General features: G+C 37.9%; 4 protein-coding genes and 2 long non-coding RNA genes across 13 annotated transcripts; 5 read left to right on the plus strand and 1 right to left on the minus strand.

The window, feature by feature from the left end:
- The first annotated feature begins 19,528 nt into the window (after window positions 1–19,528).
- Window positions 19,529–21,212, plus strand: LOC126691032 (uncharacterized). The gene is made up of 2 exons (XR_007644788.1): window positions 19,529–20,061; window positions 20,764–21,212. It is a non-coding gene; the product is annotated as an uncharacterized LOC126691032 (long non-coding RNA).
- Window positions 21,213–22,129: 917 nt separating this feature from the next.
- Window positions 22,130–22,882, minus strand: LOC126712789 (uncharacterized). Its single transcript, XM_050412257.1, has 2 exons — window positions 22,768–22,882; window positions 22,130–22,659 (listed from the first exon to the last, which is right to left on the minus strand). Exons 1-2 carry the CDS (start codon window positions 22,880–22,882, stop codon window positions 22,130–22,132), a joined length of 645 nt encoding a protein of 214 aa, XP_050268214.1.
- Window positions 22,883–47,459: 24,577 nt separating this feature from the next.
- On the plus strand, window positions 47,460–63,606 carry LOC126691038 (endoribonuclease Dicer homolog 2). Of its 4 annotated transcripts, none has more exons than XM_050386123.1 (23): window positions 47,460–47,706; window positions 47,931–48,057; window positions 48,457–48,634; window positions 49,269–49,382; window positions 51,439–51,573; window positions 52,651–52,735; window positions 52,870–52,934; window positions 53,068–53,208; window positions 53,772–53,900; window positions 53,986–54,133; window positions 54,215–54,314; window positions 54,791–54,986; window positions 55,077–55,237; window positions 55,509–55,727; window positions 55,845–56,065; window positions 56,281–56,552; window positions 56,645–57,066; window positions 57,402–57,505; window positions 59,699–59,898; window positions 60,621–60,830; window positions 61,753–62,163; window positions 62,451–62,729; window positions 62,949–63,606. In XM_050386123.1, exons 2-23 carry the CDS (start codon window positions 48,002–48,004, stop codon window positions 63,321–63,323), a joined length of 4,221 nt encoding a protein of 1,406 aa, XP_050242080.1. In that variant the 5' UTR covers window positions 47,460–47,706; window positions 47,931–48,001; the 3' UTR covers window positions 63,324–63,606. The 4 variants fall into 4 exon arrangements, with proteins under 4 accessions (XP_050242080.1, XP_050242075.1, XP_050242087.1 ...); XM_050386118.1 differs by having other exon boundaries at window positions 47,968–48,057; XM_050386128.1 differs by having other exon boundaries at window positions 47,690–47,829; window positions 47,968–48,057.
- Window positions 63,607–75,648: 12,042 nt separating this feature from the next.
- On the plus strand, window positions 75,649–76,236 carry LOC126714286 (uncharacterized). The gene is made up of 2 exons (XR_007651576.1): window positions 75,649–75,825; window positions 75,997–76,236. It is a non-coding gene; the product is annotated as an uncharacterized LOC126714286 (long non-coding RNA).
- Window positions 76,237–80,855: 4,619 nt separating this feature from the next.
- LOC126691053 (peptide chain release factor PrfB1, chloroplastic) lies at window positions 80,856–102,899 on the plus strand. Of its 5 annotated transcripts, none has more exons than XM_050386136.1 (8): window positions 80,856–81,102; window positions 81,773–81,844; window positions 82,681–82,719; window positions 82,803–83,023; window positions 83,759–83,986; window positions 100,246–100,461; window positions 101,324–101,510; window positions 102,428–102,899. In XM_050386136.1, exons 1-8 carry the CDS (start codon window positions 80,910–80,912, stop codon window positions 102,730–102,732), a joined length of 1,461 nt encoding a protein of 486 aa, XP_050242093.1. In that variant the 5' UTR covers window positions 80,856–80,909; the 3' UTR covers window positions 102,733–102,899. The 5 variants fall into 5 exon arrangements, with proteins under 5 accessions (XP_050242093.1, XP_050242104.1, XP_050242098.1 ...); XM_050386141.1 differs by having other exon boundaries at window positions 80,858–81,102; window positions 83,759–83,962; XM_050386158.1 differs by having other exon boundaries at window positions 80,932–81,102; window positions 82,681–82,714.
- Window positions 102,900–137,145: 34,246 nt separating this feature from the next.
- LOC126712804 (uncharacterized) lies at window positions 137,146–139,512 on the plus strand. The gene is made up of 3 exons (XM_050412279.1): window positions 137,146–137,193; window positions 139,081–139,246; window positions 139,307–139,512. Exons 1-3 carry the CDS (start codon window positions 137,146–137,148, stop codon window positions 139,510–139,512), a joined length of 420 nt encoding a protein of 139 aa, XP_050268236.1.
- Window positions 139,513–144,179: the final 4,667 nt, after the last annotated feature.

Below are 144,179 nucleotides of genomic sequence, written 5' to 3' on the forward strand. Positions count from 1 at the left end.
GACCATGCAAGCCTTAGGTTCTGTCCAAGACCAATGTCTGCATCAGTACTTGGTTTTCCCTTTTAGCTTGAGTCCGAGGACCATGCAAGCCTTAGGTTCTGTCCAAGACCAATGTCTGCATCAGTACTTGGTTTTCCCTTTTAGCTTGAGTCCGAGGGCCATGCAAGCCTTAGGTTCTGTCCAAGACCAATGTCTGCATCAGTACTTGGTTTTCCCTTTTAGCTTGAATCCGAGGACCATGCAAGCCTTAGGTGCCGAACAGGGTGTCCCTGGGCCTCCACGCAAAGCGGGCCTGGGCCGCGAATCCAATGGACCCGCAGATTGAGAGATATTTCTGCAGCCTCTGGCCGTGCGGTATTTCACTGACGTCCCAAGGATCGAGGCGCGCCTTTACGAGGCCCCTCGAGTCTCTTAGTTGCAGTTGACGTTGGAAGTTGAGCCAAGACCACTTTGTCTGTAGTGCTCCTTGGGACGCCGCGTGAGTTGACTGACATCGTCTTGTCTTTTCAAATAAATAGGAGGGAGAAAAAGGTTGCTTTATATATACACCCCTTCTTTTAGCTTTCTCTTACATCACGCCTCCCATATCCGGAATCCTCCTTTCTTGGCACAACATGTTGAAGGCGAGGGTTGGGAATAAAGAACTTCCTCTGCCGCGAAAGCGCCGTGTCTTCATGAGGCTTATAACAGCAAGGTATGGGCACAGGAAGCACAAGTTCAGGAGAGCACTCCATCTCCACCGAGAGGGAAAGGAATCTTCCCCTCTTTTAGTCAAAATCCGAAGCAGGTTCTGTCCATGCCAGAGTTTTGGTGCGGCAGAAGAAGGGTTTTCCTCCATCAGCGCCTCTGCTTTGCGGTGGGCGTATATTTAGAGAAAGCCCCACCACCTCCAACTCCCTACACCTTTTCTTCAACGGTGTCAGGTTCAAGTTGGGTCTCTTTGGCTGCCTGAGTTATGGGCAGGCAAGGATGCGGGGGAAGAATAAGGTCTCGGAGCTGTAGCCAACTTCTCCTCCGACATACCTCCTCGGCTTTCTACAGCTTTCTTGTATTTTTCTTTTTCTTGCTTATGTAGTAGGCTTCGACGTAGGCTGATTTCAGCTTTTCCTTGTACACTATACTATCTCTTCTTCATGATAAGAATGGAAATTTCTTTACTTGTTTTGAGCACTGTTTCTTTGACCACACTGTTTCTTGAATGGGTGTGCCCTCTGTGTACGTTTCTTCAAGAGTACTTAGGGCCGTATGACTTGAAGCATAATTCAACTAACTCCAATTTATCGATCATACCAGGCATTACATTGATGATTCATAACAAATGAAACTTAAGAAAACTAACCGAGATATCAGTTGGATATTCTGTGATAAGCGTGTGAATATCGTCCAAGGCTGATGATTTCTAAGCAATCCATCTGAGCCATCGACTGGGATATAGGGGGTTCCGGTGATGTCTTCATCTTTGTACTTGGTTTCCCCATAGGCTTGGGTCCGAGGACCATGCAAGGCCTTGGTTCTGTCCATTACTTTTAAGATGTCTTCATCTTTGTACTTGGTTTCCCCATAGGCTTGGGTCCGAGGACCATGCAAGGCCTTGGTTCTGTCCATTACTTTTAAGATGTCTTCATCTTTGTACTTGGTTTCCCCATAGGCTTGGGTCCGAGGACCATGCAAGGCCTTGGTTCTGTCCATTACTTTTAAGATGTCTTCGTCTTTGTACTTGGTTTCCCCATAGGCTTGGGTCCGAGGACCATGCAAGGCCTTGGTTCTGTCCATTACTTTTAAGATGTCTTCGTCTTTGTACTTGGTTTCCCCATAGGCTTGGGTCCGAGGACCATGCAAGGCCTTGGTTCTGTCCATTACTTTTAAGATGTCTTCGTCTTTGTACTCGGTTTCCCCATAGGCTTGGGTCCGAGGACCATGCAAGGCCTTGGTTCTGTCCGTTACTTGTAAGAGTTCTTTTTGTACTTGGTTTCCCCATAGGCTTGGGTCCGAGGACCATGCAAGGCCTTGGTTCTGTCCATTACTTTTAAGATGTCCTCTTTGTACTCGGTTTCCCCATAGGCTTGGGTCCGAGGACCATGCAAGGCCTTGGTTCTGTCCGTTACTTGTAAGAGTTCTTTTTGTACTTGGTTTCCCCATAGGCTTGGGTCCGAGGACCATGCAAGGCCTTGGTTCTGTCCATTACTTTTAAGATGTCCTCTTTGTACTCGGTTTCCCCATAGGCTTGGGTCCGAGGACCATGCAAGGCCTTGGTTCTGTCCGTTACTTGTAAGAGTTCTTTTTGTACTTGGTTTCCCCATAGGCTTGGGTCCGAGGACCATGCAAGGCCTTGGTTCTGTCCATTACTTTTAAGATGTCCTCTTTGTACTCGGTTTCCCCATAGGCTTGGGTCCGAGGACCATGCAAGGCCTTGGTTCTGTCCGTTACTTGTAAGAGTTCTTTTTGTACTTGGTTTCCCCGTAGGCTTGGGTCCGAGGACCATGCAAGGCCTTGGTTCTGTCCATTACTTTTAAGATGTCCTCTTTGTACTCGGTTTCCCCATAGGCTTGGGTCCGAGGACCATGCAAGGCCTTGGTTCTGTCCGTTACTTGTAAGAGTTCTTTTTGTAGTCTTTTCTCTGCACTGATTTATTTTTCGAAGGTCAGCCCCTAGGCCAGGGAGGGAGGAGTTGGCTCGAGGCCGCAAGCCCCTAGAGCTGTCCGCTACGTCGTCAGTGCAAGGCGTAGCCCCTAGACGAAGCTCACGGCGGAGCAACAACTGCACGCCGCTGGAGATGAGAAAATCTCGTGGAACTCTGTTTGCGAGAGGGCTGACTCATGTGCCACTCGTGCCAACGTGCAAGCCTTTCCCACAGACGGCGCCAATTGTAAGGACACAAAATCTTTAACGGCCCGACATCGATGTTGGGCTCGCACACGGAAAGTCCCTCACAATAATATTTGTAGAGAGTGGGCTTGAAAGGCCAGCGTTGGGGCACGGGGCGACATTTCGAGTCGGACTACAGGTGAACTGATATGAGATAGAGCTTTGGGCTGGATATTCAGGCCCATCAATCTTGTATCTAGGAGGATTTGGCTCCTCGGATCATGTCCGAGGAGCGTTGGCGCTGTCCCCGGTTACCCGTCGAAGGGTTTTTACGTGGTGTCCGGCGTGTATTATCCAGACATTCTCTTTCTTCAAGCCTTTTTCCAGCAGCTAAATGGAGAGAGCCTTCTTGGTCACATAACATTCTCTTTTATACTCGCCTACGTTCGTTGTCCTTCGTCCACGTGTAGGGTCGATCTTTCCGGGGCAGATATCTGTCCCATCAGTCTAATCCCTGAGTTGTGGGAGATGGTCCATAAAGCCTAAAAATCCGGATCTGTTTGGGGCGGTGTCATGTCAATGAAGGGTATTAAGGACTATTTCCGTGAGATATTTTCTGATCTTTCAAGTCTGCCTGCATCCCATTTTCGTTAATGGGGTTCTGGGCTTTCCGAGGATGGAGCGGTCCTCGGACGTGCCCTTGAACCACATCGGGCTCACTGTTTTTGGGCTTGGGCCCTGGCCTCCTTTAGTTTGGGGGCCTGTGGACTCCCTATAAGCGAGCAAGCCGGGCCCATAGACTCTTGGCCCCCACAACGACCATTTCCCTTTTCCTCACCCCACAAGAACTTGTACTTATGGAATGACCTTCATATCAAGGATGAGCAGTGGTATAAAAAATCTAATGTTAGAAATTATAGTACTTGAAAAAATAAGATATAAATTTTCAATAAAATAATGGTGTTTTTTAATCATTCTTTTTTAACATATTTATAGCAAACTAAGCAACTTTAAAATATATATAGAATCAACAAACTAGACAACTTGTGTAACTCATTGTTCTCATTGAAATTTATAATGATTAGCATTTATCTTCAAAAATTATTTTGTATGTGTATGTGTGCATGCGTGTTGGGACGACAATTTTACCCCACCCTGCTTGACCTGCTCCTCCCTGCTTTGCCCTACTCAAGTTTTTCATGCCTCACAGAGGTTGTAGGGCAGGGATGGGGCAAGATTTTAGCCCTGCCCCATCCCTGCCTTGACCCGTCCCACCCCACATTGATAAGGGTTAAGTAGTAAATTTTTCATACCCTAAAACCCTACTATTTAAACAAACATATTATCAGCTTATTTTATTCTACCCAAATTTTTTTTTTTTTTTTTTTTTTTGGTGGGGCAGGGATGGGGCGAGATTTTAGCCCTGTCCCACCCCACATTGATAAGGGTTAAGTTGTAAATTTTTCATACCCTAAAACCCTACTATTTAAACAAACATATTATCAGCTTATTTTATTCTACCCAATAAGGTTTTTTGCCTTTTTTCTTTTCTTTTCTTTTTTCTTTAGAAAGGTTGGAAATAAGGTACCAATTTTAACATTTTCTTTTGTCTTTATTATAAAAAAAATTTATATACTATTGAATCATTGATTTTGTATTATGAGATTTTTGTCTTTGTTGTGATATTGTCTTGTTAAACACTTTAATAATATTATTCAATTTTTGCTAAAAATTAGTTTGATTTAATGGGATAAATTTATTTGTAATTTCAAATATATTTTTATTAACGAAACAGGTTTTATTAAAAACAATTATAATAGTTGTGGGCAAATTAACAAAAAGTAGAGTTTTACAAGGTGGGGTGGGGCTTTGTAGGGCCCCAAGAGGTAGAGATAGGGTAAGAAAAATTTTCCCGTCATGCGGGGCAGGAAGGGGATGGAGTAAGACAAAATAATGCGGGGCGGGGCGAAGACCCCATCATTTGGACCCGCCCCACCCCATTGCCATCCCTTGATGCACGCACACATGAATATGTGTGTATATATATATGTTTTGAATTTCTCTTCATTTTTATATCAATATTATAAGTCACCCCCACCCCCTTCAAAAACAAATATTTAAGATGCTGCTTCTACTACTAGCTAATAGAGGCGCATGTGCTTTTAGATGTAATGAGAATGTTGATCTGTTGATGTATACATTCAGAGGAAAGCATATTAAAAAAAAATGCATATTTTTGGGAAATTACATAAAAAGGCTCAAAGTTTAAACCATGTTTTATAGTGTTTTTTTTTTTTTTTGGAGAAGGATGTTTTATAGTGTGTGTGTATATATATATATATATATTGAGAAAGAACCATGTTTTATAGTAGATTCCAAGTTTTTAATTTCTTTTTTCAATTACAGTCTTACTCGTATGATGAAACCAATTTAATTTTTTTCTTGTTGAGAAAGATGAAGTCACTTTAATTTGAAGCATATGTTCCTCTCCATTATTCATTTTAATTATTTTGGATAGTAATAAAGTGGAGAAAATGGAAAACTATTGATAAGATTTTTTGTTTCATCTATGTAGTAAACTTTTGTTTCCTAGCAATCAATTTTACACAAATCTTTCTTCGACAAAACAGAGTTCTCTCTCTTTATTCTCTTTGTTCAATGATTTCCAAATAATTTATGAATAATCCCTAAGTAAAATGCAATTAGAATTAAAAATAATAATAACAACGAATGTGGACAAAGGCATCAAATTGAAACAATTTCAAATATTTCTGGTTTTAATTAAGAAAAAGAAAATTTTGAAGTCTAATCTACAACATTGTATAAACGTTTGGCATTTTTATATGATTTCCCCAGTATTTTTAAAACTAAAAATTTGAAGAAGCTTGCAAAGAATAATTTTTATTAGGAGTTTTATGGGTATAATGAGAGTACAACAACGTATCACTCCTTCCTTTCACATAAATAATAGTTTCTAACATAAATTTAATTAGTGTAACATATTATCATGAGAGAGGATGGGGCACCACACTCTTATAATTTTGGAATACAAAGTAATTACTCCTCTTATTTTATAACTTTCCTTTAAAAAAAATAGATTTCATTATTTGGTGCCTTCATTTCACAATCTATGGCAAAGAAAACTAAGGGCATGTTTGGTAGACTGTAATAAGCGCTGTATTATAATAGTTATTCCTATGGTTTAATTATTCTTTAGTTTGGTTATGTTTTTATTACAAGGAATAGTCATTCCTTATGAATAGCTATTCTTCAAAATGAGGAATAATTATTCCTCTTTAAAAGGTTGTATTAGCTATTCCTTAGCAAGTATAATAATTTCAAAACTAACTTTCCAAATAACTTTTTCAAATAAACAAACTTTCCATATACATCTAACAATTATAAAAATTTAAAAATAACAATTTTTAAGGAGATATAATTGTATGAGTAAGATATTTCTTAAAATAAATGTTAAGTTTCATTGTCCAAAGCTGTCGGACTTGTGGAACAAAGTTCCCCTGTGGAATCATGACAGTCTTCGCCAGGCAGCAACTTTTATTGATCTAACTGGTTGTGTTTTTGCAGAAAACAGGGACCCGACTCTTTTTTCCATGGTGATTTGGACTCTATGGAACTGAATAAATAACCTCAGACTTGGAAAAGCAGTCATCTCCCTTGATCAAGTGCTGCATCAAGCCAAAGATAGGTTGCGGGAATTTGCACTCCACAATACTTCTCACACTATACCAGTGAGACGCCCACCAACGAGATGGCTTCCTCCGGATCGTCCACTTTACAAATTGAATTTTGATGGAGCATTGTTTGAAGCAGAGCAGTGTGCTGGACTGGGCATGATTCTTAGGAACTCCGACGGTCAATCTATGATCTCACTCACCGAAAGAGCTACGCTTCCCTTCACAGCCATTGAGGTCGAAGTAATGGCAGCTAGGAGAGCTTTACTTTTGGCCTTGGAGATAGGTTTTGATCGAGTGATTCTTGAAGGAGATTCACAAGTTCTCATCACAGCCCTTCAAAATAATTCGTACACTTTATCCCATTTTGGTCATTTAGTTCAGGACATACAGTATATTGCCTCTTGTTTCTCAGAGATACATTATTCCCATGTTCACAGGCATTGTAACACTGTAGCTCATGCTTTAGCAAGAAGAGCAAACTCTATTTCCCATTATCAAGTCTGGATGGAAGATGTACTACCAAATATTACTTCTGTATTAGAGGCCGACTTTCTTGGCCTAGCTGATTGAAATGCAAAGTCTTGTTTCTCAAAAAAAATAATAATAATAATAATGAATAGGTTTAGTTATTACATTACAACACATTTTATTACTAGTAATAAATATTACAATTCCTGTCGTAATCCCCATTCAGTGTACCAAATGTACCTTAAGAGGAGTAATTAGTAAATAGTTGTGGTGGGTCTTTTTGTGTTGTTGGACTTTGGGCTCTTCTGCTACACTGCGGCCCATGATTCTGAGGTAAGAGAGTTGGAGTTGGCCTAAATGAAACACACTTTAGGCCAGCTTGTGCACAAGTTGAGCCATCCCGATATAGACATGTATTGGCAGAAGTATTGAGTGTACGGCGTGCCCACGATGGGAATAACTGTTACAGATGTTATAGCACGAAATACAATATGGGTAGAATAACTATTAGACAAATAACATTAACGCCTAAATAAAGGGAAAGAGAGAGCTAATAAGGCTATGGCAGAATAATTCAACTGTGGTAACAACACTACAACAAATAGTTCAATAATAGAATAACAGACTAACCATTCATCAATCATAAAAGAGAAACTTGTCTGCTAGAGGAATGGGCTTAGCTTCTCAGCAAATGTGAGTCCAAAAAGGGAATTGATCTTTAATGTGAGTAACCTCAAGGAAGGCTTCTGCCATAGAAGTTACGCACTTTAGAAAAATGACCTAAATGGCTTGAACTTCAACCCTCAGTTTCTCAAAGAGTGGGTCTGTCAAGAGGGAGATAAATGAGTAATCTATTGATGCATGCCTCTATTCCTACCACTCATGCTTCTCTTTGATTTTTTGTGGTTTTTTTTTTCTCTTTTTTTTTTTCTTCCTTGCTCTACTCTTCTTCTTTCATTCACCTCTTTTTTTTTTTTTCAGTCCCCCCCCCCCTTTTTTTCTTATTCACAACTACCACATTTATACTGTCTGCCATGATGAGATTTGTCATTTTTACCTCTTAACTGCTTTTGGCTTCTTATAGGTGTCCTTCCAAGACTACCCATTGGCCCACTAGCTGCTTAGCCATTACCATTGCTTTAAATGTGTTGGCTACACCACTCCTTATTCCCAAACAAAAATGGCTTGTCTTGTTTCTTACCTCTTTCTGTTTTCACTACTCTTATCTGGATAAGGATTAAGCTTCTCCCTCACTTATCTCTTTGGCACGCATCAAGTAGTCCTAACTCATACTGACTTTTTTTTGGGTGAGATGGCATCCTAGCAGGACATTTCTCCCTAAAGAAGTTTGAGCGGGAACCCCAAAATAAACCCCCTCTTTCTCCCCACCGCCAGACCACACCCTCCAATTCCCTTGACTCGTGGCCCACCTCCCATGTATTGGCTAGGTACAAGTAGGTGGTGCCTTGGCCCTTTGTGCATGCTTCACTTCCGTTTGAATTTATTTCTTTCTGGACTTAATACCATTTCTGTTGCCTCTGCGTTTGTTTGATTCTGCTGTACATTCTAGTTGGTGTTTATCTCTTGAAGCGTGAAGGACATATGGGCTCTTGAGCTCATGTTCCCTGCCTTTCTTCTTTCCTTTGGATTGTGCGTTACTTGGGCAAGAGTCATCATTTTCTTGTTAGAGAACAAGAAGATTCAAAATTTTTGAAGTCAACTAAGGTTCAATCCGGCAAAAATTAGATTGTCATAACATATAATTAGTTAAAATACAAATAATTACAATAAATTTGGAACACGAATTAGGTTATTTTGTTAAGTAAGACAAAGGTAAAAGTTTTGATGTAGATGTTGAAGTTTCTAAAACTGTCTAAACCTACAGCTAGAGTGCAAAAGAAATTTGTTTTTGTGCCAACATGTCACCTTTGTGGTGTTGCTAGTAATATTAGACCAAATTGTTCTTTGTTGAGGCAAAAACCAAAACTTGAGACTAGATCTGCTACTAGGAATACTGATAATCCTAAATTTGTCCTTGTTTGTCACTTTTGTTGTGTTAGTGGTCACATTCGTCCTAATTGTCGTAAATTGAAATTTAATTATTATGTGTTTCAGTTTAGGATATGTGATGATATATCTCCTGCTACAAATCTTGATAAATTGGTTCATATGTTTTTGAAAAATTTAAGCTTGTTGGCTTGATTATTCAAAAAAAAAAAATCCAAAAACATTGAAAATTTTCAAAAAAGAAAAAAATATTTTATTTTGGGTCTTTTTTATTTTTCTTAAGGATTAGATGAATTATGATATCTCTCCCTTGATTTAGAATATGCTTGACATTGTGGAGAAACTTAAATAGTTTGTGTTGCATAACTAAGTGCATAAGATATTTCTAATTTTGTGTGAATATGTACTAGATTGTATATGTACTTATTAGTTAATTAAGAAATTGATATTTCTTATTTGTGTACCTTCTATAGCTTAGCTGAGCATTGTCATTCATTGTTGTTGCATTTTATTCATTTAGCATAATGTCTGTTTTTGTTTTTGATCACAAAAATTTTGAAAATCCAAAAAAATTTTGTTTTATTTTTGTTTTTTGTTTTGTTTTGTTTTTGTTTTTTTGTTTTTGTTTTTGTTTGTTTGTTTGTTTTTTTTTTTTTAATGGTATTTCACACTACCATGTGTGTAATTAAGGTTGGCCAATGAAATTTACATTTCATATCTGTGTACTTTGCTTAGCTTTGATAAGCTACTTTTTGCACTTTGCTAGTTTGTGCTATGTAGTGCTTAATTGTGTGAGTTGTTTATAGTCTTTAAACAAAAGATCTTGATTTTGATGTCATATATTTTGATCATAAGGACTAGAAAATCCTAGAAGAAAGGCATAAATAACCATTTCATCACTGTTACTCGCCAATTATGAACACATGTGTGCAAATCATAAAAGCCGTGCTTGGTAAGGTGTAACACTTGCACAACAAGATAAAATTGGGTGTTATTTTTTTTTATAAGTGTGTAAAAAGGGTATTTCTTTTCTATCTCCTATATGCCCAAGCATGATATCTTTGATTGTGTTAAAAAAAAATCAAAAGAATAAGAAAAATAAAAAAGGATCAAAATGTTTTTACATGATTTTGTTTTTTTTTTGTTTTTTGTTTTGTTTTGTTTTTGTTTTTTTTGTTTTTGTTTTTGTTTGTTTGTTTGTTTTTTTTTTTTTTAATGGTATTTCACACTACCATGTGTGTAATTAAGATTGGCCAATGAAATTTACATTTCATATCTGTGTACTTTGCTTAGCTTTGATAAGCTACTTTTTGCACTTTGCTAGTTTGTGCTATGTAGTGCTTAATTATGTGAGTTGTTTATAGTCTTTAAACAAAAGATCTTGATTTTGATGTCATATATTTTGATCATAAGGACTAGAAAATCCTAGAAGAAAAGCATAAATAACCATCTCATCACTGTTACTTGCCAATTATGAACACATGTGTGCAAATCATAAAAGCCGTGCTTGGTAAGGTGTAACACTTGCACAACAAAATAAAAGGGGGTGTTATTTTTTTTTAAATTGTGTAAAAAGGGTATTTCTTTTCTATCTCCTATATGCCCAAGCATGATATCTTTGATTGTGTTAAAAAAAAAATCAAAAGAATAAGAAAAATAAAAAAGAATCAAAATGTTTTTACATGATTGCAAGTGTGTTTTTTAGGAGATGTGAAAGTTATATGATGTAACTTTTTAGGTAATAGTCACTTTCAATTTTGTAAAGAATTTGATTAATTGATTTTGTAAAGAATTTGCTTGATTGCTATCTACATATCACATTTTCTATACTTTATACACTTACTAGTTGCACACATTATACGCAAATCTTTGCTAAATCAAGTACATGAGAATGTGTGTGTTGTCTAAATTGACCTTCTTTAATTATATAGAATCTGGTATATACATGCGAATTTTTGTTTTGGTTGGGAGATTTTTTTAAAAAAAAGTGTTAGAAGTTTTAATTTTTGTTAAGTTCTAAGACTTTAGGAACTAAATGTATTAGAACTTCACTTTGTATATGTTGGCAAACCATGATCGAAATAATGAGTCTAGGTTTAGGCTTGCTCAAAGTTTATTTGTTATAGTTTGAATCGAGCTGAATGCAGAAACTTACTTTGCAAAATTGCAAAGCTCGATCGATCGAAAGCAAGGCTCAATCGACCGAGAATCATATCTGTAAAAATTGAATTAAGCCTAAACAGCAGTTCAAGCCCATTAAGGATTACGGTTTCAGATCTACTTCTTCTAGTATATAAAGGAAATTCTAAGTACGTTTTTGGAAGGGTTTTTAGAGAGAGATTAGAGTGCATCTTGTGCCTCTTTTGTAGATCTAGGGTTTTGTACCCAAAAGCTTTCTAAGGTCTTTGTTAAGTTGTGTGTTGAATCTTTTGTGAGATCTGAGAGGTGTTTACCTTCATACATACACATAGAGCTATCAAGATCAAGATTGCATCAAGAACTCGATGGTGGTTTCAGTTGTTGCATAAAGAACTTTCAAGAAGATCTAAAACCTTTGAGTGGAGTCTCAAATTCACAAGTAGGAGAACTTGTGGTTGCAGTAGATTAAAGAAAGAAGTAGTTTGTGGATTTAGAGTTGTCACGTGGTCGTGGTAGTAAGTTTTCTATTCGAGGTAGTAATAGGATTTTAGTGGTCTAAGTTCTATTGTAAAAATTTCAATTCTTTCATAGTGGATCTGATTTACCTTGGATAGCTAAATTAAATCCTTCCCAGGTTTTTTACCAGTTAGGTTTTCCTGGGTTATCATATTGTTGCGTTCTTTATTTTTCCACATTATTTGCATGATATGATTGTTTTGTTTTAACCTAGATTTGAATAATAAACCTAAGTATTCTCTTGGTTAATTAATTAGGTTAAACAATCTAGTTTATAGGAATCTAAAAACGTACAGTTTTAAAGTGAGGATTTGAGGCATCATGTTTTTTAAAACTTTGCTGGATCATGTTCACATGCATTGAGTCTTAAAAACAACTTTTTAAGTTGTTTTTTTGCATAAAATTTCCAGAATTTAAGTTTTAAAATTTTTAACTGCTTCGACAGATTGAAGATCTCCCTTGACCGATCGAACTTGTGAGTTTTTGTGTTCAAAACTCTCCGCCTCTCTTGATCGATGCTTGATTGATGTTCGACCGATCGAAATTGGAAAATTTTTAGTTTTTAGATTCTTGACCAATTTGTCTTTTCATACATCATTTGTGATAGGATTCACATGCATTGCATTGTTTTATTTATCTATCTTGCATTTTTGCAATCATATCTCTCATTGATTGGCTTCACACACAACACGCATACAATTTGCTAAATTGGGTACTCAACTTGATCTAAAAATTTATTGATCTACTCTTAAGGTTGATTTGAGTTCAAAATATCTTGACACATGAAAACACATTGCATGCTGAATATTTATATCATTGAGATCTATATTGTATAGACTTAACTGATTGTGCCTGAAGTGTTTGCATGCATCTGTTTATGGATCACATACTGTCAAGTTTGCATATATTGAAAGAGAGTATTTTTCTTCATGTGTATCCTTAACTTATGTGTGTCTTTATTTTTTCCCCCACCTCTTAAATTTTCCCTAAAACTGTTTTTCCCAAAATAGGTTTTTTTTTTTTTTTTTTAATTATAGGGGGAGAAAGCTTTATTTATTTATTTTTTTAAACCTATACTAATCATAAGGGGAGTTGGTACCCTTTATAAAGGGAGTTGCCTCTATTTTCTTTAGAGCTTATTTCTTATGTGTTTCCTTGATTCTCTATTTTCTCTTGACCTTTGTTGCGTATATATTCTGTCTACCTTTTGATTGGGTTGTCTTTGTCAATACGTGACAAAAAGGGGAAGAAATAGATGAAATTTGGAAAAGGTTCTTAACTTATTTCATTTAGGGGAAGATGAAATTTTTTTTAAAAGGGGAGAAAATAAAAGTTTTTTTTTAGGGAGAATTACACTTTACCACCCTACACTATACCTTAGATTACACTTTGCACTCTAAACTTTTCAAATGCAGATTTTGCACCCTAAACTATGACCCTTATTACACTTTGCACTCTGACGATAAGTTTGCCATTAACTTGGATAGAAAAATGACATCACGTGAAAAAACCCAATTACCCATCTTCTCAATTCCCTTAAAAACAAAGAAGAAATTACACTTTACTACCCTAAACTATACTCTTGATTACACTTTGCACCTTAAACTTTAGATTTCCATCCAAGTTAACAACAAACTTAATGTCAGGATGCAAAGTGTAACAAAGTCATAGTTTAGGGTGCAAAACGTGCATTCAAAAAGTTTAGGGTGCAAAGCATAATTTAATATATATTTTAGAGTGGTAAAGTGTAATTTCTCTCTCTTTTTTTTTAATGTATCTAACTTAGCGGGAGAGTTAGTTTGTATATTTGTTATTTGCTGTTATTGCATATTTGTTATTTATTGTTTATCTATCTTTATTTCCACACATGCGTTGATGTGCTCTTTTGAGTGTTTTAGGAAAGACAAGTATATTTTGATCAAGATCTTTTGCCTCTTCTAGCAACTTTTAGGTTTGAAGTCTTAGATTGAAATTTGTTATGTATTTGGGCATTTTATTGTAATAGGGTTTTTCTTGTATTTGAGCATTTCATTGTGTATGTAAGTTTTGTTACGGATTGCCAAGGGGGGAGATTGTTAGGTTCTAAAATTTTAGAACAATTGGCAAACCGTGAACACAAATTTATGTAGGTATAGATCTTATAGTCTATAGGGTATTAGACAATGCTCAAGGTGTTGCAAGTCAAAATACAAGAAAAAAGAAGCTACAGGTTTAAGAATACGAAACATTCCAAGTTCGACCAATCGAGAAGAAGGCTTAACCGATCGAGATGCGTTTCTGCAGAAATTAATTCAAGCCTAACAGCTCATTAAGCGCATTAAGTGATTAGGGTTTTAGGTCTAATTCTCCTAGTATATAAAGGAAACCCTAAGGGACATTTTGATAGGACTTTGGAGGTGCTCTTATGAGATTTAAAAGGTATTGTGCCTTCTCCCTTCAAAGTTACTACTAGAAATTATTCTCATACCATTAGAATTGGTAGATCTAAAGTTGCTGCAACAAGATCATACATATGGGTGTTTGTGTGGGATCTTAGAGTCACAAATATGGGTGTTTGTGTGCGACAAATTTAGATAGAAGAGTTTGTAGATTCGGAGCTGCGTGGTTACATGAGTAAGTAATACAAGAGGTAGCTTTAGATTTAGGGAAAAATCTATTGTAAAATTTCCATTCTATCATAGTGAATTTGTTGCCTTGAGGATAGTTTAGGTTAAATCCTCCCTAGGTTTTTTAACTTGAAACTGGACTGTTTCATTGGTTTTCCTAGTTAATCATATTGCTTGTCTTCTTTACTTTTCTGCACTTAGTGATGTTTGTTTGCGTTTAATCTAGATCTGCATAATAAATCTAAGTAACAACTTTGTTAATTAATTAAGTTAAACAATTTGAGTGTATAGGGGTCTAAACGAATTAACAGTTCAGAAATATCCCTAAATCCTACATTTAACTGAGACAAAACTTGGGGACAACCTGGTAAAAATATATCTCCAACTCCATTTAAAATGCCTACAAAATAGGATACTCTCCTACTAATCTATGTCTTCAAAAAAAAAAAAAAAAAAAAGTTATCCAAAATAAATAAAAAAAAAACAAAAACCTTCTTAGTCCACTTTGTATATTTCCTTCAAGACCATATTCCATTTTTTTTTTTTTTTACCTTATCGAGACTCACCAGTTCCTTTTATTTAATTTTTGGGTTGTGTCATAATTTAAAAATTAAAATGAATGGAAAATTATGACACTAGTCCAAAAAAAGAAACAAAGCCTCGTCACACGCGCAGAGCATGCGTGTGATAAGGCTAGTATATATATATTGGGCAACTCCAAAAGGTACCCATGGTTGCTAATCCTTTCTTAAAATTTTGGGTTTCATTACACAAAGAAAATGCTAAATAAATATAAATAAACCAAAATTTGGGAATTAATACTGAAATGAATTTTTAACAAGTTTTTGTTTTTATTTTTTTGTAATATATATTGTGGGGCCTGAAATTTGGAATCCCGGCCCACTTCACATTAATGGCCCAAAGCCCAAGCCGAGGAGCCCTACTGCCGAGGAGGTATGAGGAGAACCCATTGATGGCCCAATAATATAGCCGAGGACAACCTCACGCTCAACGCCTCACAAAACGCCTGAATAAAAGGACAAATTCAGTACGAGAGCAATACAAGCTAGAAAGCTGCCAACACCATAACGTGGAGCCCAGCACCTGACAAACCCATACCCCATACCATGCTATCCAGCTTTTCCCAACCACTCTGACGTGAAGATTGATAGGACGAGTAACTGCCCCAAACAAGGAGAAACTGACACGTAGATGAAGAAGGGAAATCGAATACTAGTATAAAAGGGAAAAAAGGAGGAGAAAGGGGGGGGGGGGGGGAGGCCCCCGGAGAAAGAAGGAAGAAAAAGGAGGAATGGTGAGAATGTAATGCTCCTCGGACTAATTCCGAGGAGTCAAACCTTTCAAACTACATGAATGCAAGGCTCAGCTATACAGTCCAAACCCATCTTTGTATGATCGCTCATGAAACCGAGACCAGACCGAAACCCAACGCCCAAAGGCAGGCCTTTCCAAACCCACTCTCTACAAATCATATTGTTCGGGCCCTTACATACGAGCCCAATGACGTCCTTGGGTCGTTAAAAACCGTGTCCCTACAATTGGCGCCGTCTGTGGGAAGGCTTGCGCATTGGCCCAAGTGGCGGTGGAGTCAACTCTCTAGCAAGTAGAGGTTCGCGGGGTTTCCTCCATCTCCGGTGACATGCAGTTGTTGCTCCAACATAAACTTTTGCTAGGGGCTACGCCCTGTAGTGCCAACGGCGCGGGCAGCTCTAGGGGCTTCCGGCCTCAAGCCAACTCTCCCTGCCATGGTCGAGGGGCTGACCTTTGAAAAACAAATAAATACAGAGAAAAAACTACTCAAAAGAAAACTTACAAGTTTTGGACAGAACCAAGGCCTTGCATGGTCCTCGGACTCAAGCCTATGGGGAAACCAAGTACTCAAAAGAAAAATTACAAGTTTTGGACAGAACTAAGGCCTTGCATGGTCCTCGGACTCAAGCCTATGGGGAAACCAAGTACTCAAAAGAAAAATCACAAGTTTTGGACAGAACCAAGACCTTGCATGGTCCTCGGACTCAAGCCTATGGGGAAACCAAGTACTCAAAAGAAAAATTACAAGTTTTGGACAGAACCAAGGCCTTGCATGGTCCTCGGACTCAAGCCTATGGGGAAACCAAGTACTCAAAATAAAAATCACAAGTTTTGGACAGAACCAAGGCCTTGCATGGTCCTCGGACTCAAGCCTATGGGGAAACCAAATACTCAAAAGAAAAATTACAAGTTTTGGACAGAACCAAGGCCTTGCATGGTCCTCGGACTCAAGCCTATGGGGAAACCAAGTACTCAAAAGAAAACTTACAAGTTTTGGACAAAACCAAGGCCTTGCATGGTCCTCGGACTCAAGCCTATGGGGAAACCAAGTACTCAAAAGAAAAATTACAAGTTTTGGACAGAACCAAGGCCTTGCATGGTCCTCGGACTCAAGCCTATGGGGAAACCAAGTACTCAAAAGAAAACTCACAAGTTTTGGACAAAACCAAGGCCTTGCATGGTCCTCGAACTCAAGCCTATGGGGAAACCAAGTACTCAAAAGAAAAATCACAAGTTTTGGACAGAACCAAGGCCTTGCATGGTCCTCGGACTCAAGCCTATGGGGAAACCAAGTACTCAAAAGAAAAATTACCAGTTTTGGACAGAACCAAGGCTTTGCATGGTCATCGGACTCAAGCCTATGGGGAAACCAAGTACTCCAAAGAAAAATCACAAGTTTTGGACAGAACCCAGGCCTTGTATGGTCCTCGGACTCAAGCCTTTGGGAAACCGACTACCTAGAAGAGACAACATGGGTTTGGGCACGACCTGGACGTTACATGGACATTAGAATCTATCCGAGGAGAATTCCCCATTGATAGTTGGGCTAATCCCTAAACCACATGGATTCCCCGGTTTATCCTCGGATCCTCAATACCAAGAGGATTGATCCAATATATAGGGCAATATATTGCCAAAAATAGAGTCGAAGTCCCTCACTGCTCGGCTACCCTCTCAGATGAACTATTTAGAGTTTATCGTTCTCGGACGGTCGCCTTGCCTGCATTACGAAGCACTCGGCCATTATCCCGGTTAGTTTTATGAGTTTTAATTTACTGGGAATTATCATTATTATGCCTGATAATATTGATAAACTAGAATTAGTAGGTTTCTGTTTCAAGGTTTCCTGCTCTAAGTATCATCAAAGGAAAACACATATGGAGCACACCCATTCACAAAGTAGTTGTTGCAAAAAAGAAAAATATTCAAAATAAGTAAATAAATTCCTTTTTTATTAAGACAAAGAAATAGTACAGCGTACAATGAAAAACTGGAATAAGCTTATATTAAAGCTAACTACATAAGCGAAAAGAAAGATACAAGAGAATAAAGAGAAAGCCGAGGAAGTAGTACAAAGGAGAGGTTGGCTGCCGTTTCAAGACGTTGTTCAAGGAAAACCATTCCTCAACACTTTTACATGCCTATAACTCAGGCAGCCAAAGAGCCCAACTCGGGGCCTGCACCGTTGAAGAAAAGGCGTAGAGAGCCCGACTTCGGGCTAGCGGAGCTGAAAAAAAGGTGCAGGGAACCCAACTTGAGGCTAGCACCGTTGAAGAAAAGGTGCAGGCAGCCGGAAGTTGATGGGCCTTCATGGAACCACGCCTACGGTATCGCAGACGGCGCTGATGGCGGAAAACCTTTCTTCTGACACACCAAAAATCTGGTGTGACCAGAACCTGCTTCGGATTTTGACTGAAAGAGGGGAGGGTACCGTTCACACAAAATAATGTTTTTAAATATTTTATTCTAAAGAAGGAATTGGCCAGCAAAAACTGCAAGGAACTTATTATCATACATTTACCAATCAGTCATCTTGTCAAGACTACATACCTTGGAATTCTATATGGGTGGCTGACACAGCTAATTTCTTTAAGAGCTTAGTTTTACTTGATGTTGGAAAGTTTGTTTTCTATGTAATTTGTGGAAAGATTAAGACAACATTGTGTTTTGTTTTCTTTCCTATTGTTGCAGACTTAAAAGTAATGTTTTGATATGCCAGGATAAATTTTGTTAAACAGAAAAGAACCCTTTCAGTTGTTATGGCTATTATTGATCAACCAATTTTTGTGGACTTTCTAGCAAATGGTATATTAACACACTTGTAATGATTATAGGATTTGGCATCAAGTTAACAATTGAAATTGGTTTTACCTATAAATTTGGTACTTAGTTTTCTACACACCTTGTTGGATATCGTGCTTTGATTCTGTGGCAACAAAAGAGTATTTCCTATAGACTTTACATTTTCTGTGTTGGCTCAATTGATTTCTTCCCCCCCTCCCCCACCCCCCCCAATCTTTATAGTTTTTTTTGCTAATTTATTTGTCTATCTCTTAAGCTGGCAAGCATATGTAGAACTATATGAATAGAATGATAAACTATTGGAATTAGGCCTTAGTGACAACATGAAAAATTTGGTGAGCTTAGTTTCCTAGGCTTTAGTCCGAAGAAACAAGGGGGGGAATCTTTTACAATGTGTACACAATGCATAAAGCCAAATCATATACTTTAATATCTAAAATAGCACGGTTTTGATATTTGCTCACATATTTAATTGCTTGATGATTTTTATATTTATTTTGACACTTGAAAATGTTGGGATTTGTTTTTTTGGTGGAGATGTAAGATTACCAAGGGAAACAAGAGTTTGTTGAATAGATCCATTGAAATGGATAACCCTTTATGTCCTTTTAGTGGAAAGGATCCTTATTAATCATATGTTATTATTAATGTGATTTTGCAAGACTAATCACCTTAATTCAAGACTTTCTGCTCCACAGCACATGCCTTACTTCTTTATTTTGCCTCAACTAACTCAGCCTTACATTCATTAACCCAAAAATTTCCTCAACTATCTTTCCTTGTTAGTCATAGTCATCTTTCCTTGTGAAGCATTTATTGGCAGACTGGGTGCAATTTTACACTGCAGGTCTATAGCTCACCTGAGATGGTTTTGACTGGAGCAGTGGGTCAGTGACAAACTTGTGTGACTCAAATGGGTTTAGCTTTTGGAACATGCTTGGACAAACATGAGATTAAAAGAAAAAATATATATAAATAAAAGTGGGGTGGGTTTGGCTAAAATAGAAGACTGCAACATAATATGGGCTTTAATTCTATTTCTTTTTGTAATGGTGGTAAAAAGTGCTTTAGTTCTTGTCAACTTATAGAGTGCTATTGTTTTATGTATAGGATTAATTTTTGTATTCTGTGGTATGACCATCCAGTGGTATTTCCAGTGGTATTTATGACATCGTATGGTATGACATTAATTATTGATATAGGTTAGCAGCCAATGTAATATCTGTTCTAAAGAGTCTCTATTTCAAATATTGCATTGTTTTTTATCCTACCAGTTCTATGGACTAGAAAAAAAGTCATCCATTTTGATGGAAACAAAATGGATTTTATTTCATACATGGAACCATATGGCTCACTGATTATAGGATTAAACTAAATGAAGATGCTTGTTATGAATGTACATTACTGATCACACTGCGCTTGGTATTAGAAATTTTCCTTTGTTAGTTTAACTGGAGTAGCCTGTATGTGTTCTTTTTTGAGATAATTGACTGATTAATGTTGTAAGTAACAGTAATCGTAGTGTTCAATTGCATTGTCTAAAGTGGCATGTTGCATTTACTCTTTCCTTCCTTATCTTATCAGCATCACAGTCTGTAAAGAAAATCATTGAAATCAATCCTTACATGCTTGGCACTATGGTTGGAGGAGTTGCTGACTGTCAGTTTTGGCACAGAAATCTGGGCATTAAGGTAATTTAATAAAATGTTTATGCTGTTTTCCCCAGATTTAGAATGAATTTTTTTCAGGCATGTTGGCTACAATTAATTTTGAGTCTGTGAGTGTATAACAATTATGATATGTTAGTATCGTTAGCTTTATGCTGTATACTTTGTGGTGTTGATGTTATCAGGAAAAGTCCAATGTGTTAAGCGAACCTTTTTAGTATAGTGAAGGTGATGTTTCAATGCTTTGCATGTACATTACGCAGCTAGAAATTGGTGTAGTGGTGGTGGTTTCTACATACTGGGTTATCTTGACTAAAAAAAAAATTACTTATTTTCATTATGACACTTATTCCTTAGTTCTTTTTGAAGATGGATAATTGAAGTGGTAGAAATAATAATAATCCCTCCCAAAATGGAAAAAGAGTGTGATTTGTTAAATAGTCACTTCTAATTTGACTGTTTATGCAAAGCCAGTTAGGCATTTTACTTAATCTTTTAGGTGGTGGCTAACCCAATGCCCAATGAAGAAACCATATGCTAACCATAGAAAATAGTTTGAACTCCTGGCATGCTCTGTTGTGAATATGTCATCACAGGCAGTGCCCACTTTTTTAGTATATGGAACCTTTGTTTTTGATAAGTAGTATATGGAACCTTTACAACCCAATATTATGTGTTTTCCTTCTTTTGTCACTGCCTAATTGACACTTTCTTGGCATTATTTAGTGCCGATTGCACGGATTGGCAAACAAGCGCAGAATTTCAGTCACAAGGGCATTAAAGCTGTTGGCAAACATTCTGTACTCTTACTGTTGAATGGGTCTGTCTATTGGGACCACGATTGCTGGATGGGATGAGATTGTAAAGACACATGACTGTATCATGTCATGTTATTATGTACTCTTTTAAGCAGACTCTTGTAATTTGTATTTTCTATGGGTTGTAGATAGTATTACTTTCCTTTAAATATCAGATATAAGAGCAAACAATAAAGGACTGGGAAAATATATAAAATATATAAAATAAAGGACTGGGAAAATCCTTTCCTTTTGGACTTGAATTTTGCTTTAAATCACCCATACTTGCTCCTCCAAACTCCTTCTCCCTGCTTTCTGTCCAGGTTTATGGATGTATGAGTGGACTGAATTGAGGGCTAAGCATTGAAATTTGAAAGAGTTCCTAGAATTTTGTAATTGCAGGCAAGAATTTAGGTGCTTTGTTTTTAAATATTCTGCACTCCATCAAGTTATATAGCAATTCTCATGTACAGCCATGAGAATTGTGGTGTAAGTTTGTCAGGCCAGCCTCCATACTATTTAGGAACTTGGCTGAACAGGCCAGCCTCACTCATTTTGTGTATGCACAATTTGTACTTGTATGACTTCCATAAGCACAGGAGCATGCTACCTTATCCTACTTTTCCATAGTCCATAAGCATAGGAGCATGCTGCCTTTTTTTCATTACCACTACTATCCAGTTATGCCAAGTACAGTGGAACAGGAAATGGTTGAAGTAGCTGGGGCATAGGGCTTATGCTGAACTTGGACGCTCTGCTATAGATGTTCTCTCCTTTAAGAGATGGATTCCAAGACATGCTTACAAGGCCTAAAATCCTTTAAGCACATGCATTTCCAGTTGGCCTTTGAAACTATTTATAGATAGACTTGTCTGTAAGGTTATCACTTACCAGACCCCTATGATTCATGGCTGTGTAGTTTTGTTGGGCGGCCACTTTTGTCACTGATTGTTCAAAAGTTTTAATTAAATTCTATTTGGTTTTACCATATTTTAATCTCTCTGTGTGTGTGCGCTTTCATGGCAATACCTAAGAAAAATCTTGCTTTAGCTGCTCTTGTGGGCACTGGAAGACCTCATTTGGTTCGGGAGGTTCTAGGAACAAGAGAACATATCTGCACGTTGTCATGCCATTCCAAAATAATGCACTAACATTACAAGTTGAACTAAGTTATACATCCACTTACGTAAATAATATTTCCGTCACATATTATAGTGCCAAAACAATTACAGTGCAAAGCCATAGTATTTACATTGCACATTAGTAAATGGTCAATTGCCATTTTCAACATATAATCATCTCACATTACCACGGGCAACATAATCATCCCACATTGTGTCAGTGATATTGTCCCTAAATTGGCCCATCACTCTCTTCGATGCACTTGACATTTCTAGTACATGCCTTTGGGTCGCTGAGCTTGTTGATGCTCTAGCATCGCCACTGCCTTTGCCATCGTCACTACCTTCGCTATTGGTTGCACTACTTTCGCGATCACTCTCCCCTATTGTTTTGAACAATTCATCACTCCGATTGTTCATGTGTTTGAAATTGTGTAGAGCACAGCACACAACAATCACGTAACCTTGCCTAATTGGCTTGAAGTTTGGCATTAAATTCAGAATGGGGAAATGGGCCTTTATCACTTCAAAAGACCGCTCAATAACCATCTGCAAGGATAAGTGCCTGTAGTTGTATAACTCTTTCTTTGATGTTATCCGTCTACCGGTCGAGCGAAATTCTTGTGCATGGTACCTAGTTGACTTGTGAGGGGGGAGAAAACTAGTGCCAATTGGTAGACCCGAATCTATCAAGTAGTGCGACCCTACACACACACACAACCAGCCAACACATAATTATTTCATTCATAAATTTACTACTTAGACGTGGAGGATAAAATAACTTTAGTTAAAGTCACAGAAATGTATAGTACCTGTTGGTGGCCATGGGAATCCATGCTTCCTTTCACTATTCGCTTCCTCGAAAACCCTTGTGTCATTCGCACTGCCTTCCCACCCAGCATGGACAAATGTGAATTGCATGTCCATGTTATACACACACAGCACATTAGTTGTTATAAGGCTCTTGCGGTCCCTGTGTGCTTAAGTCTCATTTGCAGGAGGTTGAGCACTCACGTGCGTTCCATCCATTGCTCCTACACATCTCTACACATGAAAGTTTTCATTAATCTTAGCAAGCACAAATCAAATATCATATTATTTTACTGTTATACGAAGTTAGTTAAGTAATGGAATGTTTTGTACCTTAAACCATGGCCAGTACTTGTTCACTTGAAAATGTTCGGGGAGGCCTGTGACATTCTGATCAGGTTTAATTAAATGCTTCGCGTAGTGGTGGACAGCTAGCAATGCCTTACGAAAATGCCGACACACGGTTTCTGTTGAGTGCTGAAACCTGTCTGCAACACATCTAAAGTGGGTGTTGTGTCCAAGTATGAACAATAACATGGCCACGGCCTGAGTGGCATTCACCGAACCCTGTCTGTCCCTCAAGTAACCATGTTGAGCCAAATCGTCCACTAAATGTAACAGCAACTCAGGTGTCATGCGGAACATCTCAAAATCCTTAGCTGGATTACCTTCAGTGACCTCGTCCATATATGCCCTGCTGGTCAACGCACTTGTTCGCATTGGTTGTTTATCATAATGCCGCTGCATGTACGCATACATCTCCCCGACTATAGGATTCACTAAATTAAACTTTGCTTCTTCTTCACGTTTGAACTCCGAATCGGTCCAATCATCATCATTATCTTCATCTACATTGCTGGAACCAATGTCGTTGAAGTATGCATCATCGAAGTCATACTCTTGGAACGCTTGTGACCAGTCATTTCAGGATGCCATAAGTGACCTACACATTAGCACAAACACACTATTCAGGTAGGTTATGTAAAGAGAGATATTTCTAGTAAATATGTTATTCTTAACAGTCTACACCTTAGCCTGTAGTCCAACAAAGTGATGAGACCATCAACATAGGAAATAGAAACCTATCAAATAGTCCTACTAATAACATCAACCATAGATTATAAGAAGACAACAAAAAATAATTAAAATAAAAAATAGCATAATATCAACGTACAATATAAACACCTAATTCAATAGTCACAATTATAGACATATACAAATCAACAAACCCAAAATCCAAATCCATAGCATAATAGAATACAAACCATACAAACATCCCAAGTTCGTAAATAACATAAACCTTCGTATTATCCGTACAAAACAAAAACAAGTAAATAGAACAACCTGAATCCATAGTATGTAAAAACCAAATAGCTTAGACTTAATGCAACACTATTCTCCCTACTAACCAAATACAACTACAGCTAAGTACTAAATAATAAGCATGTAAATATGTCAATCCTCCTCCGGGTTTAGAATGTCCTCAATCCAAGTCTTCCTCCTATGCTCCGGCATACTCATAAACACTACCCTATTATCCTTTTGCTGCAAAACCTTTGACATCTTGACATAGGCCTTGTTACTCAGATCCTCATATGAATTTAGCAATTGAATTGCCTTGCCAAGTGAACAAGGATCACCCCCTACGCCGGATTGGGCGAATTGCTCGGATGAACAGCTGGAATTGCCGAGTTTACCATTGAACCTATCCTTCGTCATTGCGGTGTAGTCCTTTAGGGCCACAGTCATTTCACTTACCTTATCCGACTTCTTTAAGACCTTCTTACCCTTGCCACTTGCATCTTCCACGGGACGTTTTTCCGCCCGTTGGGTTACCTCCTTAACCTCAGCATCCTCCATAGTTTACGGGAAACTGTTAAAGTTAGGAGTGTAACAGTCATCGTCCACATTGATGGGTGCACTTGCATTGGCATTGGCATTGGCATTGGCAAGCTCTTCCTCTAAGGCATCGCTTCTCGTCACTATTCAGGGAGGAGTGTTTGAGGAGATCTGCAGGTTCCCAGTCGCAGTACTAGGGGCGAACACCTGCTGCAGTGATGGGTAGTCTGGGCATCCCTGTTTCCTTAAGTTAGCTACACCACGATTGCCCTGCAATGTCCTTGGAAACATTAGCACACTAAATGCACCAATTCATATATTACCAACTTGGAGGAAACTTGCATAAATAAATAAGGGCAATAATTGATATACCTAAAAAAAAAAACGCACCAGTTCATATATTACCAACTTGGAGGCAAATTGCATAAATAAATAATTGCAATAAGTTATATAAATAATAAACAACAGTAAACATACCGCAATCACATTCTGTCACACCTTGTCATCACAAGTCACTGTTTGGGTCTACTCGTCCCACCCCAACCCTGTGTGTCTTAGCAACTGGCTCCACTTTAATTGTTTGAGTCGGAGCCTATTGTGCTTCTGTTGAACTTGCTTAGAGAGAAAGTCTTTCCCTATCTTTTGGTAAAGTTCAGCTATAATTGATGCCCACGTAGGACCCTTGAACACACCATTTGGCATGTTACCCTTAAATTGTTCCTCCAACATGATCTCAATAAAAATATGTTCTACATGGGGAGGCCACTTCTTCTCATCCGTCTCTTATGATTCATGTGCCATCTATTTGAAATATCTCATGAGGTAAGCTCATGACAGATAATAATTTTAAGAATTGATTAATAGGACTATAGGATTCATGTGCCATGTAGGTTTAAGGGGTCCAAAAAATGAAAAATATTCCACAATTAAATCAACACGGATAAGAAAAAGCATGCATGGAATGTAAGAAACAATGGTAATATATAAGAAATAGTGGTAATATATAAATCCTTCATCGAGGTTTACCACATATACAATGTGACCAGATATACAAAAGATGGAAGATTGAAGCAATGAGTTAGTAAACTGAATAAGTGGTCACAAATACAACTAGGTTAGTGCATGGTTAAGTACATGGTAATCTATAAGAAAGTACGCTACTGAATATAATGGGAACAAAATATGTCAATAGTATATTAAAAGGGACATGGACTAAATTGCTTCGACTATGCATCCGCCTCTTACTAAGGCGGGTCATCAAACAATCAATCTGGAGAGGCCACGGGGGAAACGTTGGGCCGAAAAGATATGGTACGCACTCCCATTGCTCTGCGATAATTTGTTGAATACACTTCCACCTCCGAGTTACTCGCCTCACAGTAAAGGCCTTCCCCAAGCAGGCATTAAGATTGTCTGTGATCTCCTCCCACACTTGCGCATTGGCATGATAAGGACGCAAATTCCCACAACAATAGTGTCCAAGTATAGAGTCACACAATAGATCCTCACAATTGGCATCCCATGTTATCAACTCCACAACCATCTTAAAGAACAACACACACATCTCATACATAATCATATCATAAGTACAATAAAGATATGCCAGTATTTTTAGAGGAACAAATATTGAGCATAGATCCATATTAATATGTATATATTACTGCAATGACATGTATTGAATCATTCTTATGAAATTCATAAACAATACTAAAGATATAAGCAAATCAAGAAGACAAAAATATTCAGCAAAACATTACACTTTTATAGAGTAGGTTTTTTTTTTTTTTTTTTTTTTTTGGTTTGATAAGTACTTTTATAGAGTAGTTTCTAAGCCCCATACAAACTCAACTAGCAAAGACTTCTAACATTTTGTAGTTAGATACAAAAGCTATGCAATTAACATTCTTAAATATTGATTGCTGATTGGATGAACATTGTCATGCCAAGAACACAATGACAATAAAATCAAGCATGATTCACAAAGCCTATTTTTCAAGACATATTCCAACCTGTTACCAAATAAAAAAGGACAAATTCCATTGCAGGTCACAGCAGGACAATAGACTACAAACCATACAACACTGAAATGGAAACAATCTTGGTCTGAGATTGGTAGATTACCTAATTTAGGCCGTACTGTCTAATTATTAAAAGAGAAATCAGAGAGTCCCATTCACATGTAGCACAGAACCAAAAGCAAGTTGAAGCAATTCCCAAGGGCAGACACTTTAAAGGAAGAATCTGGTGAGGAGAATTACTTGTCTAACCTACATAGATAACTACTAATGAAGTGGGGAACCATAGAAATGCCTACATAATGATGAAACCATGCTCAACCACTTAACTACAACCCAAAATGTAGGTGGAGTCAATCACAGTATCCAATTATCCAGTTAAGGTGAAATAGTGAAAACAATATTGAAGAGTCATTGAATGTCAATTAGCCACTAACACTTTATATTGCTATTGTTACTACTGATGCACCCAATATTAATACTTTTATTTTTATTTTTTTAATTTTTTTTAACTTTGATGTGAATACTTGTATTGTTATTGCTTGTACTGATGTAATAAATAAATTCTCATGCATTGGAAATATGCATATCGCTTTCACAGACATTCTGTGAGACATGTAAGATGCATATAACTGATGCAATAGATAATTATTGTAACTCCTAACGATAGTTGTAAATTGTAATTGAGTTTCCAAACTTTCCATTATCTATCCTCTATAACACAAAGGACATTAGTTAGCCTTCTTTTTGGGAAGAAAGAAAACAATTAGTACAGACAACCTGCGACTTGAGGCAACAAAGAGTAGATACTAACTAAACTACAAGAAACAAAAATACAATGATTCTCACAATGATAATGTATTTATAATGCTACTTGGAATAGCTTAAGACTCACAATGGTGGAAATATGATATATAAAACTTCCATTAAAATGATACATAGATGCAACTTGATGAGGCTTGAGAGCACACAAACAAAATCTGAATTAACAAAAAAGAGTGTGCCAGCAAAAAAATAAAACGATACTTAAAATATGACAAACTAATGAAAGCTCTTAAAGATTGTGCCAGACAATATGACAAATTGTAAACTTTATATGCAAAAAAAGGAAAGGGATTTTCATACCAACTAAACACTACAAAAGATTTTACTCAATTGAGATATATCAGTATTGAACTAAATGGAGTAGAGGCAGGTTTCAATTATTCCAGAAAAGTCAGCATTTATCACACATTTCTTACATTGTGAAGACCTTAGTTTCATAAATTATTTATAAAAAAAAAAATAAATAAAAAATAAATAAAAACCCATAACCATAGGAATCTAGTAGATCAAATCAGATGCTTACCCAAACATCAAACAAAGAAAAAAAAGAAAAAACAAAAACAGAGAAGCACAGGTTCACCACGGGTTGAAAACCCATAACCACAGGTTTCAATAGATCAAATCAGATGCTTACCCAAACATCAAACAAAGAAAAAAAAAACAGAGAAGCAAACTTCTCATCACCAATCCTTGATTTGATGTAAAAGATACGAAATACCTTCGGATTTCTTTGGAAAGGTTGAGAAAGAGGTCGGTGGTTAGCGCGTGAAGCACTACGTTACCGTGACATGGCAGGGCGGGTTGGCTGAGCTCGGATTGGTGAGGGCAGTGAGAGCTTCTTTTAGCTTGTGGTGGTACAAGAATGGAGATGAGGTTTGATTTAAGATGAGAGAGCTCTGTTTACTGAAGAGAGAGGTTTTGATTTGAGATGAGAGAGCTTGGTTTGATTTGAGATGAGAGAGCTCTGTTTACTAAAGAGAGAGGTCTGAAATGAAAGAGCTGAAGAGAGTCGTTGAAAAGAGCATCAAAAGGCGTGCCTCACGTTAATTGCTTTGACTGTGGGACTAGGTATGTAGAGTTATTTACGGAAATGCTATTGAAAACAGAGTTATGGAAACTGAAAATAGCTAAAATGTGTTTTCAGTTTCCATAACTCATCACTCAAAAATCAGAGAATTGAGTGATGGAAATAGAGTTATGGAAACGGAGTTATTAAAATCCAAACAACCTTTTGAGTCATGGGTCCCACCATTTTTGAGTTATGAGTTATGGAAACAGCAAATTCAAACACCCCCTTATATTTTCCATTTTAACATTCCTCAAGTTAATTTGATATTTGATCAGGCTCTAAACTGGCCTTTGGCCTTAGAGTTTGGGCATCATTGGGGAATGGGGGCTCAAGTCATAAGGGGTACAAAATGCAGTGTCTACAAATGCCTACCCCTCTTTTAATTCGTGAGCTTTGCTGACGGAATCAAAAGAATAAGAGACAAAACATTTTTTTTTCGACATAAGGCTTTGGTCCAACCCATACACACAACACACATCACACATACATAGGGAGGGGTGCAACTCCGGAGAGCTGCATGGGATTCGTATGTCTAAAGTCCCACCTTTGTTGCTCGAGAAATGAGGAACGACAGGTTCATTATCCCAGAACCTGTTTTGCCCCTTGTAAGCAAATGCCGAGTGACTCACTATCTTTGAGTCACTTAAAAAGAAAAAGAAAAACAAACAAGGGCACTCTTCAAGCTAACCCAACAAACAACAAAAGGACACGGTCTTTGTGGTGTTCATCCGGGGCTCTTGCCTCAAACTTCTCCAGGTGACTCGCTCATCTTGTCTTCTTCACTTCTTTCTCTACCTTTTTTGGTGTGGTTCTTGCCTTAGGTTGACCTTAGTGTCTTTCTCTATCTCGATCTCTACCTTTTTCTATCTTGCCTGCATGTTTAATTCCTGGAGGACATATGCATGAGTAGTCTTGATTGTTGGATCCATTAGAGGTGGTGAAAACTCGCTGAGGAGGTATGTATGGGGAGGAATCTTCTACCTTTTTCATGACTTAGTTGGGGATGAGAAACTTGCTGAGTAGTAGTAGAAATGGACTCACTAAGGAGTAGTGTAACTTTTGTAGATGTGTGATCCACTAGGGAAGAATCTTCTGCTTCCTCACTGGCGATACATTAGGCGTACTTGGTCCACTGGGGAAGAATCTTTTGCTTCCTCACTGGGGATTGTTTAACTATGCTTAGGCCCATCGGGGAAGAATCTTCTGCCTCCTCCATAGGGATGACGTTCTAGATATGCTTGATCCACTAGGGAAGAATCTTCTGCTTCCTTATTGGGGATAGTGTTCTTAAGTTTATGTGATCTACTGGAAATGGTTTTGGGATGTACATGCTTCATTGGTGGAAGAGTCTTATGTGTCCTTTATTGCTTACTAGGGGGTCCTTGGTGACTTTGTGCCTAATTAGGGCAATCTTGAGATGTTTTTCTTCTTTGAATTTTTTTTTAAATACCGTTCATGACTAAACTACACGTAGTTTAGCCATCAGGTGTGTTCCTGCCTCTAACAATTACCAATCGTTTCTTTTTCTTCTTCATTCTCTTCATCTCCCTCATCTCTTCACATTCTTCATGACTCTTCAACTTCTCCTTTTTCTCTACAAAAACTCCCCTCTTCTCTCTTTTCCTCACATCATCTGATTCTCCCATTCTTTCAAAACTCCCTTATTCTCTCATTTTCTCTCTAGACTCTCTTCATCTCCTTCAATGGCACCCAAGGCCAAGAAGACTTCCTACGTCCTTTCCTCCAATGCATTTCTCCTCACCCGTTGGAGTGGAGCAGTGAGATTGATGGAGTCTCTTTTATTGACACACCGGCTAGAAAATCACATCCCTATGGCTGAATTGTAAGTTTTTCAAATTTTTCTCATTTTCAAGTTTCTCTTTGATCTTCTGTTTTGATGTGTTTTGGCCACGTAAATGCTTGGGTTTTGTTGTAGGATAGGTTTAGATGAAAACCTGACACATTAGGAGTGGTAGGAACATGTTTAGGATTGATTTTGGATGATATATGTTTGAAAATGTCGAAGGACACTTTCTATCTGTGCTTATGCGTGGGCTTGAGCCTGCGTATGTAGCTTGGACTTATACATACGCAGATCTATTCTTGAGGTTCTGCGTACGTGGGTTCTGGCTTATGTACGCAGGGTCTTGTCTGCATACGTGGGTGTGAACACAAGGGGGGAGTTGTCACCTAGTTTTTGCAATGGTATAGGAACCATATATATAGTGTCCTTTTCGAGGAAAGACCTTTGATCTTACTACCAGAGTATGGGTTCGGAGTTTAGGTATGCTCTTGGGAAGGTATTAGGCACCCAAGATCATCCAACCCTAAGATTGGCCTCCTATCATTGTGTCTTAATCTTAACCTTATTAAAAACTAGTTCAATACTTGTATTCTAGACTTGCATACACAGTAACATGCATCTAACATACAACATGGCATCTTTATCCCTAAACAAGCACACTTATCTATCCACAAAGCAAAAGAGAGCCAAACACACATAAGAAACCCTAACATTCATCTAACATGGCAAAAACCCTATCATACATCTAAACAAGGTAGCACAGCCCCAAACATGATAGCAAGCATATCATTCAAGCTAGCAACCACGTTATGAACAAGGCATTAACACATTATAAACCCTAATCCTACATCGAAGCATGTTTCATCATATCATCAAAAAAAAAAAAAAAAAAACCAACACAAATGCATGGACGTTTCAAATCATGCCTTACCCTTTGCTTACCTTTCAGCAACTCAGCACCTATGACATTATGCACGAGCATGTGAATGCATGTTCATAGCATGAAATATAAAACCCTAATCTAAGCATGTTGAAAGAAAAACAAGCATGTGAGGCAGAGGCACAAATACGTGTGATCATATGAAAAGGCTTTAAAAAAGGGGCAAAGTATGTGAAATAAACCAAACAAACAACCTAAGGAATCTAGATTAGGGTTTCTAGATAAGTGCCTATGTACGCAGCTAGAGACCTGCGTACGCAGGGTTTAACCTGCGTACACATGCTAATGAAATGTGTGCATGGGACTTATTCAAGAACCCTAACCCAGAAACTCGAAATAGAAAAAAGAGCACAAAAAAAAACCCTAATTTTAACTATCTAGCATGCTTAGAACATAGCAAAACTATAAAACTAACCTAAGCAAACATATAAAAGCATAAACTATGCAAAGAAACAGGATTAAAACTAAAAAGGAAGTAAGAAAGAATACCTTAAACCAAAAGCTCCAAGGCTTGATTTTTTACCGATCCCCTCAGTCAAATCTATCACAATTCAATAAAACAATGATTAGAAACTTTAAACTCAAAGGATTAGGGCCAGAAAAGGTCTCAATCGAATAAAAATTACTTGAGGGTATTTTGTGAAAAACTCCCTTTTGATTCACTATTTTCTTATGAATCTTAAGTTTTTCCTGTGGGATTTCTGTGTGTTTTGAAAAGTTACTATGCAAGGCTTTTTATAGTTGAAAAAATGGGGTTTGGAACGGCTCCCAGATGATGTGGGACTCATTCCAAACCTCAACCATTATTGCAGAAAACTTGCATTTTCTATGCTTCTAAAACCCTAGCTGTGTACGTAGAATCATGCCTGTGTACGCATGCTTTGCCCCACGCACGCAGGTCGTTGCCCACATATGTGGGCCGAGGGCCACTTTAGTCATTTATTTACAAAAATAGATTTTTATGCATTTAAAAAAATGATATTTTTCATTTTAATACTCCTTAATTCAATTTGATATCTAATTGGACTATAAACTGGCCTTGGGCCTTAAAGTTCGAGTATCATTAGGGAATGGGGGCCCAAGTCGTAAGGAGTACAAAATGCGGTGTCTGAAATATCTATACTCCCTTAGGTATTTCAACCATGGAGGTTAAGGTAGCTAAGGCATACGCAAATTGATTTTGAGCTCTAAGGATGATTGTGTACTCAATCTTGTCAAAGGTCTTAGTTAAGTCCTCCAAGTATTGTTGATAAGGCTTTAAGTGTTCCTCTTTCACCTTCCACAACTTTTGTGCTTGGGCCATAACCAAAATTGAATCTCCAAAGACTTCAGCCTCCTTTACCCTCAATTCTTGAAGAGCTTCCATTTTGGTCATACAAGCATCGTATTGAGCCATGTTATTAGTTGCTTCAAAGTTCAACTTGATTGCCAAAGATATGTAAGATCCCTCAGAAGTGATCAAGAGTATTCCTATCACATTTCCATATTGGTTTATGGCTCCATCAAAGTACATCTTCCATGTCCCTAACTCAACAGATAAAATGTCCTCATCCGGAAAGTCTTCTTTACTATCCTCTCCCTCTATGGGATTCTCGGCACAAAAATCCGACATGTCTCTCCCTTTGATAGTTTTTCTAGCCACATACTTCAAATCGAATTCTGCCAATAAGATCTACCATCTTGACAATCTTCCACTCAAAGTTGGCTTCTCGAAAAGATACTTCAATGGGTTCATTCTTGCTACCACCCATATTTGGAGAGGTAAGATGATATGTCTTAACTTTTGTATGGCCCAAACAAGTGCAAAGCATGACTTTTTTTATGGGAGTGTACCTAGTCTCATAATCATGGAACCTCTAGCTCAAGTAGTATATGGCCCTCTCATTCTTGTTATCGTCTTCTTGTACAAGCATACTTCCAACCACATCCCTTATGATAGAGAGGTATAGGAGTAAGAGTTTTCCATGTTATGGAGGCACTAGGATAGGTGGGTGGAGGAGATATTCCTTGATAAGTTCAAAGGTATTTTGGCACTCATCATTCCATGTATGTGGTTCATTCTCCTTAGGAGTTTGAAAATGGGCTCACAAGTGGAGGTGAGCTTGGCAATGAATCGACTAATGTATTGTAATCGACCCAAGAAACCCCTTATCTCTTTCTCACTTCTGGGTGGAGGCATCTCCAATATGGCTTTAATCTTGGATGGGTCAACTTCTATCCCTCTATCACTCACTAGGAAGCCTAACAATTTTCCGGTGGTTACTCCGAAGATACACTTTTGTGGTTCAATCTTAGCCTATACTCTTTAATCCTCTCAAAGAACTTCCTCAAGTTCACGGTGTGGCTTTCTCTATCCTTGGATTTCACTATCATATCATTGACATACACCTCCACCTCATTATGCATCATATCATGTAACAAGGCTATAGCCATCCTTTGGTAGGTTGCCCCAGCATTCTTAAGGCCAAATGGCATCACCGTGTAACAATAGATTTCCTATTCGGTAGTGAAAGTGGTTTTGGTCATATCTTTAGAAGCCATCTTGATTTGGTTGTACCCCAAGAAACCATCCATGAAAGACATCAAGGCACTTCCCACCATGTTATCCACTAAGACATCAATGTGTGGGAGAGGAAAGTCATCCTTAGGGCGTGCCTTGTTCACGTCCCTAAAATCCACACACATCCTCACATTCCCATCCTTCTTAGGTATGGACATGATATTGGCTATCCATTCAGCTTGGTGTACGGATTTAATGATCCCTACCTTTAATTGCTTAGTGACTCCACCTTGATTTTTAAGAACCATTCGGTCCTCATTCTTCTCAACTTTTGTTTGACGGGTACTATGTGATCATGAGTATCAATGTAATGTTGAGTTATCTCGGGGTCAATTCCAGACATATCTTTATAGGACCATGCAAACACCTCTTGAAATTCTATGAGGAGTTCTTAAAGATCTTTTCTTTCTTTTTCATTTAGAGTTGAGCCAATTTTAATTAAGTGTGGATTCTCATTATTGCCCAAATTAATAGTTTCAAGAGCTAGTTTCATAGGTTCAATTTTCTTTTCCAATTGTTTATTAATTTCATTTTCAAATTCATTTGAATCATTAAAGTGTAGAATTTCAATGTTATAGGACACATCAAAGTAAGCCAAATTAGAATTCATCTTATTGAAAAGCACTATAAACTTTTTTCCCATGTTTTCGGAAAACCCAACCCAATTCCAATTATTAATGGGCCCTACAGTAGGGGTGATGTGATAATAGCTTAATTTTGCATATTTATATCATCATTAGAAAACATTATCATTCTTATTTTAAGTTAATTCATGCATTTTATAGTTGGTTTTGGAATAATGCTGAATAATCAATTTTGTGCTAAATTGAAATTTAATGCGTGAATTTGTCTTTTGTAGGATAATGAAATTAAATAAGTGAATTTATGCAAAGAAAAAAGCTAATCGACTTTACTTTTACAAGGGCCATGATGAAGTCAAAGAATGCCAACCCAATTAAATTCAAGTCCAATTGGAGCTAGGAATCAAAGGAAATTGGCTGAAAGTTCAAATTCTGAAGTTAAATGGGCCGAAACGTCCCTTAAGTGAAGCCTAATAACCTGGAATTTTCTCCGAATGAGAATTTAACTTGTAATAGGATTCCTTGACTTATTTAAAGGTTCTTTAGGGAAAAATTCAGGAGAGCTACTGTAGAACGTAATTTAGGTTTTCTTAAAATTTCTTTACAGTTTTTAGAATTTTATTTGTGTTATGGCTTGCTAGAAGCCTTGCTAAGGCAATGAGTGAAACCCATCCGTTTATTAGCATGTTCTTAACAATTATTTTATGGTTTTAATGCTTATGTTATTATGTTTTTGATTGATTTACTCATCTAGAAAAGTGTTTAATTCTGTATAATTATTTGATTTATCGTAGATTTCGGGCACGTTAAATGCTTAGTATTCCCTACAAACTAATTCACTAGTTTTGTTTTGCCTAAAATCAATCAATTTCATTAAACTTCCTTAGACAATTAATTCTTGAGCTTTTATTGTTAAATCATCCGACTAAGATCATCCTTTGTATGAATTTTAGTTGAGTTATAAAATAAATATTGTTAAGACTACCAATAGATGTGTTGTGTATGGATTCCTAAATCTTAGCGCCTTAATATATTGTTATTTTTCTCTCAATTTAAATTAACTTTAGTAAACCATCAAAAATCTCTTCAATTAAACTTTATTATTTTAGTTTTATTCTCTTGTGGTTTGCTAATCAATTCCCTTTTCCCTGTGGATTCGACCTCGGACTTACCGAGTTATTACTTCGCGAAATTCCTACACTTGGGAGCATTATTTAAGTCACATCAAGTTTTTAGTGCTGTTGCCGAGGATTAGGCGATTAGAGAAGTGTTCAACTTCGTTTGGAAAGGTTTTCAGCATTAAATTTCTTCACATATTTGGTAATATCTCTCCAACTCTTTTCTTTTTAAGTAGTTTAATTTTCCGTTAGAGTTTTTCTTTTATTTTTACTTCTTTTTATTGTTAAAGGTATTTGTTTTCTTTTGTTTTGTTTTCTTTTTCTTTCTTGCTTTACTATTGCATGCGTGTTTGGTGTCATGATAGTGATAATTGCTTGGTTAGAATTGAATCTAATAATTTGTTTGGCAATTTATCTGATTCTTTAATGCATTCTCATACACTTGATATCATGGTGGACTTAGAGAGTAATCATGGTGATGAGAATAATTTAAATAATGAAAACTTTCATGCTCACTAACCCATTAGAACTCAGGGATTATTTGCAACCTACTAGGAGTAGTGCACCATCATGCATCATTTTTCCAACTAATGCAAATAATTTTAATTTTAAGCCCGGTATGATTTCATTACTTCCTAAATTTCATGGCTTAGATTCTGGAAATCCTTACCTACACTTTAAGAAATTTGAGGAGGTATGTTCTACCTTCCATGACCAATCATGTAATGAAGAGACCATTAGGTTGAAAGTGTTCCCTTTTTCTCTTAAAGACAAGGCAAAAACATGGCTTAATTCTTTGAGACCTAGGTTAATTGGTACTTGGCAAGAGATGCAAATTAAGTTTTTAAAGAAATTTTTTCCAATTCATAGGACTAATGCACTTAAAAGAAAAATAATGAATTTTTCACAAAAAGATAATGAGACATTTTATCAATGAAGGGAAACTTTTAAAGATTTGCTTAATGCTTGTCCACATAATAGCTATGAAACTTGGCATATAATTAGATTTTTCTATGAAAGTTTAACTCTAAAGATGCGCCAATTTGTAGAGATGATGTGCAATAGAGAGTTTTTGAGTAAAGATCATGATGAGGCTTTTGATTATTTTGATCTCTTAGCTAAGAATGCCCAATCTTGGTATACCACTAATACCTCAAATAGGTCTAGAACATCCACCAATCCCTCTAGGGGTGGTAAGTACCACCTTAGGGAAGATGACGACCTTAGTGCTAGGGTGGCTAGTATAACTAGGAAGCTTGAAGCCATGGAATTAAGGAAAGTCAATGGAGTCAATATTGTGCCTAAAATTGATGAGGTTTGTAGAATTTGTGAGACCCTACCAATGAATGTCCAACAATTCCAGCTTTTAAAGAAGTGTTGCATGATCAAGCAAATGCTATAAACATGGTGAAAAAATCATACCCTTCCCCCTATTCAAAGACATACAATTCAGGGTGGAGGAATCACCCAAATTTTAGTTTGAGGAATGATAATGTGGTTGTACCTCCTACACATGTTTCTTTAATTTTGTTCCCTATAATCCCCCTCTAAAGAAGAGTCTTGAGGACACTTTGCAACAATTCATGCAGACGCAATCCACCATTAATAATCATAACTCACAAGCCATAAATGACATTAGGAGCACTCTCACTAAATTGACCACATCCATGAGCACAATAGAAAAGGGTAAGTTTTCATCTCAACCACAACCAAACCCCCAAGGTCAATTTTGTGTTAATGATTGTAGTTCCTCTGAAAATGAAGTGAGTCAAGTTAAATTTGTAAATACTCTTTATAGTAGAAAAATCATTGAAAAAGATATTCCTAAAAGCAATACAAATGATGAATCTTCCAAAATAAAAAGTAGTGATGAAGTCCTTGAGCCTAAATCTAATGTAATTGAAAGGTGTCCTATCCCTACTCCCTTTCCCCAAAGGTTCATTCCACCTCAAAAACTGAATCAAAATTTTAAAATCTATGAAGAGCTTAAGCAAGTTAAAGTGAACATTCCTCTTTTGGATGCCATAAAGCAAATTCCATCATATGCTAAATTTTTAAAAGATTTATGTACTGTTAAGTATAAGCTTAATGTACATAAGAAGACATTTTTTATGGAACAAGTTAGTGCAATCATTCAAAACAATAGACCTCCTAAGTTCAAAGATCTAGGTTGTCACACTATTACATGTGTGATTGGTAATTCAAGAATAGAGAAAGCTTTGCTTGATCTTAGGGCAAGTGTGAATCTTTTGCCGTATTCAGTGTAAAAGCAATTAGGTCTAGGCGAGTTAAAACCCACTTCCATAATTTTACAACTTGCTGATCGATCTATGATTGTTCCAAAGGGTGTTGCTAAGGATGTTTTGGTTCAAATGGACAAATTTTATTTTCCTGTTAACTTTATTATTTTGGACATGCATCCTATTTCTAATTCTAATTCTCAAATATCTGTGATTTTAGGATGCCCATTTCTTGCAACTTCTAATGCATTGATAAATTGTAGAACTGGGGTCTCAAAATTATCTTTTGGCAATATGACCCTTGAGCTTAATATTTTTAATACTTGTAAGCAAACTAGGGATGAAGAGGATGTGTATGAAGTTAACTTGATTGAAACAATTGTTCAAGACCAAACATTAGAATCTTGTTTAGTCAATTAATGTGATTTTAACTTTGATGAGAATTCCGAAATTGCATACATTCATTGTCTCTTGGAATCTGCATAGGAATTGGAAGTGAGTAATTGAAAATTGAAATATGAGGAGTTGCCACCTTGTGAGATAAAGTTGTCCCATCTAGTGAGCAAGTACCTAAATGGGAGTTGAAGCCCTGGCTAAATGATCTCAAGTATGCTTTTCTAGGAACTAATGAGACTTTTCCTATGGTAATATCTTCTAAACTTGACTCCTTGCAAGAATGTAAGTTATTAAATGTTTTGAGTAAGCATAAGGGTGTCAAAGGAAAGAACATTGCTAACATAAAAGGACTTAGTCCATTAGTTTGTACTCATAGGATTTATTTAAAGGACAATGACAAACTATCTATGGAGACTAAACAAGTTTTCAAAAAGATAGTTAACCCAAATTGATTGCTCTTTGAGGTTGAATGATGCACTTTGGGCGTACCGCACTACCTATAAAAATATTCTTGGTATGTCTCCATATAGACTTGTTTATGGTAAAGCTTGTCACTTGCCTGTGAAATTGGAACATAAATCACATTGGGCAATAAAGATGTTTAAATTTAACAAGGTTTGTTCATTAAGAAAATTGCAATTGAATGAGTTTGAAGAAATTCAGCGTGATGCATATAAGAACTCTAGGATTTATAAAGAATGAATGAAGGTTTTTCATGATAAACAAATTTTAAGGAAATCTTTTGAACCATCTCAAAAAGTTCTTTTGTATAATTCTAGGTTACATTTGTGCCCCGGAAAATTGAGATCTAGGTGGACTGGACCTTTCATTGTTAAAAATGTTTTTCCCCCATAGTACCATAGAAATTGAAAATCCTAAGAACGGTAACATATTTAAGGTGAATGGACAATGTCTTAAGCCATTTCTTGAGAATTTTTCACAAAAGGAGGAATCCATTAATTTGGAGGATCCCATTTATCAAGCCTTGCCAAGCAATTAGCATTAGTGTTTGTGTCGTATTTTAGATTTTTTTTTCTTTTTATTATTTTTGTTATTTTGTTTTCTAACCCCTTTTGCAGGTGTTAAAGTTTTTTTTTGTTCATCTCTTCAAAGTACTCTCTGTAATATCTACTCTTTATTGTTTTTCCTTGTTATCATTGAGGACGATGTAAGTTTCAAATTAGGGGGAGGAACTTGAGATGATTTGCATTTGGTTTTATTTTATGCTAAAAAAAATTTTGGGCTGTTTTTAGTCCAATTTTCAAAAAAAATAAATAAATGTGTTGCTTAAGCAAGAGTTTTAAGTCAAAGTTCTTTATGCTACTTCTATCTAAATAATTCCACTATTTTTCATGCCCAACTATTATGCATATGCACTTTAGCCACATGAACATGTTTCTTGGTTGAAAGATAGAGATGACTTTGAAAATCTTGAAAATAAAAGGTAGAGACTATAACCCAAGTGAGTTCTTGAGCCATTCAATTTTTTAGAGAGTTATTTTCTTTTGATCTCATTTTTCATTTGGAAGCACATAAGTTTGTTGTTGCTTAGTCTCATTATTCTTTGATTTGGTTGAATGCTTAGAATTCATCAATTTTATGCCACACTTGAATAAGTTAAAGTCATGGATTTTGAAGAACTATCTCAATCCTTAAGAGATGATTTTAGGTCATCTTTGTTAATTTTGAGCCTTTATTATTTTCTTTCTTGATACATTACCGCTAGTCACCCATTTGAGCCTATTATTTTAACCATTCTTTCTCAAACCCTTTCCTAAAGTGTTCCAAGAATGAATGCAATCAAATTGTCTTATTGTGGTAAATTTGTGGTGAAATAGTTGGAAGAAAATGAGGACTCACTCAAAAAAAAAAGTCATAAACAGAAAATGAAAAATGTTGAATAAAAGGGGGGAATGTGAAAGATGAAGAAATAGAGAATGAATTTTTTGATGAAATGCATGAAGAAAAAAGAAAGAAAGTAAAAGTGCAATATTCAAGAAACTTGAGAGGATAAATCAATTGTCATATACTCAAAAGAAATTGTCTCTCTAATTATTCTTGGGAACACTTTTTATTTTTACCTACCCTTTGTTCTAAATTCCTCCTCTTTACCATACATTACATCCCAATGAAAGTCCTATTTGCTCTTAAGGAATGTATGATTTAGATCTTGACATGACTAATCAATGTGTGTGGTGTAATATTCTTAGTATTTGGCATCCTTTCATGAGTCTATAAATGTCATTTATCTTTGCTTCACCATTCTTCATCTTATTTATATGTGAGATATTAGTCTTTGTTCTACATTAATCTACTCACATATGTTTGAGAGTGTTACACCCTTTTTAGAGTGATTTTATTTGTTGAATTTTAACAACTGTGAGATTTGAGTTGAAGCATAACTTTGGATAAAAATTCAAGATCTATTTTATCTTAAAAATAAGGTTGTGTTTGTGTTGGCTAAACTATTCACACACTGAGTATTGATGGCATATGGAATATCTTTGGTGGTTGTTAGAGTTTTGACCTTTGATTAACTATTTCTATTAAAGTAATAATTTTTTGTTATTTTGTGTCTTTGTCTCGAGTTGCTTAAATTGCTGAGGACTAGCAATGAGTTGGTTAGGAAGTGTGATAATAGCATAATTTTGCATATTTATATTATTATTAGAAATTATTATTATACTTATTTTGAGTTAATTCATGCATTTTATAATTGGTTTTGGAATAATGCCTTATAATCAATTTTGTGCTTAATTGATATTTAATGCGTGTATTTGTCTTTTGTAGGATAATGAAATTAAATAAGTAGATTTGTGCAAAGAAGAAAGCTAATGGACTTTACTTTTACAAGGGCCATGATGAGGTCAAAGAAGGCCAACCTAATTAAATTCAAGTCCAATTGGAGCAAGGAATCAAAGGAAATTTGCACCAAATCCAAGTCCATATCTCTTTTCCTTAAGTAAATTCACTTTAGTCATGATACTGGAGAACTCGACTACCCCTTTTCCTTCTTTTCCAAGGCCCATACCAAGCATGTATCTCATATTTTTCATCATTGCAATCACCTCATGGCTACAATATGGAAACAAGTCGGTAGTATACCTTTCATCCTTCAACTCATAGTTAGCCATGTTTACGAACTCAAAGCCACTCATTTGAAACTCACTTCCTCCTTCCTCGAGTCTATAAACTGGTGCCAGAATTTCACCATCTCCAAGCACTATGGCAATCCCTCCTTTCCATGGGATCTTCATCTTTTGGTGTAGTGAGGAGGGGATTGCCCCATTGGGGTGAAACCAAGCTCTTCCCAAGGAAAGGTTGTAATTTGGGGTGATGTCTATGACTTGAAACTCCATAATGGTTTCTATTGGCCCAATCTTGCAAGGAGCCTTGAAAGTACCTATGACCTTCCTTGAAGTGTTGTCATATACCCTTACGATCAAGGGAGAAGGGATGATAGTTTCCATATCTAAGCCAATAGTGAGGGCGGTCCTAAAAGGACAAACATTCAAGGTGGACCCATTGTCAATAAGTACCACCGGAACCTTGGCACCCATGCATTCAATGGTGATTTGCAAGGGTCTAATATAAGTAGCTCATTCGGGAGGGAGAACTTCATCGGAAAAGGCAAGGAGGGGGTGTAAGGAACCCTCAACTCCTATGAGAGACAAAACTTCTTGTGGTGTAGTTTCTATAGGTACTTCTTTCCCATTCAAGGCGTCCAAGAGAACCTTACGATGCTTTTAAGAGGCCATGAGTAAGCCCCATACGGACACATGAGCTTAGGTCTTCTTCAATTGCATTAAGACCTTATCTTCTTCTTCTTTGTCTTCTTTTCCTTTAGGTTTCGTGGGCTTGGACCCTTCCCCTAAATCTCTACCAGGATGATCCTTTCCAAAAAGGATGGCTTGTAAAGCTTCCTACTCCTAGTGTTATTAGCTACATTGTCCTCCGAGACACTTTTCTTTAATTCCATCACTCCTTTGAGAAGTATTCCCCACACCGCTACCATTTCCTTTAAGACTTCGTCTTCTTCATCCCATATTCCTTGGACTTCCACGGCATTGATATTGACATTTGTAGTTTCTATCAACTTTAAGCAATCCCATTCAATCTCATCTATTCGCACCCAATTTTGATATGGAGGAGGAGCCCTATGGTAATCGGAAAAAGAGTTCTTTTTAATGTTGGGTTTGGTGATAATGTTGGGATTTAAGAGGGTTCCATTGTCTATGAGGTCTTGTATTTCGTGTTTGAGGCGAAAGCAATTGTCGGTTTTGTGGCCGAATTTTTTGTGGTAGTGGTAATATTCATTAAGGTTCCAAGTGGGAGGTATAGGATTAGGCATGGGTGTAGGGTCTAAAGGTTTGATGAATCCTTTGGAGGATAGGTTTTCATATGCTTGGGTGAGGGTCATTCCTAGGTCGGAGAATTCTCAACGAGCTTTCTTTGGGTAGGCTAATGTTTGTTGGGGTATGATGGTGCTCACATTTATGAGATTGGGCACTTTAGTGGTGCTTGCTCCCCCTCCATATGTTTTCCTGGTTGGAGGCTTACTATCACCTTTCTCCAATTGTCCATTGTTGATAGCGTCTTCAATTCTTATCCGACAATCACATAGTTCTCCAAATAAGCTATAGGCGATGACAAAAGCCTACTATTATAAGCCAAAAGCAAGTTCTTAATGATCATGTTGATTTAGTCCTTCTCATTTGGCTTATTGACCATTCAAGACGCCTTGGTCTTCCATCTAGTCATGTATTCAGAAAATGTCTCCCTTACACCTTGTTTGGTAGTCTTCAAATCCCTTAGATTCACATCAATCATGGTGTTGAAGATGAATTGGTCCACAAAAAACTCCACTAGTTCATTCCACACCTTAGTTTTGTTTGGATCAAAACTATAGTATCACCTTGATGCACCTCCCGTGAGTGAGTGGGGAAATGCATGCAAAGTTTGCTTCTCATCTAGCCCATTCATTTCAACGATGCTTAGCCCATTCATTTCAACGATGCTTAGGTATCTTCTTATGTGTTGCTTCAGATCTCCAATCCCATCAAACTTTTTCACAATGGAAATCTTGAACTTGGGTGGCAATGCAATAGAAGCCTTTGAACTCACTCCCCCTATGTTATAGAGGTAATCATCTGTCCCTTGTGACTTATGAAAAGCGAGTTGCATTTTCTCCATTTTTTTCCTCATAGCTATGGTTTCCGTGGTGAGCTTCTCAAATTTCTTGTTCCTTTCATATTTCGCTCTGTCCTTTTCATCCCATTCTTCCACTTCCTCCTCATCATCATGGATTTCCACATATGAAGGCTTCTTGAGCTTAGATTCCTCCAACCTAGTGAGATGCCCTCCCAATTTTTTAAGGGCCTCTCCATGTTCATCCAAAGCCTTAAGGATCCTCTGTGTCATTGAGTCTTCCATGGAGGTAGTCATTATTTCTTGGAAGGTCTCTTCCTCTTCTTGGTGTATGTCCTCAATCTTGATCAAGCACTTTCCTTTCTCTCAAATCCAAATAGGAGTAGGGACGTGTTTTCTTGACTTTGATGGTGCAATGATGCCTGAAAAGAAGCCCCATTTTCATTAAGTTCATGTCCCAATTAAAGGTTTTTTAACTTTTTAGATGTCCTTAGAAAATTTTTAAGTTCATTTTAATGAAGGCCTAAATATCACTCCCTTCCCTCTCATGGATTTTTGCCCCTTGTTTCATTGGGCTTTGGTCCATTAACAATAAAGCTCTCATCTTACACTCATGGAATTTCATTAGAATGCACTTAGAAATTTTCAACCCTTTGTCTCAAACATGGGCTTACAATGTATTCATCACCTTTGGGCTTTTCATTTTTACTCATCATTTCATTTTTATTTTTATTTTTTGAAATAGCCCTTTAGCTAGAATATATTGTAGCCTTCCTCTCAAAGTCCATGAAGTTCTCATCATTTTCGACCTAGGCATACAACAAGAAGGCCCAAGATTAGGGAAGTTCATAATGGCTTTGTAGGATTTTGGATGCTAAGTCCATAGCATATTTGTTACCTTAGGCCCAAAGTCCTCTTTTTCAAAAGGGTTTTGTCCACTTGGGCCTATGATAGCAATTAGGCTATGGTCTTATAAACCTTTTAAGATATACCTTTGAATTTAGAGACAAGCCTCTTATATGTGAGAACTTCTTTTCTTTTATCCCAAAACATCTTAGGGTATACTATAACTTTAGGGCAATCCCTTCCATTTTACATCTTTTATTTGTTCTTTAGAATTAGGTGAACACATGATATATGGTTGAACAAATAAGAGATATAAAAGGTATCCTTTGTGATAGGGTCTAGGATCTCTCTAGTATGGGTAGGCTCCCTAAGGTTAAAGGGATAAATAAGTAGGTCACTTACAACTCGGTGGGCTATGATTCCAACCGAAGGCCTAAGTGGATCCCATAGTGGATTGGTAGCAAACCTTTAACGTACTCAAAGTCCATTATAGGTGATGGCACAAATTGTGAGTTCGAGGGATGAACTCTAGGAGATTTGGGCCCGAATAGAGCCTTCCATCTTCCCACTCATCACCAATCGAGGTTAAGGGACAAAAGGAACCAAGTGATGTGTGTGCAAACAAGTATTGAAATAGTTTTTATCAAGCTTAAGAAATAAGACACATTGGAATTAAACTCATCATCCCTAGCGGAGTCGCCACTATGGACAACAGAGTAGTCACCACCTAGTTTTGCAATGGCCTAGGAACCATGAATATAGTGTCCTTTCAAGGAAGGACCACTGATCTTACTACCAGATATATGAGTTCAGAGTTTAGGTACGTTCTTGGAAAGGTGTTAGGCACCCAAGACTACCCAACCCTAAGGTTGGCCTCCCATCTTTTTGTCTTATATCTTAAACTTGATAAAATCATGTTCAACACTTATGTCATAAACTCACACATACACTAGCATACAGCATGGCATCATCATCCTAAAACACATAAATATCCCATATACAACCCTAGCATTCATCTAACATGTGAAAACTCCATCATGTCATATATAGGTAGCAACTTAACCATAGTAGCAAGTACATCATTTATCAATTAAACACAACACGCAACACATCAACAAATGTACATGTTCATCAAACAAAACATAACAACACATATGTATGTTATTATTATTGTGGGTACCTAAGGCATGCTTAGGCATGCTTGGCAACATCCTAGGCATGCTTGGCAACGTCCTAGGCCATCCTCGGCATGCCTTGCAACGTCCTTGGCATGCTTTGCAATGTCCTCGGCATGCTTGACAACGTCCTTGGCCGACCTAGGCATGCTTGCAACCTTTGCGTCCCACATCGAAGGAAAACCCCCCCACTTTCTGCCTTATAAGCTGTGAAGTAAAGGGAGTAGTGTACCACCAAGTATCTCTGTGATCACAAGAGACTTGGTGGTACACTACTCCCTTTGCTTCACAGCTTATAAGGCAGAAAGTGGGGGGGTTTTCCTTCGATGTGGGACGCAAAGGTTGCAAGCATGCCTAGGTTGGCCAAGGACATTGTCAAGCATGCCGAGGACGTTGCAAGGCATGCCGAGGACGGCCTAGGACGTTGCAAGCATGCCTAGGACGTTGCCAAGCATGCCTTAGGTACCCACAATTATTATTATTTTTTAGTATAAATATGTATGTTATAATTATACATAAAAGTGATAAAACACTATTCTGAGCCATAATATCATAAGAAAATAAATCATAAGAATTTCATTACAATCTAAGGAAAAACTAGTCACATATGCTGTCCTCAAAGGGCTAAACTAGTTACAATTTATGTTCCTCGTAATTACTTATATTTGTGAGATTCGCCTAGTAACACTTATATGGGACAACCTTGCTCCCCCATTGTTGCTGAGGCCTATGCAATCCTTTGGGCAATGCAACTTGCAAACCATGAACAATGGAGCCATGTTCAGATTGAAGGAGATGCAAAGCGATGTTTTGACCCTCTTTCAGTTGAAGATGTCCCACCTGATTGGTCTATCAGTAATATTATTAGAAGTATCTTAAGTCTTAAAATTTGTTTTGTGAGTGTTTGTTTTCGTTGGGTCAATAAAGTGTGCAATGCTGCAGCTCATGCTGCTGCAAAGCACTCAGTAGCATCTAAAATGTCTCTTTGTTGTAATAAGGACAATCTTCCCTGTGCGGTTTACTCTGCTTGTATGGATGATTGCCTCCACGTTCCTTTATTTGAAATGAAATTTGAAGTTTATCAAAAAAAAAAATTTATATGGGACTCATCAAGTGCTTGCACAACTCATACTCATACAATTAAATCCAAATAATTTTGAGGCATCACAATACTAGAAAGTACAACGAAAAATTGAATAATATATTCTCAATACATTAAATTACTTAATTAATAACTTTACTAAGTTGATTTTTTTTTTTTGCTGAAACTTTACTAAGTTGATACTCGACAATATCTCACAAAATCATATCAAAGAACATAAATATGCTACTAAAATTGATTATATTTAAAATATAATCCAGCATAAGTAACCGTTCTTTTAGTATTTGAATTTTCCATTTAAATTTCTAATATACCCTTAGTACTAGTATTTTTCATTTTTTTAATATCAAAATTTGATATATTTTGTTTGTTAAATTATTGTTGTAAATATTAATTTGCATTATAAAATTGTAAATATTAATAAGAAATTAAATAAAAATTTTAATGAAAACTCAGAAAAATTTGGATATAAATTTTTGAACAAAAAGTTAGAAAGAAAGAAAAAAGATTTAAATATTTGACGAAGAAACCAACAGAAGTAGTAGTAATCCAAAAATAAATGATATTCTAAATAAATATGCTCATAGTTGACTTTTAATTTTAGTTTGTCTTTGGATTGAAATGAAAAATTAAAATTATTTCACAATTCAGCTTATTTTTGTTATTATTTATAAGTTTCACGGTACTTTTTAGCACTATTCATGAATCCTACTGCACTATTTCAACTAACTTTTACATTTATCTACAGTACTTTCAGTAATAATTTTTAGTTTCAGCAAAATAAGCAGTATCCAAACACACCCTTAACGTTGATTTGGATAGCGTTTGCGTTTTTCCACAGCTGGCGTTTGGCTTTTTTATGTGAGTTCCGTGCACTGTTTACAAAACCTATAAATATAAATTTTAGTAATTTTTTTTAAAAAATTATATATATATTTAAAAATTATTTTATTATAATGTTGTCCGTTTTTAATTTTAAGTAATAAATAACCCTTAGACTCACGTATCTTCACAAACACACAGACCACCTTTCCCTTGACATCACTTTCCTAGTAACTCTCTATTTCCCATCACAGGAGCGCAGAGAGAGACTATGTCTGTGTGGGGTCTGAATAACTAAAAAGAGAAACTGTTGGGTCTGTGTCGTTCAGTACCCATCCCATCATATATTCTTGTGGTATTTTTTTCAAGACTTAGGCTGGAAGTTTCTTCCTTAGCAAGGAGCTCAAAAGTTCCAGCCTTTCAGTCGTCACTATTCCATCATCATCTTCATCACCCATCAGGTATATATTGCCTTTTGTATTTGCTTCACTCTCTCAAACCTCTCTGTAACTCCTTTTCTCTCTTTACCTGCGATCACACTCATCACTCACTGACTTTTCAAGTTCTCAACTTTGGTTTATATTGTAAAGTTTCATTGACACGGAATCTTTTTTCTATTTTTAGTCTCTCTGAGAGTATATAGAATTGGGTTTGATTTTTTTTTTTTTTTGTTGGGTTCATTCAGATTCACTGGTTTTGTTTTGATTAATAATGGTGTACAGAGTGAAGCTGAAAAGCCATTGAACCTCTGCAATTATGGAAGTAGACAGATCCCGGGAACTTTCTGCTGAACCTCTCTCATTTGCTAGAAGGTGGTTCTTCAATTTTTTTTTTCCTTATTGTTTCGCTGATGAAAAAAAAAAACTTTTTTCATCAAGCTTTCATTTTCCACTATCTTCCCATCACCCAGTTGGTGGGTCATCAGTATTTCTTGAAATTGCTTTCCTTATTATTTTTTTTTTAATTATTTACAAAAATGTCTCTTAAATTGGGCAGTTGTTGCAGTATAACTGTTTGGTGGGTTTTCAGTGTCTTTATCCTTGTTTGGTTGATGGGAAAATGAAGGAAAAGAAATAATAAAAAAAGGGTTTTATTTATTTATGTTTTTTATTTTTAGTTTGCTTCATCTCCTAGATAAGGGACTAGTAAGAGTTCTTTTGAAGTTGTTTATGTTTTCTTGGTTTATTTATATTGGTTGTGTTGTGTTGCAGTTATCAACTTGAAGCTCTAGAGATGGCAATCAAGAAGAACACTATAGTGTTCTTGGAGACTGGCTCTGGCAAGACTCTGATTGCCATTATGCTTCTGCGCAGCTTTGCCTATCTTCTCCGCAAGCCTTCGCCTTTCATTGCAGTCTTCTTAGTTCCCCAAGTTGTGTTGGTCCCTCAAGTATGCCAACTGTTAACTTCCTCTCTTTCTCATTGTATACATAATCACATGTATGTAATAGGCATATGTAATTGTTTATGCATTTAAGGCATTAGGTTTTTTATTTAAATGGGATTCATCACATGTAGGGATCAATAAATGCCTTGAAAGTATTGGGTTTTAATGGAATGAATCACATTTCTCTTTTAAAGTTGTTAGAGATTGGTGTTAACAGATAAAAGATGCACTTGCAATTTAACAAAAAAAGACAAAATATTATGCACTGCCTGTACCATTCTTGTTTCATTTCTAATGTTGGGTAGCATTGAAAACAAAAAATTGCAGTTGTTTGTTTTGGTTCTTGAAACTTTTGAATTTTTGAACTTGATGCGTACCATGCATATCTATGGCATTGATATGGAAGTTTGAATTTTTAAATTTGGGATTTAGGTTTAAATTGAAAAGTAAACTTTTGTTTCCTATTCATTTTTTAGCAGTGAAGTTAGATATGGATACTGACACTGAAATAAAGAAGTTTATCATTCTCATTCACATTATAACATGGACTTGAAATTCTGGAATTGTGAGACAGCATCTGTTGAAGAAAAAAATATATTGAATCTTTTTAAAACCTTCTCCATCTCTTTATTATTAGCAAGCTAAAGCGGTGGAAATGAATACTGACTTGAAAGTGGGCATGTATTGGGGAGATATGGGAGTTGACTACTGGGAAGCTGCCACTTGGAAGCAAGAAACAGAAAAAAACGAGGTGCAATTTTTTTTTCCTCTCTATATATACTTTAATTAGAAGAAAAATAAATCATATTTTTGGGATTGATCTAATGCTTTTTTAGGAGTTTTGCATGAGAACTATGCTATATGACATTCTGTGTGGGTGCTAACAAATTTCAATAATAAATAACCATCTTTATATGCTGTTTTCACAATGAGTTTCCTGCTTACCACCTTCTATGTGGAGATATGTTTTTATTTTGTGCATGAAGGTGTTCTAACTTTGTAGAGTTTGGGGTCAAATTACAATGTAATCTCCTTATTTTAGCAACATGTATCATACTCAATGCCAATGGTCTTTGGATCAAATGGCATCTCCTCTTCCCATAAACAAGGGTTGAAGGGTGTGATCATGAGTTTAATCCCAGATGGTGCTCATTTGGTTTGAGGCTGTGTCGGGTCTAAAGATAAACCTGGGTAAGTCTGAACTGGTGCTTGTGGGGGCAGTTCATAACATTGAGCTTTTGGCAGCTATCCTAGGCTGTAAGCAAGGGTCTCTTCCAATGAAATATTTGGGTCTTCCTTTGGGGGCAAAATTCAAGGACAAGACAATCTGGAATCCAATTCTGGAGAAGGTGGAAAGGAAATTAGCAGGTTGGAAAAAATTATATTTATCCAAGGGAGGTAGAGTCACTTTAATTAAAAGCACTCTTTCAAATCTACCTACTTATTTTCTTTCTTTATTTCCTATTCCTGCTTCAGTGGCTAACTGAATTGCAAGACTTCAACGGAACTTTCTATGGGGTGGTGTAGGGGATGAGTCCAAATTTCATCTTGTTAATTGGGCTATTGTTTGTGCTCCACTTTCTTCAGGTGGTTTGGGGATTAAGAAGCAGAGAATTTTTAATGTGGCTTTATTAGGGAAGTGGTTATGGAGATTTGGGCAAGAAAGGGATGCTCTTTGGCGACAAGTGATAGAGGTGAAGTATGGTTGTGAATGGGGTGGTTGGTGTTCTAGCTCATTCTCTGGTCCATATGGAGTTAGTTTGTGGAAAAATATCAGACGGAGGTGGCCCTCTTTATCTTTGTTTATCTCATATGAAATTGGAGATGGATCAAAAGTGTAATTCTGGCTAGATCGATGGTATGGAACATCTTCTTTTGCAGATTGCTATCCTGAATTATATAGGATTTGTTGAAACAAAGAGGCAAGTGTGGTTGATCTAATGAGGTACACCAATGGAGTCTTTCATTGGGATATACATTTTTGTAGGGACGTGCATAATTGGGATTTGGAAGCTTTTTGGAGCTTCATGGATACCATTTATGGCACTCCTGTAAGGGGGATTGGGGAGGATAAGAGATGTTGGTTACCTGATAAGAGTAAGGGGTTTATGGTTAGTGCGTATTACCATCTTCTAGTTGGCCATAGTGAACAATTTTTCCCTTGAAAGAGCATTTGGAAGCAAAAGATTCCTTCTAGAGTGGCTTTCTTTGTATGGACTATTGCTAAGGGGAAATGTCTCACAGTTGACAATTTAAGGAAAAGAAAGGTATGCATTTTGAATTGGTGTTACATGTGCAAGTGTAATAGTGAAACTGTTGACCATCTATTCCTTCATTGTCCGATTGCTATGGAGCTGTGGGATATGGTTTTTGGTTTATTTGGAGTTTCTTGGGTTATGCCAATGTCTGTTGTTGAGCTTTTTGCTTGCTAGCAAGGTCGATTTGGTCGCCATCATAATGGATATATATGGATTGTTGTTCCTCATTGTTTGATGTGGTGTATTTGGGACGAAAGAAATAGTAGGTGTTTTGAAGACAGTGAGCATTCTATGCCTGATCTCAAGCTATTATTTTTTAGAACCTTATTGGACTGGTTCTCAGTGTGGAGAAACCAACCCTTTTCTTCAATTTTGGATTTACTTGATTTATGTAATTTTTGTATTTGATATGTACACCCCTGTATACTCCCTGTGTACTTAGGGTGTCTCTCTTTTGATATCAATAAATTTTTATTACTTATCAAAACAAAAAAATTAATTTAAACTAATTAATGAAGTAATTTTTTTTTTTTTTTTTTTGTGCATTAGGTGCTCGTGATGACACCTGCAATTTTGCTTCATGGTTTGAGGCATAGCTTTTTCAACCTAACCATGATAAAAGTTTTAATATTTGATGAATGCCACCATGCAAGAGGCAAACACCCATATGCTTGCATTTTGACGGTAAGTTATTTATAACTCTGATTTTTTTTTTGTATTGCCATTACTTTTTTAGCATCTTAGCTTTTATCATTGTGCTTAAGTATTTATTCACTGAAAAATTCCGTAACAGAATATGGTTGACTTCTTAATTTTGGGGGATAAAAATTTTCTCATGTTTGTGACAGCATTCCAACTTCTTAGTAGTTTCTAGCGCTAATTTATCTTATGTTGGATGAGATGATTTCTCGATCTTATGCATTACTTAAGATATACCAGAAGATGAATACTCCATTTCTACATGGCTTAAGGCTGATCAGGAGAGAAAACTATGTCAGGACTTTATTAGCTTGTTTTGTGCATATATAAGCCTTTTTATTTTGATTTGTGTCTGTTGATCTTACATGTATTTGTATTCTTAACTGATTTGTCTGTTGGAAGGATTTGGATATAAACATGTGCAATCATATTGAATGCTTATTGGAGGTTGGATATGCTTCAGTCTTTTGATTGACCTTGGCATGATTGGTAATTCAGGGTGGGGTAAAGTTTGGTGACAATAGTTTATCTAGATCACTGGGTTTCTTCATATACAATGGATAAGAAAAAGTCTTTATGCTGTTGGTATATCTTTCATGGATCTAGTAAAGTGATAAAATACTCTTGGTGGTTAATGCCAAAAAGGCGAAATGTTCAGTCTCATGATTTTACAGGCATTGGCAAAGATGTTTTATATTGTATTGTCTTATAGAATGTTTGTGTATGGATTGGTTGTTGCTGCATTCAGATTTTGTTATCCCTTCCAATAGCTTCTTTGCAATCTTACAGATATTGGAGAAGAGGCAAGTTCATGTGTAAAAATTAGTTATGGAGGTCACAAGTTTTCTGGAGTTTGTGTTGCGATGGAAATGCATGATATTTAGTGGTTTTTTTATGCATGATGCATGCAATTGTTGGAGGTTTTGAATTTGCATTGCTTTCAGATTCAGTCAATTTGTCACTTATGATTTTATAATGCAAGTTTTTGTTTCTTTGTTATTGCTTGTCACCCATGAAACACATTCTTTTGTTATATATGAAATACTTTGATTTCATTTGCAGGAGTTCTATCACCGCCAGTTAGATTCTGCTAAATCTGATATTCCTAGAATACTTGGGATGACTGCTTCCCCCATAAAGTCAAAAAGTATGCAAAACCTTTGAAAAAATTTAATATTACTACAATTAATTTTTAGTGGTTTTTAATCGCTTCTAATAATTTTTTTGTTGGTGAAAATCAATCATTGCTTTTTAATAATTTTCTCCCTTTTTTGGGTTTAGGTGGAGACTCTGAATTCTCTTTCTGGGAAAAGATTAACGAACTTGAGACCATGATGAATTCAAAGGTTGCTTATGCTCTTTTGTATATAAGTTTGTCGTCTCTTACTCTTTTTGTGTGTGTTTGTCTACCAAACTGTCATATTAATTTTTGTGGGTAAACTGATTGACTGCTTTTTCCTCCCTCCCTGTTGGTTGAAGGTTTATACGTGTGCTAGTGAATCTGTGCTTGCTCAGTTTATACCATTTTCAACTCCGAAGTTTAAATTTTACAGAGACTGGAAAGTTCAATCCACTCTATATGCTCAGTTAGGTAATAAGTTGCAGGCTTTAAAAGAAAAGGTGAGTATATTTTATGTAAAATTGCAGTTTTGAAACTGTAATATATTCTTCAGGAAAAATTCTTTTAAAATGGATCACATCTTATTCTTTAGTTTATATTTAAAATGCAATGGTGCTCTGTAATTCATTGTAAGTTGGGGGAGTACTTGATGTGTGCTTAAGCTTTGCTAAAAGAATACATAAAGAAGAAATTAAATTTCAAGAACTATAACAACTAGGAAGCGGATTTTTGACACAAAGAATGGTCTACATGATGACATCAAGCTTTGCTCTTTGAAATAAAATTATTATTTGTATCAAAAAAAAGTTCTTGAAACCTCTGCATTTCATAAGTAAATTTAAACTTTCATTCTTTTTTTTCTTTTTCTTTTTTATAGGAAATTTAAACTTTCATTCTTTAAAGATAAAGCCAGTTATACATACTCTTCATGTAGTTAGTTAGTAATGTAGTTATTATACAAATAATAATTATTATTATTATTATTTAAAATTTGATAAGTTTTGACTTGAAAAGCACTTATTTGCTTCTTTGAAAGTTTTAATAGTATTTATACTTCTTTCAGCATGAACGCTCACTGGAAAACTCTGATCTCAAAGAGTCTACCATAGATTCTGCAAGCAAAAAGATAACGAAGATTTGGTTAGCTTTATTATTCTGTTGGGATGAACTAGGTATTTGGTTGGCTTTAAAGGTATTTATACTGTCTGTTTTTCGCTTTTCTATTTGTCAATGGCAATGGCAAAGCAGACATCACTGATTTTGCACTTGTGTAACAGGCTGCGGAGTCTTTTTTATGCAATGAATTTGACTTATGCAATGAAACTGGCTCAATTTCATGGGGGAAATTGGATGTTCTTAGTGAAAAAATTGTCAAAAATTTCAGTTCGGATGCCTTCAAGGCATTTGCAGCTTGTGTTCCTTCAGGTATTTCCTTTCTAAAAAAGAATTGCTGTTTTCTATTGTTATTTGTTGCTTACATTCCCTCTTTCTTTCTCATTACTTCAGGTCCAGGGTGGTCTATTGGTGATAACATTAACGCCAGTATGGATGCAGGGCTTCTAACTTCAAAAGTTATCTGTCTCATTGAATCTCTTCTTGAATACAGGTTGGCATGATGTGCATCATCCTTATCATTGTGAAAGATGTTTGTGATTTTATATCTTACAATAACGTCTCAAGACTCTAGGATTTCCAATTGGAGTCTTGAATACCTGAAAGCTGGAGAGCATTTTTCCTGCATTCATAGGAAACACTGATTGCTCTAACACAATAACAATTCTAAGGAGGCATGAATGGCCTATTTTCTAAGTGTGATGCAAAATTAATAAATTTTGACAAAGTTGAGCTTTATGTCATGATTCTATAAGGAATTTTTTTTTTTTTAAAAAAAAAAAAAATCCTTCAGTCTCATTTCTAGAGAAGGCATGGTTCAACCAGAATGTTGAGCGTTTTTTTTTTTTTTTTTTTTTTTTTTCTTTTGCCTTGTTTAAGATAATAGAAGTATTTATTCCGACAATTTTCTTTGTTCCAATTGTACAGCATTGCACGCTGATGAGTTTACCATGCATTATGTAAATACAGGGATTTAAAGGATATTCGGTGTATAGTTTTTGTGGAAAGGGTCATTGCAGCCGTTGTCTTACATTATCTATTGAACGAGTTGCTTCCGAAATATGGCAGCTGGAAGTCTAAATACATTGCAGGGAATAACTCCAGGTTGCAATCCCAAACAAGGAAAATACAAAACGAAATTGTGGAAGAATTTCGTAAAGGCGTGGTATGTGTTTTTTCCTCCTCTATGTAGTTTCCAGAAATGTGTTTGTCACTAATTTCCTTGTTTGATTGTGGGTGTAAAATGTGTTTATAGGTTAACGTCATTGTTGCAACATCAATTCTTGAAGAGGGTTTAGATGTTCAAAGCTGCAACTTGGTTATTAGATTTGATCCTTGTTCCACTGTTTGTAGTTTCATACAGTCTCGAGGCCGAGCTAGAATGCAAAATTCAGATTATTTGTTAATGTTGAAGAGGTAACATCCTTTCAGACCTGGTTCATTCAGATGCATGGTTTTTAAAAACTTATCTGAAAATTTCTACCTGTAATTTGTTTCTGACTTAAGTCTCAATCACTGCTCTTAAAGAAGTGCCAGTATTTTTTCTCTCTTTAATTTTTCTCTCTTCCTTCTACCTTCAGATTTACTGTTTCTTGCTATGAGTTAGTTGTTGATCTGGCTTATTCTGAACATATATGGTGTGCTATTGGTATTTGGTACCCTCTTTTGATAATTTAAAATTTTACAGTGGGGATGGTGCTACTGAATCTCGACTGAAGAAATATCTTGCTAGTGGAGATATTATGAGAAAGGAGTCCTTACTTCATTCTTCGCTTCCTTGCTCACCTCTTAAATGTGATTCAAATGATGAGGAATTTTATCGTGTTCAAAGCACTGGAGCAATTGTTACTCTTACCTCTAGTGTTGAATTAATATACTTCTATTGCTCACGGCTCCCTTCGGATTGGTTAGTTAATACTTCTAGTAATCTTTATTTTCTAAGCTGCCATGTATGTTGTTCACTAACTTCTTAACTTCATATTTTCTTTGTATTTGACTTGATGCCTTCTTTTATTTCCTCTAGCTATTTTAAACCTGCTCCAAGGTGGGATAAGATGACTCATACTCTACATCTTCCCATGAGCTGTCCATTACCTGAAGTTGTTGTACAACGGGATGTTGACCCAAAATTTTTAAAGCAGATTGCCTGTCTTGAAGCATGCAAGCAACTTCATGAGATTGGTGCATTGACGGACAATCTTGTTCCAGATATTGTTGTGGAAGAAGCCGATGCACAAGAGAGTGGTAATATTATCATGTTGTTGCATTTATTTCTTCATGCATTGACTGTCTATAATATTATACTTGCAATTTCTTACATAACATTGGGAGAAGTCTGCGCTCCTTGCCTTCCCCCACCACCAACAACCCCCCCCCCCCCCCCCCCAAAAACAAAGCCTTTCATTTTTGAACTTTTATTATTGGTACTTATGCTATTGTCTGTAACTGTTGATGTGCAGGGAAAGAACCTTATAATGATGAGCAACCCTGTTACTTCCCACCTGAACTGGTTGATCGTTGTACAAAGAATTCTAATATAATGTATTATTGCTACTTAATTGAGTTGAAGGAGAACTTTAGTTATGATATTCCAGTTCATGATATTGTTCTTGTTGTGAGAAGTGAATTAGAACCTGATATTGGAAGCTTTCATTTTGACTTGGATGTTGACAAGGGTAGTTTGACAGTGAATTTTAAATATGTAGGTTTGATTCATCTTACACCAGATCAGGTGATCTCTCTCTCTCTACTTTGCTTTATTTAACTGGCATATAGAATAAATTTATGAGAAATTTGTCTCTTTTTGTAAAATTTTGTTTGCAGGTCCTTTTGTGTAGAAGGTTTCAGATAACTGTTTTAAGAGTTCTTATAGATCGTAATTTGAACAAGTTAAAGGAGGTTTTGGATGGATATTGTCTTGATGATAATCATGAGATTGACTATCTTTTGCTCCCAGCCACTGGCAAACATCACAGACCTATTGATTGGGAATGTGTTCTTTCTACAGAGTTTTCATGTGGAAAAGCTTGTGAATGTCATGTGCAATGTGGTTCCAAGGGTTATGCTCGTAGAATACAAACCAAAGATGGTCCTGTATGCACTTGCATGCTTCGTAATTCTTTGGTTTATACGCCTCACAATGGTCATGTGTATTGCATAACTGGAATTCTGGGATTGAATGGAAATGCATCTCTAAAACTTAGGGATGGCAGAATTGTTACTTACAAAAAGTACTATGAAGAGCGGTATGTTATTACTTTTTCAGTCCCATTTTGTTCGTCTAGAATTTCTTTTTTGGTTGTCAATGGGCATCAATTTACTCACTTTCCTGTTAACAGTTATCCATCTTTGAATTCTTGATAGTTTATATGGGCACTTCTAAAAGTTTTTACATTTTTTTTTTTTTTGATAGAGTAAATGTTTCATTAAAAAGTTGGATTTTTTTTAAACAGGGCAAACAAAATTGGGAAGAGGGAGTTCTTTGAATGAAAAATATGTTGTTTTTTTACATATATCCAGATGGAATATGCTTTACTTTTACAATATAAGTTGTTATTAATCTGAAATTTTCCAAATACAGACATGGCATCAAGTTGTGTTTTGATTACGAATCATTGCTTTATGGGCGACACATTTTTCAGCCACAAAATTACCTTCAGAGATGCAAAAAACAGAAAGAGAAAGGTTTGAAGTTCTTTACTTCTTTTTTTTTTTTTGATAGGTAATCAGAAATTTATTAATAACGAGAAAAAAGAAAAGAAAAGAAAAGTACAAGATGTTCATGATGATGAACAAGAGGAAAAAAACAAACAACACAGCAAAACAAGAAATTTACTTCTTATATGTTACATTATCATCCTTTTTTTCCCAACCCAAGCAAAGCATGTTTACGATCATTTGGTCATGTTCCAGTTCTTTGTGTCTCTACTCTCTCAAAAGTGTACTCTAAACTAGTTAGTCACACTCATTCACTTCGTATTTATCATATTATTATTATTATTTTTGGCTAAGTTTCAATTTAAGCAAGTAGTAGGTAGGGCATGTTTAGCATGTAGGAAAAATCCTGCAATGGAATGTATGTTCATGTGGAATAACTATTTGGTCGTATGGTTGCCATTTCATTATGACGCATAGTTATTCCTTAGGAATAGCTATTTCCCTAAACCGAGAAATAGTTATTGCTTAGGAATTAGCTATTTCCCAAAACTGAGAAATTACTATTCCTCTTTAAAAATTTATATATCTACAAAAAGGAAAAATAAAAAATAAAAAAATACAAACTCTCTATATGCACATAATAATTATAAAAATAAAAAATCTTTAAAAAATAGTCTCTCTCTCTCTCTCTCTCTCTCTCTCTCTCAGTAAAAATTCCTCAAAAAATCAATCTCTCCCTCTCTTTGATACCTAAATACATCAACCTTTCCCATTATAATTCAAAATCTAGCAATTGTGGTTATGCAACCAGGATGCGAAGTACTTTCTTTTTTAATTTTTAATTTTTATTTTTTGATACGAGTATTGATTTGATTAGACATTAATGTTAATTTTAAAATTATTCAATTTATAGGATAGTTTACTCTTAGTGAAAATATAATTTCATAGTTACAATATTTCAGAAATACAATTTATGAAGTACATTTCTAGGGTTTTATTCCAATTTTACAACCAATCGTATGAATAGGAATAATGACTCCATTATAGTATCTTTTATTTTCTATTATATAGATTCCTATTCTTTTTAATCTAATTTTCAAGCATAGTGTCTTGTTGATCCTACTTTTTTTTTTTTTTTTTTGGTCATATTATTTCTCCTAGAAAGGGTATACTTCTGATATATTTATTTCTTTGATTTTTATTATTTTTAAAAATGCCTTGACACAATCCCATAGGTTTTGTGTTTGTTGTGTTTACACTATGGTGCGGTTTGGATAGTTGAAACTCGTTCATTGTTTTGCATTTTCAGCTTTTTTTTTTTTAACCAGCGCCTGTTGCACTGTTCATGTCCCATGAACGGTGCAATTAGGCAAATAAACAATAACTTTTTTATTGTTTTTAGTTTTCAGCAAAATAAGCTATACCTAAACGGACCCTATCTCTTTTCATTTGATTAGAACAAAATGGATTATGTCAGCTAGCCTTTTGTGCTGTGGAAGGTGTAACCCTTGTTTTTCTTCCCAGATTTAAGTGGAATTATCATATTTTGAAGAGGATGGAGCATGTGAGAATGCATAGGATGACATAGAACAAATTTCATTGAATAGGCTTTTCTAAGATGCACCGGTATGGGTACGGTACCATAAGGAATATGGTGATACGGAAATTCTTGAAAAACTAGGATATGATATGGCAATGATACGTCTATTAATTAATTATTAAATATATTTTCATTTACTTATATATATATATATATATATATGTACATATTTATTTTTCTTATATTGTTAAGCATATATCAATTTAAGACCAATAATGGATAATAAAGTGAATCCATAACCCTTAGATAGTGTTTAGAATACAAACCTAGATCCAAAAGAGTAAATAAAAGATAACTAGATAAGCGTATAACATTTAAACCAATATATATAAAATTTAAATAAATATCTTCACAAGTTTGGGTTATGACCATATCATGGGTGTATCCCAGACATATCAGTACTTGGAAAAAAAGCCGGGATACACATGCAGAGTATCCCAAAGGTATCCTATACAGATACATATAGGATATGGGTATGTGAACAAAATTGGAGTATCCGTGCTTCCTAGAGGCTTGTTGACATGATTGGATCTGTGATGTTTCTTTATCAGGATTTTAGTGTGTCCTTCAAATTTAGTTATTATTTGTATTAACTAATTACGTGTTTTATCTTTTCACAGAGTCAAGTAATACATTTGTGGAATTGCCTCCAGAACTTTGTTCTATAATCATGTCGCCAATATCGATCACCACATTTTATTCCTTCTCATTTGTTCCGTCAATCATGCATCGACTCGAGTCTCTGCTTATAGCTGTCAACCTAAAAAAGATGCCCCTGGATCATCATTGCATGCAAAATGATCTTATTCCAACCATGAAGGTACATTATCTTTCTTATAAGTGTTCATCTAGTGGTTGACAGGTTAGGTCCTGAAGGGCAGTTCATCCTTTTTTAATAAGAATGTTTTGGCTCCGGGTAGGGGGAGTGGAGATCATAATTAGTGACATCCACTTCTTGTCGAATGGTTCCCTTGAAGATAAAACATGTAATGTTAGTTAATACTTGAAGATAATGTTTTGCTTGTAGGATATTATGTGTCTGTTATCATAGCAAGTATGCACAAAAGAATAATTGTTTGAAAATAAAGGATGCTACTGTTAGAACATTGGAGATAATTGAGGATGACTGTCAATTTATTTTCCCCCCATACATTTGGCATGTAAAGCATATAGGATCTCTTTTTATTTTGTGAAAGTATTAGGTTTGGTTCAAAATCAAGTTTGGAACTGATATCTTATCCACCTGTTGTGAAGTTGTCTGCGGCCGGATTTACATCTAATTTTAGGCAAACTTCTTGTGTTTTCTATTGATTCTCCACAGTTTGTCAGAGATAAAGCATCTTATGTGTTATTGTAGATATCCTATGTACTAAAATTTTCTGTATTGGTAAATTTATATAGTGTGCATAACATGACTGTCATAACATTACACTGGGCCTTACTTTCTCTCTCAAAGTTTACAATATTATTGTCCCTAACTCTGTTGTCAATTGTATATTAAAATCTTTATTTTAACTTGTGCTAACCATTTTTTCATGGTAGGTCTTGGAAGCAATTACTACAAAGAAATGCCAAGAGAAATTCCACTTGGAATCTTTAGAAACTCTAGGAGATTCTTTTCTCAAATATGCAGCTAGTCAACAGCTTTTTAAAACCTATCAAAATCAACACGAGGGTCTCCTTAGTGTGAAAAAAGAAAAAATAATTTCTAATGCAGCCCTTTGCAAGTTTGGATGTCGCCGCAAAATTCCGGTAATTTTCATTTTCTACTAATTCTTTGAATTCTTGGTGTTGTCATTCTCTTGAAATGAATTTGATTTTTCCTGTTCACAAAAAAAAGAAAATTATGTATTAGATTTATTGTTGGTATTTCATATTTATTCTTTCTGCATTAAATTAAATACCAGAAGGATGTTAACTTCATGTTTAAATTGTGGTAGTATATTTATTTGTTTACATCCCCTACACCTTCACTAAAAGGTTTATTTTTTATGTTTCCTTTTCCTTTTCCCTTTGTGGTTTTTACAAATTGGTTTGTGTTGAGTTTAAATAAAATCTGTTCTGTTACACTGACGGCATTCGGAAGGAAGTTCTAAGATATGATAGCATAAAATTGCATGCCACTCTGTTTCTGCTTGTTTTTTTGTCATACAGTCTTGTATACTTTTCTTGTTAGCTCCTCTTTTCTTATTTTTGTTGTAAACATCAATTTTGGAAATTTTAATTTCCTTTCTGATTTATATTTTGCTCGGGAAGTCCCTCTATTCCTTGTGTAATTATTGTTTTTCGAGGTACCTGAAGAATCCATATGTTTTAAATCACATGGCTCATTAAATTAATTAAAACTAGTCACATGACTAATTAAAGTCATGAGGTGAAAAGTACACATGGTGGTTGTTTCAATTGCCACGTAGTGAGTTGGAGGAATTTTCCTCCAAACCAATTTGGAGGTAAACTCTGTCCTTATTGGTATGATGTAAACATAAAAAATTCTGCCAAAGCTCCTCCTTTAGTTGATTTGTTTTTAGAAAATATTTTAGGTGTGTAGTTACTTTTAAGGTCTTATTGGAATTCCCTTTGTGGCATTCAAAATTACAGTATTCCTTAGCTGTTTTAATTTTAATTTTGTTTAAAAATTGTATATGCGACTTACTTTCTATTCTTCACATTGTAGGGATTTATACGCACTGAGCCCTTTCATCCTAAAATGTGGATCATTCCTGGTGAGAAATCTGGGAGCAATGCATTAAATGAGGAGTTGCTTTCCAATAACAGAAAAATCTATGTTAGGGGAAATAGGAAGGTGAAAAGTAAAAGAGTTGCTGATGTCGTTGAGGCCCTAATTGGTGCATTTCTTAGCACAGGTGGTGAAACAGCAGCCTTATTATTTATGTATTGGATGGGTATAAAGGTAGATTTTAACATTACACCATATGAGAGGCACTTCCAAGTTCATGCTGAGAAGCTTATAAATGTCAGACGTTTGGAGACCCTGTTGAACTACTCATTTCATGACCCTTCCTTGTTAGTGGAGGCATTGACCCATGGTTCTTACATGCTTCCTGAGATTCCAAGATGTTATCAGGTAATTTGATGACAATTTAGATGTGAATTATGGTGCATCAGTCAACTTACATATAAGCTTTATTCTATTGTTTACACTATATGTGAACAGCATAATGGTTGGTCCTTTTTAAAATTTTTTTTTTTTTAACACATTCTTTCATGATCTCTCTTTTTTCTGTTTCATGAGCTTAAGCTAATAGTGATTTGGCTTTTTTGTATTTTGGTCTGATTAAACTGCTTATGTTTATTACATGTTCTTTGATTTTCATTCCTTGTAACTTTATTAACGGTTTGTTGCTTGTGCAGCGACTTGAATTTCTTGGGGATGCGGTGTTGGATTATCTCATGACCCTGCATTTCTACAATAAATATCCTGAGTTGTCACCTGAACTTCTAACTGACATGAGATCTGCTTCTGTGAACAATGATTGTTATGCACGATCTGCAGTGAAGTATGGACTGCATAAACACATTCTTCATGCGTCCCAAGATCTCCATAGACATATAGTAGTAACTGTGGACAGTTTTGAGAAATTATCTTCGGAATCAACTTTTGGATGGGAGTCACAGACAACTTTTCCCAAGGTTAACTTACAATTCAAATTCTTACTTTTGTTTCTATTTAAACTTTGTGCTGAGTTTTGATTTCTTCTTCTTTGCTTATTTTCCACCTTTTCGCTTGATCTAATTTTTTTATATTTAAATCCTAACCTTTTTTATTCATGGTCTAGACAAAGGTCTTGGATTTTCAAGTTTTTGTAATTTTATTTGAGAAAGCATCAAATATTTTCTAATTGGTGACAGGTACTGGGTGATGTAATAGAGTCTTTGGCTGGAGCCATTCTTGTTGATTCAGGATACAATAAGGAGATAGTCTTCCAGAGTATGAGGCCTCTTTTGGAGCCCTTAATTACACCTGAAACAGTGGTGTTCCATCCTGCAAAAGAGTTGAATGAACTATGCCAACAAGAGCATTTTAACATGGAAAAACCCATTAAGTCCACCAACAAGGGCGGGGTTTCCATTACAATAGAGGTTGAAGCTGATGGGATCTTGTTCGAGCATACAGCTACAGTTGCTGATAAAAGGATAGCCAAAAAAGTAGCTTGCAAAGTTGTGTTGGATTCCTTGAAGAAACACATTGCCATGACAAGAGCACTGGAAGTAAGTAAAAGATGAAGCTCTTCACTTTCAAATGGTAAAAAATTTGAAAGAATCGAGTTATAGGTGAAGTTGTAAAAACTTGAAAGAAGAGTTATATAGGCGTTGTAAAGAGTAAAGACTTATAGGTGAAGTACAAAAAAATGTGGAGTGGTGTTGTAAATTCCTTTATTTTCTGGCAACGAATTTGTGGTACTGTTGCCAATTGATTCAACAGAGTTTGCCTGGAAGTAGCAATGAAGGCAATGTTGTAATTTTGAAAATGAATTTGTTGCTTTTATGAATGGTATTATTATTGCCAGTGGCTTGAGAATACTAGGTAGAAATGTTTTCTTTTCCCAGTTGCTTACCTTTCTGTACGTTTTTACTTTTAAATCAAGAAGGGTTGGAAATAAAAATCTTTATTCAAATTCTGGAAGTAAAAAGGTTTAGGTTTGATTGATTACCTGAACCCTTGTCATTTATACCTATTATTGTTTGTTATTCAAGATCAAAATAAAGTGTTGTGCTTGCATATTTGTTTGTAATTGTAAGTATTCATTTAAGCATCAGGGGTGTGTATTTGTTATCTGTTGAGTACACCTCTATGCTTGAAGAATTAGCAATGTAATCTTGGGTAATTATGAACTATATGCAATTAAAAAAGAAAAAGAAAAAAAGAAAAGCACTATTGAAATGCACATGCATCGTATAAGTAATATCTCTAACAACAACTTGGTTATGGAGGAAATTTGGGCGTGTGGAATGGAAATTGTTGAAACCAGTAATATATCTGTTTGGCATTTTAGCTTTTATGTTTAAGTTTTTAAAACTGTACTTTTTTCCGCATTTTCTCACCTTTTAAAAATTTTCAAGGTATAAAAATACTTTAGCATATTTTCAGTAAAAAGTTAGATAAGTTGTTCCCAAACAGATACATTGCTAAATTGGATCGAATACTACATAGGGAGGAGAGGGAGGGAGGCTGTACTTAAAGGTCAGTTCATATCTTAGTACGTGTACAAATACAATGTTGATTACTAGTTTAATACAATGGTACAATATAGTACAAAGTATGGTACAAGGGGCCTAAGGATGAGCCTTTAAAAAAAAAGAAACTAAGAATATATATACACACGTATATATATATATATATATATATTAAACAAAGATTACTTAAACATAAAGTAGTCTAAAACTTTAAGTCAATGAATAATTATGTACACAATGGCAAAGACTCTAAATGATACAATGGAATGGTAAGTTGTGAAGCTGCAACCTGCAAGTGCAAGGTCTCTCGTATAAAGAACAAGTGAAAGATGCTAAGAATTAAGTCCTCTTATTTTCCATATTTTCAAAAGTCTGTTGATTCCGTTCCCCCATTTAGCCACATCAAACATAATTTAAAAACAAAGCTCCATAAGGCATAACTCCCAAGTAAAGGTGCAGTGCATCAGTAGATGATCTACTGTCTCCTCACTATGTTGGCACATACAATACCAACTCAAAATCGTACAACCCCCCTTAATAAGGTTCCCACAAGTAAGGATCTTTCCACACAAAAAGAATCTTCTCCTATGTCGCTTTCCACGCAGAAAAAGAGACCCTCAATAGAGTCTTAAGCCCCTAAATGCCTTTTATTTTAAGCAAAAAGTTCAACATTTGAGCATTAAGACTTAATAGAATGAACGAACACTAATGTCTCCACTCTTCTTCAATCTCCATCTAAACTTGGTCACCACCATCTCTATTGGGGATATGAGTGTCTATAAGATTGAGGAATGATGTCACCAGCTCTAACTCCTTGTCATTAATGTCCCGAAAGAATCTTACATCCAAACTCCTTCATGCCCATTCGCCAAATCTGACCAACAAGGATTCCACTGAAAAATTCCTATTAGTTGAACTAGAATACAATACAAGAAAAATGATTCTTAAAGGTTGAACTCCACACCAACGGTCATGCCAAAGCCATATTTGACTACCATAACCAACATCAAAATTATTGTGTTGTAAAAAGTCAACTCCATCTTATTCCTGATAGTTTTTGGAAGCAATATAAAACAAAATTTATATTTTCATTTAAAGATCGTTGTACCCACAATCATGAATTCAAAATAAAACAAAATTGCATATCTTTCTTAGCAACCCAAGTGTGTTGCCTCCCAAGGAATTCACATCTCTTTCTCTGTTTCTTTTTGGGTTTCCAGAAGACTGCAATATCACTCAGTAATTCTGATGGCCAACAATTGATATAATATTTTAAAATCTTGTTTTTTTTTAATTTAAAACATCTAAAACCCAAGAGAGAGATTGGACGTGGGATCCTTAGGGATCCTAATCTTCAACTATAGGATTAATCAATAACTTTTTTAATGTTATTGACTTATCTTGAAACTCTTTCAAAATTATTCCTTAATTTTCTCAACCATATCAAGAAAATATTTGAATTCCTACATATTGCAATAATGCCCATCAACACATTGCAATTGACCCCTGAAGATTAGAGAATTACAAATGAAGTCTCATTACTTACAAGTTTATATCTATGTTCTTCCACCACACTATTTTCCCACCAGCCATTAGGACTAGATTAATATCACTGTCATGTCCCTAACTTATGTAACCCTTAATTTCTTGATTTCATAATTTCTATTGGACTCCAAAATACCTTTGAAAAACTCTTTATATATATATATATATATATATACACAATATTATATATATGAAAAACATTTTTGAAAAATGTCACCGGCCGGTTTTGTTTTGAGTCCAATTTCAATATGAAAATCAATTGAATATACTATTTTCTTTAGAGACCGGTGGATTCATTGTTGAGCATTTACATATTTTACTCATTACACACATAACCCAACATGTCTGTATATAGCCTTTAAAATTAGCATCACCAGTTGACATTGTCAAAGTTATGTACATAATAAATAAATATACACAAACCTCTCATGTTTGAGGACAATAGAAAAATTGTGATAAAACAACATTTTAATTAACAGTGATCACTCCATAAAGTGTTCTTGATCGGATCTGATTCAGTGTATGTACTTGTTACATTATACCCATTTGTCTGCTTAAAATCACTACCTCAATAATGGAGTAAATCATCCTATCATGTAGCAGCACAACAAGTGTAGGTTTTAGTGGTAAGCTATCTATATATATAATAATAGGTAAAACTGAAAGAAACTCAAATTAGAATTCCAAATTAGAGTTCTAATTTTGCGCCATGTGTCCCAATATATTTTTCTAAATTTAGGTGTCAAGTGAAGACCACACCATACATACTTATACAAATTTTCTCAAATCACGTAGGAGTCTTTAATGACTTTCTCTATCTCTTGGCTCTTCATGTTTTTTTTTTTTTTTTTTTTTCACATCAATCCCAATCACTCTAAAATCCTTTCTTAATTTTTGTGCCAAATGAATTTTATATATATATTTATTTATTTATAAAATCAAAGCCGAGAGAAAATATAATTTAAATTCTAAATTGGATAGTTAATTTTGTGTCATGTATCTTGTAGGGATAAGGGCTCAGGATTGTATATAGGGCCTTGGGCTTTGACCGAGGACGTTGATGGGGCCGAGGACAATAAGCAATAATGAGGACGTTAAGTTCAAAGTCCCATAAGTAACGTGCAATTGGAAAGGTTGGGAAGGTGGTTCGAGGAGGATTGTTTTCTTGGATAAGCCAAGCACAGGTCAAATGTATATGCTATCGTTCAAGGTGACCTTTCAGGAAATTCCACTAATAGGGATATGCATTATAAACGTACAAGAGGGATGGAAACCCAAAAATGACTAGGGAAAGGCTGCTGCCACCGCATTAAATGCCCTGCAACTAACTTCCTGACTACATTAATGTGGAGAGGACCCCTGAATAGTGCTGTCTTGGCTACCCCAACTCATAGAGGGCCTAAAGATGTGTCTGATGGAATAAGCACTCAAGTAGTGGCTTAGATGATCAATAAGTGGAGGACTAAGATCATTCAAAGGGGACTATATAATGTAAGAGACCTTCCATGAAAGGGGGAGGAAAAATCAAAAGAGAAACACTGTAGCAATCAGGAAATAAATTTGTAATCATACTTAAGATAAAGATACAAGAACTGATCTCCTCAAACCTCTCCGAGTACGACTTTCTTTAGTTGAAATCCATTTATCTTTCTGTTCTTGTCACTTGAATCCACTTTGTTTGTCATCCAACTCATTCTAGCCCAGTTTTCCAATTCACGCTCTACAAATTTATTGTTTTGGGCTTTTTGGGCCTGAGTCTGTTCATCCTTTGGGTTAGGGATTCAAACGTGGTCCTTACATATCTTATCTAAAATTTTAAATTTTTTTGCATGCATTAACACCTAACACGAAAGTTAGAAAACCACAATAGTCAAGTTCATTCACCTAAGCAAAAACATTTAACTTGCACACTATAAAAATCCCTACCATCCCATTTGATGTTCGTATAAGCATAAACATACAACCTTCGAGAAACATTCAGCCACATTTTCCACACCCCAAAAAAAAAAAAAAAAAAAAAAACATTCCTACACCTCCACCACTTAAAAGTTAAAACTAACACAAACTTTCACTCTCGCATAGATCTTCACATTTAGCTTTCATCTATCTCTTAAATGCATAATCTTTGCTTTGAGTTTTTAAACGCATTGAAGGTAGTTTTTCTCTATCTCCCTTGCTTTCATATTCTTATTTTTTTCCCCAATTTGGGCTGCAATTTGTGCAATCGTTTGTTTTTTAGTGGTATGATGAAGATCAAAAAAAGCAGAGTCTCCATTAACAAAACAAAGCACATACTCCTAAGAAAAGGTGAGTAAACGTTTTCCTTTCTTTTTGTGAAATTTTTTTTTTGAATTATATATTTATATATTAGTTTTTCTACGATTAATGTTGCATGTATTGCTGGTCATATTCATAGGGTTTGAGCTTTGGATAATTCGCATAGAAAATTTATGTTGACTGATCAGTTTGATTATTACTAACGGTAAATTTGTCCGGCACCACAAATTAATCCCCCACCCCCTCTTTTTTCAGTTCCTTTATGTTGATGTTTATTGGCCATATGATTTCCTCCTTTTGTACCTACCAAGTCCACATGAAGAAACCAAGTTTGAATGGGACATATATACCTTTTGAACTTTCCCTGCCAATCCTGTTTTGAATGTACCTGTTATATCATTACCATATAAAATATGAGTGGGTCGGAGGATTAATTTGTGGTGCTTCTTTCTTTTTGATTGCTTACTAAAAGTCTTTAAGTTTATACTACTAGCATGTTTGAGTCTGGAAAACCTTTGTTATGTGTTTTCGGGCTAAGCATTATTTGCTCCATTTGAATTTTTTGTTAGTTGTGTATGCTATGCAAGTTAAATTTATTCCTTTGTTTGACTTGGTTCTATGTGTTAGAATTCAGAACCACCGAATTAACCAAAGTTATATTCAATTGAAATTTGTTTGTTATGTTTTATTATTTCATAGCTCTAACATCTGCAGTTCCCTTTCTCCCCCTCTCAGGACAAATTGGTTTTCCGGGGTCATAGGGGGAATTTTGCAATGGCTACTTCTTTTGCTTTGCCAACTACTAGACTAATATGTGACACATGTCCAGTATCAATGGTAGAAAATTGCATTGCAATCCCAGCTGTGTTCATTGCTTTACATTTCCTACTACGTAATATTTATCAGTAAAGTGTTTTGCAAGGTTTATCTTCATTTTTTATGGGCAAAAAAAAAAGTGTCATTCAAAATTTGAATGCTTTTTTTATAGATTTTTTTTTCTTCAGAATTTCTTATTAACATTGTGAAGTTTACGTAAAATTAAAAGTAGACAATTATTAATTAGAATTCAAGCAAGCAAATACGTTTAAATTGCACAAAAGATGTTTATAATAATATTATTATTCTAACTTATCTATTCATTTTAAATATTGATTTCAAATTTTTTTTTTTAAATCCAAATTAATAAAACAATTTCGTTACAATGCACATTATGAAGCAGGCAATTGTCACTTAGAAAATGAGCAAGCAAAAAAAAAAAATGTAAAAAAAAAAAAGAAAAAAAAAGTGCTTCACAATATCAAAATTTAAGAATTAATAATTTAAAAAAAAAAAAACAAGGGCAAAACTTAGATGCAGTACCTTAGGTACTGTTCGTTAGTTACCCTTTTTAAAATTTAGCCACCTGTCTATTCACTTAACGGAGCAAACGTGCATTAACAGTTAACATTTTTCCTTTTTTTTTTTTTTTTTTTTTTTGGCCTTCTCCTTTAGACGTGTGAAAACTAGAGTTCATGGCCCAGATTTTGAAGACCAACGTCCCTCTTCTCACACTCTCAGACCTCTATATTTTGAAGAAATCAAGATTTCAAAAGGAGGAAAGAGCTGGCTCGTGTGTTTCGCGTTGTCAATTGAACGATTTGTTGGATGCCAATCTCTATTTCTTTCTTTGTTCCTCTCTTTTTTGATCTCTCTTGATAGTTCTTTTTCCCGATCTAACCCTTAAACAGTCAGAAAGTCGATGGGGTTGCTGGCTTTTCATCTCAAAGATTTGAACTTTGGTTTGCAATTTGAACAGCTGGTTGGGCTCGGTAGGTGCTTGGCTTTGGTGGCTGACAAAGATACTGATCTTAATTCCATATTGGAGTGTGGATTCTAAATAATTACTACAAGGGTTAATGATAATTTTTCCAAAAAAAAAAAGGAGAGAAAGAAGGAAAATTCTGGGTCATGAACTTTGGCTTTCAGATCTGAAGGACACGGCCAAAAAGAAAAAGAAGAAAAAAAAATATGAAAAAAGGATGTTAACCATTAACGCACGTTTGCTATGTTAAGTGAATAGACAGGTGGCTAAATTTTAAAAGGGGTACCTAGCGAACAGTACCTAAGGTACTGTATCTAAGTTTTGCCCAAAAAACAATATGGATAATTTAAATTTTCTACCTACTAATATTCTTACAAGATTTTTTAAAGAGTTAACAAAATATAAGAATGACTATATATCAATAGTATTTAAATTATATATATAGGAATTATACTATGCATCTTAATATGTATTTTTTAAGTATATCCATACATATACATGGGGTTACAGGCTAGTATTCAATTAATATCCACAGTCTATAACAATTTAATAATCTATGAAAAATCATTACTCCCTGTCTTTGGTTCCTTAACCATTAACTTGATTTTTTATTATTTACAGAGGCGACTTCACTTGCCACATTTAAACGATGAAATATACCTATAAAAATTATGTATGTGAAAATAAAATTTTATTATCAAATAAAAAACATAGTATTGTTTTTTAGGGCACATAATTCTAACAATTCCAATGCTATTCCATGGACAACATCTATGAGTGCCTTGAATCGGTGTTGCACACAAGCTCCCCACTCCTCTCCAAACCTCTATCCCAAACCGCCATAACCACTTCCCCAACATAACTTGGTTAAAGGTAGTAAGCTATCGTATCCCTAATCCTCCAATCGCAATCCAAGCCACTCCACAAGAACTTCCTTTGCAATCTCTTAATCATGTTGGCCATACTAGTAAGGATAAATACTATGTAGGTAGACTCGAAGGTGTATTTTTCAACAATATATGTCATCCTTTCGACAAATAAAGCCTCTTCCAACTAGTAGCGAACACTCAAATTTCTCTTAAGGGATAGGGTTTCATTTTATATGGACTTTTATTTAATGGCATACCGAGATAGGTCATTGACAAATATTTTACCTTAAAAAATACTGTAGGACACGATTTTTAACGACCCAAGAATGACATTGGGTTCGTGTGTAATGGGCCCGAACAATATAATTTGTAGAGAGTGGGCTTGAAAGGCTTGCCCTTGGTCGCTGGACAACGGTATGGTCCTGATTTAATGGGAGCTCCTACAAAGGTAGGTTTGGCCTGAATAGCTAAGCCTTACATCGATGTGGCTTGAAGGGTTTGACTCCTCGGACTTAGTCCGAGGAGCATCACATTCTCACCATTTTTCTTTTTTTGTAGGATCCTTCCATCCTCCCCTCTCTCTCTCTCAGCTCTCTTTCCCTTTTATACTAGTGTTTATTTCCCGTTTTTCATCTACGTGTCAGTTTTTCCTTTTTGGGGTAATGACTCGTCCTATCAATCCATACGTCAAAGTGGTTGGGGGTGGTTGGGAAAAGTTAAATAGCATGGTCTGGAGTATGGGCTTGTCAGGTGCAGGACTTCACATTACGGTGTTGGCAGCTTTCTCCCTTGTACTGCTCTTGTACTGAGTTTGTCATTTTCTTCAGGGGTTTTGTGAGGTGTTGAGCGTGAGATCGTCCTCGGCTACATCCTTGGGCCTTCAAGGGGCTTTCATCACGCGTCCTCGGCAGTAAGGCTCCTCGGCATGGACTTTGGGCCCTTAACACAAAGTGGGCTGGGATCTCAGATTTCGAACCCCACAAATACAATAATAGCAAGTTTTATAATGTTCTCCACCAAATCAATTAGAGTCATCTCACTTTTATACAAATTAACTTTTAATCCTATCATTGCTTGGTCATTCTATCGTACCCCTTTTTTTAAGGAGGTATGATACCCACCTAAATCTGAACCATTAAGAGCCTGTTTGGTACGTGTGTTTAAATAATAGTTTTTAATTTTATAGAAATACATGTGAGTGAAAAAATATATGAAAATACGTGTAATATTGTTTAAAAACTGAAAACATATATTTAAATTTAGGCGAAAAATACATTTTGGTCCCTACATTTTGACCTGATTCCCGTTTTAGTCCCTAAGTTTTTTTTTTACCGCTTTTAGTCCCTCTCCAGAAAAACGGTTCCATTTTAGTCCCTGCCGTTACATCAGAAACGGATATTGCTGACGTGGCAAACGGCAAAGTCAAAAAATAATAAACTAATGTCCACGTGGCCTAAATTAATAATAAAAAATATTTTTTAATGCCACGTCAGAAATTTCTTTTAAAAAATTAAATTTAAAGAAAAACCTTAAATCTAATTAATTTAAAATTTTCTTTTCTTAATATTCATGTTCTTCAACTTGTTCTTCATGTTCTTCAGAGACCAAACCCAACAACCAAGAACTAAACCCATATCAGAAGAACACAAACAAAAAAAGAAAAAAAAAATTAAATTAAATACTAACAGGCAATTTTATTCATGTTCTGTCCAAATCCAAGAAGCAACCAAACCAATCTCTAGCAAACGCCAAATCCAAATCCAACAACCAAACCCAATCTCCATCAAATCTAGAAAAACAAAAAATAAATCCAAGAAACAAACCCATAAACACAGTAACTAACCCAATCTCTAGCAAACCCATAAACCCAGAAATTTCTTTGGGAAACAAACACACATAAAACCCAGAAATTTCATGAGTTCCGATCTCTCAAATTTTTGGCCACCACCTCCTTCCCAGCAGCAACAACCTCAAATCCATCACTAGATATCTTCTGCAGCTTCGACCTCAACACCCACACCCATGCCCACTGTCTCTCAATCACAGCCCTCCGTTGCTCTCTTCAACCAAGAAACGCTCCAACAACGCCTCCAAGCTTTAATCGAAGGTGCTCGCAAGAGTTGGACCTACGCTATCTTTTGGCAGAGCTCCTACGACTATTCCAACGGTGTCTTTATTTTGGGTTGGGGTGATGGGTACTACAAAGGCGAGGACGATAAGTCCAAATCCAAAGCCAAGAACAAAGCTTCGTCGTCTGTGGAATTGGGATCCACGGAGGTGATTTTTCAGAGCTCAGATCTGATGAATAAAGTTAGGGTTTTGTTCAATTTCAATTTCTTCTTCTTGATGGCTGGGTTTCAATTTCTTGTTCAATTTTTTTGGGTTTTAAATTTTGTTTTCATGTTTAATCTGATGTGGGTCTGAAGTTTAATTTTGTGTTCTTATTTTCTGGGTTTGTGATTTTGGTCTCTGAAGAACATGAAGAACAAGTTGAAGAACATGAATATTAAGAAAAGAAAATTTTAATTAAAATTTTAAATTAATTAGATTTAAGGTTTTTCTTTAAATTTAATTTTTTAAAAGAAATTTCTGACGTGGCATTAAAAAATATTTTTTATTATTAATTTAGGCCACGTGGACATTAGTTTATTATTTTTTGACTTTGCCGTTTGCCACGTCAGCAATATCCGTTTCTGATGTAACGATAGGGACTAAAATGGAACCGTTTTTCTGGAGAGGGACTAAAAGCGGTAAAAAAAAAACTTAGGGACTAAAACGGGAATCAGGTCAAAATGTAGGGACCAAAATGTGTTTTTCGCCTTAAATTTATGTATCAAACGGCCATAAATTAGTAGTGTTTTGAACTCAACCCTTAATCTATATATATATATATAAAACCGAAGCCTTTGCTGGCACCACAATTTTCCACGTCAGCACAATATTTAAAAAATAAAAAAAAAACCTTTGCTGGCACCACAATTTTCCATGTCAACACAATATTTAAAAAATAAATAAATAAATAAAAATTATAACTCCTTAAAACCTTAGCAACCTTGCCCCTCTCTCAAGTTAAGAAATATAAAGTCACGGTTTCTGCAAACTCTCTCTCTCTCCAGATGTAGGAAGCCCTAAAGCATTCAAGATCTACAATGCATGGTATAGAATTTAGCTTAAGCCCTAAAGCATTCAAGATCTACAATGTACAGTATAGATTTTAGCTTATAAAGTTCAACTTTTGTAAGGTTAGTTTTGTTTATATATTAATTAATACATAGTACTTTGTTCACCATTGAATACTCATATAATCAATTTCCAATTCAGTGTTCAAGAATTTAACCAAAATTCTAACTGCGCTATCATAAAATATTATTATTAGTATGAATTTTATAGAGTTGCGGTGTTCAAGAATTAAACCAAAATTCTTTTAAATTATCTATAATATTTTGTCCTCTGAAAATTTTATCTCTTTGATTTTATTATATTGTGTTTCTTAAGTTATAGAGAGATTTTCTTTGGTTTCTGCAAACTCTCTCTCTCTCCAGATGTAGGAAGCCCTAAACGCACGGTATAGCATTCAAGATCTACAACTCACGATATAGATTTTAGCTTATAAAGTTCAGCTTTTGTAAGGTTAGTTTGTTTATATATTTAGTCCTTACGTTTAGGTTTAAGTTTAGGTTTAGGTTTAGGTTTTAAGAGATTTATATATTACTACTATGTGGCTAAATTTCCCCTGACATCAGTTTTATGTTTTTAACCAAATACATCAGAAAAGCAAGAGAAGGCGCATAAATATTTAGTTCTTACGTTTAGGTTTAGGTTTAGGATTTAAGAGATTTATATATTACTACTATGTGGCTGAATTTCCTGTGACATCAGTTTTATGTTTTTTTTTTTTTTTTTAATTTGTTTAATGTAAGGTTAGTTTGTTTACATCAGTTCTTTATCTCAAAGATAAGACTTTTATTTTTACCGCAAGAACTATTTAGGTATGTATCCCTTGCAAGCACACATGAACTTAAATTATCTTTTAATATATGAATACTTTATTATTTTATAATAGTTTTTCCGTGCATCGCACGGGTTAGCGACTAGTTTAATTTAAGGGAATGCTTGTTACTGGTAAGGCAGGTCATGTATATAAACAAAGGAAAAAAAAATCATTCTTCTTCCAGAACGCTTCTGTATATCTATAAGCTTCTTCTCTCTGAGGACTGAGGGCGTAGGCTTGGCTCAGATGTAAGATGTAAGACCCATTCCGTTGTCATTGTTGTGCCGACACTGACGACGTAGGCTTGTCTCCGTCGAAATCTCAGCAATGGCGACAGCAGAGATCTTGATCAAGATGTGATCTTAACCACACAACTCTCTCTCTCTCTCTCTCTCTCTCTCTCAGCTGTTCGTGCAAAAAAGGAAGAGATGGTGGGCCCGAGTCAAGCAAGTTTGAAGATGAGAAGTGAGAACCCACCCACAGATTTATGAGTTGGACATTATTACTCTCTAGAGCATCCAAACAAATCCAATTTATCAACGGGACACTTTAAGATCATGATTATAGTGATTTGAAGGAATATTGTTTAATTTCTTTTTTAAACATTTGGGTCGGCATCTTGATCCCAAGTTCTGTATTGTCTTACTTGATGGAGACAAGCTGGAGGCATGGCCGTGCAATTGGATGTTTTTTTTTTTTTTTTTAATAACTAAAATTATGAAAATCTGACTTGTCAATTCATTTTTCCTAAATTATTGACGTGGAATCATTATTTTAAATTATTTATTTGTAAATTAATGATATGGTAAGATCTCAACCATTAATTGCAAAATGAAAGGTTAGGATTTTAAAAATTCTATGCGATAGAGAGTACTCTAAAAATCTAAAGGATCTTCATCCGTTCTCTCTCAACTTCTTTCTCTTCCATACCAACTACTACTAAACTACAAGACCAGAGCCATGACTGCTAAACAAATCCCTAGGCAAGACCCACAAAATATGAAACAGAGTATTTCAATTCCAGTCGCTCTCTGCTCCAACAATGGTGTTAACTAGGCCATCAAAAAGGTCACTCTCTCTCTCTTTTTTCTCCGACTAAGTTGATTTTAGTACTAATAAACAATTATTATGGTTTCTTTGACAACAACGTATGAGATATATGTGAATTATCTTAACTTTTATTCCCTGTTACTAATCAGATTAATAATTGCTTTAGTTTGGCTGTTGTTGGTTTTGAAGGTCGATTTGGATTACAAGAAGTCATTAAGATTCTAAGTTTCATTGAGGATGTTGGATTGCATATTCACCAGCTCATGTTTGGTTCAAAATTTCATATTAATATTCACACACTTACAAAGAAAACCAGGCCCTAAAAGAATGCCCACAATGAGGTTTTTGAATATCAAATTATGTTGCTATCTAACAACAATTGAAAACCAAAACATGAGATAATTATTGTTGCAATTTTGCGATATTGTATGACTGACTTGCCTTGGTTGTTTTAATGAGTTGGCATGCTCTTTGCAAGGACAACTCAATCATGGGTTTAAAAAGAAGGCATGCCAAGTGCTTGAGGAAAGTTCTCATAGAATTTCAAATAGGATTTCTCTCGACCTTTTATTTTGGACCTCTATCATTGAAAAAGGCATGCCAAAATCAATTGCCCAACTGAAGGGAGTTGTTTGTTATGTTGTGATGTTAATACTACCCAATGTTAACATAGAACTGTTAAATGTGAGGGAAAAAAAGGGTACAACCAAATGTGACAAAAGTATGATCAGATATCATATTGGTACTGCTCAATGTAACGATGAAATATTCAAATGTGAGAAAAAAAAATGAGAGTGCCACCGAATGTGACAAAAGTATGGTCAGATGTAATATTGGTATTGCCCACTGTGATAATATAATTGTCAAATATGAGAAAAAAAATAATTGTACCACCAAATGTAATAAAAGTATGGTCAAAAGTGATGTTGGTATATTGCCCAATGTGACAATAGAACTGTCAAATGTGAGAAAAAAATAGGGTACCACCAAACGTGACAAAAGTATAATCATATGTGATGTTGATATTGCCTAATATGACAATGGAACTATCAAATGTGAAAAAACAATAATAATAAAGGATCCACCAAACATAAAGGAATCATCGAATGTGACAAAAATACAATCACATGTGATGTTGGTACTGCATAATGAGAGGATGAAATTGTTAAATGTGAAAAAAAAAAAAAAAAAAGGGAACCATCAAATGTGATAAAAGTACTATCAAATGTGATGTGAATACTGCTGAATGTGACAATGGAATCACTAGATGTGAGAAAAAAAAAAGAACCACCAAATGTGACAAAAAGAAACAGTCACATGTGATGTTAGAACTGCACCATATAAGGATAAAATCGTCAAATATGAGAAAAAATAAAGGAACTACCAAATGTGACAAAAATACAGTCACATGTGACGTTGGTACTACACAATGTGAGGATGAAATCGTTAAATGTGAGGGAAAAAAAAAAGGAACCATCAAATATGACAAGAGTATTGTCACATGTGATGCTGGAATTACACAATGTGGGGATGAAACTGTTAAATGTGAGGAAAAAAAAAAAGAGAACTACCAAATGTGACAAAAGAACTGTCACATGTGATATTAGAACTACACAATGTGAGGATGGAACCGTCAAATGTGACGTTTTGGTAACTTGGTATAGCAGGTTGCCAATTAGTAGGTACTGTACCCTCAAAAAAAAGAAAGGGTACCATAGAATTACCCAACCATCAAATGTGAGGGAAAAAAAAAAAAGAACCACAAAAAAACCCCATGCAGCAGTGGAGCAATAGCTAAATTTTTTAGCTAAATTGCTACAGTGCACATTTATAGATAGATGTGCACTGTAGCTTGGAGCTAAAAAAAAAGTAATTTTTTATTCAGCCGGTACAACTTGCTTCTTTTTTTATTCATTCTCTCCTTCACTCTCTCTTCATTCACTGAAGCTCAAGTCTCTTCATTCACTGAATCTCAAGTCTCAAGCTCACTCTGATCGCCACAAAAGTATAGTCACATGTGATATTGGTACTGCACAATGCGAGGATGGAACCATCAAATGTAAGGAAAAAAAAAAGGAACCATCAAATATGATAAAAGTACTATCACATGTAATATTGGAATTGCATGATGTGAGGCTGGAACTGTCAAATGTGAGAAAAAAATAAGCGAACCATCGAATGTGACTAAAGAATTGTCACATGTGATATTGAAACTACACAATGGGAGGATGAAACTATCAAATGTGAGAAAAAAAATAGGGGAACCATCAAATGTGACAAAAGAACAGTCAAATGTGATATTGGAACTGCACAATGTAAGGATGAAATAATCAAATGCGAGAAAAAAAAAAAAAAAACCACTAAATATGACAAAAGAATTGTCAAATGTGATGTTGGAAATGCAAAATGTGAAAATGAAACCGTCAAATGTGAGAAAAAAAAAATGGAACTACCGAATGTGACAAAAGAACTGTTAAATGTGATGTTGGAATCAGGGGTGTTTACCAAACCACACAAACTGCAACAACTACACCAAAACCTCCCACAAAATGGCATAACCACACTGCACTGCAAATAACAGCGCATCGCACCGCATAATGCAGTGCGGTTTGCAATTTTATAATAAGAAAACAGCATAAACCGCACCACACTGCACCCTCTTTATATATTAATATATTTATTTATTTTTAATATTAAATATATTATTAATAGTTTAATAATCCTAGTTTTCAAAAAATAAAAAATAGTTTGATAACTCTAACAAGTGTTGACTAAGAAAATCAGCCCAAAATAAAGAAAAACTAACTCAATAGTTTAAAACTTGGCCTAAAACAAAGGGAAAAATTAGTTTTGGGCTAGGTAGGAGAAGCCCAAAATTTGAAAAATATATTGACTTCGAACCGTTCAAACCACATCTTATACATAGCATTGCACACATGATTGCAAAAATGAGGTGCGGTGTGGTTATGATTTTGGCTAAACTCTAAATAGCAACGCATCGCACATGTGACCACAAAAATAAGGTGCGATGCAGTTATGTTTTTAGTTAAACCGCACCGCACTAATAATGGCCAAAAACCGCATTGCGAACACTCCTAGTTAGAACTGTACAATGTGAGGATGAAACCATCAAATGCGATAAAAAAAATAAGGGAACCACCGAATGTGTCAAAAGAACTGTCACATATAATGTTGAAACAGCACAATGTGAGGATTTGGTAACATGATATAGCAGGTTGCCTACTAGTGGGTACCGTACCCCATTTTTTTTGGGATACGGTAGAATTACCCATCATTGCCTCAACAAGTGTTAGCATCATCAAAATATATAAAATCTATTCAAGCACTTGCAGTAGTGGAGTTAAATAGCTATATTGCAATTTTAGATGTCCCAAACCACAAAAAAACCCCATGCAGCAGTAGAGCAATAGCTAAATTTTTTAGCTGAATTGGTATAGTGTACATTTATAGATAGATTTGCACTGTAGCTTGGAGCTAAAAAAAAAGTAATTTTTTATTCAGCCGGTACAACTTCATCTTTTTTTATTCATTCTCTCATTCACTTCGGTCTCATTCACTCTCTCTTTATTCACTAAAGCTCAAGTCTCTTCATTCACTGAATCTCAAGTCTCAAGCTCACTCTGACTGCCGCCAACCTGACCATCGTCAACGTCGCTGCCACCGATCGTCAACGTCACCGCCATCCGCCATCCGTCATCGTCAATGTCAAAGTCACCGTCAATGTCGCCGCCACCGATCTCAAACTCTCACCTCTGTTTCAATGCTGTCCCAAGCCACCAATCAGCTCAGACCCCACCATCGATCAACTCTCTCAGCCTCAAACCCACCAATCGTCCCAAGCCGTCGATCAGCTCAGACCCACGCCACCACCTGCCTCAGACCCACGCTGTCGATCGGAGTGCTTGCTCGTGGTTGTGCTTGTTTGTGATTGGTGATTTTTTTTTTTTGTTTGTGATTGGTGATTTTGTTTAGTCTGGGTTGAGGAAAAAGATTGGAGATTTGGGTTGTTTTTTTTTTTGTGGACTGCTGTTGCTGGTGGTGGTGGTGGTTGTGGGTGTGGTTGTGGTTGTGGCTGATGGTAGAGGTGGTTGTGGTTGATGTTGTGGATTTTTTTTAGGAGTGAGATATATTATTTTATTATAGTGGTTATATTATTTTATTGTGTTAAAAGCTAAAATAGATCTACTGCTGCAGTATGTGTGTAGGTAAAATAGATAAAATAATTTTTGGTGAAGTTAAAAAGTTAAATTTTTAACTCCACTACTGTGGATACTCTTAGCATCACCAAAAAAAGAAAAGAAAAAGAAAAGGATAAAAGTATAGTATCTTTAGCAATTACACACAATCCATGTCCTGCTACAACAAATAATAAGTGGGAGACAACCCATATCATTAACAAATATTTGGCTATTAGCTCTTATTACACCTCCCTCCTCCATATGAGTTAATAGCCTAGTAGCACATCTCAATCCTAATCAAAACTACAGATTGAGATCAGAGGCATTACATAAAGTATTGCACTTGATGCAATAGCTATCAAAGACGGTGATTGAAAGTTAAAAAAACAACTTTCAATTTTAGCCATTAAAAAAAAGAAAAAAAAGAAAAAAGAAAAAGAAAAAAAAAGAAGAGTTTACGTGTGGAGTGGAGGAGGGTAATTGCAACGGCTGCAATACTCATATCCAAATCCTCAAAACTAGCACAAAAACCAGTAGGGGAACCATTCACTAATACCGATGGATACGCAATAGGCAATAGCTAATCTGCCCTCTCTATTTCTCCCTAGATCCCATCATTTCATTTCCAGCAAATAAAAAAAGTCTCTCAATTTACATGGTCAGTTGAAAATTATTTAGTTTCTTTAGATATTATTGTTTTAAAAAAATTAAGATGCCTTATTTATATCAACAAATTTATTCTAGTTATTTGTAAGAAACTAAAAAAAAAAAAAATGACAAGTCACAAAACTACATGCAGTCAATTTCGCTTTCCTTTTTATTTATTTTCTTAGCCTCTGTTTGTGGTTAAGACAGGGGAAGGCCACAAAACAAAACAAAACAAAACAAAAGCCATAACATAACATGGAGAGTTGTTGTAGTCTCCTGGGAGCTCTGAAAAGCTCAACTACTGCTCTCAATCTCAAACCCTCCAAACTCTCAAACTACTGTCATCAACTACCATTGTCTCTACTACTTCCACCACATAAACCCTCTCTCAACTTCGCTTTCTTCACCAATGTTACTACTACAACTAGTTCTCGCTTTCCTCCTTTTGGTAAGTGAATTCCAAGTCCTTTTTTGGTGTGTTTGTGTTGTTGGGTATGTTTTTTTCTCAACTTTTCTGTAAGTGCTTTGTGGGTTTTGTACAATTCTTCTTAAACCATTCTGGGGTTTTCCTATTTTGTACTGTTCATTGTGAGAGGAATAAATAGTCTCTCTCAGATAAAGCTTCATGGGGTTCATGCTATTCTTGCTTTTTTTAATTAATTAATTAATTAATTTTTTTTTATCAATGGGACTCTTTCTCTCAATACTTTTTTTTTTTTTTTTGTGTGGTAATTGATAAACTATTGAGCTTCTTTAATATAGTAAGTAAAATTTTAATTGTGAAGGTAGTGTGAGGTTTATATATAATATGCTCTTTCACAATTGTGTTATCATTTGAAAATCTAATGCTTTTGTCTCTAATACATAACAACGACAATGATAACCAAGTTTTAGTTCCAAAATTTTGGGTTCGGCTATTGATTCTCAATAGATTAGTCAGTGTTGGCCACATACAACCAAGCATTAATTCCAAAGTTTTGGGGTTGGGTATGGAGTCAAGGTCGGCCACATGTATTCTCTAATCCATATAATTAATTTTTATTTGTTATGTACTTTGAGAATGAATTCTAGAATGGCTTTGTTTCACTCACTCAGTTGTTATTTGGATTTTGCCTTAGTTTTATTTTCAACACCAGAGAGCCAGTTGAGTGTTGGGGTCGATGCCGATGCAAGAGAATGGGCAATGCAAGGTTAGTTGTATTTTTATGAATTTGGTTTTGTATTCACTTTTCAGTTTTGAATTTGTCAGATGGTTTACTAGAATTTATAACTACACTGCCACTCTTTGTTTGACAGTACATAAATTGGGTATTTATTTTTATTTAATGGACAGGAAATGATGTTTAGTTTAGATATAATTTTGCTTCCACGTGTTTTGGACTTCTTAAAGTTGAACTAAGAGTAGTGAATTATTAAGACGTCTAGAAATGCTTGTCATGTTTTCTTTATTGAAGGATCATTTGATTTGTTAGCAGAAAAATTATGAAAGATAAAAGTAATATTTTCTAATATACATCTTTTTTTTGATAGGTTATTTTCTAAGATACATCTAGACTCTTGTGGCCTAAGTTTTCAAATGATTATAGTTCCCTTTGACATTGCAGATCAAAAAATTATCTGATGTAGATTGAACTCTAGAGTTATTGATTAACCCACCCTGAATACTCTTATATGCTTCAAATGTAGGTCAAAGATTTGAAATAATTTGTTTGGATTTGCCTCGTGTGATTCACTTACTTCTGGGTGTTGATATGACCCTGTGGCAATTTTTTGTTACTTTAATTAACAATTTCCTCTCTCTTTCAACTTCTTGTACCTGTTCATCAATAGATTTTGGTACTGAAATGTATGCTCACTTCTTTGTCTTGGTTAATAATTTACACCATTCATATTAAAAAAAAAAATAATAATAATAAAAAAAATTTACACCTTTTGTATTAGCATTATAAACAACTTTGAAAATCTAATAATTTTGGAGTGATTTGTGTCTAGAATGATTTAGAATAATTGTTTCATGACTTTGCAGACCTTTGGCGCATGGAGTTACCCCAAAAGCCAAGGCTTTGTGCTGCTTCTTTAAACTCCTTCTTAAGTTGAATTTTTGATTAGTCGGTAACACTGTTGTAACTGCTCTGGTGTTCCTAGCAGATTTTTATTCCCTGAGGAGGGATGTAGAGATTACCTCAGCACGTGTTGAAGATATTAGAGCCTCTTCTGGTCTGCAGCAATTACAAAAAGAACTTGCGGCTTTGGAGTTCAAAGCAGCTGATAGCTCTCTTTGGGATGATCGAGACAAAGCTCAAGAAACCCTTTCTGCCCTAACTGATGTCAAAGATAAGATAAAATTGCTTACCGAGTTCAAAACCCAGGTACATAAGTTTTCTGTTACTTTCAGTCCAGGATTTTGTATTGCAGTTGCTTTCAAAACCCTAGATTGATCATGAAGCCTGGTATTTTGATGTATTATTTCATTATGTCACTCATCTACATAAGTTCATAGTATGCAGGAATCAATAATTGTTAGACTGATTTGTTAGTATGCTCGTTATTTTTATCTTGCAACCCATCAAAACAAAGGAGACGATTGAGATTGACACTTGATTAGCTGTTTGTATCCTTGATGATTTTTTTTACTCATCTTTGGTGGGTGATGTGATATAGGGGGTGATATATCTTCACAGACTGTTATGGTTAAGAGAAGGTGTTTTACTTATGAACCTGGTCTGGACCAAGATATGGATTTGTATACAGCAATGCCCTGTCAAAACTTTTCTTCCTGGGTCATACTAAGTTGACTAACCTAGTCAGACCACATAGTCAATGTAAAAAACATGTTCTGGTTGGATGAATGAGGTGCCATCTTAGTTGGAATTGTGGAAGTGTCCTCTGGTATTTGTTTTCAGGTTGAACTAGTTGTTGACCAAGTTGGCTAAAAAAAGGGCTACTCAACTTTGGAGAAGCACTTGACACATGGCCAAACTAACTATTCATGTTTCATTCTGTGCATGTGCTTTTGGATCGGATTGATGTAGTGAACTTCTAAGATCTATGTTATTTTTCATCAGACATTGTAGAGCATATTGACCAAGATAAATTGAATGCAGGTTGAAGAGGCAGAAACAATTGTTAAGCTAACTGAGGAGATGGACTCCACAGATACTGGACTTCTTGAAGAGGCTGCCAGTCTCATCAAAGAATTGAACAAGGCATTGGATCGATATGAGTTGACAGAACTTCTTTCTGGTCCTTATGACAGAGAAGGTGCTGTTATCTCTATCACAGCTGGTGCTGGAGGTACTGATGCACAGGTAATATTTGTTCTACATAAAAAGGTAACCGATTTGTTTTCCTTCTTAGTTCAAATTTGAAATATGATGGAAGTGTTAGAATGACTGTACCAATGCCTAAAACTGCTTGAACCCTAGAATTCACTAGTGAAAATCCTTTTACCCAAAAGGTAACATGAGTGAACATAAATTGTCAGTAATTGCATAATTGGAGAAAAACTATCTTCTTGGAAGCCTAAGATTAAGGCAGAACTCAAGAATAAGTGATTGTGGTAGTTAATGAGGTTATTAGTGTTTTATTTTACGTTTTATTTGGTTTTTTTCTAGATCAAGGGTATTTTCATAATTCTATAATTGTCAGTTGCGGGTTATAATTGTGGGCCTTGGGTTTATTTTATTGATAGGATAAGTTAAATTTTGTTCATGGGCTTTTATGTGCGTGTTCTTATTTATTTAAATCTGAAGTTTGTTAACCCCAAGGGGTTGGGTCAATGGTTCTCAAGGCCTCATAGTTTTAAAACTTCTAGTCAGCATCTTGGAGCCATCACCAAGGGAATCCTCCTTGTAATAACCTAGTGTATGTGGGATGGGGGGACTACACATACCCAAGTCAAGAGTCAAGTACTTGAAGAGCTTTGGATATCCTCGTTTCTAAAAAAAAAAAAAAGAGTTTGTTTACTAGCCAAAGTAGGAGTTCTGGTTATATTTACAAAAGTTAAGATTAAGAGTTTATATAAGAGTGTCATTGTACTCAAATAAGATAGATGCAGTTGAATAATAAGAATTGAATATTTGGTTGTGAAAGGCTCGTGTGCCTTAGTGTGACCTTTCTCCTTTCTTTTCTTTCTTGTGGTACTGTTAATGCGGACTATTTATGCTACTGTTGATACAGCCATGCAAAATTAATTTGCTATTACTTTGCAAATTAGTCTATTCAAGAGTTAGTTTATGGGGTCCAGGTGTGAAGTCCAAATGAAGTAAGAGTTATGTGGTTTTAAAGGTCTAAGTATGAGTCTTTAAGGGCTAAAACAGTTTTTTATTTGAGTTTCTATTTTGTGATTCCCATGATTAATGGGTATTTTGTTACTTTAGTTGAGTCTAGAATTTTGTAGGAGATCTTAAGTATCTTAGGTTTTATTTTCTTTAGGTTTTAGTTAGTCTTTTAGGTTTTTAGTTTACTAGTCAAACTAGGAATCTTAATGCTACTAATTCAAGAAAGAGCGTTTATATATATTTGAGTTCAATGTATTCAAATAGAAGGAGTTTATTAATAAAATTATTAAGTGCACTATTCATACCACCCCCTCCCCCACCTACACCACCACTACAAATGCCATCACAACCTCGGCCACCTCCGCCTCCATACTCATTCCCTTATCCACAAACTTCACTACCACCACCTTTTCACCCCTACCAAACCCCTCTGCCCTTTGGCCCTTCTCCTTTCTATCCTTACCCAACACAATTCCCTCATCATGCTTTTCTACCACATCTCTACTGGCCGAATCAGTTTTAGGTCCAACAACCTTTTCCAATGTCACCCAAAGTCCCAATACCTACACAAAATAAGCCTCCCCCACAAGCTCCAATACCTCCACAAAACCAGTCTTCTTTACAAGATACACAAACAACCAAACCCCTACCACAGCCCAAGCCTAGACCTCAGTCAGGGGGGTTGAAAGGAATACAGCTTTCTTTTGTATCAATTCAAAAGCTTTTTCTTTGGTTTTTGAGGGTGGAAGAGTAGATTCTTATGGTATTCATAAATGCCGGGGTAAGTTCCATGGCTTTATCCAGGTGGGAAGGGTGGGTTTAGATTGGATCATTACTTGTTTAGCAGCCAAGATTGGAAAATAACACTGTTTTCCAAGCAATATAATTAGTAGGCACTGTTTTCAAACTATAAATATTACTAATATCTCGAGTCTCAAAGACTTGATTTAGGCCTATAAATCGAGTCTCAAAGACTCAGTTTCCATGGTCTGATCACGTCTGATGTGGCTTTTTTTCCACGTGACGTCCACTTGGAAATTGAGTCTCTAAGACTCGATTTATAAGCCGACCCTTTAAGCATCAATTTGTATGTGCTAGCAAACAAAACAAAACACTTTACATTTAATATTATTCAAACATTATCAATGCTAGCAAGTTGTACAACAAAAATCAATGCACAGTTATGTCTCCCAATCATTCAAACATCTCTCCTCACCTCAGTCCTCTCTCTCTTCTTTCACTATGTCTGCTCTCTCTTCTTTCAAGAGCACAAACCAAAGATGCTGGGTTGCTAGGTGGCGGTGACGACGTGGATAGGTGGTGGTTTCGACTACGAATTGCAGAAACCCAGCCATTGAGTCGACTCGGTTCACCGGTTTGGTGGTGGTGGGGTTGTTGTGGAGGCGGCGGCGGTTGATTTTGGCTGCTGGTTAGTCGGTCGTGGGTTTATGATTGTGGGTTTGTGAGTTGGGTGTTTTGGGTTGGCAGTATATATGGGTGTTTGGGCTATGTGCGGCGGTCACGGTGGGTTGGATTTTGGGGTTCGTCTGTCACGGTGGTTGTTGGTGTTTTGGCAGTGAATGAGTTTTCTTGGGCTGCGATGAGTGAGTTTGTGGGTTGCTTATGGTAGCATTGAGATTGGTGGTTGTTTTGTTTTGTGTGGATGCGGTGGTTGTTGGTGTTTTTTGCGGTGGTTGCAATCTCCGTTGGTTGTTAATGTGAGAGAAGCAGAGGGACGAGAGAAGAGAGAGGCCGAGAGATGTTTTTAATCTTATCTTAAATTTATTTTATTTTATTTTTTCCTAAACATAGAATGGTGTTCTTTTTGAAAGGTCAACTTATAAATCGAGTCTTAGAGACTCGATTTCCAAGTGGACGCCACGTGGAAAAAACGCCACATCAGACGTGATCAGACCATGGAAACTGAGTCTTTGAGACTCGATTTATAGGCCCTAAATCGAGTCTTTTAAACTCGAGATGTTAGTAATATATATAGTTTGAAAATATTGCCTACTAATTATATTGTTTGGCAAACAGTGTTAATTTCCAATTTTGGCCCTTGTTTAGCGGATTTAAAATGTTGGAATCTTAGCAAACAACACTTATTCAAATGGCTCCGTGAGTGTTCTAAAGTCTTAGATATTAGCAGCAGATCGAACAAAGGTGGTTTGTTTGTGGAAATCTCTGAGTACCACAACGTGCTATGCACGTTGTGGCTGTGTATGGGTTCTGGAGGGAGTTAAGTTGGGTGGCTAGGCATTGTTGGAATCAAGATTATGCGGATTCTTTTTGGGGAGTTTTGGTTCTCAGCCAGGGAAAGAAGTGGTGGTTGGTGGTGGTGGGTTTGAAAAATCCATCGGCAATCAAAGGTGTCAAGTTTGGAAAAAATTAAATGACCTCAAGAATATAGGGAGTGATTCATGTTATGAGAAAGAGAAATAGTTTCCAAAATTGGGTGACGTTTTTAATCAGACTTAGACTTTTGAGAGATTTGATTTTTTAAAAAAGTCAAATTCCACTTCTACTTTAAAAAATGGTAGCAGATCCAACTATTAGCGTTCTTCTCCTCGTGGTAGGAGTGCTCTTTCTCACTTCAGGTGAGTCTTCTTTTCCACAGCTTCTAGCAGTGGACTAGAGTCAAAAGGTGGTAACACAATCCAAAGGACCACTTCTGTTGTGCACTATGGAGGCTGACTTCACTGCCAGGATGCAACAGATATGGTTAACAGAGGAAGAAGGTGAAGTACTAGAGATTCGACCTACAAATCGGGATAAAACATTAGAGGAATGCTCCCTAAGCTTGTTGGGATGCTTCCTTTCCACTCGTCCCTATAACATGAGAGCAGCGAAGGCAATGTTACGAGTTGCATGGAAGCTGGGAAGTGATGTCAGGATCATCGAGGTGGGGGAAGGAATACTACAATTTAAGTTCACATTGGAAAGCCAGTTGGTATGGGTCCTTAACAATGGACCATGGAGCTTCGACAATAACCTCCTTGTCCTCCGTAGGTGGGAACGGGGCATGACGGTGAGGTCGGTAACTTTCTCAGTGCTACCTATATGGGTTCAAGTATGGGGATTGCCATTCGATCTCATCAATGAGGAAGCTGCGTGGGATATTGGCAAAGGCCTTAGTCATGTGGTGGAAGTGGACAACAAAACTTTCTCGTCGGAACAAGCTCGCTTCATCCGAATCCGTGTGGAGATTCCGCTGCATAAACCAATTCGGTGGGGAGGTTATGTACTCAGCCCTGAAGGAGACCGGGTAAGAGTGGGATTCAAATATGAAAGAATGGTAGGACTTTGCTACCAATGTGGTTTATTTGGCCATGATGCAAAAGAGTGTCCAATCCCAAGGGACCAACAGCTGACCGAGAACCCATATGGGGAATGGCTGAAATCAGGGCAACGGAAAAACGGCGAAACACAGGATAGATGACGGAACAGCTCACCACGGTGGGAAACAAGGCAGAATCACGATCAGGGCTGTAGGGATCAGCTGCAATCAATGAGTGTAGCTACTCCAGGTGGCAATAATGACCCAAATGGAAAAAACGGAGAGTTGGGTAACGGCACCATTAATGATACGGTTTCACAGCAGCATATTGACATGGAGTTAATAGGCGCGGAAATCACGGAGAAGAATCAGACCCTCAAGGAAAGTATAAAGGCTGTGGCATCAAAATCGGGTGAGGTAACGGATAAGGAATTAAACTCATCAGAGGCAATCAATCCCATGATTGCAGCCGATGAGCTAGTTAATGTCCATGTCCAATATGTTGAAGTCATAAAACCTACACCAAACCATGCAACGGTTGACCAAAACTTAATACCACGTGCAGCGGCACGTGAGATTATTAAAACACAAGAAACAAGGCCCACAGAAAATACAGCCAAGTGGAAGAGAATTGAACGCCACAATGACCATTCTAGGAGTATAACCAATATTGGCTCACACCAGACGGGGTTAAAACGAGCACAACCAGAAGATGGCCGCCAAGTGGAAAATGAGGATAGAAAACGGAGCAAGACCAGTGAAGACAACCAGGAAAAACTACTCACAACGGTGGAGGCTGCGGTGCAGCCCCGCTGAGAACAATGATCATCCTAAGCTGGAACTGCCGGGGGCTTGGGAACCAACGTGCAGTTGAAGTCCTCTCTCACTTGGTGAGGGAAAAAGCTCCCAAAATTTTGTTTCTCATGGAAACAAAACAGTCAGTTGATGAGATGCGGAAGATTCAAGCAGACTTACCATATCGGTGTATGTTAACGGTGCCGAGTATTCATAGAAGTGGCGGGCTGGCACTTTTGTGGATGGAGGAGGTGGACCTGCATGTCCAAACTTACACACGTAACCATATTGATGCTCTTATTTTTAATGGCTCTAACCCTACATGGAGATTGACAGGTTTTTATGGATGGCCGGAAGAACAAAGAAAGCACGAGTCATGGTAGCTACTCAAGCATCTTCACACTAGGATCTCAACCCCTTGGCTCTGTGTTGGAGATTATAATGAGATCTTGTCATCTAATGAGAAGCAAGGTGGTGTACCAAAACCATTGAAACACATGGAAGCTTTCCAAGCTACCCTCCTGCATTGTGGACTTGAGGACCTTGGTTTTCAAGGAAACATCTTCACTTGGAACGATGGTAGACATGGGAATGCATTTGTACAGGAACGACTTGACAGAGCAACGGTGGCATGGAAGGAAATATATCCGGAGATGCGGGTCTTTCATCTCCAAACCTCATACTCGGACCATTTTCCGATAGTCATTACCACACAGAACCAAACCCAGTGGACTAGAAGAAGGAAAGTGCCACGAAGATTTGAAGAAAAATGGGCTTCCAATCCTCAATGCGAGACCGTGATACAAGAAGCATGAAGGGTAGCCGAGAGAAATGGCAGCCCTATGTCAAAGCTATTTGAAAAAATCAAAAGATGCAGATTTGCCTTGGTGGATTGGAGCTGTGCAGCTGGTGTTAGTTCAAAAACATTACTCCAGGAGAAACAAAAACAATTGGAAGACCTATGTGCTTTAAATAGTGTTGACCATCTAGATGCTATTAAGGGACTAAAGGTAGAGATCAACAATCTGTTACACCAGGAGGAATTGTTTTGGCGACAACGGTCTCGCTCCATTTGGCTACTGGCGGGTGACAAAAATACAAAGTTTTTTCATCAAAGGGCCAGTCAACGCTGATGGAAAAATCAAATCTTGGGCGTCTATGATAGTGAAGGAAGGTGGGGCACATCGGAGGATAGCATTGCTCACACTGCAGAACACTACTTCCAGCAACTATTCACCTCTTCCCAACCGACCACTATTGATGGAGTGCTCAACTCAGTGGACAGATTGGTCACTCCAGGTATGAATGCCACTCTCCTTCAACGATACACTCTGGAAGAAGTCAAGACAGCCCTATTTCAAATGCACCCTTCCAAATCAACAGGTCCTGATGGTATGACTCCATTCTTTTTTCAGAAATATTGGCATTTTGTGGGCCATGATGTTACAGTAGCAGTATTATCTGTTTTAAACTCGGGGCATATGTTGAGAAAAATAAACCATACACATATTGTTTTAATCCCTAAGAAAAATGACCCGAAACACGTCTGATTTTAGACCTATTAGTTTAGCCAATGTGGTGTCTCGTATCATATCAAAGGTTATTGCTAATCGCTTAAAGATTATCTTGCCTAATGTGATTTCTGATGCTCAAAGTGCCTTTGTGCCAAATCGATTAATCACTGACAATACTATTGTAGCATATGAGTTGCTCCACAGATTGCGAAACAAAAGGAAGGGAAGAAAGGGACACATGGCTGTAAAACTCGACATCAGTAAAGCCTACGACCGGGTTGAGTGGACATTCTTGCAAAGAATGATGGTGAAATTGGGATTTGATCCTAATTGGGTCCACTTGGCAATGGAGACAGTAACCACGGCATCCTACTCCATTTTAATCAATGGTGAACCAAGGGGTTTTGTCACTCCTACACGGGGAATAAGGCAAGGAGACCCCCTCTCTCCATACCTTTTCTTGCTATTTGCGGAAGGGCTACCAGCGCTATTGAGGAAAGCAGGAGACGCAGGGGTGCTAAAAGGGATCAAATCATGCCAACATGGAGTTTGGGTTTCTCACCTCCTCTTTGCCGACGATAGTCTCTTATTTTGTCAAGCAACTATGGAGGAAGGGCAAAGACTTCTACAATTGCTAGAGCAATACGAAGCTGCATCAGGCCAAGCCATAAACCGACAAAAGACCACACTATTCTTCAGCAAGAACACAAAACAGGAGATCAAGGAGTCACTTAAACAACTTTTTGGAGCAAGGATAATGACAGAATGTGAAAGGTATCTTGGACTGCCTATGGCCACAGGAAAATCCAAGGTTAATACCTTCAAAAACCTTTAGGAAAAAATTACAAAAAGAGTAATGGGGTGGGAGGAAAAATTTATTTCGAAGGCGGGAAGGGAGATATTGATTAAGACGGTGGCACAAGCAATACCGACATACTCTATGAGTATATTCAAACTGCCAAACTCCATATGTGACAACATAAATTCCTTGCTGGCCAAATACTGGTGGGGACAAACGCAGGCAGAGAGGAAACTACATTGGATAAATTGGAGAAAACTGTGTATGGCAAAGAAGGAAGGAGGGATGGGGTTTCATGACCTCCATGCTTTCAACCTAGCGATGCTGGCCAAGCAAGCCTGGAGATTAATACATGAAAACCACTCTCTATTCTATCGAGTTTACAAAACTCGTTATTTCCCAAATTGCTCTTTCATGTTTGTTGAGTTGGGGAATAATCCTTCCTTTGTTTGGCGTAGTCTCCTAGCAGCAAGGGATCTCATCAGAGAGGGCTCACGATGGCAGGTAGGGGATGGTCGAAGTATTGGAGTATTCACGCATCGTTGGTTGACTCACACCCCTGTACCACTAAATGATGCACCACCAGACATGGTGTGTGAGCTAATCGACCATGACTCAAGACAATGGGACCGAGGAAAAATAGATGCCATGTTCAGCCCTCAAACACGAAATGAGATCATGTCACTGCCGCTAAAAAACCTTAACTCTCAAGACTCTGTTTGCTGGATGGAAAACAAAGCACAAAAATTCTTTGTTCGGTCAACTTATAAGGTAGCGTTTCGCTTGAAAAACCAGCCCAAGGCAGAACATTCAGTAGATCGGCTTCATGCATGGACATGGAAAGAGATTTGGTCCCTCAATGTGCCACCGAAGATACGAATGTTTATATGACGAGCGTGCTCTAATTGCTTGCCTACCCGAGACAATCTACACTGCAGGCGAGTGCGAGTGGAACCGACTTGTGAGCTATGCAAACAAGAACCCGAGACTACAGCTCATATATTATGGACGTGCCCCTTTGCAAGAAACGTCTAGGCACTGATCAAGGGAAAAATCCAAAAATGCAGTAATGGAGACAGTGACTTTTTTCTTCTCTTCAAGTAGATGCAAACTAAACTGAGCAAACAAGAACTGGAGACATGGGCGGTTACAGCTTGGGCTATATGGAATGCAAGGAATAAAGTATACTTTGAACAATTCCAACCTCAGCCACAGATAATTTGGGAAGGAGCAAGAGGCTTACTGGAGGAATACCAAAGATTTATGGAAGCACAAAGAATAGCGGGAATGTCCTGTTTTTTTCCATGCACATGGCTGTGTCAGTCTAATATTTTCAATGTTTTTTTTGTTTTGCTCATGGGCCTAGCGTTAATGTGCTGTTGGTGCCTCCCTCACCCGTGGTATTATACATGGGGCTGTATATTTTTCTACGATAATAATACACTTTCTATCGCCTTTTACCTCAAAAAAAAAAAAAAAAATGAATGGCAAGCAGGCCGATATGCTCAACTATTGTGAAGTGGCCCCAGGCCCATTTTGCCTTGAAAATCTCTGTGGATTTGGTGGAATCAGGCAAGCAGGTCGTCGTGTGGGCTAATAAAACACAGCCCAACAAGAGTGGGCCGTAGCCACATCTGAGACTGATTCCACCACTCTCGTTCAACCTCGTGTGAAGTTCGTGGGAGATTGGGGAAGGGTCAGGTACCCATAAGGAAGAAGCGAAGGAGAATTTGGGCTCGGACGATGGCAAGGCTCACTCCTCCAGTTTTGTGTAGTTTTGAAGGTTGGTCCAGAGTCAGGTACCCATGCCGTCGAACCCTGATAATGGTATGGGTCACTCTTCCAATGCTTTTGTACGAGTCGGTGACCTTACCGATACTGTCTTGAAGGTTGTCACGTTCCACCAGGGGAAGGTACTCCTTTGAAGAGCTGTTTCAGCAGCACCATTTGCTGGGTTATAACCATTTTTCCCCTCTATCTGAGATGGGTCTTGATATAAATGAGAGTGTGACTCCTAGGTTGATATCATTATCAGGTAAAGGTGGGGAGGACTATAATTTGATGGATGTTACTCCTCTAGCATTGTGGGATCCTAATGGTGGACTCAACCTTGCCACCAAGGATTGCGAAACAGATGGTAGAAATACCAGAGGCAGATTGAAAGCCTCTACTTCTGTCTTGGAATGTGAGGGGATTGAATAATCCTCATAAAAGACTAGTTGTGACAAATCTTCTGAAGGAATGGAAATGTGATATAGTTTGCCTTCAAGAAACTAAACTAGACAATACCAACTCTAACATGGTAAAAAGTCTTTGGGGCAGCCCTTTTGTAGACTGGGTGGCTTTAGAGGCCATCAATGTAGCCGGGGGTATACTTTTGATGTGGGATAAGAGGGTATTTGAGCAAGTTGACTTTATGGCTGGAAAGGTTTCAGTTTCCATTGTTTTGAGGTGTGGCAAATGGTTTTGAATGGATCTGTTCGGGGGTTTATGGACCGACCGAGGGAAGCATTAGGGATGTATTATGGGTAGAGTTAGACACTGTGAGATCACGATGGCTCTTGGCTTGGTGTTTGTTTGGTGATTTCAATATTATTAGATATCCGTCTGAGAGACTTGGATGTTCTTCGTTCGGTCTAACCATGTTTAAATTCTCGGATTTTATTGCGAAACACTCTTTGGTTGATTTGCCTTTGGAAGGAGGGGAGTTCACATGGTTTTGCAACTCTGACAGACCCTCCATGTCCAAAATTGATAGAGTGCTAGTGTCTACAAATTGGGAGGATCATTTCTTAGATGTGACCCAAAGAATTCTTCCTAGGGTGGTGTTTGATCACTGTCCTCTACTCTTGGAGGCAGGAGGGATGTCTAGGGGGAGGAGTCCTTTCAAATTTGAAAATATGTGGTTAAAGGTAGGGGGCTTTGTGGATATGGTGCGTCAATGGTGGAGTAGTTATCATTTTTTGGGACCTCCTAGTTATATTCTAGCATGTAAACTGAAGGCTCTCAAAGGGGACTTGAAACACTGGAACAAGCATGTTTTTGGGGATGTTTCTTTTAGGAAAAAATGCTTGATGACTGAACTCTTAGACATTGATATGAAAAAGGGGATGGAAGTTCTGATCCAAGTGGGCAGAGACAGAAGAGTGGTGGTTAAATCTGATATTGATCTTTTGGCTTCTTTGGAAGAGATTTCCTAGAGACAAAAATCTAAGGCATTGTATATTAAAGAAGGTGATAATAACACTTGCTTTTTTCATAAACTCGCCAACTCTCATAGGCGAACCAATCAAATTAGGGGGGTGGAGGTTGAGGGGATTCTCTATGAGGATGAGTCTGAATTACGAAACAGGTAGTGGATTTATATAAGAAATTATATTAGGATTTGGAATCTTGGAGGCCTACTATTGATGGTTTAGACTTTGCATGTTTAGACGAAGATGAGAGGTACTCTTTGGAGAGGGAGTTTGAGAAGGAGGAGATTCTAGAGGCTCTTATGGAGGCGGAAGGTGATAAGGCACCTGGGCCAAATGGTTTTACTATGGCATTCTTCCAAAAATGTTGGAGTGTACTAGAATAGGATGTTATGGCTTTTTTCGCGGATTTTCATAGTCAGTGTATTTTTGAGAAGTCTCTCAATGCCACTTTTCTATGTTTGATCCCTAAGTAAGTCAATGCAATCAATATTAGAGACTTTCGTCCTATAAGTCTTGTGGGTAGCCTGTATAAACTTTTGGCTAAGATGTCGGCACATAGACTTTGCGGGGTTTTGGATAAGTTGATATCTGCTTCTCAAAATTCTTTTGTTGGGGGGAGGCAAATCCTAGATTCAATTCTAATTGCCAATGAATGCTTGGATAGTAGATTGAAAAGTGGAATCCCTGGGGTCATTGTTAAGCTGGACATTGAGAAGGCATATGACCATGTGAATTGGAATGCCTTATTTTATCTTATGGAGAGGATGGGTTTTGGGGAGAGGTGGGGGAGATGGACTAGGGCTTGTATTTCCACAATTAGATTCTCAGTTCTGATGAATGGGTCTCCTGTGGATTTTTTTGGTAGTTCTCGTGGTATCCGCCAAGGGGACCCCTTGTCTCCATTGTTATTTCTCTTGATTAAGGTGGTATTGAGTAGGTTGTTGAAGAGAACGGAAGATGGTGGTTTTCTTTGTGGTTTTCAGGCAGGGTCTCATAGACAAGGAGGTTTGAAAAATTTTCACCTTCTTTTTGCTGATAACACCATTTTGTTTTGTGATGCCTCGAGAGAATAGTTACTATACATTTGGATGGTATTGATTTTTTTTAAGCTATTACGGGCTTGAGAGTCAACGGTGGTAAGAGTGAGATTGTGTCGGTGGGTGGTGTTGAGAATTTGAATGTCTTGGTCCGTGTTTTATGTTGCAGGGTGGGTAGCTTGCCCATGACTTATTTGGGCATGCCACTTGGGGCTCATTATAAGGACTCATCGATATGGAACCCTATTATAGAAAAGATGGAGAGGCGGCTCTCTGGCTGGAAACATCTATATCTATCGAAAGGTGGTAGGCTTACTTTATTAATGAGTACCCTCTCTACCTATTTTTTATCCTTGTTTACTATTCCCAAGCGGTGGTAGCTAGACTAGAAAGGATTCAAAGGAATTTCCTTTGGGGAGCCTCCGAGGATGTTTTTAAATATCCGTTGGTTGCTTGGGAGAAGGTTTGTTTGCCAGTGGAGGATGGTGGCTTGGGGATCCGAAGGGTTGGGTTGTTTAACCAAACTTTGCTTGGTAAGTGGTTATGGCGTTTTGGGAAGGAAGGTAACAGGTTATGGCGTCAAGTTACAGCAGCCAAGTATGGTGAGACTAGAGGGGGCTAGTGCACTAGAATTGTAAGAGGTACTCATGGGTGTGTGATGTGGAAGAGCATTACAGAAGGAGCAAAGAAGTTCTTTGGACAAGTAGTGTATAATGTGGGGGAGGGTGACCGTATTAGTTTCTGGCATGATCCTTGGTGTGGGAGTAATCCTTTAAAGGACCTTTTTCCTAATTTATTTACCCGTTCTCAATCTAAAGAGACTTGGATTTTTGACCTCATTGTATTTGCTTCAGAAGGGGGAAGTAGGAGCTGGAATTTTCATTTCCGTTGAGCTCCAGAGGATTGGGAGAAGGAAAACGTTTGTTCTTTCATTGAGTTTCTGTATTCCCATATGCCGAGGGGTGAGGGGGATGATACTTTGACTTGGAAGTTGACTAAGAAGGGGGTGTTTGATGTGCACTCTTGCTATAAGTTGTTGTTTGGTCCCTACAATGAGGTTTTTCCTTGGGAGTGTATTTGGTGTACAAAGGTTCCTAAACGGGTGTCCTTATGGATAGCAGGTAAGAATGGGATACTCACTATTGATAATCTAGTTAAGAGAGGCCAGGTCTTGGTTAACAGGTGTTGTTTTTGTTTTTGTGGCGAGGAAACTGTAGATCATCTTCTTCTCTACTGTAAGTTTTCTCATGCATTATGGAGTGCAATTTTCTAGGTTTTTGGGATCCATTAGGTAATGCTGAAGACAGTTAGCTCTCTCCTCTTTGCTTGGAGAAATTGGTTTGGAAAGCATTTGTCAACCATATGGAATATGGTCCCAGCATGTTTAATGTGGCTGGTTTGGACGGAATGTAATACACACATCTTTGAAGACAAGGAGAGAACTTTAGATCTTTTAAAAGCTTTTCTCTTCGGTACTTTGTTTCAGTGGGCACGTGTTTGGGGTTTTACGAATTGTATTTCTATTTCTGATTTCTTACACTCTATTAGATTAAGTTTTTGAACCTGTTGTATTTTTTCCTGATCAGAATGTTCACCATCGTGAACATGATGCTCAGTATTTTTGAATAAAAGTTTTATTACCTATCAAAAAAAAAGAAAAAAAGAAAAAAAAAAAAAAAACTATTCATAGCTTGTAGACAAATTCGATGTTTGTTTCTTCTTACCTCTTTTGCAACCCTAAATCAGATCTTTTGCTTTCCTACTAAAACCATAGCCATTGTTGAACCCTAATCTGTCTTTCTAAAGTGCTAAGCTGTAATTTACAGATTCTCCTAACCCTTAGTCTACAACAAGCACACAGAAAATAGATATCCTAAATGTGTCTTACTTCATAAATATTGTTAATCAACCATATGAATGTGAGGGACTCCTTATTGTTGGTACTTATAGTCCTTAAGCTTGCTAAAGTTCTAAACATAGAATTAAACTTCACATGAAATCAAATCACTAGAATTGCTACATTCCTAGAAAAAATGAGTCAATGTTCTTCCTAGGGAATCAAGTAGGAATCTTTTGTGATTTGTGGTTGGCCTGTTTACCCTTCTGGTGTTCAAGTTTTGCAAGTAGTCTAGGGCCACATGTCCTGCATCACATTTTCTTCTGATAAGTAAAATACGTTTATTCAAGAGAGGAAGTAAGTCAAACACACAAGTTGTGGATTGGCCTACTCCTAAACAATTACACCCTCAAATTTAGGTCTAAAAAATCTAAATAAAGAAGATGGTTGGATACTGCCCAAAAAGGTCATCTACACAGTGATCTCAAAATCATTTGACCTACTCTAAAAACCATCAAAGGTCCTTTTTGAAAAACAAATAAATGCCATCAAAGGTCCTTCTGTTCCTCTCCCGCCAAATGGTCCACAATACACACAAAGAGTAGCCTTCCAATTTTTCAAGTGCCAAGGATGATGAAAGGTTCGTTGCCAACACTCCAGTAACATAAGCACAGTTTTTGGCCTGATCCAAGAGACACCAAAGAGCACAGAAAGGACCACAAGTCCATGGCCAAAGGGCAGTACACTAGAAGATGGTTAACAAACTCTCAATTCTTTTACACATACAGAACCAATAAACAATCAAAATGAGTGTTTACAAAGATTATTCACTATCAAATAATTTTACCCAATGCTGCCGGCCAAACAAATAAAGCTACCTTATGAGGAACCTTTACACACCAAATACTCCTCCAAGAAGAAATTGAACTTCTTTAGATCCTCTAAGATGCTCATAGAAAGAGTGTACCTTGAACCTTTGACTCTCTCCAAGAAAGTTGGTCATCACCATATCCTTGAGGTAGGTGAGAATACAACACGTCAGAGAGACTATCTATTGCTTCCAACTCCCTATCACTCCCTATCTTGAAAGGGCCTACGAAAATGAGAATCCAAGTGCGCCCACCACTCAAGCAAGAGGCAACAGATGCATTCTTTTTACTGACACTCTACACAATTCTGAGAACATACCGTAAAGCTAGAGCCACTGCACCAAAGATCGTGCCAGAATCTTTCCTAAGCCCATCCCCAATGGTAAACTTAAGAAAGCCACCAAAAAAAAAAAAAAAATCCTACCTGGCTCTAATGCTCCTCCATAAGCATAACCCATGTATATGAAAATTAGATGAGAGGCAAAATGCATCTTTTGCAGTAGGATTTTTTCTTTTGTCACTAGTGAATTGGGTGCCCTCCCTAGGATATTGAAAATTTCAGACCTCACCATCTGAAATTAAAAAAAAAAAAAAAAAAAAAAAAAAAAAATTCAGCTGAGATTGTCTTGCCCCTGTTTATTTCCCACCCAATAAGAGTATTGCTTGGAGCTAGTAAAAAATTGAGAATCCTGCCTATTATACAAAGTGAATTAGGGGCACTGATCATTACCTTACCATTCTGACCATCCGATTATGGGCATAAAATAGGCTTGCCTACTTTCGATAATATTATAAACTGGTTTTTGCCATCCAATCTATGGACTACTTTGACTGTACTATCCATCTAGACTGGACTATCCATTTGATGCTATAATATTTGCCTTAGAAATGCAGAATGAGATCATTGGGGGTCTGTAAACTAGGGACTCTTCTACTGAGCATATGGTTATTGTAATGTATGCAATGGCCATTTAGTGCTGGCAGGAGTGATTTTGGACCGGTCCAGCTATTATGAACTATAACTATCGAGCACTTTGCTGGTTAAATGTAATGTTAGATAGGCAGATTGTCAAATGACTGACTTTTTTTGTAGATTTCACCAACCCTCTTTGTATATAAATGTAATGTTAAATAGGCAGATTGTCAAATGACCGACTTTTTTTTTTGTAAATTTCACCAACCCTCTTTGTATTGGAACATAAATTTACTTCCATTATATATTATAATTTTTTTCCTAGAGTTTTAATGACATCTAAATCCTGAATTGCTAGGAAATGCAAAATCTAACCCATGGTCTGTGAGATGCAAATAACAGAAAAAAAAAAAAAAAAAAAAAGAAAAAGAAAAAAGAAAATAGAAAGGAGAATGCTGGAATTATGTCTCTTACCCATACACGGATGTGTTGCAGTTTTTTTATTATGATGACTTGAGAGTTTTAGGGATCATAGGTAATATATATTCAACCTTATTCGGGTATTACTAGGACTGCATACATGTTTTGAATTAATGTAGTGTGCCTAGGGCTTCTGATGTACTCAAATATTGAAAATAACCCCAATAATTGTATGAATGCTAATTTAGCATGATTGGGCACAACGTTTCATATGCTATGGATATACTTTTCCGTGTCTCTATCTCTCTTTAATCTTTTTTGTATTTACATTAAACAGGGAGAAATATTCCTTCTGTTGGTTATTATTTTATTAGTGATTTCCTTGTTTATCCAACCAGAAATTTTGGCTGAATTGAATTCCCATTTAGAACGCCCGGACCATTGGACCTACTGGTTCTCTAACGTGACAACAGTATATAAAATTTCCACCTGTAGCTCATCTAATTGTTTGTTAGGACTTGTAATATAATGGGTGGCACTTTGCATGCATTAGCGGTTGCCTAGTTATGCGTGAAAGTTGAAGACTTGATGATGAACTTAAGTTTTCCTTTCCCCATTTTTGTGTAAATGGTTTTTGATAATTTCCAGCACAGGATTGGGCTGACATGCTTCTTAGGATGTATGTGAGGTGGGGAGAGAAACAGAGATACAAAACAAGAGTGGTTGAGAAATCCTCCGGAGAGGAAGCAGGGATTAAGTCAGCCACAATTGAAGTTGAAGGTCGTTATGCTTATGGTTATTTGTCTGGAGAGAAAGGAACACACCGTATTGTGCGACAATCTCCTTTTAATGCCAAAGGTCTTCGCCAGGTAACTTTGAACTCTTTTGGATAAATATAAGTATGGGTAAAATCTGATTTTATATGCAAAAAAAAACTAAGAAAGAATGCTCCAGATGTGATGTTAGACAGGGCAATTTTTGTTTCTCAAAAAAAAAAAAAAAAGATAGGGCCAATTTTGGCCACCATCTAAATTGTCATTGGAATGAAACCTGGTCCATTCATGGCCTGATTTTCGGGGTAGCTAACGAAAATGATTTTCTGGTCATCAGAAAAGATAATTGATTTTCAATCTGAAACAATCCTTGCTCTTTCAATTGAAGAGGGTTAAAAAAATATAACATCGAACAAGACACTTACTACATGTCCCTACCTTTATTTGCTTGGTGGATGTTTTCTAGTCAGATCTTTGAAATGAATTAATGGGTTAGTCCTGCTTTATGACCAAAATAAAAAATTCAAATAATTAAAAAAGAGGAAATTGCCAAGAAAGTTCACATGCAACCCATTGTAATATGTTGGAGACCCATTTATCTCCAACACGTTCCCAAAAAAAAAAAGTAACATTTAGGAGATCCTTATTATATAAGCACTGCAAAAGTGATTGCAGAAACGGAAAAAACTTGGAAAAGCAAATGTTCCTTAAGTGCTGTAAGTTAAGGTTACCAGTCCTAATAGTGTTCAGGGTCTTAGGATTTGTTGATGCAATGCCAATATTGAACACTTGGGTTGTCCGTCAGGTTTAAACTAGTCTTATTCATAGCTGTGCAATGTATTTTACCAAGCAACCTAATCTAACCTTGATCTTCGAGTTCTTAATGAAAGATATCTATCTCTCTATGGAAATTATCAGATGTTTTCCACTGTATTTTTTATTTTGAAATTATCTGCAGACAAGCTTCTCTGGTGTTGAAGTCATGCCTCTTCTTCCTGAAGAGTCGATGAATGTTGAAATACCCGAGGAGGACCTGGAAATCAGTTTTTCTAGGGCAGGTGGAAAAGGAGGTCAGAATGTAAATAAGGTTGAAACAGCTGTACGGATTACTCACATCCCCACTGGTGTTACTCTTCGATGCACAGGTATTCTTTACCACTTGAGTATAAAATTTATTTATTTTCTTGTTGTATGGTATTCTCTTCTTTACCACTTGTGTCAGTCTTCGTATGCATGTCCATGCTTCTTAGGGGGGAAGCAAAGAAGAGAATACCACTTTGATTAGTCTAGTGAAGGCTGTGCTTAGACAAAAAAATTAATTGAAACTTAAAAAAGAGGTTTTGAGATGCCTTGTTCAAGTAGGTAACTCCGTTGGCTTTACTGTGGATATAACAACTTGTTATAATTATCACCATCTGTGCCACCAGGCACTATTTTCTGTGATGTGATGCGTCCGCTTGAGTATGTATTTCTGTAAATGCACCACTCACATGGTGTGCAATCATCAATGGCGAGAATGAGGCAACTGTTTGAATTAACATAATTGATTTTTTTAAACTCTAGAATTTGTATCTTTGAGCACCCAGTTCAGCTATGTTAACTTTAAAATTGGAAAATGGGATGTTTGCACATTTCGATCAAACTTGTATTGTGCAGGCACATGCTTAGTCCCACATTGGGGGGTTTATTAGGTCGAACTGGGAGTATAAGTAATTATTAGGAGTCTCAATTATAATTTGATCAGTCCTGAGGTGTAAGCCCTATTCTTGGGTCATGAGCATGACACACCACATTGGGTGTTTTTTAGGTCATACTGGGCTATATAAGCGATTGTAAAGAACCTCAATTGTAATTTGACTAGTCTTTTTGGGATGTAAGCGTAGGTGTGGCTAGCCTTTCCCCAGTTTTGACGCAAGTATATGGAAATTATGCACCATAAATACTTTCTTTTTTGTTATGTCAAATCTTTTGAGCAATCATGTCAACTCCACTGCCTCCTAGACTTGAGCACTTGTTCCTATCTAAAATTGACAGCATTTACTTTCTCTTGACTACAATGCAGAAGAGAGGTCCCAACTAGCAAACAAGATCAAGGCTCTGAGCAGGTTGAAAGCCAAGTTGCTAGTCATAGCTGTGGAGCAACGAGCATCTGAAATCAAGGAAATAAGAGGAGATGCGGTAAAGGCTGAGTGGGGCCAGCAAATAAGGAACTACGTATTTCATCCATACAAACTCGTCAAAGATGTTAGGACAGGATTTGAGACCTCGGATATTGCTTCTGTAATGGATGGTGAATTGGAGCCCTTCATCAAGGCTTACCTCAAATACAAATATAGTATGTCAGTCACTTCAAGTGGGGTTAATTAACATGTAATAGATTTTTATTCATTAACATATGTAGTCTACTACTTTATTTGATAGGTTAAGGGTAGGAGAGAGTAGGATAGTACTACTACAATGGCCGAGGAAATTTTTTTCCCAACAAAAATTTCATAATACTTGGAGGAAACACACACACGTGTATTTTTGTTTTTTATTTTCTCCAAGTTACGTACCTATCACAAATATATATATATATATATATATATTAAGAAAAAGACTGACAATATGTGAAGGTACTACATAATCTTATTGTCTTACCCAATTCATTATGGAATCAAATGAATTCAGCAAACATTTCACCTACTACATTAATTGGGGTTGGTAAGCATTTAAGAGATAAATAAAGAAGTTTTAGGAATTGTGATAGCTATGTAACTTGAGAAAATAAAAAGAATTCTAGTGAGTGTTATTGTTATTTGTGTGAAGGGGAGAAAATCAAGAGCAGGTGACATTAAAAAAACAAAACATATATATATATATATATATACACACACATATTTTTGGAAAATGACTTTTTTTTTTTTTTTTGAGAAAGAGGTAAGTAAGTTTATTGAACTAAATCAGATCGGAATACATCATCCAAATCATTGGGTAGCTCTTCTACCCATACATCAGTATCTGCAGATAAAACTGCTCTTCTAGCTAGGGCATGTGCTAGTTTATTACCCTCTCTACGTACGTGGACAAAAGAACAACATGCTAAAGCTGAGCTGAAACAGTGAATCTCTTCAATAATATGGCCAAGCAGAGTATGACTGGGACCACATGCATTGATAGCTTGAATGACCCGCTGGCAGTCACCTTCAAAACACGCTTGGGAGAGCAAAAGTTCTTTCACCAGGATCACAGCTCTACAAGCCGCAAGTGCTTCAGCATGCTCCACGGATTGGGGTTTGGGAATTTTCTGACTCAGCGCCCCCATGACATTACCAGAGCTGTCCCGAATCACCACCCCAATACCAGCTAGCTCACTATTTTAAAAAAAAGCCGCATCAAAATTTGCTTTATACCCACCCTCTGCTGGTGGTAACCACTTGACACGGGGAGCATGGCGCACTGGATTCATAGGTCGCTGATGAACCTCGAAAAATTCCACCACCAGCTCTTTTGCTCGACGATATATCTCCTGGATGGGCCATGTGGGTTGACGTTCACGCAGCTTATTTCTACGCTGCCAAAGACTCCAGGCAATTGTTGAGAAGAGAGCGACAAAGAAAATAGAGCCTTGCTAAAAAACAAAGTCAAGAAGATCCACAAAACTCCTATGGGCTTTCCGATACAACTCTGAAAATCTAGAATCAGATTTCCAGACTGCCTTGGCTTGGTCACACAGCCATAATGCATGCAAGAGTGTTTCTTGATAATCCTCGCACAAGGAGCAAGTCACGTCCACAGGAATCTACCGTCGGACTAGATTTTGTTTTGTGGGAAGAGAGTCCTTTGCCGCGCGCCATATGAAATGCTTGATCCTTTGTGGCGCATGAATTTTCCAGATACGCTTCCACAATAAGGAACACGCCCCTCCCGACGAAGAAGGAAGTCCATTGGTAACTTCTGCCGCCAGCATTCTGTATGCAAACTTAACCGAATATTCGCCATCTGGAGATAATGGCCAAACCAGCGTGTCCTCTGTATTCACAGCACTAACATGTATCCTCATGATCTTCTCTACTTCCCAAGGGTAGAAAGTGTGTTGAATCAGCCCAGGATCCCATATTTTTGAATTGGGATAAAACAAATCACACACCTTCTCAACCCTTGCGCCATTCCTAGGTGAGAACACTCTGCTCTGTCCCACATCCGGCAACCAATTATGACTCCAAATATCTATCATCCGGCCATCACCAACTCACATGCAATTATGACTTGTTTGTTTTTGGAAAATTGACTCATTTCCCTGTGTTTGATTGATGCGATGATTCTGAAATGAGTTAGAAAATATTTTATATTGTTTAGTTTTCACGTGAAATTATATATATTTTTTATAATTCTAAATAGTTATATGAACAATTACATTTACGAAAACATATCCCAAATGATGAAGTATTTTATAGGTGAAAATACACTTAGTCCTTATATTTTGGGTAGGGGTGGCAAAATTGGACACGACTCGCAAACCCGACATGACATGATATGAAATTAGTAGTTTATGGGTAGAGGTTTAATGGATTAGTATCATATTCAAGTTGACACGAATGAACTGTTTAATAAACAAGTTGAATTAGTGACCAATCCATGGAACCTGTTTGACCTGACTCGTTTAATTAAATGACATTTTACCTATATACCCTTCAAACTCTAGGTATATAAACTTATTAGTTATTGTGGTTTATTTTCTTTGACATATTATGATTGATTATTTGTGATATTGAGATATGCTTTAGTTTTGAATGATTAATTATTATGCAGTTACTCGTTAATTCTAAATTTTATATTAAAAATATTTATTTGTTTTAGTTTTTCATAATTCATATTAATTTGGTTAATGCTATTTTTTTGTTTCGTTTTAATAAAATATAATAAACAGGTTGATACGACTAACCCATTTAATAAATGGGTCGTGTTAAGGTTGAAGAATCTTGACCCGTTTAATAACATGTCGGGTTAGTGTTGACCTATATAGTCGGATACTTATGAGTTGACACAACACAAACCCGATACGTGAACACAAATTGCCACCCCTAATTTTGGGCCTATTTTCATTTTGGTTCCTAAATTGATTTTACGCTTACCTTAGTCTCTGAAAATGAAAAACTATTTTCATTTTAGTTCTTGCCGTCAACCTAGATGTGGGGTCCGAAATCTAAGGTCCCGACCCACTTTGTATTCAGGGCCCAAAGCTCAGGTCGAGGAGCCCTACTGCCGAGGACGTATGATGAAAGCCCCTCAAAGGCCCAAGGATGTGGCCGAGGACGATCTCACGCTCAACACCTCACAAAACGCCTGAAGAAAATGACAAACTTAGTACAGGAGCAGGACAAGGGAGAAAGTTGCCAACACCGCAATGTGGAGCCCTGCGTCTGACAAGCCCATACTCCAGACCATGCTATTCAACTTTTCCCAACCACTCTGACGTATGGATTGATAGGACAAGTCAATATCCCAAAAAGGCAAAGCTGACACGTAAACGAAAAACGGGAAGTAAACACTGGTATAAGAGGGGAAGAGAGCCAGGGGAAAAGAGGAGGAAAAAAGATCCTACAAAAAGAAGAATGGGAAGAATGTGATGCTCCTCGGACTAAGTTCGAGGACTCAAATCCTCCGAGCTACACCGATGTGGAGCCTAGCTATCCTGGCCAAACCTACCTTCGTATGAGCTTTCATGAAAATCATGACTAAACCGCCGTCCAACGACCAAGGTCCAGCCTTTCTAGCCCACTCTCTATGAATTATATTGTTCGGGCCTTTTACATACGAACCCAATGTCATTCTTGGGTCGCTGAATAATTGTGTCCCTACAATTGGTGCCGTCTATGGGAAAGGCTTGCGCGTTGGCGCAGGTGGCGGTGGAGTCAAGCCTCTATCCAGCAGAGGTTTGCAAAGGTTCCTCCATTTCCAGCGACATGCAGTTGTTGCCCCAACATAAATTTCCGCTAGGGGCTATGCCTCGCAGTGCTGATGGCACGGGCAGCTCTAGGGGCTTTCAACATCAAGCTAACTCTCCCCATCTGAGTCGAGGGGCTAAAAAGAAAAAATACAAGTTTTGGACAGAACCAAGGCCTTGTATGGTCCTCGGACTCAAGCCTATGGGGAAACCAACTACTTAAAAAATAAAAATTACAAGTTTTGGACAGAACCAAGGCCTTGAATGGTCCTCGGACTCAAGCCTATGGGGAAACCAACTACTTAAAAAAGAAAAAAATACAAGTTTTGGACAGAACCAAGGCCTTGTATGGTCCTCGGACTCAAGCCTATGGGGAAACCAACTACTTAAAAAGAAAAAATACAAGTTTTGGACATAACCAAGGCCTTGTATGGTCCTCGGACTCAAGCATATGGGAAAACCAACTACTTAAAAAAGAAAAAATACAAGTTTTGGACAGAACCAAGGCCTTGTATGGTCCTCGAACTCAAGTCTATGGGGAAACCAACTACTTAAAAAAGAAAAAATACAAGTTTTGGACAGAATCAAGGCCTTGTATGGTCCTCGGACTCAAGCCTATGGGGAAACCAACTACTTAAAAAAGAAAAAATACAAGTTTTGGACAGAACTAAGGCCTTGTATGGTCCTCGAACTCAAGCCTATGGGGAAACCAACTACTTAAAAAAGAAAAAATACAAGTTTTGGACACAATCCGGTACAATCATACCTCGGTCCTCGGATCAGAAGCCAGGTGTTATCGAAAACACAGCCAAAATTCCACACTACTCGGCAACCATCTCGGATGGTCTATTTTGGGTTTCTCATTCTCGGGCAACCGCCTCACACGCGTCACGGTACACTCAGTTGTTACCTCGGTTAGTCTCATAAGTTTAATCTGCTATTGATTGATATTATTATATTTGATAGTTTTAGTAGGTTCAAATTAATGGCTTTTTGTTACAAGGCTTCCTGTTCTAAGTATTATTAAAGGAAAATACACATGTAGCATATCCATTCACAAAGTAATTGCCGCAGAAAAGAAAAATATTCTGAGGGAAACAAATTCATCTTTTATTAGCACAAAGAAATAGTACAACGTACAATGAAAAAGCTTGAATAAGCTTATACTAAAAGCTAACTACATAAGCGGAAAGAAAAGATACAAAAAAAAAAAAGCCGAAGAAGAGGTGCAGAGAAGAGGGATGCTGCTGTTCCAAAATGTTGTCTAAGGAGACCGTTCTTCAATACTTTTACATGCCTATAACTCAGGCAGCAAAAGAACCCAACTTGGGGCTAGCACCGTTGAAGAAAAGGTGCAGGGAGCCTAACTTGAGGTTGGCACCGTTGAAGAAAAGGTGCAGGGAGCCGGAAGTTGATGAGCCTCCATGTTAGCCATGCCTGCGATAAAGCAGATGGCGCTGATGACGGGAAACCTTACTTCTGACGCACCAAAAATCTGATACGACCAGTGCCTGCTTCGGATTTTGACTGAAAGAGGTGGAGATACCATCCCCACCTTATCAGAGCGAAAGATCATCTTGAGTCTATGTCTTCCCTGTCCAGACCGCAACACCTTGAGTCTTGGAGGGATTTGGTACCTCTGAAGCGGATATAGATCCTTCATTCCCACCTATGCCTCAAACATATTGCTCTAAGGTTGGATGGCACTGGAGATGGAGATTGTGGGTATGGCGGAAGGATTATGAATTGGGAGGGGGACGAAGGGTTTATATGTAGGAGGAGTAACCGGTGGCATTTAATCTACGCGTGTTCCCAAGAAATGCTACGGACGAGACAGTCTTTGCTCAGCTCCCAGCGCCACCTGTAACCATAAAGTTTGGATGGCCTCGTGAAGGAGACATATTAATGGCACGCCTCGAACACTGAAACGTCAAAGGTGCTGCGTGAGAAAATCTAGAGGGATGTCTTACAATTTGGCGCGCCCCCCATGCAAACGAAGAAACCTCGGCATTAAAGAAATGTTGAGCTGGGCAAGTCATGGTTTGGGCCTAACATTATCAAAACCCTCCTCCCCAACAACAAGGCCGGGAAGTAGGATTTTGAGGGGCTATTGTGGGGCCCGAAATCTGAGGTCTCGGCCCACTTTGTATTCAGGGCCCAAAGCTCAGGCCGAGGAGCCCTACTGCCGAGGACGTATGATGAAAGCCCCTCAAAGGCCCAAGGATGTGGCCGAGGACGATCTCACGCTCAACACCTCACAAAACGCCTGAAGAAAAGGACAAACTCAGTACAGGAGCAGGACAAGGGAGAAAGCTGCCAACACCGCAATGTGGAGCCCTGCTTCTGACAAGCCCATACTCCAGACCATGCTATTCAACTTTTCCCAACCACTCTGACTTATGGATTGATAGGACGAGTCAATATCCCAAAAAGCCAAAGCTGACACGTAAATGAAAAACGGGAAGTAAACACTGGTATAAAAGGGGAAGAGAGCCAGGGGAAAAGAGGAGGAAAAAAAATCCTACAAAAAGAAGAATGGGAAGAATGTGATGCTCCTCGGACTAAGTCCGAGGACTCAAATCCTCCGAGCTACACCGATGTGGAGCCTAGCTATCTTGGCCAAACCTACCTTTGTATGAGCTTCCATGAAAATCATGACTAAACCGCCGTCCAATGACCAAGGTCCAGCCTTTCTAGCCCACTCTCTATGAATTATATTGTTCGGGCCTTTTACATACGAGCCCAATGTCATTCTTGGGTCGCTGAATAATTGTGTCCCTACACCAGTAATAGAAAATACATACGTGGCAAATGGAGTATTTTGCTAACGTGGCTATTAAAATATTATTAAAAAAAATTTACTCGGGCATTTAAAAATGCCACGTCAATATTTTAATTAAAAACTTTAAAAAAAAATTTTAATTCCTCAATTTTAATTTTAATTAAAAAAATCAATTTTTATTTTTATTATTTTTTTATTTTTTACTTTTTCAACTTTAAAGATTGAGAAAATCTCTAAAGCTCAAATCTCTAAGATCTCTCTCTCTAAAGGTCAAATCTCTAAAGATTCAGAAAATCTCTAAATTTACTTTGGTCATACAACCAAGCGAAAATCTCTATAAGATCAAAATCTCTCTCTCTCTTAGATCATAAAGCTCTCTCTCTTAGATCAAAATCTTCCTCACTCTCTCTCTCTTTTGGCATTTCCTCGGATCAAGATCTCTTTCTTTCGGCTTTCTCTTTGAGATTTGGCTTTGATCTGGGTTTAGAGAGAAAGAGATGGGCTAAGATCGGTGTTAGTGGTTGTGAAGTGGTGGTTGGTCCAGTGGTGGGTGGTGGTAGATCGTTGGATGGCTTTGTTGTTGGCATGGGTTGTGATGGCTTGATGGTCTGATCTGTTCATATGGGTTTTGGATTGTAGGATTGGTTGGTTGGTTGGTCTGATTGGTGATCATTGGTTGGGTTTGTTGTTGGTTTGGGCTTTGGATTGCAAGGTATTTTATGGGTTTCTATGTTTTGGTTTGCTGGGTTTATGGGTATTTTTCTTCTTTCTCTATTCCAGATCTCTTTCTGTTTTATCTATGCGTCACTCACTCTCTCTTTTTTCGATCTACCAAGACACCTATGACCAGGGACAGACCTAGGTAGGGGCCTAAGGGGGCCCGGCACCCCCACCCCCCCCCCCCCCCCGGGCCCCAAAAAAAAATTTAGCAGCTTAAATTTTTCAAAATATATATATATATATATATATATAAATATAAGCTTGGGCCCCCCCTTAGTTTTTAGCTCAAGCCCCCTTTATGAATTCCTAGCCCAGCCGGCCCCCCTCATGAAGTATATTTACAGCCCATATATTTACACATATGTTGAAAAACTGAGCCCATGACCTATGTAAAAAAAAAAAAAAAAAAAAAAAAAAGAGGGAAGAAGAAGAAAACTCAACAAAACCTAATGGAAAAGTGAAAGTCTGATAGACGAAGGAAAAAAGAAAGGAAACTTAGGAGAGGTGAGACAGAGTCACAAAGAGATAGAGAGGTCGAGGCGAGATAGAGAGATAGAGAGTACTCAGATAGTCAGATGCTGCCATCATCACGTTGACGACAACAAAGAGGCGAGACAATACCAACGCTGACGCGAGAGTCTACCCAGTACCCACGCCGATGCCGACAACAACAAAGAGGCGAGACGACGCCACCGCCCACGTGAGACCCATCTAGCCGCCGCCGCCGGTTGCTCGATCTGCCCAGCCCAGCCTCGTTACTCCAGCCTTCACAGTTCACAGGTATTTAATCTATCCTTTCCTTCAAAACCTAATAAAATGTTTGTGAATCTGCTTGTGGAGTGTTTGTGCTTTTACTGATGAGTGATGAACTGATGTTGGTGATGGTGAAATTGTGAATTGAATCTATGCTGTGGCCTGTGGTGTTTTTTTTTTTTTTTTGGCTTTTTGGCTCTCTGTCACTCTGTGTTTGTGACTCTCTCTCTTGTATATATAGATAAGAGAGAGAGAGAGAGAGAGATAGTAGAGTTTGTAGATATTACTCAGATTAAAGAAGTTAAAGTTAAGAAAAGTTTTGGTTAGTAGTGCAGAATAAATTTATAGTGTTGGACTATCGGTAGTGGGATTGGGTTAGTGGGTCAATGTCAAAGATGGAGACAACACAAAGACAAAGTCACAAAGAGATAAATAAAGGCAGACCAAAGACAAAAGAAAAAAACAAATTATATAATATAGAAAATTGTCACACAAATTTAAGAAAATAATAGTGATTCACTTACGCCTATTGTTAACTCATAATGTTAAATTAGATATGTAAGGACACGATTTGTGACGACCCAACACGATACTGGGTTCGCGCATAGATAGGCCCAAACAATATGATTTGTAGAGCGTGGGTGTAAAGAACTAGTTAACTTTTCTATAATAAAAAGATTCACCCTCACGTATATTGAAGGCCAAAGACTGGCACAACGATCGTTTTCTTTGGTAATCGATACCGTTCTCTTTCTCTTTTCATTCTTCTTCTTTTTGTCTAGGTTTTCTTTTTTTCTTTTTCTTTTTTTTGTTCCGATCCCCTCTTGCATGTTCTTCTTTCAGTTTATATACCATCCTTCGTGTTCCATCCTCACCACACACGTGTAGGTTGGGTTCAGAGGATTTCTTTCTGTCCCATCTAGCACCTCCTAGAACTTCCTATGGGCAGCTGTAAGGCTGCCTCCTTACTGTTCAGGTATCACCTCCACATTAATGCGGCCAAAGAGTTGGTTAAGAGGTCATTAATGCGGAGGCAGCTGTAGTTATAAATATTTGTTTGTCTTTTCCCTTTTACCCTTGGTCTGTTATCCTATCTTCAATTGTGACATAATCCTGAGGTCCGGTTGCAACAAGACCGCATCCTGATCGTCCTCAGACGCATGCTGCAGAGGAGTATGGCGTCCTCGGACGAATACAGAACTCTACCCTCGTGATATTGACTACCACCCCCCTCGGTAATTGCCTTATGACTTGACTTGGCCTCCTCGGACGGATATGCATCCTCGGATGGGCCACAGGCCCAACGATCCTGACCTTAATAGGCCTATTGATTGAATGACCCCCACAATAGCCCCTCAAAATCCTACTTTTCGACTCCTCGGGAGAGAAGGTGGATTTTGACGTCATAAGCCCGTACCTATGCGTGTTTTGGGGCATGCCCCTGACGCTTCAGCATCCCGATTTTGGCAGCATTAAATTTTGGCAACACCCTTGTCTCCCACGTTCGACGGTGAGATCTAAATCAAACGGCAGAAGGCTTCCCTTGTTTTGTGAGCGGGAACTTTACCGCTCACAATCCTCACATGACTATAAAGGCGTTCTCTAATTAACCCTGTACTTTACCTTCGATGATCACGTGGTTCCAAAGCTCATACATTGAACCTGCCTTTCTCCATTCTTCGTTATTCTCCTGGCGACTACAAATAATCGTACTTTGTCCGAGGTCTTTCCTTTGAACCTGTAAGTCTTCTTGAAGTTTTTACCACTTTCATTTCAAACCCAACAGTCTTTTCTGCTAAGTCTTTTTAGAAAAATGGGGAAACAAAAGAATCCATTTCGATGTCTCGTTGAGTCCGAGGAAGGTATTAGAAACTTTCGCTCTAAGTATAAAATCCCCTCAACGGTAGGGATGAGGTACGCAGCCCAAGGGGAATGGGTTGATGCCAGACAAACTAGGAAAGTAGTTATTCCCATGATTGCCTTTATAGAAGGCGGGATGACTATCCCCATGGTTAGTATCACTAGGAGTTACCTTAATTTCTTTAGGCTATCCCCTACCCAGTGTGCTCCAAACATGTTTAGGGTCCTGGGAAGTATAGATGCTTTGAATAAGAGAATGGACCTAAAGTTAACCCATCATGATGTGAATTGGGTGTACAACCTCCATCACTTAACCGGCTAGGGGTATTATCTCAAGTCGAGATATCCTGAGGTAAGGCTAATTCAGTGCCTTCCCACTTCAAACAAGAACCTAAAGGAGGACTTCCTCATTTTCTCTAGGGAATGGCACGATGGTCTGCCTTGCCCGACGGTAGAAGGAACACCAGGTGGGCGCGTAGGCATAGATCTACAATATTTAGTTTGTGAACACATTTCGTTTTCTTTTTCCTTTTTAATTATATTTGTCTCCAATTTTCACTCGTGACTCAACGGTTTTGCAGATAGACGCTACACAAAGCCCAATCTTAGGTTAGTCAATAAGGCGAGCTTGGATAAATTACTAAAAGTAGAAATATACGTGAACGAAGCTGACGGTTAACTCCGGGCAGCACACTTAATTCTCGGCTATACCCCCCTTTCTTTTGCCTTTCAGGCGTCAAAGTGCGTGATTAGAGCCCGCGATCCTCGGCTTCACTGTATCAGTGTTTGCCTACGAAGGGTTCATTGTTCCAGAGGGTATTCCACTTCCCCAGTATACACCTTGCACAGAGCCTCTTTTCGTAGCCAGCGTCTTGGCAGGAACTTCTTCATCCCTACTTTCCCACAGGAAAAAGGAAATAAAAGGGGGAAAGAAAAAGGAGAAAGGCGAGGAAACAGTTGTAGCAGTATCTGAATCCTCGGATGATTTTGGGATTTTTGATCAATCCATAAGCCTCGAGGAAGATCCTGACGAGATGGGGATACAAAGAAAACCCAGAAAAGCTTACTAGAGCTGATGGAAGGTCAGCCGGAAAAAAGTGCGCTTGCAAAATCAATACCATCCCAGGCCTCATCTCTTCACGCTAAGTCCCCTCCTCCTACTCCTCGTCAACCTCCTCGGCCATCAACACAGCCAACGCTTCCTAACGCTGCCGAGCAGAAAAGGCGCAGGGAACAGAAGGGCAAGGAGGTGGTGGATATGAGCAAGTCTCGTCCAACTCGAGAGGAGGATGCCCAACGAGCTACAAAGCAGCAGAAAACCAAGCACCAAGCCACGCGGGGCCAAGAGAAATCTGATTCCCAACATCCTGAACCACAAGCATGGTTGCCAGCACCTATGCACGATAGGGAGCCCCTGCGAGATGATGCATCTATAAGGGACTTTAACAGCGGCATAGGGTGTCACGTAGCCTCGGCCATAGAGGAAGCCTTATTGCTCCCAAAAGATATGGCCGAAATAAAGAATATGAGGAAGAATGAACTCGTCCTCGACAACAAACGATATTTGGGCATGGTAAGGAGCTATCTTTTATCTTTTTCATTCTGTGACTGTTACTCACCAATATGCACTTTTCATTGATTATAGTGTTAACCTTTTTCCTACAGATCATCCAAAATACTTTCAAGCTAGATGAGATGCTCAACGCCTATTCCGATTAGCTAGATGACGAAAGAAAAAAACGGGCAACGGCTATACAGACCTTGTCCAAATTTGAACAGGACTTGGCCGATGCAAGGAGAAAGCTACAGGTCGAAGAGCAAGCTTGCAAGAGCACCGAGTCGGCATTAGAAGGCTACCAAAAGCAGGCTGAGGACCAAGGGAGACTTCTGCGTGAGGCGAATGCCGAGCTAAAGAAGACTCAGGAGCAAGCTCTAGTTCTCAGGAAGCACCTGGAGGAAACTCAAAAGCTAAGGGAGCGAGCTGAAAAGTCCAAGGAGCAAGCCAAGAAAGCAAAAATCGATGCCGAATAGGCAATGAACGAAACTGAGCAGAGAGGCTACGAAGTTGGTATAACTGAAACTGAGAAAGCTCTGAGAGCTGAGGTTCCGGAGGTATGCCGTATCTACTGCACAAGAACTTGGAGCGAGGCTCTTAACCGTGCTGGGGTGGAAGCCTCATCTGAGTTACGTAAGCCAGAGAACGTATTCTATCCCGAGGCGATTCGCCCCTCAGTTCTTTTACCCCATCAGGCTGATGCTCCCCCTTCAGCTATTAACCTTAACGAGGAGCTTTCTCCTCACAGTTTTCCTCCCTGTAGCCAGCCAGAGTTAGCTGAAGAGGGACTTGCCCCTCCCGAAGCTTCCCCGGACAAGACCACCACCACTTCGGAGGCAGAGACGGCCTCCCAAGGTTTTCAACGGGATTTGGACTCCACAGTTCTACCAACTGGGGGCGTCACTGGCGCCAAAGAGGGAATCACCACTTCGGAGGCAGACCTACCCGCCATTCAGAACCCGAAGATGCAATTGAAATTGAAAAAGTAGAACTTGTTTTGTAGCCTAACTAGACATTTAGTAGGGAACTTCCTTGCTCATTTTCTTACCACTTTTACTATTTTATGTTATTTTTGTACTCGTTCATTTTGTTATTGTAACTTGGATAGGTTCATTTCAACTATCTTTTGCTTGTATGGGACAATTTTACTCACACATATCGTCAATCGATAATCAGCAATAGGCAATAAGCATTAATATAACAGGGTCTTAGGGAGACGTTTTTGATATGTGCGTATTCTTTCCAATCAATTACAATTCTTTACGAAAGCTCATAAACCAAATAATATCATGCCTTCAGTACCTTGATTGTACGCCAACTTACGTCCAAAGATCTTTCTCTGACTCCTCAATGAGTGTTACAGAGCGTTATTTCCCGTTAAGTTTGTGTTTAGAAGATCTATCACAACTCAGTTACTGTTCAACACTTCAATACACAACATAGGACGTTAATTTCCACCAAGTTTGCGATTCGAGGACCTGGCATAACTTAGCTTCTGTTTAACATTTCAATATACATCATAGGACGTTAATTTCCACCAAGTTTGCGATCCGAGGACCTGGCATAACTTAGTTTCTGTTTAACATTTCAATATACATCATAGGACGTTAATTTCCATCAAGTTTGCAATCCGAGGACCTAGCATAACTTAGTTTCTGTTTAACATTTCAATATACATCATACGACGCAGGAGTACAAGATGTATGGTTGACGTAAATTAAAAGAAATATTTGAATTGAAACACTTTTATTAATAATAATACATCTTGAGATTATTTACATTCCAAGGATGAAGTACGGCTTTTTCATCTAGGTCTTCCAGATAATAAGCTCCTATTCCCGCTACAGAAGTGATTCGATATGGCCCCTCTCAATTAGGTCCCAATTTTCCCCAATTTGGATTCTTGGTGGCCCCCAGAACTTTCCTCAGCACCAAGTCTCCTACAGTTAGTGGCCTCATCTTCACATTACTATCATAGCCCTGCTTGAGCTTATGTTGGTAGTAAGCTAGTTGAACCATCGCGCTTTCCCTCCGCTCTTCAATCAGGTCCAAACTTTTCTCCAACATCGCATCATTACTATTCAAAGAGAATGTACTAGTCCTTAACGTTGGGAATCCAGTTTCCAGGGGAATGACGGCCTCGGCCCCATAGGTCATGGAAAAGGGAGTTTCCCCTGTTGAACGTCGGGGTGTTGTCCGATACGTCCAAAGCACATGTGGCAGTTCTTCCACCCACTTTCCTTTTGCGTCATCCAGCCTCTTCTTAAGCCCATTGACTATCACTTTGTTAACAGCTTCAGCCTGCCCATTGCCTTGTGGATAAGCCGGAGTGGAATATCTATTTCTTATACCCAGTTCTGAACAATATTCCCTAAAGGCATTGCTATCAAATTGGAGTCCATTATCTGAGACAAGAGTGCGGGGAATTCCAAATCGCGTAACAATGTTTCTCCAAACAAACTTCTTCACATCTACGTCTCTGATGTTCGCCAAGGGCTCAGCTTCGACCCATTTAGTGAAGTAGTCTGTGCCAACCAGCAGGTACTTCTTGTTTCCTATGGCTTTAGGAAAATGGCCGACAATGTCCAGCCCCCACTGGGCAAAAGGCCAAGGGCTAGAGAGAGGGTTAAGAGCTCCTCCCGGTTGGTGGATATTTGGAGCATATCTTTGACACTGATCGCACTTCCTAACATACTCCTGCGCTTCATTTCGCATATTTGGCCACCAATATTCTTGTGTGAGGGCTCGACATGCTAGAGACCTTCCTCCTGTATGGCTTCCACAAATGCCCTCATGCAATTCCTCCAATATCGACTCTACTGTCTCAGGAGGCACACAGAGCAGGTATGGCCCAGAGAAGGACCGTTTGTATAACTTTTTATCCTCGGATAACCAGTACCGAGGAGCTTTCCTTCGTATTTTCTCAGCTTCCACCTTATCTTCGGGCAATATGTCACTTTCAAGGAATTTTAATATGGGATCCATCCAGCTTGACGACGGATTGGTTTGATTGATTTGGCAAACCTCCTTTTCTGGTAAGGTGGGGGTACACAGGTCTTCAACGACAATCACCCGAGGAAAAATTCGTACTGAAGAGGTGGCAAGGGTCGCCAAGGAATCAGCGTGGGTATTTTCACCTCGAGGAATTTGCAACAAGTCGAAAGACTCAAACTTCGTTCGTAGACGCCTAACCCGGTCCAGATACCCTTGCATCCTTGGGTCTCGGGCCTCCAACTCTCCTCTCACCTGGCCGACTACCAATCTCGAGTCTGAGAATAACTTCACTGCCTTTCCACCCATTTTATGGACCATACTCATTCCCATTATCAAAGCTTCGTATTCTGATTCATTATTAGTAGCCGAGAACCCTAATCTTAACGACTTCTCGATGATGACCTCCTCGGGGGATATCAACACCAATCCCAATCTTGCTCCTTGTTGGTTCGCGGCCCCATCCACGTACACCCTCCAAAAGGACTCACCTTGTGCGGATATTAGGCCAACCGATTTTTCATCCATGTGACCTTGATTCATATTAACTTCTTCTGGGCACTCGGCGAACTCAGCCACCAGATCGGCAAGAACTTGACACAGAGGTGCGAGGCATGTATTTGATATCAAAAGCTCCCAGAATCGTGCCCCACTTAGCAATTATTCTGGTGTAGTTAGCACTTCTGAGTATGGACTTAAGAGGCAGTTGGGTCAAGATAACCATGGTATGGGCTTGAAAATAGTGCGGAAGTTTGCGTGTTGCATGGACCACCGCCAGTATGGCCTTTTCTAATGACAGATATCTCACCTCGGCTTTATGAAGGGATTTACTTACATAATAAACTGGCCTTTGGACGCCATTGTCTTCTCGTATCAAGACAAAACTAACTGCATGAGGGGCTACCGCCAAATAAGCAAACAACACCTCATCTACCTCAGGGCTAGACATGATAGGTGGTCTGGACAGGTAGTCTTTCAACTGTTGGAATGCTTCAGCACACTCCGCGGTCCATTCAAATCCTTGCCACTTATGTAATAGATGGAAAAAAGGACGACACCTCTCAGCCGACCTGGAGATGAACCGATTCAACGCAGCAGTCATCCCAGTCAGTTTCTGCACCTCTTTTGGATTACGAGGTGCTTGCAAATCGTTAATGGCCCTAATCTGGTCTGGGTTCACCTCAATTCCTCTATGGGTCACCATGTACCCCAAGAACTTCCCAGAACCTACACCAAAGGAGCACTTCGAAGCATTCAAGCGCAACTTATGTTTTCTTAGTATCCCGAAGATACTCGTGAGGTCCTCCACGTGTTCAGATACCACTTTACTTTTCACAACCATATCATCGATATAAACTTCAATACTTCTACTCAGTTGTGGTTCAAACATTTTCGTCATCATGCGTTGGTAGGTAAATCCAGCGTTTTTCAAACCGAAGGGCATCACCTTGTAATGGTAGTTCCCAATCGGGGTCACAAAAGTAGTTTTTTCCTGATCGTCGGCGACCAGCGGTATTTGGTGATACCCTTGGAAGGCATCCAAGAAACTCATCCTAGGGTGACCCACGGTCGCATCCACCAACTGGTCGATCTTCGGCATAGGAAATGGATCCTTGGGGCAGGCCTTATTAAGATCCGTGAAGTCCACGCACACCCGCCATTTCCAGTCTTCTTTTTTACTACCACCGTATTGGCCAACCACTGAGGATAAAAAACTTCCTTGATAGCCCCAGCCTGTTTGAGCTTGGTAACTACGCTTCTAACCGCCTCAGCGTGCTCCTTCGATGGTCGCCGAGGAGGTTGCCTCCTGGGCATAATGGCAGGATTCACGTTGAGCCGATGACAAATGAAATTCGGGTCCACCCCTGGGGCTTCATACGGGTTCCATGCAAAAACGTCCACATTGGCTCGGAGGAATTCCAGCAACCTCGCCTTCTCTGGTAAAGGCAAATTAGCCCCAACCTGGAAGAACTTTTCTGGGTCATCAGCAACAACTACCTTCTCCAAATCTTCACACTCTACCCCATTGGCCGTACGTCTAAGCCTGCTACTAGGGACTTTAATTGCTATAACTCATTGTCGGCCGTAGCCAAGGTCTCTGCTTCTGGCCGATGCTGTATAGCCGCTACTAGGCACTGCCGAGCAGCCGCTTGACTCCCTACTATTTCCAACACTTGGTCTCCGGATGGGTACTTCACCTTCTGATGTAGAGTAGATGAGACCGCTTTAAGGTTGTGAAGCCAAGGTCTACCCATAATAGCCATGTACGGAGAAAAAACATCCACGACAATAAAGTCCACCTCCACCACATCCGTACCTGACTGCACGGGCAGCCGGATTAGTCCTTTGGGAGTGACCAACCTTCCCTCAAAACTCACTAGAGGGAGTTATAGGTTGTTAAGTCCTCTGTCTTCAAACCTAGCCCCTTGTACAAGTCTGGATACATCACATCCACAGCGCTGCCCTGGTCAACCATCACTCTTCTGACATCGTACTCGCCAATTCTCAACGTTACCACCAAAGCATCCTCATAGGGCTGTATGGTCCCAACCATATCCTCATCTGAAAAGCCTAGAATCAGGGGGACACACACCTTGGCCCTCTTCACTGCGTGAGAATGATCCTCGGCCGGGGATCGGGACACTGACAATACCTTGGAGGGGCAAGATCCAGTCCTTTCCGGGGCCGCAAAGATGACATTAATCGTACCCAGAGGGAGCCTTGATGAAGCGTCCCCACGCACCTCTGAACCTGCTTGGCTCGCCCTTCCACTTGAGTGATGCAAGAGTTGTTTCAATCTCCCTTCACGGACCAATTGCTCCAAGTGATCCCACAAATTCCTTCAATTATCCGTCGTGTGCCCATGATCCTGATGGTAGTGGTAGTATAAGTTCGGGTTGCATTTCCTAGGCTCTCCCGCCATCTTGTTCGGCCATTTGAAGAATGGCTCGTTCTTTATCTTCTCTAAAACCTACTGCACTGGCTCCCGAAATACTGCATTAACAACCTGGGCATCCATCGAACTCGACTGCCCAACAAAATCCCTCCGTGGTCGGCTGTTGTTATAACGGTCCGACCTGAAATCCCTCCTCTCCTGAGGGATCACCTTGGCCTTTCCTTTTCCCTGAAGTTGATCCTCCTCTACCCTTCTGTACTTATCTATTCTGTCCATCAGTTGGCGCACACTGGTGACAGGTTTACCCGTCAGGGATTTCCTCAAATTGTGGTCAGCTGGGAGACCAGCCTTGAAAGTGGTTATAACTACAGCATCTTTCTTTCCTTCTATCTCGTTAAACATTTCCCAGTACCTATCCGAGTAATTCTTGAGAGTCTCGCCCTTTCGCATAGACAGAGTCAGCAGAGATCCCAAAGGCCGAGGAGTCCTATTGCATGTAATAAAGCGAGCACCAAAAGCCCGAGTCAGTATTTTGAAAGACCCAACAGAATTGGCCCTTAAGCCGTTGAACCACCTCATCGCCGTCAGACCCAAGCTCGATGGAAAAACTTTGCACATCAAAGCCTCATCCCTGGAGTGAATAGCCATCTTCTGGTTGTAATAGCTTACATGTTCCACCGGATCTGAATGGCCATCATACAGAGAGAACGTAGGCTGATGGAATCGCCGAGGATGAATCGCATCGTCTATGTTTCTCGTAAAGGGCGACTTGGAAATTTGACTCAAGGCTTTGTTCATGGCATCATTTCCCAAGCCCCTACTGGTTGGACTTCTACGCTTACGTCGATGGCGGTGCTCCTCTTCATAGGAGAAAGTCTCGCTTGGCGGAGTTCTCAATCTCCGCCTATAACTAGCTCCATCCGACTCCTCAGATGATGGTTCGGAGCAAGGTGGGGAACGTTCCCGCCGTGTATGGCGCAATTCTCTCTTCAAATCTGCAATCTCACGTTGCAGTTTCCCATCATACTTCGCATGGGAGACGTGACTCTTCCCCCGAGAGTGGCTCCTGGTGGTATGAGTTGTACGTACACTCCCCTCATGGCCTTCTCTCCGTTCGGGACTCCTTCGAGGATCACCATGCTGGGAGCCCCTTGACTCTGCCTGGTGCAGGTTGACATCCTCCTGATGCGGTCTCGCCGCGGGGTAATGTGGACCCACTTCCTGCATCAGAAACGTTGCACCGGAAGTCCTTTAAGGTAACACAAGCTCTTCCCACAGACGGCGCCAATTGTAAGGACACGATTTGTGACGACCCAACACGATACTGGGTTCGCGCGTAAATAGGCCCAAACAATATGATTTGTAGAGCGTGAGTGTAAAGAACTAGGTTAACTTTTCTATAATAAAAAGATTCACCCTCACGTATATTGAAGGTCAAAGACTGGCACAACGATCGTTTTCTTTGGTAATCGATATCGTTCTCTTTCTCTTTTCGTTCTTCTTCTTTTTGTCTAGGTTTTCTTTTTTTCTTTTTTTTTTTGTTCCGATCCCCTCTTGCATGTTCTTCTTTCAGTTTATATACTATCCTTCGTGTTCCATCCTCACCACACACGTGTAAGTTGGGTTCGGAGGATTTCTTTCTGTCCCATCTATCACCTCCTAGAACTTCCTATGGGCAGCTGTAAGGCTGCCTCCTTACTGTTCAGGTATCACCTCCACATTAATACGGCCAGAGAGTTGGTTGAGAGGTCATTAATGCGGAGGCAGCTGTAGTTATAGATATTTGTTTGTCTTTTCCCTTTTACCCTTGGTCTGTTATCCTATCTTCAGTGGTGACATAATCCCGAGGTCCGGTTGCAACAAGACCGCGTCCTGATCGTCCTTGGACGCATGCTGCCGAGGAGAATGGCGTCCTCGGACGAATACAGAACTCTACCCTCGTGATATTGACTACCACTCCCCTCGGTAATTGCCTTATGACCTGACTTGGCCTCCTCGGACAGATATGCATCCTCGGATGGGCCACAGGCCCAACGATCTTGACCTTAATGGGCCTATTGATCGAATGGCCCCCACAAGATAAATTTATAAATTGAAAAGAAGTGAGAAATACTAAATTTATAATTAAATGCATCATGCATATTACCTAGATTCTAGTATTTGTCTTTAGTTAGTAACAACAACCATGATAATATATATGATTCTTATTTTATTTGTAGATCATGAAAAAATCAATTACAATGCTTGATTTTTTCAAAAGAAAAGATTCAAATTCTTCCGAAGTCAATGTGGGATTGCCAACAACTAAAGTTGCTATTCCAATTCTAGAAAATGTGGATATTTGAATTCTAGAAAATATTCATTCCCCAATTTAGGAAAATGTTAGTTTTCCATTCTCAAGAAATATTCATTCCCCAATTCCAGAAAATGCCAATATCCCAATTCCGAAAAATAACCATATCTCTCAAACACAATTACAAAAAGTTGATAGTTTATTAAGAAACAATGATTTTTGGGTATTTGTCTTGATTGATAGTTTATTAATACTATATGGATGTGTATTTGAAATTTTTTTTTTGCTTATCTCTAGCCCCCCCCCTCCCCCCCAGCTTGAAATCCTGGATCCGTCCTTGCCTATGACCAAAAATCCCAAGCTCCGCCTCTCACATTTTGGTGGGGTTGGTGTTGGTAATGTGAGCCATTGGATTCGAGGAGCTGATTGACCAAATATGTAGAGCACAACGATTTTGGTTGGTGTTGGGTTTCGGTTTAAACCCAAAAATTGTTCACCGAATACTCTAACAGTGGAGTTTCAGAAAAAGAGATCTCTTTGTTAGATTTGAGTTACGAAACTGAAGGAGATGAAAGTTTTCTTTTGTGATTGTTGTTACTTTTTTCTGTTTTTATTTTAAATTTCTTGGTTTTTTTTTTTTTTTTTTTTTTTTTTTTTTTTTTTTTATGTGGATTTGATGATTTTTTTGAGTTTATGGGTTTGATTTGTTGGAGATTTCGGTGGAGAATAGAGATTTTGTATATATTTTTGCATGTTTATTAGCTAAGAAAATGCAAGAAAAGAAAAGAAAATCTTGATTATTTTAATTTTCTGGGCAACCATACATGTTCTTTCTTGAAGAAAATGAAGAACATGTTATTTTGTTCTTCCGAAAATAATGACAAGAAAAAAAAATTAATTACTATTTTTAAGTAGATTGTATTTAATTAAAAAAAAATTCAATTAAAATTAAAATTGAGAAATTCAAAAAAAAAACTTTTATTTTTAATTAATTTATATGCTATTGTGGTATTTTAAAATATTTTTTAATGACCACGTCAGCTCCCTAATTAGCCACATCAAAACATCTAACATGCCAACAATGTGCTCCGTTTGCCATGTATGCATTTTCTGTTACTAGATTGACGTCTGGGACCAAAATGGAAATGGTTTTTCATTTTCAGGGACTGAGGTAGGCTCAAAATCAATTTAAGGACCAAAATGAGAATAAACCCAAAATGTAAGGACCAAAAGTGTATTTTCGCATATTTTAGGGTGATTTGAGAGTCTTACACCGAAAAAAATTTCGCATATGGGAAATTCAGACTTCAAATTAAGAATCTATGCGAAGAATTATGTGGGAAAGCAGAAATTTGTAAAAAATATATCATTTTGAAAAAAGTCCATAGTTATGGTCAATAATTAGTTTGGAGAGAGAGAGAGAGAGAGAGAGAGAGAGATTGCTTTTGTGGTGATTCATTGATTATATAATGTTTTGGAAAATGTCTAGGGGTTTTTTTTTTCTGTTGAGCATAGACCATATTTTTGTTAATTAGCATTTCTAGTCTTAGAGCATCAGTTGTGCTAAAAAAAAAAAAAAAAAATTCTATTTTCACATGTCAAAAAGTTATTTTATCTATTTTAACATACCATTTTTCAATTCATCTACATCAAATGTTCTATTTTTTTTATACGAAATATTAAAATAATATATACACCACAATAAAATAACCTAAAAAAAAAAACTCATACAAATAAAATAAACAAACAAATAAATAAATTCAATACCCACAGCCACCACCACCACCACTACCCACAGCCCACCACCGAATTGGAACCCCACCACCACCCACAGCCCACCACTATCACAAACCCACCACCACCCAAAATCAACCAACTACCACTGACCACCGTAACCAAAACCCAAAATCAACCTAGTACCACCTACCACGGTAACCATAACCACTAAAATCAGCCCACAACCACCATAACCCACCAAAATCAGCCACCACAACCCATCAAAAATCAAACCATAACCACAAAAAAATCCATAACAAAAAAGAAAAGAAAAAAGGAAGCAGGTGAGCGACATGGCTAAGGAGAAGGGCAATGGGTGGCATGGTTGAGGAGGAGGATAAAAGATCAGCGGCGTGGTTGAGGAGGAAGACAATTGGTGTTGTGGCTAAGGTGGAGGGCAAGATCGGCGGCTTGTGGCTGAGGAGGAAGGTGAGATTGGTGGCATGGGGTAGCAGATTGGCAGCGTGGGGTGGTAGATCGGTTGTGGCTGAGGAAGAGAGAGTGAGAGAGGAAGACAGTGAGAGAAGTTTGAGAAGCAACAGACAAGGAGAGAGAGAGATAGATACGTGGAGGAGAGATAAAATTTTAATATAATAATAATAAATAATTATAGCATTTTTTACCGTACAATTCCATTTGTAGAATTGTATTGTAACAAATGCCAAAATTATTTGGCATTTGACATATTTTATGAGGCATTTTTTTGTGTATGGTGTGGTAGATGCCAAATTTTTGGCATTTGGAACACCTGATACTAATGCTCTTACCAAACACTAGAAAATGCAAGAAATTTTGCTACCGAAACTAACATAGCATTAATGCTCGTAACTTACATTCCTACTGTATTCATCTAGGCTTCTTATTTCTCACTTAAATGCTTACCAAAGTGTAGTAGGTGAAATGTTAGTCCTAATATTTCATTTCATGATTGAGAGGTGACTATAATTGAGTTAAGGATGATGTTGGATGCTAAGTCCATAGTGTATTTGTTACCTTAGGCCCAAAGTCTTCTTTTTCAAAAGGGCTTTTTCCACTTGGGCTTATGATACCAATTAGGCTATGGTCTTATGAACATTTCAAGTTAAAATATACATTTGGATTTAGGGACAAGCCTCTTATATGTGAGGACTTCTTTTTTTTTCTTTTTTTTTTAATCCCACAACATCTTAGGGTATATCATAACTTTAGGGCCATCCCTTCCATTTTATACCTTAAATTTGTCCTTTAGAATTAGGTGAATACATGGTATATGTTTGAACAAACAAGAGAAAAGGGTATCCTTTGTGATAGGGTTGAGGATCTCTCTAGTGTAGGTAGGCTCCCTAAGGCTAAAGGGATAGATAAGTAGGTCACTTACAACTAGATGAGCTATGATTTCAACTGAGGGCCTAAGTGGACCCCATAGTGGATTGGTAGCAAACCTTTAACGTACTCAAGGCCCATAATTGGCGATGACACCAATTGTGAGTTGGTGGGATGAACTTCGGAAGATTTAGGCCCGAATGGAGCCTTCCACCTTCCCACTCGTCACCAACCGAGGTTAAGGGACAAAAGAACAAGTGAATGTGCGTGAAAACAAGTATTGAAAACGCTTTTATTAAGGTTAAGAAACAACACACATAGGAATTAAACTCATAACCCCCAATGGAGTCGCCACCTAGTTTTTGCAATGGTCTAGGAATCATATATATAGCGTCCCTTCGAGAATGACCTTTTGATCTTTACTACCAGAGATATGGGTTCAAAATTTAAGTACGCTCTTAAGAAGGTGTTAGGCACCCAAGATCGCCTAACTCTAAGGTTAGCCTCCAATCATTGTGTCTTATATCTTAATCTTATTAAAAGCATGTTCAATGCTTGTATTCTAACTCACACACACACACTAGCATACATCTAAGCATTCAACATGGCATCATTCATCCCAAACCCTAACTGTACATCTAATCATGGCATCTCATCACAAACCCTAGCATACATCTATCATGGCATCTCATCACAAACCCTAGCATACATCTATCATGGCATCTCATCACAAACCCTAAAATACATCTATCATGGCATCAACGCATATTCAAGGCAGCAACATAAACAATCAAATCAAGGCAGAAACATAAGCATAAGGAAAGATCCAAGCATTCGTATTCATCTCTAATATCAACACAAGATCATATCACAAATGCATGAGCATCTCCAATGCATGACTTACCTTTCACTTACCTGCAGCAACACAACATCCATGGCATTCATGCATGAACATGTGAATGGATGGTATTAAAACTAAGAAACCCTAAGCCAAACCCTAATCTAAACTTGTGATAACAAACAAGCATGTGAAAAGATGGAGAGGCTTTTATCTTCTTCATTTCTTACGTGCGTGGGCTCTTGCCTTGGGTTGACCTTGGTCTCCTTCTCTATCACTATCTCTACCTTTTTTCTACCGTGCCTGCATGTTCAATTCCTGGAGGATATGTGCATAAGTAGTCTTGATTGTTGGATCCATCGAAGATGGTGAAAACTCGCTGAGGAGTAAATGCTCATGGGAAGGAATCTTCATCCTCTCATGACTTGCTTGGGGATGAGAAACCCGCCGAGGAGCAGTATGGATGGACTCGCTGAGGAGTAGCGTAAATGTGTGATCCACTAGAGAAGAATCTTTTGCTTCCTACATGGTTCATTGAGGATTTTGAGAGAGAATCTTTTGCTTCCTCGTTGGGGGTTTTTAGGTGTATGAGACTCACTAGGAAAGAATCTTTTGCTTCCTTACTGGGGATACTTTAGGGAAGAATCTTCTGCTTCCTCTCTAGGGACTTGCTTTAATGTGCTTGGGTCCATCGGGGAAGAATCTTCTACCTCCTCCATGGATATGACACTTGATATGCTTGAATTCTTGAGGGAGAGTCTTCTGCTTCCTCTAAAGGGATGATGTTTGATAGGTTTGATCTTGCTTGAGGAAGAATTTTCTGCTTCCTTCACTGGGGATATTGCTTAAGATGTTTGAAATATTGAGGAAGAGTCTTATGCTTCCTTACTGAGGGTGATGCTTGATAGGTTCGATCCATTTTAGGAAGAATCTTCTACTTCCTTATTAAAGATAGTGTTTTTGATATGCTTGATCTGCTGGGGAAGGGTCTTCTGCTTCCATCGTGGGGATGGTGTTTTTGATGTGCTTGAATCACTGAAGATGGTTCTCGATGTGCTTGATCCACTAAGGATAGTTTTTGATGTGCTTGATTGGGGGAAGAGACCGCTCACTAAGGAGTCTTTTGATAATTTCGTGCTTAATTGTGGTAATCTCAAGATGTCCCTCCCTTTTTGAAAGAAAGAATTTTTTTTCACTATTCATGACTAAGCTACACGTAGTTTAGTGGTGAGGCCTAAACTACACGTAGTTTAGCCATTAGGTGTGTTCCTGCCTTTTCATTTTCTCCAACGGTTACCAATCGTTTTTTTTTTTTCTACTTCATTCTCTTCATCTCCCTCACCTCTTCATATTCTCCATAACTCTTCTTTTTTCTCTCTACAAAAACCTCCCTCTCCTCTTTCTTTTCCTCACTTCCTAATCCTCTCAAACTCTTTCATCTTCTCTCATTCTCTCATCATCTTCTCCAATGGCACCCAAAACCAAGAAGTCCTCCTTCATCCTATCTTCTGATGCCTTCCATCTCACCCGCTGGAGGGAGTAACGAGGCTAGTGGGGCCTCCACTATTGACATATCCGTCAGAGAATCATATTCCCATGGGTGAATCTATAACTTTTCTCATTTTTTCTCATTTTCAAGTTTCTCTCTGTTCTTCGGTTTTGATGTGTTTTTGGCCATGTAAATGCTTGGGTTTCGCTATGGGATGGGTTTAGATGAATACCTAACATCTTAGGAGGGGTAGGAACATGTCTAGTATTGATTTTGGATGATGCTTCTTTGAAAATGTCGAAAAACTGCTTTTGTCTATGTTCTTATATGTGTGGGCTCGGGCCTGCATACACAGCTTACATTCATGTGTACGTAGTTCTGTTCTTGCGTACGTAGGTCTGTTCTTGAGGCTCTGCTTACGTGGGAATGGACTTGCGTACGCGGGTTTTGACCCGCGTATATGAGATGCCTAGCAGAAGCCCTACTCTACTCATTTTCACTTATTTTTCAACCATTTCACTTCCACATGCAATCCTAACACATTTTCATCATTTTTGCATCCAATTATCATTATATCATTCTTTCATCAAAATATAATATTTTATAAATTTTACTTGAATTCGGAATCTAATGTCATCCTCTTCTTTTTTGCATTCACCATCCCCTTATGTAGGTAGGGGAAGCACCAATAAGGTGGTGGAGTGGTTCAACCTTCTTGTCCCCGAAACCAGAGGCTATATCTAGGAGGCAAGCTTCGAGCCTATCATCGGTCTTCTTCCAGAGAAGTTTGCAAGTGCTACCTTGGCGCAGTGCCTCATTAAGAGGTGGTGGGACACTACCCACACCGTTCATATTGCCAAGCAAGAGATGACGGTGACTCCCTATGACTTTTACCGTATGACTGGCCTTAGCTTCGATCGAGCCATCATCAGTTTGGACGGTATGTCGGGCATCTAGCTGGGCCTTGACATGTTGGGGAGGAAGTACTCCAATGAGACCATCCGCTACTTCAACTTGGTGTCGGATTACATGTTCCTCCTATAGAGGACCACGGAGGAATGTGTCTATATGGCTAAGGCCTTCCTTTTCCACTTGTTGGGAGCCTACCTCTTTGCCAATGGCGGGCAAATGGTGTCTTTAAGGTGGCTTACCCTCTTCCAGGATTTTGGAGAGACACTGAGGGCCAACTGGGGGCAGGCATGTCTTGCCTATCTCTACTCCACTCTTGATATTCTCAGCCGGGGCACCTTGCAACTACTTGTGGGGCCTTGGAAGCTTCTTGATGTTAGTTATCTTTTCATTCTTTGCACCTTCACTCATAGCTTGTAGCTTGCAAACTGTATTGTCTTGAAAACTATCATCTTGCAAACGGTCATCTTGCAAACGAGACCTTGCAAACTGTCATCCTTTTAACTGTCATCATGTATCTAACCTATGGTTTGTGCTTTTTTTGCAGTGGTAGGTTGTTAGGTATGGCCTCATAACTCCAAGCACTAACTTAGTTCTAAGGGAGTTTCCTTAAGTGAAGGCCCATCTTGCTAGGTTAACTTCGGATGAGGTAAGTTTAAGAGTTCTAATTGTTCATGCCTCTTCATGCATTTCCTTTAGAATACTCTTCTTCTAACCTTGTGTCATTATAGGTTAATTGGACTCCATGGGCCCGCCAGCCCCTTCCTTCTTCTCTGCCGCTCTTTTTGCTTCAGAGTTTACCTTACCCTTTGTTGAAGGGTCAGGCTTGAGGGCGCTATACCTAGTGGAGAGAGTGCAATGCTAGCTGGTGGGTAAAAATGAACCATAGATTCCAATGGACCCTCCTAAGTTCATGCTTGCCCCACACTCCATGACTGATGTTGAATACAACTTGTGGGGGAGCGACGTTTCCTATGCCGAGCGGCTTCTTGAGGGGTTGGACTATGAGGAGTTCAACATTACTCACCTCATGCCTTCCCTTACTATTCAAGTATATGCTTAATCCTTTTTTTTTTTTTTTTTTTTTTTTTGTCATGACTACTAATGTGGGAAATTGTAACAAGGGGGACTTGCTACCAATGAGCCCATTAATCCTCCACACCTCCCTTGGATGGTATATGCTTATGGCCAGATGGATTGGCTCGGGAGTGTGCCATGCCCCGTAATCCTAATGTCATTGGCTATTCTTTCCTTCCTAACACTCGAGCGGTGAGTTCTTTCTCCTTTTGTCCTTATCTTTTTGCAAAATTTCTTTGTTTGTTTTAGTCACTAACTTGTCCTTCTTTGAACCGAAGCCCACTATCCAAGAGAATGAGGAGTTGGTGTGGCTGGTCGGGAATCTCAAATTGGAGGTGACCAACTACTCGAGGGAGCTATACGGTCCTGGAGAAGTGACCCATCTACGTGGTGGTGATGATGATGATGATGATGGTGAGGAGGAGGACTCGGAGGCGACTCCTAGCTATCGATTAAGGAAGAGGCAGCACTATTGATTACCTGTAGCTCAAGACACATATAGGCATACAACACACAACTTTTTTCTTTTTCTTTTTTGCTTTTATATATATATATATATATATATATATATTATTCCCTTTAGCAGACATTTTGGATTAAGTTTAAGACAAAGGATTGTATTTAAGAACATCTTTTTACATTTATGCTTTTAATTAGGAACTTAGTACTTAATTTACAAGATATAAATTGTATGTTTCTATACAACTTTGCTTCTTTGATGCTTGCAATCTTATGCTTGGAATGTGCCTTGAATGATCCTTTAGGCTGCAGGAACCCTTAGGAATGCCTTGGAGTGAAAAACTTTACTCAAAACAAGGGAACATGGGCTTCTGCCAAGCGTCATGCGTATGTGGGGATGGGCTTGCATACGCAGCTTTGACTTTGTGTATGTAGGGTTGACCTTGCATACGTGGGTCGTAAATCAGAAAAACCCTAACCGACATACTTAAGTATAAAAGTAGCCGTTTGAGCCCAAAACCCTCACCCACATATTTCCAACCTAGAGAACACTTTTTTGAGGTCTCCCATTGGCAGAAAACTCTTCACTTGATGTCTTAGCTTGGATTAGAAGGCTTGGTCCCAATTTCAAGGATTCCATTACTCCCTATGGTCTTTCTTGCATCTTTCCCTATCATCAAATTAGGGTGGATGAACCTCTTCTTCATGCTACTGCCAACTATTAAGTTCCTTCTCGGCATGTATTCAGCTTCAATGGAATAGAACTATGCCCTACTATTGAGGAATTTGCTGCTATCATGGGTGAACTGAAGATTAATGACCTTATCTTCCCTACAATGGTTGGGGATCTTCCTTCCATGCTGTGAGTTGTGTTAGGTGTCCCTGCTGCCACGACAAATAGGTGGTGTGTCTTTGGGAAGCTTAACCTTAAGTTGGTTTTTGAGTATTTTTCCGATTCAACCCTTCCCGAGGGTAAGAGGCCACGCTCGTACTCTATTCGTGCCTTTTGCTTATGTGCTCTTGCAAGGTATTTCTTGGTTCAAAACTTGTATTGTGTGGACCTTCGAATATGCATGATAGCTTATGAGCTAAAGAGAGGTAATCCGATGGGCTTGATCTTGGCGGAGACTCTCAATGGCTTGGATGCCTTTCATAGGAAGGAAGCAAACTTCTTTGCGGGAAGTCCTATTCTCCTTTAGGTATACCCATCGAGGCACTTTATATTGTCTTTCATCATTATTTTATTTATTTTTTTCTCATGCTCTCTCTCTCTCTCTCTCTCTCTCTCTTTTTAATATGGCTACAAGAGAGACTTTAGTTGCTTCAACCACCAACCATTACTCTTAGCACCTACCTCCCTAGGCACCTTAGGGATCGCCAACTTCATCGAAATGACATGGGCTTTGAGGCGTATATGGAGCTTATGAGTCACCTCAAGGAGACCAACATTTAGCAGGTCATGGAATGGTGGCATATCTTAAGCAAGGTCCATAGTTGCTGCAAGGACCACTGTGTGACTTTAATTGGGCTTCAATGTTGCTCTTCCTACTCCACTTGTCGTATTTTAAGGAAATTTGGAGAGCATTAAGGAGCTCCTGATGATGAAAGGGCCTACTATGCCGCAGTGTTCACCAATAGGATCTTGGGCAGAATCAGTGAGGCTTGGTCACGTCATAGGGTGATGAAAGACATCATTCCTCCCAAATACATCTACCCTATTGCAAGGTACAAGCAATGGTTAGAGGATGACATGAAGTGGATTTTGAAGGATGAGAAGGCTTGCATGACGACTAGGAGGACTAAGTTATGAGCTAAAGAGAGGTAATTCAGTGGGCTTGATCTTGGCGGAGACTCTCAATGGCTTGGATGCCTTTCATAGGAAGGAAGCAAACTTCTTTGCGGGAAGTCCTATTCTCCTTCAGGTATACCCATCGAGGCACTTTATATTGTCTTTCATCATTATTTTATTTTTTTTCTCACGCTCTCTCTCTCTCTCTCTCTCTCTCTCTCTCTCTCTCTCTCTCTCTCTCTCTCTCTCTCTCTCTCTCTCTCTCTCTTTTTGATATGGCTACAAGAGAGACTTCAATTGCTTCAACCTCCAACCGTTACTCTTAGCACCTACCTCCCTAGACACCTTAGGGATCACCAACTTCATCGGAATGACATGGGCTTTAAGGCGTATATGGAGCTTATGAGTCACCTCAAGGAGACCGACATTTAGTGGGTCATAGAATGGTGGCATATCTTAAGCATGGTCCATAGTTGCTGCAAGGACCACTGTGTGGCTTTAATTGAGCTTCAATGCTGCTCTTACTACTCCACTTGTCGTATCTCAAGGAAATTTGGAGAGCATTAAGGAGCTCCTAATGATGAAAGGGCCTACCACGCCGCAGTGTTCACCAATAGGATCTTGGGCAGGATCAGTGAGGCTTGGTCACGGCATAGGGTGATGAGAGACATCATTCCTCCCAAATACATCTACCCTATTGCAAGGTACAAGCAATGGTTAGAGGATGACATGAAGTGGATTCTGAAGGATGAGAAGGCCTGCATGACGACTAGGAGGACTAAGTGACCACCTTGATATGCCCCATGTTTTACTTTTCTACACTTTTATGATTCTTATGTTTTGTTTTTTAATTTAATAAAGGAATGGAATGTTCCAAATCTCCTATGAAAACAATCTTATTATCCTTTAATTTGAGCAATGAGAGAATTTCCTTTTATTATCTTTGTTTTTTGTAATTATTATTCTTTTTTCTTTTTCCTTTACCATGTAATTTTTTCCCATGACGTCCCTTCGGGAATTTTCGCCATGCCCATGGTCTTCTCTCCTAATTTTTGCCTAGATCGCCTTTGCGGGTTTTCAATCTAGCGGGGTTCTTTTGCCTTAATTTTTTCCTACGTTTAATTGCTTAGTGACTTCCTCTTTGATTTTTAAGAGCCATTCAGTCCTCATTCTTCTCAAATTTTGCTTGACAAGCACCGTGTGATCATGAGTATCAATGTGATGATGAGCTATCTAGGGGTCAATTCCAGGCATATCTTTATAGGACCATGCAAACACCTCTTGAAATTTCATGAGGAGTTCTTGAAGATCTTTTCTTTCTTTTTCATTTAGAGTTTAGTCAATTTTAATTAAGCGTGGATTCTCATCATTGCCCAAATTAATAGTTTCAAGAGTTGGTTTCATAGGTTCAATTTTCTTTTCCAATTTTTTATTAATTTCATTTTCAAATTCATTCAAATCATTTAAATGCAGAATTTCAATGTTATGGGACACATCAAAGTAAGCCAAATCAGAATTCATCTTATTGAAAATATTGAAAAGTACATTAGAACTTGCATTACAAAACTTTTTCCCCAAGTTTTCATAAAATCCAACCCAAGTTCAATTGTTAATGGGCCCCACAATAGGCACGATGAATTTGGAAGTATCACTTGGCTCTTCATTAGTAATGGCGAACACATCCCCACTCGTCTTAATCTTGGTTTTTATTGCTTCAACATCCATGCAGTTCACCCAATCGACCTCTTCTTGTATCTCTTTGATCACCATGGTAGGCTTCTCCTTAAAAGTGAGCTTTTCATTAAAGAACATTTCCTAACCCGAATACACCTTTCTGTCTTTACCTACCCATGGTTTGGGGAAGTCACTATAAGGGAAGTCTCCCCCTTCTTTCACAAAGTTCCCATTGAGAATGCCATGATTTTTCTTGATTCTGTTGTAGTCTTCAAAGAATTTTAGACCCTCCTTGGTCACTTGAGTCTTGATATTGGGGAACTCAACTACCCATTTTCCTTCTTTTCCAAGGCCTATACCAAGCATGTATTCCATGTTTTTCATCATTGCAATCACCTTGTGGCTACAATAATGTTTTTCATCATTGAAAGTACCTATGACCTTCCTTGAAGTGTTTTCATATGCCCTTATAGTTAAGGGAGAAGGAATGATAGTCTCCATGTCTAGGCCAACATCGAGGGCGGTCCTAAAAGGACAAACATTTAAGGCGAATCCATTGTCAATAAGAACCTTTGGAACCTTGGCATGCATGCATTCAATGGTGATTTGCAAAGGTCTATTGTGAGTAGCTCCTTCGGGAGGGAGATCTTCATCGAAAAAAACAAGGAGAGGGTGTGAGGAACCCTCAACTCCCATGAGAGACAAAACTTCTTGTGGTGTAGTTTCTATGGGTACTTCTTTCCCATTCAAGGTGTCCAAGAGAGCCTTACGATGCATCTAAGAGGCCATGAGCAAACCCCATCGGACACATGAGCTTGGGTCTTCTTTAATTGGGTAAAGGGTTCTTTTTAATGTTAGGTTTGGTAATGATGTTAGGATTTGGGAGGGTTCTATTGTCTATAAGGTCTTGTATCTCGTGTTTAAGGCGAAAGCAATTGTCGGTTTTATGGCTAGATTTTTGGTGGTAATGGCAATATTCATTAAGGTTCCACGTGAAAGGTATGGTATTAGGCATGGGTGTGGGGTCTAAGGGTTTGATGAATCCTTTGGAGGATAGGTTTTCATATACTTGGGCGAGGGTCATTCCTAGGTCGAAGAATTCTTGGTGAGCTTTCTTTGGGTAGGCTAGTGTTTGTTGGGGTATGATGGCGCTTACATTTACGGGGTTGGGTGCTTTAATGGTGGTTCCTTCTCCATATGTCTTCTTGGTTGGAGGCTTGCTTTCCCCTTTCTCCAGTTGTCCATTATTGAGAGCGTCTTTGATTCTTGTCGCACAATCACATAGTTCTCTAAATAAGCAAATAGGTGATGACAAAAGCCTACTATTATAAACCGGAAGAAAATTCTTAATGCTCATGTTGATTTGGCCTTTCTCATTTGGCCTATTGACCATTCTAGGTGCCTTGTTCTTTCATCTAGTCATGTATTCGTAAGATGTCTCCCCCACACCTTGCTTGGTAGTCTCTAAATCCCATAGGGTCACATCGATCATGGTGTTGAAGATGAATTGGTCCACAAACAACTCCACTAGCTTATTCCACACCTTAGTTTTGCTTGGTTCAAGGCTATAGTACCACCTTGATGCACCTCCCGTGAGTGAGAAAGGAAATGCATGCAAAGTTTGCTTCTCATCTAGCCCTTTCATTTCAGCAATGCTTAGGTATCTTCTTATGTGTTGCTTCGGATCCCCAGTCCCATCAAACTTTTCTGCATCGAAGATCTTGAACTTGGGAGGCAATACAATAGGAGCCTTTGAGCTTACTCCCCCAATGTTATAGAGGTAATCATCCATTCCTTGTGCCTTACAGAAGGCAAGTTGCATCTTCTCCATCTTTTCCCTCATAGCCATGGTTTCTACGGTGAGCTTCTTAAATTTCTTATTCCTTTCATATTCCATTTTGTCATTTTCATCCCATTCTTCATCTTCCTCCTCATCATCATGGATTTCCACATATGGAGGCTTTTTGAGCTTAGATTCTTCCAACCTAGTGAGGTGCCCTCCCATTTTCTTAAGGGCCTCTCCATGTTTTTCCAAAGCCTCAAGGATCTTTTGTGCCATTGGGCCTTCCATAAAGGTAGCCATTGTTTCTTAGGGATTTTCTTCTCCTTGGTGTGTGTCCTCTATCTTGATCAAGCGCCTTCCTTTCTCTCGAATCCAAATGGGAGTGGGGATGTGTTTTCTTGACTTTGGTGGTGCAATTATGCCTGAAAAGAAGCCTCATTTCCATTAAGTTCATGTCCCAATTAATGGTTCCTTTTAAACTTTAGATGTCCTTGGAAAATTCTTAAGTTCATTTTGTTGAAGGCCCAATTACAATGTCACTCCTTTTTCTCTCATGGATCCTTGCCCCTTGTTTCATTGGGCTTTGGTCCATTTGCAATAAAGCTCTCATATTACTCTCATGGGCTTTCATTAGAATGCATTTAGGAATTTCCAACCCTTTTGTCTCAAACTTGGGCTTGCAATGTATTTGTCACTTTTGGGCTTCCCATTCTTTATTCAATATTTCATCATTATTTTTATTATTTATAATAGCCCTCTAGCTAGAATACATTGTAGCCTTCCTCTCAAAGTCTATGAAATTCTCATCATTTTGGGCCTAGGCATGCAATAAAGAGACCCAAGATTAAGGAAGTTCATTTTGGCTTTGAAGGATGTTGGTTGCTAAGTCCATAGCATATTTGTTACCTTAGGCCCAAAGTCCTCTTTTTCAAAAGGGTTTTTTCCACTTGGTCTTATGATAGCAATTAGGTTATGGTCTTATGAACCTTTCAAGTTAAAATATACCTTTGGATTTAGGGACAAGACTCTCATATGTAAGGACTTCTTTTCTTTTATCCCACAACATTTTAGGGTATACCATAACTTTAGGGCCATCCCTTCCATTTTTATACCTTTTATTTGTCCTTTAGAATTAGGTGAACACATGGTATATGTTTGAACAAACAAGAGAAAATGGTATCCTTTGTGATAGGGTCTAGGATCTCTCTAGTATGGGTAGGCTCCCTAAGGCTAAAAGGGATAGATAAGTAGGTCACTCACAACTAGATAGCCTATAATTTCAACCGAGGGCCTAAGTGGACCCCATAGTGGATTGGTAGCAAACCTTTAACATACTCAAGGCCCATTATAGGTGATGGCACCGATTGTGAGTTAGTGGGATGAACTTCGGAAGATTTGGGCCCGAATGGAGCCTTCCACCTTCCCACTTATCACCAATCGAGGTTAAGGGACAAAAGAACAAGTGAATGTGCATGCAAACAAGTATTGAAAAAGGTTTTATTAAGGTTAAGAAACAAGACACATAGGAGTTAAAGTCATAAACCCCAGTGGAGTCGCCATTATGGACACAAGGGGTTTGGGAGTTACCACCTAGTTTTTGCAATGGTCTAGAAGCCATATATATAGTGTTCCTTCGAGGAAGGACCTTTTGATCTTACTACCAGAGATATGAGTTTGGAGTTTAGGTACGCTCTTGGGAAGGTGTTAGGCACCCAAGATTGCCTAACTTTAAGGTTAGCCCCCCATCATTGTGTCTTATATCTTAACCTTATTAAAAGCATGTTCAATGCTTGTATTCTAACTCACATACACACTAGCATACATCTAATTATTCAACATGGCATCATTCATCCCAAACCCTAACCATACATCTAAGCATCTCATCACAAATCCTAGTATACATCTATCATGGCATCAAAGCATATTCAAGGCAACAACATATACAATCAAATCAAGGTAGAAACATAAGCATAAGGAAATATCTAAGCATTCATATTCATCTCTAATATCAACACAAGATCATATCAAAAATGCACGAACATCTCCAATGCATGACTTACTTTTCACTTACCTTGCAGCAATACAACACCCATGGCATTCATGCATGAACATGTGAATGTATGGTATTAAACTAACAAACCCTAAGACAAACCCTAATCTAAACTTGTGATAACAAACAAGCATGTGAAAAGAATGACAGGAACTTATAAGGCCTAAAACATATGAAAAAAAGGCCAAACAAAACAAACATGTGAAGGTAGAAACAAAACAAATAAAAAAATTAGGGTTTCTAAGCAACGGCATCACGCACGCTAGAATAGGTCTACGTATGCATAATCAAGCCTACTTGCGCAGGCTAGATCATGCATACGTAGATCCTTGCCCAGAAAACCCTAAAAATGCAGAAATAGAGCAGAACTTCAGAACAATGATTCTAACACCCTAACAAGCATTTTAAGCATACAAAAACTTAAACCTAACCTAGGAAGGCATATTAGAACATATCATAACAAACAAACAAAGCAAACAAGAGGATTTAAAGGTAGAAAATAAAAGAGAGGGAAAAGGAAAAGTTTAGACTAGGTACCTCACACAAAAGCTTTCCAAGCTTAATTTTGACTGTTCCCCTCGGTTAAATCTATTCACAAACCAATAAGAAAGTGATTAGCAACGTTAAATTAGAAGGATTGGGGCCAGAAAAGGCCTCAATCAAATAAAATTGACTTGAGGGTGTTTTGTGAAAAACTCCCTTTTGATTCACTATTTTTTAGTGCTTCTTAGGTTTTTCTTGTGGGATTTCTGTGTGTTTTGAAAATGTACCATGTAAGGCTTTTTATAGTTGAAAAAATGGGGTTTGGAACGGCTCCCAGATGATATGGGGTTCATTCCAAACCTCAGCTATTATTGCAGAAAACTTATATTTCTTATACTTCTGAAACCCTAGCTGCATACGTAGGAATGTGCTTGCATACGCATGCTTTAGCTTGCATAAGCAGGCCACAACCCACGTACGCAAGCCGAGGGCCTCTTTGGTCATTTTATTTCCAAAAATAGATTTTTGCTCATTTAAAAGGTTATGTTTTCCATTTTAACACTCCTCAAGTCAATTTAATATCTGATTAGGCTCTAAACTGGTGTCGGGCCTTAGAGTTTGAGCATCATTGGGAAACGGAGGCCTAAATCGTAAGGGGTACAAAATGTGGTGTCTACACCCAACATGCTAAACATGTTGAAGACTTCTCTACTTGGATAGAGGAATGCCCTAGTCAAATTAAGCACACGTGTGCCCACGATGTACTCTCTCTTTCTCATTCAGAGTAAGATTCATGTTTTCTTATCCAAAAAAAAAAAAAACATGAACCCAAAAGAAAATACTTGACCTAAACTCTAGATTTTTGGCCCATAGTAAAAATAGGTTGACTTGTGATACGACTCGTTTTTCTCAGGGTGGGTCACTGGTTAACTCATTTGTCATTTTTTTTTTTTTACTTTGGATTTTTTTTCTTTGTATTCATTTTTTACTTAGCAATAATAATAATTTTTTATAAATGCCAAGGCAAAAGGGCTCCCTAGCCCTCCTAAACCATTGAAGCCATACACTCCCCACACTAAATGGGAAGTTTATCAAAGCTGGAGATTACCAGCTTTATTGTGTATTCCTTGAACCTAGGTATGACCTAAAGCTGAAAAAGATGTTGCTAGGATTTGAATTATTCTTTAATTGTGATATAAGATTCCCAAAAGAGGTAGAAAGAAACATGGATTGGATTCCAACAGATTGAGCAGATTACATGGACCCATATGCTATGACTACTCTGTTGGGAGATGCTATTTTTAATATAGAGGAAGAAGAGTATTTGGAAGTCTATCCATGCACTAAATGGTCCAAGTGAAGAAGGAATTGAAGATGAAGATGAAGATAATGAAGAGGGAGAAGCCCATGATGATGATAATGAAGATGAAGATAATGAAGAAGGAGAAGCCCATAATGATGATAATAGGGATGAAGGTGATGATGATGAAGATGAAGATAATGAAGAGAGAGAAGCCCATGATGATGATAATGAAGATGAAGGTGATGAAGAGGGAGAAGCCCATGATGGTGATAATGAAGGGGGAGAAGCCCATGATGATGATAATGAGAATCAAGATAATGAAGAGAGTGTAGAGGTCTTTGATGAAGAAAATATCCATGGAGGAGAGGCCTTTCATAATGAAGATATAGAAGATAATAAGGAAGCCCTTGAAGGAGATTATGATGACTCTTATGGATAGTTTCATTCTAATTGATGTCAACCCAATGTCCCGCCCACGCTATGATAAGCATGGACTTGAGATCCATGATCTTGGTTCATTCCATAATTCAGAGTTGGCCTCATTGACTACATACACCAATGAAGAGGATGACATAGATGCAAGATTCGCACTACTTGAGAAGAATATAAAGTTTCATGACTTCAAGAAGCTAGCCTTAGATGTTTCTGAAGAAGATAATGAAGAGGTTGGATGCAACGATCCTAAATACTTCCCCCAATGTGTTCGCCTATTTGCCAAAAGGAAGCGTGACTTGTTTAAAGAATGGATGGATAATTTGAGCCAATCTGAAAGTTATACACTAGAAAGGGTAGTAGATGTGGAGGTCAAAGAAGAAGATGAAGATCACATGGATGAAGATCCCAAAGTGCTAGTGTTAAGAGAAGGAGGGACCCATGAGAAACAAGTTGCCATCACCGATGCCATAACTAAGTTGAAGAATTGGGCATGGGAAGGAGCCACCCACCCAATGGGAGATCCTTTGGTGAAGACCAAGCCAACCAAGTCATTGATGCAAGGCATTTCAAGTAACTATATGCCTATATCCTAATCTTCTTGTAACTAATTAGTTAGTTAGTTAGTTAGACGATTTCTTAAGCATTAGTCGATAGGATTTAGACACTTGACAACCATCTAGAGGCTACCAATTCCAAACAACAAGTAAAAGTAGCAGAATGTAAGCTCTTTGTAAATCAATTTTTGTATATGAATGAATTGTTAGCCTTTGTGTGCTATATGGCACTATGTATTCTTGCAGAGGTACTTATCCACCTATCAATGTGTTCTAAGCAACTTAGCCCTTTCATTGTTTCTAAACCATACACAAACATCCCATCACATTCCCTGCATTAGTCATACACCCCTACAAAAAAACATGTTGGCACACCATTTTGCAACCTGCATTTAACCTCACATGAAGGGTAAAAGAGTAATTTCACCTTGGAGATAAGTATCTTAATTGTGGCTATTAGATCCTTAATTTTGTTTCATCAAAATGATATTGATGTTGTAAAGATCAAATTGACTAATAATAAGCCTCAATTGGACCATCATGTCAATGCCTTGCCTCACGGCATACCCTTTGACCACCCATCTCGGCGACGCTAGCATGAGCCTATCGGTAAGCTCGGGGAGCTCAGGTGCTTTCTTTTTCGAATGAAGGAGGGTCATTTTACCCCTTGTACTTGACTAGAATCTGGGTCAATTTTAAGGGATTATTAAAGGTAAGTGAAGTCGCCACCAATCATTGGGTTTTTCTAAGGTGTGATTGGTCACTTAACTCTATTTGATTTTATTACCAATCCTAGGCTAAGAAAAATGTTGTTTTTCCTAATCTAATATGGATGGGCAAAAAATCTTGATTCTTGAGTTCGGAAGTCTGGTTACATGTGGGGAAGGTGTTAGGCACCCCACAACGTCTGTCCAAGGACAGTCCTTTGTTTTGGTAAAACCTTAATTTTCGGAGATTGGCAATTGAAAACAAGACATTGGCATTAGCTTTCGGGGCTTTGAACGCATTGGGTTTTGAGGTTTGGTTTTGCAATGGGTGTGGTCCCAATCGATGTTTTCTTAGTGCATTCAGGATTTGGTGCCAAATTTCCATGGTGAAAATTCGGAAACATTTCACCTTGTTTTCATTTCATAAATTCGGCGACACTTCGCCTCAGGTGCATCGTAGCACATAAAATACTATTCTCACCAAGCTTTCACTGTGAGAATATGGCAATGGAGGTGCCCCATTTTCACAGCGAAAATTCGGCAAAGTTTCGCATTTGGTGCGCTATGGCACATTGGCTGGGTTTCACGTCTATGTATATAGTGTGTATCAACATGCTTTTATTGAGATGAGCCGAAGCCCTTCAAAGCATCGAGCATGTTGATGCACGTCGCATACACGAGGAAACCAATGTCACTTAAGTGACATGGATCGGGACAATCACACCGCAATGACCATGCACACAGTATAGCATGAATATGCACCTACAGCAAATGCCTTGAGCACTTATCCACACTACAAGGTCAGGAGTGCTTGTGGTCAACGAGGGTCACTTGCAGAGTCTGTCATACAAAGTGCACAATCACCCACACACACATAGGCGCGCGCGCACACACACACACACATACATCATGCACAATGCTATCATGCAGAGCAGAAAAGTAAAGTAGGCATATGCCGACGTCCCCTAGGTGTGGCCCAACAAGGTACAGGAAAAGTGAATCAGACATTGTCACACCTAAGGAATACGGCCCAAAGCAAGGTGTAGGAAAGATAAGAGATACATGACTACATCCCTAGGGTATGGCCCAACAAGGTGCAGGAAAGATAAATCAGATGTTGCCTTACCCTAGGAATGTGGCCTAAGAATGGTACATAGAGGATAAGCCTAATACAATGCTCTAGAGAAGAGGCTAAGAGAGGGGGGTAGAAAGATATAAACGGTCAGGGAGACTAGGCCTCTAATCTACTGAACATTGTGCTTTTTGGGCTTGTGCCTTCGTGCTTGCGTCTAGGAGGTTGTGCCCTCGCTCCAAACTTCCTTTGCTCCATGCATGTACATGCAATAAACAAGGAAACAAGCCAGCAAACAAGCCAAGAAAGGAGTAAAGACGATAGAAAGAGAGATAGAAAGCATGAAAAGAACATACTAACAAAAGGGCCAAACGGGGGCAAACAAACATGCTAAGCACACAGTGGGCAAGCAAATATGTTATCAAACAAAAGGTGGTGTCCTAGGAGGACAAATGTAGGTTTGGATCAGGTGTCCATAGTTCCATTATGTTGGAGTATGGACGACACACGTGTGCCATCAAGCAAAGTTCTTGAAGGGACTTAGGTTCTCATGTATCAAAGACGAGTGTGAACCCGCACGAGATAGTAGGAACTAGGCTTGATGACACAAGCAAGCAAGACTCATGCATGAACATGTAAGCAAGCGTGCAAAGATGCATAGAAACAAAAAGAGCCAATGGGGGCACAAGCAAGCAAGGGAAGCATATCATCACATGGAGCTACGAAAGGGTATGCATAGAGCAAACTAGCATCACAGAGATGCATCTCACAAGTGGCTACACCCAAACAAAGCCATACGGGGGTTGGATGTAACCACACAAGATCATGCCCACAAAGGGCGCTAAGCATGGCAAAGCCTAGAACTAGAGAGGCAAACATGGACATAAAGCATAGAAGCAAACAAGCATACACATGCATATAGGAGAATGATCTAAACCCTTTAATGTAGGCCTAAGTGTGTGGATGTAGGCCTAGACCACGGGATCTAGATCTACAACCCACCAATAAGGCCCAAAACTCAAGAAAGAGGGATATTAAGGATAGAAGGGCTACAATAGCACATGGCATAGCAACCAAACATGTACATCTAAACATAGGCAAGATACGGGGCCTAAAAAGACATAGATCCTAACATAGGCATGACAATGAGCACATAAAAGCATAGATCTAAGCATAGGCATGACAAAGGGCACATAAAAGCATAGATCTAGCCATAAACATGGAAACAAGCATGGAAACATGTAGATCTAAACATAGGCATGGAAGCAAGCATAGAAACAAGTAGATTTAAACATAAGCATGGTATTTAGACATATCCTAACCCAAGAAGGCTAAGCCAACAACATCAAAATAATAAATCATGATAAAAAGCTAATAGACATGCTGAAAAAGCAATAAAACATGTTATTTAAGCAACAAAAGCTAGAAAAAAAGCTTGATGAAGCTTTGTAAAGAAAGGGGTGTGGATTGTAGCTAAAAAGCTACATCCACACCCCTAAAGCTCAAATCCAAGGTATGGAACCAAGGAGAGAAAGATTGGGTGCAAGAACACTACCTTGTAATTTTGGTGAAAAGAGAAGAATCAAAGGTGTTTTGATGTGTTTGGAGGTGTTTTTGGAAGAGAAATGACATCATTTTTTGTCTAAGTGTATTTGAGATGAGATGACATGAGGGCTGTGGGCATGTGTATATAAAAGAGTAGAAATGAAAGGATGAATGAAAATGCAAAGAGTCTTATGTGTGTGAGAGAGAGGAAAAATCTTTGAAACATTGAACCAAATGAAACAAATAGTAGTTTTGAAACATTGAATTAAAGGAAACAAAAAATAGTCTTGAAACATTGAGCCAAAGGAAATAAAGAGTCTATATTTTTAAATTTGTTTTTATCTCTAATGTGGTTTAAGAGTATTTCAATTATCTTTAAAGAATGTGCCACATGGCGGAATCTCATGCTCTCTCATAAGGTTTTGAAACCCGAACTGTTCATTGAACCGTAAAAGGGAGAGGTTCAAGGTTTTTAAGGTTGAACCGAGGTCGAACCGTGATGGTTTTGAAACCCAGACCGTTCATTGAACCGTAAAAGGGAGAGGTTCAAGGTTTTTAAGGTTGAACCGAAGTCAAACCGTGATGACGTCATAATTAATTTAATAATTATTTTAAATATAAATAAATACATTAAATTAGTAAAAATAGAAAAATTAGATAAAATAGTCTCCAAATAAATATGAGATTTATCTTTCAAATATATTTTTCATATCATAATTTTCATAAGACACATAAAAAATATTAAATCTTAAGCAAACCTAATAAATAAACAAATAAATAAGTAGATAACAAT

The sequence above is a fragment of the Quercus robur genome, chromosome 1, assembly GCF_932294415.1.
Source record: "Quercus robur chromosome 1, dhQueRobu3.1, whole genome shotgun sequence".
Taxonomy (NCBI): domain Eukaryota; kingdom Viridiplantae; phylum Streptophyta; class Magnoliopsida; order Fagales; family Fagaceae; genus Quercus; species Quercus robur.

Bases quoted from the DNA above. Each gene is read 5' to 3' on its own strand.
- LOC126712789 (XM_050412257.1), bottom strand. From the start codon at position 22,882: ATGGACATGCAATTCACATTTGTCCATGCTGGGTGGGAAGGCAGTGCG. The intron at 22,660-22,767 runs GTACTATACATT...GTGTGTGTGTAG, and splicing joins ATTCCCATGGCCACCAACAG to GGTCGCACTACTTGATAGAT.
- LOC126691038 (XM_050386123.1), top strand. From the start codon at position 48,002: ATGGAAGTAGACAGATCCCGGGAACTTTCTGCTGAACCTCTCTCATTT. The intron at 52,935-53,067 runs GTTGCTTATGCT...TGTTGGTTGAAG, and splicing joins AGACCATGATGAATTCAAAG to GTTTATACGTGTGCTAGTGA. The intron at 54,134-54,214 runs GTATTTCCTTTC...TCATTACTTCAG, and splicing joins TGCAGCTTGTGTTCCTTCAG to GTCCAGGGTGGTCTATTGGT.
- LOC126691053 (XM_050386136.1), top strand. From the start codon at position 80,910: ATGGAGAGTTGTTGTAGTCTCCTGGGAGCTCTGAAAAGCTCAACTACT. The intron at 83,987-100,245 runs GTAACCGATTTG...TTTCCAGCACAG, and splicing joins TATTTGTTCTACATAAAAAG to GATTGGGCTGACATGCTTCT. The intron at 101,511-102,427 runs GTATTCTTTACC...ACTACAATGCAG, and splicing joins TGTTACTCTTCGATGCACAG to AAGAGAGGTCCCAACTAGCA.
- LOC126712804 (XM_050412279.1), top strand. From the start codon at position 137,146: ATGGCATCAAAGCATATTCAAGGCAACAACATATACAATCAAATCAAG. The intron at 137,194-139,080 runs GTAGAAACATAA...TTTTTAATATAG, and splicing joins ACATATACAATCAAATCAAG to AGGAAGAAGAGTATTTGGAA. The intron at 139,247-139,306 runs GTGATGATGATG...ATGATAATGAAG, and splicing joins TGATGATAATAGGGATGAAG to ATGAAGGTGATGAAGAGGGA.